This window comes from Canis lupus, chromosome 10 (assembly GCF_048164855.1).
Source record: "Canis lupus baileyi chromosome 10, mCanLup2.hap1, whole genome shotgun sequence".
Lineage (NCBI taxonomy): Eukaryota > Metazoa > Chordata > Mammalia > Carnivora > Canidae > Canis > Canis lupus.
The window spans coordinates 19,068,809-19,212,987 of NC_132847.1; the positions used below are offsets into that span (position 1 = coordinate 19,068,809).

Genomic DNA, 144,179 nt, shown 5'->3' on the forward strand with positions numbered 1-144,179 from the left:
TCTTTCATTTTGCCCCCTCAGTACACTTTATTCATTCATCCATTACATAAACCATCATACTGGTTGCCACCATGTCCATCTCCCTTTCCTAAGAAAGGGGACTGTGAGAGTTCATGTTGTATCCCCAGACTCTATCAATATCTACTACGTACTAGATACTGAATACATACCCATTAAAGAGATGAAAGGTTTAACACTTAACATGTTTCTGTAGAAATAAAAGCCAGTAGGTTGACCATCGATATAAATAAACTAATACATTCACTCAGTACCCATAACATGGCTCTGCTTTGGTGAGAACTGTGCAGGCAGGAATGGATTGAGCATTGATATGAGGATAATTGCTATCTGGCCAAACCATCCATGAATGAAATGTGGCATATTGCTTAGTAGCAGAGCAATGTGTCTCTCTTCTTAAGAGCCACCTGGTCCATCAAGACATGGTTAACCTGATTGCTTTGTGTCCTCATCCTGACAGGTATGGACATCTTTCTTACACAGGATCAAAGACATTTATTTCAAAATGTCTCCACTTGCTGAACAAAATCGTTTATGAATGTCAAGTGTGCCTTATTAATTATCTCAGAATTTATCCTCTCTTGCAAATGTGTCTTATCTAAGAATAAATCTGCCTTCAATATTAGTGCATATGAGTGAAGCATACAATTTTGCTGCTCCAGCTGAAGTTGCTGGTAGTCACAGAATTACCATTTGGGTGGAAAAAATAATGATATTTAATTAAATTACTTTATAGTAACAATATGATTACAAATATAGATATTAAGAACAATCATATTCAGGTAAGAAATTAAACAATACATAACAAATTATTTAATAGCATGGTAATTCATGTAGCTTATTAATATCTATGAAACTCTAAAGGAAAGTAAAAGAAAAAAAGGCAACATAATGACAAACCAAAGGTTTTCATTGATTTAAGGCTTTCATATGTAATAAATATATTTAAACAATAGGAAAAACCTAGTGAGCTTTAGGTTCATCAGAATATTTATTTTTGCATTTTAAAGCCATAGTTATATTTGGGTCTATTTTTTAAAGGTATAATTGACATACAAGATTATATTACTTTTGGGTATACAACATAATGGCTTACTATTTGTATACATTGGGGAGTAAGTGTTGGTAACATCATCACCATCCTTAGTTACAGAATTGTTTTCTCCTGTGATGAGACCTTTTAGGATCTAGTCTCTTAGCAACTTTCAAATATGCAATACAGTATATTAACTATGCTCACCATGCTATACATTATTTCCCCATGACTGATTTATTTTATTACTGAAATTTTGTACCCTTTGACCTCTTTCACCCATTTCCCCCACCTCCCATTCTCTGCCTCTGACAACCACCAATCTGTTCTCTAAATCAATGAGCTTGTTTTCATTTTTGTTTTTTTTTTTTAGATTCTACATGAAATTAAGATCATACGGTACTTGCCTTTGCCTGAATTATTTCATTTAGCATAATGCCCTCAAGGTCTATCCATGTTCTTGCAAATGATAGGATTTCATTCTTTTCTATGGCTTAATAATATTCTATGGTGTGTGTATACATATATTTATACCATGGCTTCTTTAACTATTCATCTGCTAATGGACACTTCAGTTGTTTCCATATCTCGGCTATTGTAAATAATGCTGCCGCAAACATTTTTTTTTTCATTTTCTTTGGATAAATACTGGGAAGTGGAATTGCTGGGTCATATGATATTTCTATTTTTAATTATTTAGGTAACCTCCATATTGGTTTCCATAATGACTGCACTAAATTGCAATCCCACCCACAGTGCACAAAGTGTTCCCTTTTCTCCACACCACCAGCATTTATTATCTCTGGTCTTTTTGCTACTAGCTATTCTAAACAGGGGTGAGGTAATAACTTATCATGGTTTTGGTTTGCGTTACCCTAATGATTACTGATGTCGAACGTCTTTTCATGTACCTACCTGTTAGCTACCTGTAACTCTGATTTGGAAAAACGTCTAGTCAGATCCTCTGAACCACATGTATGATTCATTTGCATGGAATTGTAGAAAGTACAAACTAATCTATAGAAAGCACTGCCAGTATTCGCTTGGAGATATGGGTGGAGATAGTGAAGAGTGACTGGAATGAGGGATTTCAAAGAGAGGACACTTTGGATATTGATGGATTTTTGTTCATTATCTTGATAGTGGTGATAATTTCATGTACATATATATGTCAATGCTTACTAAATAATACACTTTAAATATGTACAGTTTTAAAATTATTATATATATTATATTATACCTCAGTAAGGTATTGTTTCAGAAAAAAAGATTCCCAAGAAACTCAGTTACCCAAAGAACACTTACATTTGATTAATAATATTTCTAATTATTAAATATTACAAAGGAAAGAATATATATACATGCATACATACACATATGCATAAACTAGTTCTGAGTTATTTGTTTTGTCATGAAGTTAAAACAAAAGAACACATATCGTGCTGTGAATGCCTCAGTAGTAGGTGCTTCTGTATATGTGTGCTGATGTATCTCTATTTTTAGTCCAGCGAACAAGCATGCTTCCCCCTTCCTCCCCCTGCAAAAGCTGCACAGAAACCAAACGGTTCCTCAGAGCACATCAGAAAACAATGTCCTGGCCTTGCTAAAAGCAGAAGAGGAGCTGCTGAAGCAAATGGAAGAGTAAATAGGTTGGTTAGCCTTAGCCTGGTGCTTTAAGTACATCATAATTCCTACTATAAAATATAAGGAAGTATTTTGTATGTCCACGGTCCTTTTATTCTATCTTCTAAAACTTGCTGAACCTGCCTTATAATCCTCAGATACACTTTAAAATACTTTAGAGGCATTAAGGAAAAAATCCTCATTAAGATGTGTCAATCTCTTCCTCATTCTAGCTCCATAATGAATCTCCAGTAATCTGTAGGTTTAACTCCACCCTTTTAATCCAGCATGTGGAACAATACCAAGCATTGTGGCCGGAAAGAAAAATGTTACACTATTCAGAAAGCTTCAATTTTGCTGAATGAGGTGGCTGCCTCCCCCACATCTTCTCCAGCTCCACCATCTACAGTTGAACTTGTGCTGCCCTTCCTGTTTTATATCCAAAGGATAGACTGACCCTTAAACTCTCTGTTTGCAGTTCAACGTCATCCTGCTCCTGTAGTTGAGTCTGCCCCCTCCTTGCTAGACTAAATGCCTTATACGCATTCCAGTATTGGTCTGACAACTTTTGGAAGGTACAAGGTCAAGACTAAGGCATTGGTAGCAATAGAGGGTGATGGTCAAGCAAACAAATAAAAAACTAATAGTAAAACATTAAAGAAGTTAGCGATAGTTCAGCAAATTATCTTTTAGTGAATGAAATGTTGGTGAATTTGCCACTCATTGAATTGATCTTTGGCACACTGATAACGTAAAGATCAACCATTCATGAGAGTCAGTGGGGAATGACTAGCTGCATAAGTTGAAAGACCAACTGGCTAACCTGCCAATTTAGAGGCTGCAGCACACCTAGTGGAGGAGCCCAAGACTGGGTCCCAGAAAGGATATTTCTCTTGCATGTGGTCTGAATGTCCTTCAGGTATCAGGCAACAATATTTATTAGTCTTCCAGTAGGTGCTCTCTGCCTAAGAAAGGCAAACTCATGGGCTAGTGATAGTCTTGGGAGGAGGAAACAGTCAAGTCTTGGGTGAAGAGAAAAGCATGAGGCAGAACCTTCTGGGCTGTTAGCTTGGTGCCTGAGCATCAGCCAAGTAGCCTCTTCTTTATTTAATGCTTATGGAGAGATGAGAACTAGGCCTCACCTATCTGAGCTCCCTACCATGTACAGACCTGAAGAATGTAGGCTTTGCTGGCTATGGTTTTCTATCCCTGCTTTACCTGCCTGGAGCCCTTTTATTTGTCATGCAGCTCCTCTAAATCCTGACTGCTATTGGAGTAGCCACAATGACAGTGAAAGGGATAAAAGCTGTTACAATGAAGAACATGTACTGATTAAATGCCTGGAGAGAATTCGAGTATGTCCATTCTGTCACATAGAGATGAGAGATACACTAGATGGCACTGCACTTGAGGTACCCCTAGCCTACAGTTTTCTCTATGTTTGTTATTGGCATGGGAGTGGGTACTAAATAGAACCCTATAAGAGAGAAATATGAATTAGAATTCTTAAGTTTTATAGCATGTGACCTTGGAAGCCAGAGGACATAAAGACTTGAGTGGAAAGCTCTGAGGATGACTCATATTAAGGGGCTGAATTGGGCAAACTTAGGTAATATGGGTGTGAAGACCAATATGCAGGTCCACTGACCAGACCCCAGCATTCTCAGAAGTCAAGAGCAGGTACCCGAAATCCTTCAGTCCATCTGGTCTACTAGATTAATCTATTCTGCCCATTGTGGGCCATTATTTCAGCTGAGCATCACCACATGACCCTGATGCCCAGATTCTGCATGCTTAATATTGCTGGCAATCTACCAGTGTTATGCCAGGGCACAGGCGGAGTGCCAGAGACATAAGCATCCCTGGTGAGATGGCTTAATTAATTAACATTTCATCTAGAGCCTTGAAAAAGATGGTCCCGAGTTGCATGATGGCATTCCTGGTCTACATTTTGACAAATTATGTGGCCAAATGATAGCAGCCAGGTCTAACTGTACTTCCTACCCTCTCCTAGGTAAATCATTTAGCACCAGGTAAATTATTTATCCACAGATCCTATCAGCATGTTATTGCTGGATGTTGTGTCCCTTGTACTCTGATCTTTAAAGAAGGGTGCCAGTTACCCTGTTTGTACTGGTTCTCAGTTTGTTGGAACAGGGCCACAGAATCTGATATTGACTTTGTTGAAAACCCATAGCTATGATGGAGTACCAGGCTTCCTCCATTTGTTTTCGGGTGTCCTTCACTGGCAACAGAATGCATTATCAAACTTGCTGTTCTATTCTTGAAATCTCCACATAAAGGAAAATTCATGTGAGGGCTTTTGGAACCTTCTCTGGATTCAAAAGCCAATTTTAAAGAGTTGACAAGTTTTCCTTTTAGCATGCATTGGAAATTCTTTGTCTGTAACCTTTAGGTTTTCATCTGATATTATATTATGCTGCCCATGGATATCATTAATTAAATGAGTCAAAATTTGTATATACTTTCTGTAACAAATCAAAACACATATTCTTGTAATAATTTGGCCAGGGATATCTCTTTGAAGTGTGTGGTCTGGATTTTGAGGCCATGCTGCTGTCATATTTCTCCTCTTTGAAAAGATCTATTGCTTTAGCTTTTGTTTTAAATACGCTTTTGTAATTTGCTGTCTAAAAAGGCTGGGAATTTAGTGTTGCCCAAATCATACACAGATGTGAATTTTGAATTATATAGTTTCATGTAAAATAAAAGAAAAAGTTATATTCAATACAAATGAAACACTTCAACTACTGTGTCAGAACACAGAACCAACCCCTTTATAATACAGAACATGAATTAACTTGTACTTGTACATTTGTGGGAATGTTGTATATAGTCTCTGATATCACCAGTTCAGTGAAAATAGTCACTAGAGGCTTCTTTTGCTCTTCCCAAATACTCTCATAGATTGATGGTAGGCATTTGATACAGAGGGGGAAATGACAGTATTCAGAAAAATCCCACATAGTCTTTCTCTTTGACTCAGCAATCCCATTTCTAGAAAGCTAACAAAGTTAGACTGAAAAAAAAAGACAGAGGGATCTCTGGGTGGCTCAGCAGTTTGGCGCCTGCCTTTGGCCCAGGGCAAGATCCTGGAGTCCCGGGATCAAGTCCCACGTTGGGCTCCCGGCATGGAGCCTGCTTCTCCCTCTGCCTGTGTCTCTGCCTCTCTCTCTATCATGAATAAATAAATAAATAAATTTTTAAAAGATAGATATACACCATGTGCATAGACTCATTAACTGTAATACTATTTATAATGCCACAAGATTGAAAACAAGATTGAAAGATCAGTGGAGAGTAAGTTGAGAAAGTTATGTTAATCACTACGTGATGGAGTATATACATAACCGCAAAAGAAGGTGAGGAGGATCCCCACATAATGATAGATTGTGGTCACCAGAGTACATTAGGTGCAAAAAGCGAGCTGGGCCTCAGTGTATACAGTAAGGCACATTTCTTCATCAACAGTGATGCGCTGTTTGATTCACAACAGCTGGATATGATGTTTATCCCAGTGTAATACAGCATAAAGTACAAAGGTCTCCTATGAAGTATTCTTGCCCTAAAATGTTTAACCTGAGTCTCACCAAGTCTTTAGGTCTAATTACCAGGTTACTTGAAATGTGGGGGACAGAGGAACATTTTAAAGGAGACATGGAGGAAAATCAGATCAAAGCAGAAAGAGGGACACTCTGTATGACTACTGGGCGGTTGTCTTTAACGAGGATGGGTCTGGGGAAAAGATCAAGAGGTTGTGATAAGAACTCTTCTAGATTCAGAAAGAATTTAGACTTCAGAGCTTGACTTGTTTCTGGTTTTAGACCAACCAATTCGCCAAGACACTTTGGAAGCAATTAACTATGGACCAAGTATTAGATAGTATTAAGGAATTAGTGTTAATCTTATTGGGTGTGATCATGGTATGGTGATTAGGGAGTTAAATCTCCTTTTTTCAGAAAGGCACCTAGAGATATTTAGGGTAGGAATACTATGTTGTCTGGAATTAAAATACTTTAGAAAAAAATAGTTGAGGGATCCCTGGGTGGCGCAGCGGTTTGGCACCTGCCTTTGGCCCAGGGTGCGATCCTGGAGACCCGGGATCGAATCCCACGTCGAGCTCCCGGTGCATGGAGCCTGCTTCTCCCTCTGCCTATGTCTCTGCCTCTCTCTCTCTCTCTCTCTCTCTCTGTGTGTGACTATCATAAATAAATAAAAATTAAAAAAAAAGAAAAAAGAAAAAAATAGTTGAAACAAATTGGGCAGAATGTTAACAATCATGAACTCTAGGTGATGACAATATGGTAGGGGGATCATCGTTGTATTATTTTTATCTTTATGTATGTTTGTAAATTTTATTTAATAAAAAGCTAAAAAATAAAACTGAAACAATGAAACATCAGTTAGATGACTCTTTGAGTTCCTCTCCCTTCCTGCCCTTGAAGGTTGGGAGCTGGCAAGAACTGGAGCAGCTGCCTTGCTCCTCTAAGTGGAAGGCACAAGTTGAAGTTGGCAGAGTGGTGTCAGGAAGTGCCTGCCTGCCAGCACTGGACCACCTACCCTCATCCAGGGAGAAATAATTATTATAATTAAGCCATTGGAAAAAAATTAATTTTAAGTCATGTAAATTTGATGTGTCCAGAAGTGATAGACACACTCTGAACCTCTAAAGTCCCACTCTCCCCTCCCACCCCTTTGAGACTAAATCTTAGACCCTATGGAACTTGCAAAAATAGGGACCCATGGCACAACCTACTGGTATATTTGGAATGTTGTTAATTCCTGATAAAAGTTGCCAAAGAGTTTCTTTGATTTATCTCACTAATGATCAAATGACCTGCCTCTATGTAGGTGGCTTATAAAATAGAAATGAAGCTACCCTGAGGACTCAGAATCAGTATGTAAAACTTTATGTACATATCCCTTCCAAATATAGTACACCAATACTGAAGAGGGAGGAAGTTATCATAGACAGAAGTACCCGAATAGAAGAAAGCTGTTTCTAAAATTCAGGGATAAAATAAATGTGTAAAATATCTCTTGATAGGATCTTGATTGGCAAAAGTTTTTAGGCATGGTTTCTGGTCTGTGGCAAAAATAATAAAGATTTAATTTGTTTGAGATTGTTTCCCAGACTATTATTAAAGGATCACTTACATGATGCTATAAAAATTTTATATTTCAAGAAGTGTTTGATGTGTCAAAGACATGTAGTAATGTTAATACTGTCCAACCCTCTAACCCACTTCTCATCTTTAATGTTGAGTTTGCTTCATCGGTCCTTGTGGGGAATAATCTTGTAGGCAATGATGGTTCATTAATGCAAACAAGCCGATTGCAGGAAGAGTTAGGCTTCCCATCAAAAACCAAGCTATGATCAGAGACTAAAACAGTGATTAAAACCTGAGGAAGACCCATTCCTGGACAGAAGAGTTAAGTGGGTAAGTCTCATATTCCTCCCTTCCCAGCCTCATTTCACCATCCATCCATTTCACACAGTTCACTCCATAGAGTGGACTCCATAGAGTGGACTCTGTGAATACCTTCCCCAAGTACTGCTACAGTCAGCTTCCTGGCCCAAGGCATAAACCTGTTGTGGCATTCACCTGTTGTGATATTTTGGTACCAACATGGCATCATTTGGGACTTTCTAAACCTCTCCTTTCTCCCCTAAAACATTCTATAATCCAAAATATGACCGCTGTAGAACTTCCTCAGAATACTTACGGACACAAGTAGTTTATATACACGAAGTCAAAATTCTAAAGTTGCAGTGGTAAAATCCCATGGGCATAAGATGACTCAGGGTCTCCCATTTGAGACTTTTTGTTCAGTTTTACTTCTATCTACTCACTAAACAATTTGTCTTCAGTAGAATTGAGGCTGTAGAGGGGATTGGGAGCAGGTTATAGGGAAAAGTCAAATCAGAAGTGGGAAAGGGGGACGGGAGAGTATTTTACACTGAAAATAAATTTATATATTTCATAAAAGGGAACCTGAGAAATATTGCATTGTCTCTGATCAAAAGTAATGTTAACAGAAATGTCTAGACCATTCACGTGTGTTTGTTTCTACTGTAGTTAAATGATAAATTTACTCATTTGCAATTACTCTCTACTGTCTGACCACCATTTTACAATAATTATAAGAAATAATTATAACTATAAGAAATAACTTAAAAAAAAGAAATAACTATAAGAAATAATTGTATCTATTTTACTTATCTGTCTTTGGTTCTCTCTGAAAGTGAATACCATGGAACCGCTGGGTGGCTCAGCAGTTGGGCGCCTGCCTTCAGCTCAGGTCGTGAATCCGGGATCCGGGATTGAGTCCCGCACTGTGCTCCCTGCGAGGAGCCTGCTTCTCCCTCTGCCTATGTCTCTCCCCCCCACCCCTCTCTGAATAAAGAAATTAATTTTTTTTAAAAAAAGAAAGTGAATACCAAATTCATAGAAAAAAAACCCAGGAACAGACACATGAGCTGATATAGTAGTACATACAGTACTGCTAGCTGTCTCCAGATTTTCATTCATTCCTTCTTCTGTGGTGAGATTTCAGGCCAGAAATTGTCCAATATAGATTTTGGCAATGTAGGCTTGTAGCTCTCCTAATAAATCAGAGCGTCTTACACTCAATGGTGTCAAGTATTTTCTTAATCCACTTATATCTGTAGTTGCTAAAAGTTTAGCTTCATATCTTGGGACGATGTTAACAGGTCCGTGAGTGGGATATTTGGAATGTTGTTAATAACATTGAATTTTTCATGAAGTTAATTTCATTTATTTTAAAAGACTGTCCTTTTTTATAAAAGTTGTCCTTTCCTTGTTTTTAATGTTGAAATAAATCCTTATTTTTATAAAACAATGGTGATAGTAGATGGTACTTGTTTTAACGTGTGTTTAATGTTTTTAATTTAACAAAACTAAAATATGGCAACCTATGTTTCCTTAGTCATTTTTTTCTACTGGAGGAAGACAGATTTTATTTCTACTGGGAATCCAAAAGCCTAAGACTTGCTGCTCTATAGCCCGCTGTCTGACTCAAATGATGTTTTCCGGGAGGTAACTGAATCAGAGTACAGCTAGGAGAGAAAAAACTGAATTTCAAAGATGCTTTTCAAGTTGAAAACTACTTGATACTTTTTTTTTTTTTAACTGAGAAGATGTTTTTGGATTGAAAAGGCCAGAACTTCTGAGAAAACTTAGAAATGATTTCAAAATAATCGTTTTCAGATTAATAAACTAGAGTCTGCCTTGGAGTTATCGGGGTTTTCTTTGTTAGGAAATCTAAAGTTAGCTAGAACCCAGCTGCAGAACATATGACAGAAGTAGGAGGGAAATGTGAAGCAATGCTTAATCATTTCGTTATGTGCAATTAATCATATATTCAAGCTTCGTGAAAGTAGAAGCCTAGGATGATGGTGTCTGCAAGAAAAAAAAAGTGTAATTAAATTCCCCTCAGTTTTTTAACCTTCAGTAAAATTTCATTATTGCATAAAATTTTATTGTTGTTCTTTACAATTACTTGTTTTCTCTCCATTTCCCCTCACCGTGGGAATCTTTAGTTTGAAGTCCTGGTAATGATTTAACCTATCAAATGAAAAAAAGTTATTTTTAAGGAGAGAAAAGAGTATCTCTCTCTCTCTCTCTAAGAGAGAGAGGGAGGGAATTGAGGGGCTAGGGTTGGCTAGAAAGAGACAAGCAGACTCCATGCCAGCCCCAGCCACCCTGGGCTCATCTCAAGAATCTGAGATCATGACCTGAGCTAAAATCAAGTGTAGGACGCTTAACCGGCGCTCAAGAATGGTGTCTTGTATAAATAAATAAACACACACGCACACACACACACACACATATGGATATGGGTCAAGCTCCCATATCAATCAATATTTTTGTAAAAAAGCACTTCTAGGCACTTTAAGAACAAAATTTCAGTATAAATGTCAATACCAACCTATACGTCTTCAAAAGTACTTTTTGGAGAACAACCCATTTTTGTGTTTTATGATCAGAGTTCAAATATTCCTTGCCCTAATCAATTCATAGGTATCTTTTATTTTTTTTATCGTTTTCTTGCTTTTTGTCAGGATTTCTTTTTTTTTTTTCTTTTTTCCTTTTTTTAAATTCTTGCCACCGCCTCTCCAGCCTCTAGTTTGGTTCCCCTTATTTAGTGAACCAACTCTCTGGCCCCAGTGCCAGCGGCCGCGCTGCCCTCGACTCTCGCCACGACTTCCGGGGCCCTGGGCTCGGCTCGGGCTCGGTCCCCTCGCCCCCCGCCCCCCTCCCCGCCCCCCGCCCCCCTCCCCGCCCCGCCCCCCGCCCCCCGCCCCCCTCCCCGCCCCGCCCCCCGCCCCCCACCCCCCTCCCCGCCCCCGCCCCCCTCCCCGCCCCACCGGGGCGCACTCTCCGGGACGCGGCTGCCAGGGGCCCGCGCTGTGCGGCGGCCGCGCTCCGAGCGGGGCTCGGCCGGGAGCCTGGGGCGGGCGGCAGGCGGACGACACCTCGCGGGGGCTCGGAGCGGAGCGCCCCGGCCCCAGGGCCTTCGGGGGGGACCTGCGGCCGGGCAGGAGGCAGCCGCTCCGGGCGCGCGCGGGGCTCACCTGGGAGCAGGGCGCGGGGCGGGGCGGGGCGGGGCGGGGCGGGGCTCGCACCCGGATCGGCCGCGGCACCCGGGGGCGTCCCCGACCGAGGCGTGGCCCCGACCGCCGGCGCGGTCCTGGCGGGTTAAGAGGGCAAAGCGGCTGCGTTTCTCCGCCGTCGCCACCCCGGCTTCTGCAGGCTCGAGGCCAGCCCCCCCAGTGGCCGCCGCGGGAGAGCCTCCCCGAGAAGAAGAGCGCCTGCCCGCGGCCGCCGTCCCCCTAGGGCGGTGGGATTCGCCCCGCGCCTGCGAGGCCCGCGAGCCGAGGCCCGAGAGCCCCGCGGGGCGCCGTCGGGGCGGGCGGGGCGGGGCGGGGCGGGGCTCCGAGGCCCCTGCGGAGGCCCCCGCCGAGGCCCGCGTCGGTTCGCGCGCTGTCCCCGCATCCGCCAGGTGACCCAAGCCTTCCCCGGCGCCCGTCGGGTGGGGCCACTTCTGTGCGCACTTGCGAGTGTTTCTCAAGATCACCGTCTCCCTCCCAGAAAGGCGGGCGCGAGCTGCAGGTGCCAGCCCGTAGCACCGGGCCGCGGGCTCCGCGAGGCTGCCCTTGGAGACCGAGCCCGGGGCCGCCCTCCGTGCCGGGGCCCCATGCTCCCGTCGTGGGTACCAGGACTAGCGGCTGCCGTCGTCTTCCTGCATGTGTTGCAGAAACTCGCGTTCCCTTACTTCTGGGCCGACCTCTGGTACCTGCTGAAAGTGGTGCGCTATGGAATCCGGTTGAAGATGTACGAACAGAGAGGGGAGCTGTTCACTGTCCTGGATAGATTCCTGAGTCTTGCCAACAAGCAGCCCCAGAAACCCTTCATCATCTATGAGGGAGACGTCCACACCTATCAGGATGTGGACAAGAGGAGTAACAGAGTGGCCCGCGTCTTCCTGAACCATTCCGCACTGAAAAGGGGGGACACCGTGGCTCTGCTGATGAGCAACGAGCCCGACTTCGTCCACGTGTGGTTCGGCTTGGCCAAGCTGGGCTGTGTGGTGGCCTTCCTCAACTCCAACATTCGCTCCACCTCCCTTCTGCACTGTATCCGCAGCTGTGAGCCCAAGGCCGTGGTGGTGGGCGCAGGTAAGGTACCAGGGGTGAGAGCTGCTGGTGCAGAATGCAACCCTGCCTGGCACCGCTCCCCGGACCTTTTTTTTTTTTTTTTTTTTACAACAGCTCACAATTAATACTTGGGGTGTGTGTGATGAAGTGTGCGCAGCAAGGATACAAAATAGTGTGACAGTTCTGTGACTGGTGGTTTAATACCTCCTCTTTCATCCCGGTGACTTACGGTGTTGTAGAGTAGTAAATACCAAGACAGGTTCAGAAGACTTTTCTGAAATCTCTGCTGCTTACTGTTTTGGGAGAGGGGGCAGTTTTACTGGTATTGATACTTCAGTGAATGCAAGAACACAGAGAGAGAGAACTTCCTAAGTTTTAAATTTTGTCCAATCTGATGGGTGGGAGAGTTATCCTGGTTTCAATGTGGACTACCTGCCGACCTCTAATAGTAACACTATCAAGGTTGACTACGTTTGGAAAACGAATATGTTTAATCTGAATTGCATGAATTCTTATCTTCATGTCTGCTCTTATTTTTCACTGCCTGCAAGCTAGGATTTGTCTAGCAAGGTTAAGCTCCCATCTCCCAGCCAGTGGGCGGGCTGTTGGCAGACTCTAGGCTCTTTCTCTCTTACTCCAGCCGCATCTGTCTTCTTTTTTTTTTTTTTTTTCTTTCGGTAGATTTTTAGTGTTCTCCTTGTTCCTTGGAGTTAGGCTCTGGATACACATATTGACACAGGATTACAAAGAAAAGATTTTGGTTGAATACCTAATAAACAAAGAACCTAGGAAGATGGGTCTCACAACCGGGTAGAATTGAAGTATAACAAATGATACTTATTTGGTATAATCAAATGGATTAGTGAAAGTTTTTAAGTATTTTGGACTACTAGATACATACTGACACCTTATATAGAGGTTTTAGATTCATAGAACGTTATGGAAAAGCTACCTACATTTATACATTAGTGATAACTAAAGTGTAGAACTTTCAAGTAACCTTTATCATATTTGCATATCGCACAATAATGAGTTAAGTGATATATAGTACAAAGGTTAATTATTCAAGTCTTTCATTTCTGTTCGTTCCCATTGTCCTTCCAGTTCAACTTCACACACAGCTTGCAAAATATTTACTCTCAAGCACTGATTTCATCTTGTTTAATCTAAAGGAGTAGAGAACCTGAAGAATCTCTTGTCTACTTTTTCTTCATTTCTTTTTCATTCAGTAGTTATATCCTCCAAGATTGAAACTGAATCCCTCACCTTGGGAAGAGGTTAAGTAGTATGGTGAACTTTATCTGAACTCTAATAGTAAGTAGGATAAATGAGTCACACAGAACTTTAACATCATGGTGAGCAGGGGCAAGTGATAAATGTGAATGCAGCAATAAAAAATATCATTTATCTCTGGATATATTCAAACATTTTATTCCACTTCCCATAGTATTGCTTGATCTAATTTAGATAGCAGTTTCTAGAGCAAATTGAAATTAAGATGAACTGTTGAAAATTGATAAAACCATAAATTCCTTTCATAAGAGCAAACTAAGAGGGCCGGAGTATCCCTGAAAAGATTTCTGTGGCCATGTTTTTAATGCCAACCTGAGAAATATCCTATAGCCAGTCTCCTGAGGAATTCCTCTCAAAGTATATGGGCCTGGTTACCTCTTAGCATAGAACAGTAGTCAAACTTTGCTCTTGACTGAGTGGTTGCCTAATTATGACCAATTAATTTTGCAATTTTACTTGTGCCAAAGTTTTGCTCTGCTTGCCAATAACTAAGTTGCATTGTTTCCTTGTTTTTGATTTTCACACCAACAGTGAGTTTTCATATATATGAAAGCCTTTGGAGTTTTAAGCCAAAAACATTTAGTCAATTTGCTTAGTAATAGAAAGGTGGAGAAATCAACCTTAATTCTTATTCACAGTTCTTTTTAGCTATCTTTAGAATATATAAATTACATGTTTTTCAAAGATGGGACAATGCTATTTCATTTAATTACTAGATTTTTTTGGTAAGATGTCTTATATCACAGGCACTTTTCTATATTTGAAGCTCTTAACCTGAAATACTGTATTCTTGGCATCTTGAGTCAAATTAGTGAACAATACATACATATGGTTTTTAGAGCTTTACATTTTAGAGATCTTAAAGTCTCATGGAATGTTTCTGATGGAGATGTATCATTAAACCATTATGTCCCCAGGGAAGGTGTATGGATATAAAAAGAGCAGTCAGATGGTTTAGATGGAGATAAGCCAGATAGATTTGGATTTCATTTATGGTCTGCCACTTCTTACCTGTATAATTGAGGAAAAGACCATCAGCTGCCCTGGGTCTCATTTTACTTAGTCATAAAATGGTGATAACACCAATCTACTTCTCAGTGTAATTCTGAGATTAAATGAGTAGCTTTTGTAGAGTGACTAGCTGAGTGCCTGGTACGTACTAAATAGAGCTGTAATGAATTGAAATAATTGCTATTATTATTATTACAAAGTCATCTGAGGCTTTTAATAAGGAAATTTCTTTGGATTTTGCTGCTACAATCTAATTTGGTGTTAGCTTAAGAAAAGCTGGTAAGGAGTTTGGAATAGGACCTCAAACACCTTACTCTGGTATGTTTTAACATTCTATTTTCCAGAAGTTTTATAGAACCGATTTCAAACAGGTTTTACACGATGGACAGATAACATCTTTTTTTTTTTTTTAAGATTTTCTTTGTTTGTTTGTTTGTTTATTTATTTATTTAGAGAGAAAGCATGAGCAGGGGGAGGGGCAGAGGGAGAAAGAGAATCTCAAGCAGACTCCCCTCTGAGGGTGGAGCCCAAAGTGGGGCTCCATCTCAGGACCTGAGATCATGACCTGAGGTGAAATCAAGAGTCAGCCACTTGGGGTCACTTGGGTGGCACAGTCAGTTAAGCGTCCAACTCTTGGTTTCAGCTTAGAGGTAATCTCAGGGTCATGGGATCAAGTCCCACGTCCAGGCTCTGCACTCAGTACAGAGTTTTCTTGAGATTCTTTCTCCCTCTCCCTTTACCCCTCCTACTCATGCTCTTTCTCTCTCAAACAAATAAATTAATCCTAAAAAAAAATAAAGTCGGATACTTAACCAACTAAGCCACCCAGGAGCCCCCAGAATAATGTCTTATAATTCTGTCTTCAGGAACAAGTCAAAGGAAAAAATGCCAACTAATCTGCCAGACAAATTATTGATATTAACAAAAATACTGACAGTTGCTTTTACTCAAGGCTGATTATGTGTAAGATACTCCCAGTGATTCCAAGAGGCAGATACAGAGCTCTATATTGGAAACAGAGACAGTTCCCTGAGGATGTCTAGTTTGACACAACTTCGTTTGCAGAGCAAAGATTGAAAACCTGGTCTCTGATATAAGACTGTGCTGTACTATATAGCCCAATTGTTTCTGAGGCTCAGTCCCCTTTTGATGTAACTATGAAAATATGTTTTCCAGTTATATAGAATAGTAAAATAAAGGTTTTCAATATTAAGACATCAGGTTTTTCATACCTAGAAAAAAATTTTAAATATTTTTAAAACTCTTACTCCTTTCTTTTACAATCTGAAGATTCAAAAATACTTGCCAGGAAGTTTTTGACCTGTATAGTGTGATTTTGAAGATGTGTCAAATGGCATTTCAGATTTCCCTGGAAATTTTCAGTACTTATGGAAAATGAAATAATAGTCCTAGATTAGGGATGCCTGGGTGGCTCAGTAGTTAAGCATCTGCCTTTGGCTCATGGTGTGATCCTGGGGTCCTGGGATCGAGTTCTACATCGGGCTCCCTGAAGGGAGCCTGCTTCTCCCTCTGCCTATGTCTCTATCTCTCTCTTTGTGTTTCTTATGAATAAAAATCTTTAAAAAAAAAGTCTTAGATTAAACCTCGTCCTTTCCTCCTAATATTTCAACTTCAGTATTACTAGTAGTGCCTATGACCAAGATTACCATCTACCTCTATATGCTTTTCTCATTAGTTAGAATAAACAGAAAAATGTTGGGATGATTGTGTATCACTTTAAAAAGTCTGTGTAACTATATCCTTTGGCCTATTTAGCAATAATGATGATGGTGATGATGATGATGATGATGATGATGATGTCTTCCATTTCTGAAGCAATTTATGAATTACAAATTGCTTTTATGTATATTGTCTTATATGATCCTCATCACAGCCATAGCCTTGTTCTAAAGATAAGGAAAGCATGGTTTAGAGTGGGCCAGCCATCACCTCAAGCTCACACATGTAGAAAAGGCAACATGCAGACTGGAGCTGTGATTTTCTGATGTGAATGCCTGCTGGGTACACCTTTGTCTTTGTCCTTCTGCTCTTTTTTCTTCCTTCCACAACTCCATCTTTTCCTTACCTGTCCTCATTCCTTGCTGCTCCCTGCCCCCTTCCCTTCCCTGTCTGTCACCTTCCATCTATTCACTTTCTTTCAGTACCTTTTCCATCAGACCCTACAGCCTCGGGTGTACTATGACTATTCACAGTTACACAGTGGAAAGAGAAAGTTCTAGGTGCTATTTGTGTCGCTCTGAGGACTAGGCCCAGAACAGGGTTGTAAGCTCTGTGAGCGGAGGAAACTTGTTTTGTTCACTGCTAAGTTCTCAGAACTTCGCACAAAGAAGATGCTCAACAAATACTTATTGCCAGATGAATGAATGACCTCATGGAAAACTATGAGGTACCTATGGATACTCAGTAACATCTTATGTATTTGCGTATTTTTACAAATAAATCATCCCTCTGCTGTCCGTTCAGTAACTGATTTTGATAGTAGATGGATCAGTGGGATTTCTTTGTAGTGTTATTTCATATTATTGTTGCTAAGTGTAAGATCGTGACTCCCCAAAAGCACCAAGCAGGGGCAGCCCGGGTGGCTCAGCGGTTTAGTGCCACCTCCAGCCCAGGGTGTGATCCTGGAGACCCGGGATCGAGTCCCATATGGGGTCCCTGCGTGGAGCCTGCTTCTCTCTCTGCCTGTGTCTCTGCCTCTCTCTCTCTCCCTCTGTCTCATAAATAAATAAAATTTAAAAAAAAAAAGCACCAAGCATTTCAGGCACACGGAGCATCCCCAGAGTTTTGGATTTGCTTGACTGCATGTATTTTGTACGCTCTCCTTTCTTGATATACACAAATCATTCTAAGTGGATAACTAAAAAGGATATATTAAGATCACCCTGATCTTTGTTACTTTAGATTCAGTAGTAGCAACATGTTTGGAATATTTGGAAGGGTTTTGTGTGTTCCTTTTCACAGGAAATGGTTCTTTTTTATTTTATTTTATCTATTTATTATTGAGAGAGAGAGAGAGAGAGAGGCAGAGACACAGGCAGAAGGAGAAGCAGGCTCCATGTAGGGAGCCCAATGTGGGACTCGATCCCAGGACTCCAAGATCACGCCCTGGGTCAAAGGCAGGTGCTAAACAGCTGAGCTACCTGGGCTGCCCAGGAAATGGTTCTAATAACTTACAGTATTGTGTGCAGGTCTGCCCTGTTAGTTTTTATAGTTTTTATATTATTACTTATTTCTAGTAGAATGAATGTCTGCTTTGCATTTTTCTTTAACATTTTCGACTCAGGTCCAGGATTACCTTCATTCCAAAAGGAAATTATTCATTTCAATAGGAAGGTTAAGTGGCTTCATGGTTCACTATCTGGAAAAGACAGTGTTCTAAGCACTGACATATCATCTATGGCTTTTTCTTTTCTGACCATGGAGACACTGACTGGGATTCTTATTTACATGTCTGCTGAACATGTGTTCACTGTAAGGGAATGATGTTTGAATGCTGGCAGGAGCAAAAACTATTTAAAAGAAGATTGTCCCTGCACAGAGAAGTGGCAGGGCTAAGGGGGAGAAATACACTTCTTAATTCTGCCTTTGACTGACTACTAACACATTGCAGATGATCATTGGTCTAGTAGGAATCAAACATAAAGAACATAACAGAGTGCCTGCACCATAGTAAATATTCAATTAATGGCTGCTATAATTATTTTTAATTGCATGGTGGCCAAGACATATCTGCAAGTAAGAGCGTCTGTCTTTGCTACGGGCAGAGGGCTGTCAGGAGGGAGGTCCAGGCACAGGGCACTCGACCCAAGTGACCTGTTTTTTTTTTTTTATTTTTATTTATTCAAAGAGAGAGAGAGAGAGAGAGAGAGAGAGAGAGGCAGACACAGGCAGAGGGAGAAGCAGGCTCCATGCAGGGAGCCCGACGTGGGACTCGATCCCGGGTCTCCAGGATCACACCCCGGGCTGCAGGCGGCGCTAAACCGCTGCGCCACCGGGGCTGCCCGTGACCTGGTTTTAAGCAGCTGTTCTGTCCTCCTCCCCAGGAGCACTGTGGCTGTATCTACTTCGCAGGCTCAGCAGCTAGGGCTGGAGTGGGGTCAGACCCAGTTAGGAGCCAGATGGTTAGCTCCTCTCTGGCCAAAAAAAGGATTCTTCCATTTATAACCAGAAAGGAATGTGGAAAATAACTGTTGGCATATGAGTCCTGTAGAAATGCTACCTTGGAATTGCCTTTTTACCAGTTTATAGTTTACTTACTGATTAGCCTGTGTCTAGAGAGCTTTTCTGTACCTTTACTCATTTTTAACTATTTTGACATTGAAAAATAGCAAGCCAAATACATCATCGCATTGTGGTCCCATTTGGGTAATGATTATTCATTGGCAATGGGAGATGTGCTGGAAATGAAATCAAATGAAATGTTCTCCTTTTTATTTTCTTGCACAATTTTACCCATAATAAATATGCTATTTGTCCCTCAAAACATGTGGGGACAGCTGAGAAGCTGAGAATGAAAACACATAAACGCACTTAACCAACTTGTGTGCGTGTATTCAGGGCAGCTAAAAAAATCCTTTCAGGGGAGAATATGTTATCACAATTGAAAGACTTGTCCTGTGCACTTCCTAGGGTTATGATTATTAGTAAACTAATATTTGTTAGAATAGCTGGTACATTATTCATGGTGATATGAGTTTCTAGCCTGATATGAATTGCCATAGGACATTGCTTACTTAAGAATCAGGTTTGTTAGAAAGCAGAGTCTGGGGGCACCTGGGTGGCTCAGTTGGTTGGGCATCTGCCTTCAGCTCAGGTCATGATCCCGCCATCCTGGGATCAAGCCCCATGTGGGGCTCTGCTCAGCAGGGAGCCTGCTTCTCCCTCTGTCCCTCCCGACTGCTCCCACTCTCTCTGGTTCTCTCTCTGTCTCTCAAATAAATAAATAAATAAAATCTAAAAAAAGAAAAAAAAAAAAAAAGAAAGAAAAGAAAAGGAACCAGAGTCTGCCCATGCTTTCTATGAAAAACCTGTTTAGCTGCTCTAAGTAGTAGGATGGTAGTTATAAGCATGAGGTGAGATCTGTAATTTCACCTTAGATTCTGTGTATTTATTGCTTTGGGATGTGGAAAGCTCAAGGTGACCATTTGTACTTGAATTTCATTTATGTTTTCTTCATGCCTAAAAGTTTCAATGTTTGCCAATGTAGTAAGTGCCGCAAGCTATTCTTTTGAAAGCATTAGCTTGTTTTATGTAGAATCAGACAACTTTAAGAGTTTCTATTGCAGGATAAATAACATAATTGATACTAATGACATAGTAGAGGGATATATTAAATTTTACTCGTATTTATAGTGTTGGTAATGTGAATAAGAGACATGATGATGTAGAAACAAATTAATTGGTAGAAAAATTGCTGAAGGATCATAAGCAGAGATCATAATTTACCTGTTTTTTAAAAGATTTTATTTACTTATTTGGGAGAGAGAAAAAGAGCACAAGCTGGGGAAGGGGCAGAGGGAGAAGGAGAAGCAGGCTCCTGGCAGAGCAGAGAGCTGGAGGCAGGGCTCCATCTGAGGACCCTGAGATCTGAGCCAGAGTGGAAGTTAGATGCTTAACTGACTGAGCTACCCATGCAACCCTCTAACTTACCTGTTTTAATGCTTGCAGCATCAACTAATGAAGTGCTTTGCATATTTGAGAAATAATATGTGGTTTCTCCAAAGGACCCTATTGCTGTGAAAGCCTTCTACATTACAGCCTTATCCTGTAAGGTAGAGTTTGTTCAAGGGTATAGGATATTCAAATGTCTCATTTTCTTATAATTGTTTTCTGTCGAGACCTACATCAACAGGGGATGCCTGGGAAGAGCTCAGTTCCATAACCAGATCTCTATGTAGCACCTGCAATGTGTGTGCCAGGTGCAGCCAGCACAAGTATGGATTAGGATACATATCATTCATTTGAGGTGCTTACAGTTTTATAGGTTTCAATGGTAGTATGCTTCCCTAAGAGTAAACTTTCATGAAACACAGCCAAGTGTCCTTGAGGTATTTAAACAAATGCTATTTTGTGTCAGGACTTAATATTCAGAATTTACTTTCAAAATGACCCTGAAACTTTTCATTTTGTTAAGGAAGATTGATAGTGACAAATAAATAATTAATTTTTATCCTCTACAAGACTTTTCAGATTTTTATTTCAATGTTCATTATCCTCAACTAAATTACCTACTACTATTGAAGAAATAATTTGATAAAATTCTGTAGAATTCTGAATGTCTCAACTAAGTCAAGTCAATTTAATTTTAACCAATGAAGGGATTTAAATTGTATTTCCTCTAATTCTTAGGAATCTGCTCACTTCCTTTTTCTTGTAAAAAAAATCATCACCCTTTGCAAACATTGAGTATTTATTTAGACTCTACAATTCCAAAAATTATTTGGGGCCACAATTAATCATATTGTAACTTTCTTCATACTTATTTTGCCTACTTAGACATACATATCATTATGAACATGTAAAAGTTTATGCTGTTAATTTACAATTCCAGATGAGAGATTTGAAATTAAGATAATGGGTCAGTTCAGAGACTTGTACTTAAACATTCAAAAAGCCAAAAAGAGTCATTAAAACAAAATTAGGGGGCAGCCCGGGTGGCTCGGTGGTTTAGCACCGCCTCCAGCCCAAGACATGATCCAGGAGATCTGGGATCGAGTCCCACATCAGGCTTCCTGCATGGATCCTGCTTCTCCCTCTGCCTGTGTCTCTGCCTCTCTCTCTGTGTGTGTCTCTCATGAATAAATAAATAAAATCTTAAAAAAAAAAACAAAAACAAAATTAGGGGTGTCTGGGTGGCTTAGTGAATTAAGCATCTGACACTTGATGTCAGCTCAGGTCGTGATCTCAGAGTTCTGAGCCTGGGCCCCATGTTGGGCTCTGAGCTTGGCATGGAGTCCTCTTAATATTCTCTCTCTCCCTCTCCTTCTGACCTTCCCCCTCCCAAGCTTGCTCTTTCCCTTCCCCCCCACCCCGAAAAAAAACCAAAGTTAAAAGAAAATAGAAAGTCTCGATCAGCAGCCTGGGTGGCTCAGCGGTTTGGCGCCGCCTTCGGCCCAGGGCATGATCCTGGAGACCCGGGATCGAGTCCCACGTCGGGCTCCCTGCATGGGGCCTGCTTCTCCCTCTGCCTGTGTCTCTGCCTCTCTCTCTCCCTCTCTCTGTGTGTCTCTCATGAATAAATAAATTTTAAAAAAAAAGTCTCGATCACCTGTCCTATTTTTTCATTTACTTATGGCTTGTTCTTCCTCCAGCATTCCTTGTGATTTTTCATTTCTTACCAAAGCACTCTGGATATAGCAGCATGCCGTGTACGCTCAGTGGAACTATGGACTCTTACAGTTTATTTTATTTGGATTTGTTACAGAAATAAAAATTAATTCAAAAAAGTTCAAGCCCTAGTCTGCCTCCCTACCCCCTACATATGAACTCCTTACCATTTTCTGTGTTTCCTTACTTTTATTGCAGGTTTTATTTGTGAACTACCTAGTCCTGGTTGACATGTTTCTCTTGCTGTCTCTTTGTGATCAATCTGGGTTACAGATTTTGAGGAACTAAATCATGAGTTTTTCTCAAGTGTCTTGTATTTTGGTAGAACTAAATAGTAGCTGACAGATGGCTTTTTATGGTTACCAAATACTAATTTTATTTCAAAAAAAATGTCTAATGCAGTACCCTGAGTTCAGCTTCAAAGCAGAATATATCTTGTAATTATTTTTAAAGTTTTGTTAAAAATTTAGAAAAAATATAATTGTTTGGATGGAAGGGTTCATATTTACATGTACTTGAGCATTCTAAACAGGATATATTTTACATTTAATGACATTATTTTTTAGAACTGATTTCTTTTATGAGGTAATATATAGATTTTAGAGATAGTTGGACACAGGTTAGAATAACAATTCTGTCCAGCAACTTGTTACTTGGTGTACTAGTTTTCCAGGGCTGCTGTAGTAAATGTCACAAACTGAGTTGCTTAAAACAACAGGAATTTATTCCCTTACAGTTCTGGGGGCTAGCGGTCCAAAATAAAACTGTCTGCTGGGCCATGCTCCCTCTAAAGGATCTAAGAAAAAAATCTCTTGCCTCTTCCTAGCCTCTGGCAGTTGTCGGTAACTTTGGCATTCCTTGCATTAACTCCAGAGGCCAGTGGGATATTACTGTTTAATATCTCTAAAGACGTTAATGTAGATTTCAAGAAAAATAATGTGGCACTCAAAAGTCCCTTATATCTTAGACAACAAGTATGACATTTTATAGGAACACCAAACTAAAATTGGAGCACCTTTATGAAATATAAAAGTGAAACTTCAGTGTGAGAGATCCATATTAAAGTGGGGAAGTGTTATTTAAAGACTATAAATAACTGTGTCTCTACTCCAGAGAAAAATATGAGGCCTCACTGGCTTATACAAGATTCTCTGGGAATGAGGATGCAATGCTTCTTTTATATCCTACAGAGGGCTGGATACCTTCATAAATATTTCCTCCTTAGGGACTCATACCCCCTCTTCTGTCTCGCTTCTTCTCTACCCCAATTCCTCCTGAGCAAATGATGTTTTCTTTGACATAAATGGCCAAATTAAGCAGATTTGGTTCAGACTCCCGAATTAATACAACATGGCCTCTCCTCTCCAGGTGTTCTTTTGTTATCTGTACAGTAGATGCTTCCTGGGAGATGTATCCTTTTTTCTTTCCCAGACCTGAATTACAGCCCAGATCTTTGGTCATGGGAGACTTTCAAGTTCTTGAGGCCTGAAGACACTGGCGTTCCAGGCTTTTCTACTTCACTGCCTACCTTTTTGCTTGACACTGGTTCAGGGAGGACATCCCACTGCTGCCGATGGAGACAGGTCTCATCAATCTGTCATTGCTGCCCCTTGCTGGGCAGGGTGGGGACATTTATTGCCTTTTGTGGAAGGCATTTATTTCCTCCTTTTCCTTTCAAAGACTTGTGCTGTTCGTTATCCTGATCCAGAGGAAAAGGCATCTCTAGATTTCCTCACTTAGCTTTTGGCTCTGAAATGGTCTCTAAACCATAATGATCACATACCTCTAGTGGGGTCAGGGGTAGTCTCCTGAATGTATTGCATTAGAGTAGAATTAAACCGTGACAGGCAGATGGCTTTTTGGAATGATGAGCTACCGAGATATTCAATGAAAATGTTTATTGTGGTATCCTGAGTGTCGATTTAAAGCAGAATATAAAAACAGAGTTTCATTTAAAAGTTGGAAAAAAACCATAATCTGAATAATGATGTCTCCAAAATTCAATTTGAACCAGTCTATTTCCATTTATTGAATCAGGTGATAACCAGATATCTCTTTCAGTTGGTCCTGTTATATCAGAAACCTAAAATGGCTATGATATTAATTATTCCAATAAAGAGGAAGTCAGCATTGTATTGACATTTATCCCTGTCCCAACAGAGAAAAGAAAACACAGGTTAATGGTTTGAGGGTTATATCTTATTAATCTCTTTTTAAACCTTTGGTTTTTAGATCTGCTTGGAACTGTGGAAGAAATCCTTCCAAGCCTCCCAGAAGGTATCACTGTCTGGGGGATGAACGATTCTGTTCCACAAGGTGTAACTTCACTCAAAGAAAAACTGAGCATGGCATCTGACAAGCCTGTGCCACGCAGCCACCATGTTGCTTCAAGTCTCAAGTCTCCTCATCTTTATATTTTTACCTCTGGAACAACAGGTATGATCCATTTTTCTTGAGAATTAAAAAGAATGCAGCATATTTGCAAAGCAATAGTAGTCACCACGGGTACTCACCAAATATCTGAGAAAGCATGCATCCAAGAAGTCCTGAGGTTCTTAGATCTTAGAATTCTCAAGCTTGGATGAAAAAGTTCATTGCTCCAACCACAACTTAGCAATTTACCATGTTCACTTGGCCTTTGTCTCATTTAGAAAGATTTTCTTCAAGTGTCATTGAAGACCTTAGAATGTGTGAAGACCTTGATCCAGCCCAGGTGCTCAGAGTATGAAATTTGGCCAGTGTCTTTGGCAAAATATCTGCTGGCTTCTCTGTTACTTAAGATTCCTGATTTAAAAAAAAATGAATAGATTAGTTTAAACTGTTTCTAATTATCTTCCTGGGTTAAAAAATCTGTTAGTCTACTTTAAACAGTCTTCTGTATTCTTGTATATTGTCTGAAATCCTAAACACAATTCAGCTATAGCTGTAATTTAAGCACATGTAAGGGTCTCTCCTGGTTTTCCTTAGGGAGATTGGAACATGTGACAAACAGGAAGTCTTTAGAGCACCGCAGGGTTTGGAGAAGATACAAAATAGAATCAAGTAACTAAACATCCCCCCTCCTTTTTTATAGGTAAAAATAACAGTACACCATAATAAAAAGAATAATTAAACTACCTAAATATTCAAAAGAAATGTTAAACTTAATTGACCCTTAGGAAAAGTTGAATCGTATTTATGGTAGGCTAAATAAGCTTTCTTAATTAATATGAAGATGACAGTGGGGGGGGGTGAATTAGATAAATTTAAAATATTATGTTGCTAATTTCCCTTGTTTGTTTCTTTTTTCTTTTTCTTTTTTCTTTCTTTGTGTGTGTGTGTGTGTCTCTCTCTCTTTTTTATTTACTATTTAGAGGCTAACAATGATCTCTTTTAGACAGGAGGCAGACTCTGCTTTTGCCTTAGTCTAGAATAGCTTTGACATGTGAATTGGAAGTGCTAATGTGTCTCAAGTTGTCAGCATACACTCAGTCTGACTTTGGACTTTGAAAGAGACAGTGAAATTTCAAAAATGATACGCTTTGAAAACTTTCAACAGAAGGTACTTAACCAATCTATCTGTATGGCTGTTTTCTTGTGAAAAATCTAAAGTGATTGGTCTTCCAAAAAATCTTCACCCCTCTTCCCAGCACAAAGAGAACAGGCCAGGTGGCCCATTCAGTTGAGTATCCAGTTCTTGGTTTTGTTTCAGAGTCATGAGGTTGAGCCCCTCACAGGCTTTGCACTGAGCATGGAGCCTGCTTCAGATTCTCTCTCCCTCTCCCTCTGCCCCTACCCCTCCACCCCTGCTCGCTTACTTGCACATACTCTCTCCTCCCCCCTAAAAAAAAAATAAAATTAAAAAACAGAAAAGAACAAACCAAAGCCACCAGTAATAGCTTTTGTTTTTCAAGATTAAAACCAGATTGTTCTATGCATTTATACACAGGCTGAAAGCAAGAGCACTATTGATTTTTATTTGATTTGATATTTATTTTAAAGTTATATAGCACAGAAATGAAAAATTCCAATAGTTTTAGAAATTTTAGAGAAAAGTACCCTTATAGCTTTCTTCCTTGTTTCTCCTTCCCCAGACCAACTACATTCAGTATTTTTAGATCTTTCTTTTTAGAATCACCTCCATTTCTCTAAATAGAATGGGTAACTTACTGCATACTTAGTAGATGCTCACTAAAAAGTGTCTACTGATTTTCCATGGTGGAAAGGAGGATTTGTCTTGACTCATGAACCACTCTCTATCTCCATTCATTCCTTTCTATCTGGTGTAGGCATTTTCTTTCTCCAACATCTCACTAATATTGTATTATGAATTTTGACTGGATTAGTGTAAGTCCCCATAATTTAGTAAGCACTATTATTGCCTTCCATGTAAAAATCTCACCAAATTGGAATTAACCATTGTTTTTGTTTGCTTGCTTGCTTAGTTTTCTATATGCCTGTTGGTGTTTGTACTCACCCCTTTGTCAAAAAGAGAGCTCACCTTCAATATTGAAAAGATAGTCTGTATGTGTTGAACCCATGTTCTTAGGCACATTCTGCCCAGAGATTCAGTCTCAACTTCTTGCTCTCTGACTGTCCTGGAGTTGGGTGGTTTGTTTGTTTGTTTGTTTGTTTTCACCATTGTCCTGGAAATTCCCTTCAATTCTTTTCTGTTTTCTGATCCCCTAATTCCTAGATCCTAAAGTAGTGTCCTCAGTTAACTTTTCATTTTATCACTGCACTGCTTTCAGTAACTGTCTGCTAAAGAGTATTTAGGAAGAGAATTCCTGGGTGACTTAGTTAATTGTCGAACTCTTGATTTTGGCTCAGGTCATGAGCTTAGGGACTTAGGCTCAAGCCCCACAGCAGGCTCCGTGCTCAGAGGGAGTCTGCTAGAGATTTTCTCCCTCTCCCTCTGCCCTTTCCATGCTCCTGCATGCCTGCGTGCATGCTCTCTGTCTCTCTAAAATAAATAAATAAACCTTTTAAAAAATAGAGTATTTAGGAGGTAAATTTTTAAAGTCCTCACATCTGGAAATACCCTTATGCTTGTTTATGTAGCATTCTAGGTTAGACACAATTTTTTACTGGGAGTCTTCAGTAGTCTCTAACCTGATGATGACTTGTACTGGGACTGGTCTTATCTAATCATTTTGTTGGGAAATTTGTAGGCATTTCCAGTCTGAAAACTCATTGTCTTGCAATTCTAGGTACTTGGAAATTAAAGGAAAAAAGTTCTATATCCCCTCTCTTTCCTTTTTTATTGCTGTTCTTTTTGCCCATTCCCTCCTATTGTATTTGTTTGTCTGTTCATTCTTTTGTCTTTGAAACTCTAACTTTTTAAAGATTGGCCCTCTTGGATTGAGTTATTAATTTTCTAATCTTTTCTGTCCCATTTTCCTTTTATTATTTTTCATCTGCTTTTTGAGAGATTTATCTTCTAAACCTCTGTTGTCTGAAAATGCCTCTTTTTGTAGCATACTATTTTTGGATTATTGATTATTTATTATCTTGTGTCTCTTAGGATATTAGTGATAATTTTTTTAAAATTTCTTCTCTCTACCTTGTCTCTACTTTTGCCAACAACCTCTTATCTTTTGGTTTATTTCAGTCTATATCCTTTATCCCCGAGGATTTCCTTAAATATCTGGTGACCTTTAGCTGTCAGTTCATATTTAAAGTGCAGACACTGGAACACCCACAAAAATCCTCAAAACAAATCCTGACTAGAAGGTCTGTGCACCTGAGTAGGATTGGGGGACTGATAGGTCTCATCGTCCAGGGCATTTTATTGGGGGGATTCAGGACTGTCAGTGCCTTTCAGTTTTTACTGGTGGATGATTCAGATTCCTCAGACAAGAACCTTGAAGGGTAAAATGAGTCAAATGTAAAAGGAAACTGGAGGAATAAGCCTACTTTCTCTTATTCTCCTTGTTTGCTCAACATTTCTTCTTCTGGGTGTTTCCAGAGGCTCATCTTTTCCAGAGAATAAATCTCATAATTTCAGTCACCATGGTAGAAGCAATCTGGGCTTTAATTTGTTTTATTTTTTGAATTTTAAAACAAATACCAGAAGCATCTGTTGACATTCTTCCAAAATTAGTTTGTGAATGATCTTACGCAGGGAAAGTTATACAAGTGTCATCTGCTTTTAGCTTAAAATCTTCAGCGGGGATCCCTGGGTGGCACAGCGGTTTAGCGCCTGCCTTTGGCCCAGGGCGTGATCCTGGAGACCCGGGATCGAATCCCATGTCGGGCTCCCAGTGCATGGAGCCTGCTTCTCCTTCTGCCTGTGTCTCTGCCTCTCTCTCTCTCTCTCTCTCTGTGTGACTATCATAAATAAATTTTTTAAAAAATTTAAAAAAATAAAGTCTTCAGCAGCCTGGAGTCCTCTTATGGAGAGCAGAGCATAGCAATGTACAGAATCAGCCATAGAGTAGATGTCATGGTTTATGTATATAACGCTATCAAAGAGTGTAACAAAACCATTATGCAGCCTTGTTAAAGATTTAACTGACATTTTTTTAATAAAAGGCATCTTTCTGTAATACCAGCTGATGTTTTGCAATGCAAAACCTTGAGCTGAGTTGATTGTAAAGGCAGTAACTATGATCATTTATATTAGTATGCCATTTAATGTGAAAGTCACGTGATTCTCATACAGTAAAGTCTTCTGATGCTGATAACGAAGAAGGTGTTCATGCATGTTAGGAGGTGATGTAGAAAGTGAGGCTTTGAAAAAGTGAGTGATGGAGGGGCAGTCTGCTTGTGAGCCCTTTCAGCAAGCCATAAGGAAGCCCTTGGACTGATGTGGAACTTTTTCTAGCCATTCTTACTACTGCCAAGTCCTTTTGGTCCAAGGTCACCAAAATAGTGTATTCCCACATCTGAAAAAAACATAGAGTGTCTCTATGTTTGAAAAAGTTGAGATCAGTTTTGATGGCATTCCTGTCTCTGACCTAGGAGGTCATGTGATGTCTTGATGAACAAGGAGTGAGAATTATATAGATTCCCTTTTCTATGACCTTGACCTCACTGTTTCTTAAATAGAACTTGCATAAAGCTCCTTGTTTACAGTTCCATATTTATCTTCCATTCTGTAGGGCACCTGCTAATCAAATTTCTGAGCCTTTCTGCAGTCTGTGGGGGCAAATAAGCATTCTTCAAGTCTCATCTCAGGTGTCGGCTTCTTGTCAGCTGTGTCAGTCACATGGCTGTCCATCCACTTTTCTGAGATTTTGTTGCTTTCATCTGTAAATCTATTCTTTTTGCCTTAAGTCTATGTATGTGTCCTATCTGTCAATTTCTAGTTCTGTTATTGCTCACGGACTTGGTTAGGTAACCTCAAGAATCTCTAGGAAAAAAAAAAAAAAAGAGAAAGAAAAAAAAAAAGAATCTCTAGGAAAGCTGTCTTATCCTGGACAGAGCAGCCATGGGTTTAGTTGTTCCCAGATGGAGAGGGAGGAGGAAAGTGAGGTCACTGCCTACTGAGCAGTGCCTGGAAGCCAGGTACTATTGCCATCTCAATCTCTCTTTCTTTTGTCTTTCCTTTTCCTTAACCTTATGGATTTTTTCATTTTTCCAAAATTATCCTAGAATTCCCCAAATTTATTCCTGCCTCTGAATTGGATTTCTCTTCACATCATCTCTCCCTCCTTCATCCTCCTAATCCCCAACTCACTGGACACAGCCTCCCTTCCACCTTTAAGGTCTGAACCTCCTCCTAAACCTGTGAGGAGTTCCGATGCCAGGGATTCATAGAAGATTAGAAGACCAAAGGACTTTGGAAACCATCTAAGGTAGCATTTCTCAGTGTGTTCTGTAACATGCTCCTTCACATCTTTAAAGAAATGAAATAAAAGTTAAAAAGAGGCCGGGTACCTGAGTGATTTAGTTAGTGGAACATCCGATTCTTGATATCACGTCTTGATCTCAGGGTTGTGAGTTAGAGCCCCACATTGGGTGAGGAGTCTACTTTAAAAACAAAAAAAAAAGGGATGCCTGGATGGCTCAGTGGATAAGCGTCTGCCTTTGGCTCAGGGCATGATCCTGGAGTCCCAGGATCAAGTCCTGCATCAGACTCCCTGCATGGAGCCTGCTTCCCCCTCTACCTGTGTCTCTGCCTCTCTCTGTGTGTGTCTCTCATGAATAAATAAAATCTCTTAAAAATAAATAAATAAATAAATAAATAAATAAATAAATAAATAAATAACAAAAAAATGAAAAAGGGCTTTATGACCATGTAAGCTTGAGAAACACCATTAACAAAAATACCAAAGTTTCTGTACTGTTGGGCTCTGCAAGGGCTTTAAAATACTACTGTGCATTCTGACTCTTTAAAGGAGAACCCTAAAATGCAATTTTAACAAACTTTATTCTCCTTTTTCTTCTTTCCTCTATTAACTTCTTTCCTCTATTTAACCTCTATCAACTTTTTTTTAAGATTTTATTTATTTATTCATAAGAGACACAGAGAGGCAGAGACGTAGGCAGAGGGAGAAGCAGGCTCCCTATGGGGAGCCTAATGTGGGACTTGATCCCAGGACCCTGGGATCACATCCTGAGCCAAAGGCAGATGCTCAGCCACTGAGCCACCCAGTTGCCTCAACCTCCATCAGCCTTTGATCATTTTCATTTCTTAGACAAGCTCATATCTGTTGTCTCTTTTATCAAAAAACCTAGGGAAAAAAAATCTAGGAGATGAGGTGCCTTGGTGGCTCAGTTGATTAAGCAGCTGACTCTGGACTTCAGCTCAGGTCACGATCTCAGGATTGCAAGATGGAGCCCTGCATCTGGTTCCCTGCTGGGCATGAAGCATGCTTAAGATTCTCTCTCCCTCTCCCTCCGATCACCCCACCCAATATAACTGAGTACTTTGGATGGTTTATAATAAATTAATGAGATCATTATCACTTAAAGCTAACCATATGAGGAAGGGAAACATGACTAGTTTATTAAAGTGCTTTGAACAAGTGAGATAAGCATGCAGATGGAAAACAACTAGACTAAACATCCTTTTTTTTTTTTGGTCACACCCCACTTGAAAAATTATTTTAAAGCTGGGTTGCCACGAGATCAGGAACAATGTGGGAAATAGGGAATATAGTGATTGAAGAACCATGGGGGATATCCTTGGAAGCAGAAAATGTATAAATGCTTGATTATCTGGATGAAGAAGAAAAGACATTAAATGATTGAGAGTCAAGGACAGAGCTCGACTCGCCCAAAATCTTTACACGTGACTTTGATGAGAAAATCTGGACAGATTTCCTATGCATGTGGATGACCGGAAACTTCCATGTTGTGAGATGCTACACTGTCAGGAAGGGCCAGAGAGACTTCTTTTGAAAAAATTAATACATTTTAGGATAAAGGCAAGATAATACCAGCTTTGCATATGAGATCACTTGTCTTCTGGTTTAGGGGAAATGAAGCACAAAGCTCTGCAGAAAACGTCAGAGCAGGTACAGCAATAAGGTGAACTTGAAGTTCCTCTGGGTTAAAGTGTCCAGGAGTCACTGAAGCCTGTGATTTAACTCAATGACTCCTGGACATAGCTGCTGCTATGACCAAAGACCCCATTAAAATGTTGGCTTTTATCAGTGAATATGTTGAATCAGAGAAAGAATGATGCCCTACTGTCAGTAAGATGGTGCCCCAGTTACTGAGCAATGTGTAAGTAATGTTGGTCACTACAAACTGCTGAATATAGTAGAGAAGGCCTACCACACAGCAAAATTGGAGGTTAGTATGTACGGAATAAGAAGAGCTCATTGTCTGAGTGAGGTATGCATATTGGGAGATAGAAAGAGGTAGAAAGACCAGTGTGAATCAAATCTCTATTGGAAGATCAAGTATCATTCCAAAGAGGTTGAGGCAAAACAGGTAAATGATCAGCGGTAGGGACATCCAAGAAGTAGCAGCAACAGGGCATTACATGGGGCCAGGGCATATCCAGAGAAGCATGTAGTAGGCAGTAGGAGATTGGGGTTATAAAATTGCAACACCAGGCATGGGAGTATATTTTGTTTTATACTTTGTTTTTATTGAATAAATTTTATATGTAACATCACAAGTTTAAGATGTACAATGTGCTACTTTGATACATTTATGTACTATAATGTTGCTGTATATTGAAATTTACTGTATTGCAAAATAGTATATTGCAATACAGTATATTTCAATATACAGCAATATTATAGTACAATATTATTGTCTCTATTCATTGTACTGTGCATTAGATCTCCATGGCTTATGTACCACGCCTTAAAAGTTTCTAACCTTAAATACCATCGCTTTTACCCCCGCTCTCCCCTATCATCCCTTGGTAACCAACACTTTGCTCTCTGGCTTTTGTACTTTTAACATTTTTAGATCCCATATATAAGTAGTATCATACAGTACTTGTCTTTCCGTGTCTGGCTTATCTCACTTAGCATAATGTGCTGTGCTCACAGTCTATCCATGTTATCACAAATGGGAGGATATCTCAAAAACAAAAACAAATGGTAGATATCTTTCTTTTTAGTGGCTGAATAATATTCATATATATATGAATCTTTTCATATATTTTTTATCCATTGATGAGTATTTGGGTATTTCCATATCTTGGCTATTGTGAATAATGCTGTGATAAACATGGGAGGGCAAATGTCTTATGAAATCTCATTTTCATTTCCTGAGGTATATATCCAGAGGTGGAATTGAATCATATTGTAAATCTATTTTTAATTTTTTTGAAGAACCTCTGTATTGTTTTTTACAGTGGTTAGACCAATTTACTTTCCCATCAGCAATGTACAGATATTCTGTTTTTACTGCATCCTTGCCAGCACCCATTGTCTCTTGTCTTCTTGGTGGTTGCCGCTCTAACAGGTGTGAGGTGCTATCTCACTTGTTTAAGTTAGCATTTCCTCGGTGATTAATGATGAACAACTTTTCATGTATCTGTTGGCCATTTTGATGTACATTTTGGAGAAACTCTATTTAATTCTTCTTCCCCACCTTTAATTGGATTTTTTTGTTGTTGTTATTGGGCTGACTTACTTCTTTATAGGTTTTGAATATTAACCCCTTATGTGATATACAGTTTGCAGAATTTTCTCCCATTCTGTAGGTTGTCTTTTTATTTGACTGCTTCTTTTGCTGTGTGAGAGCTTTTGAGTTTGATGTAATCCCATTTGTTAAATTTTCTTTTATCATTTATGCTCTTCATATTGTGTTAAAAAATTATTGCCAAGACCAAGATCAATGAGTTTCTTCCATACATTTTCTTTTACAAGTGCTATTGTATTACATCTTATGTTTAAGTCTTTGATCTGTGTCAAGTTATTTTTTTGGTAGTGTGAGATAGAGGTCCAAATTCATTGTTCTATATATGTTTCTCCAGTATTCCCAGCACTATTTGTAGAAGAGATTATCTTTCCTGTAGTTTGTATTTCTGTCTCCCTTGTCAAATATTAGTTGACCATTTATGCCAGGGTTAAATTCTATGTTCTCCTTTCTGTTCCATTAGTAGATATGTCTATTTTTGTGCCAGTACCATACTTTTTTTTATTACAATGGCTTTGTAATAGTTTGAAATTCAGAAGCCTAATACTTCTGGGTTTGTTCTTTTTTTTTCTTGGGATTATTTTGGCTCTTTGGTGGCTTTTGTGGTTCCACACAAATGTTTGGATTGTTTCTTATATTTCTGTGAAGAATGCCTTTGGTAATTTGGTGGTAATTGCATGGAATCTGTAGATACTCTTGAGTATTAGAGTTATCCTAATAATACTAATTATTCCAATACATGAATATGGGATGTCTTTCTATTTGTGCCTTCTTCAATTTCTTTTAGCAAAGTTTTATAGTTTTCATTGTACAGATCTTTCATTTCCTTGAGTAAATTTATTACTAAATATTTTATTGTTTTTGATGCTTTTGTGAATGGGATGGTTTTCTTTCTTTTTCAGATGATCCATCATTAGTGTAAAGGAATACAATTGATTCCTGTATGTTGATTTTGTGTCCTGACACTTTATTGAAATTGTTAATTCCAATAGTCTTTTTATTAATTATTTGGGATTTTCTATATGTATAGAACCATATCATCAGCAAATAATGACAATTTTACTTTTTTTCTTTCCTATTTGGATACTTCTATTTCTTTGTCTTGCCTTCTATTTCTTGTCTAGCTAGGACTTCCAGTAATGTATTGAATAGGAGTGGTGAGAGTAGGCATCTTGACCTCGTTCCTAATCTTAAAGGAAATGTTTTCAATTTCTCTCCATTAAATATAATGTTAACTGTGGGTCTATCATATATGACTTTATTATCTTGAGATATATTTCTTCAATAGTCTGTTAAGAGTTTTTATCATAAAACAATGTCCTATTGTCAAATGTTTTTTTCTATTGAAATGATCATGTGATTTTTATCTTTCCTTTCATTGATGTGATGTATTACATTTATTAAATTGCATATGTTGAACCATCCTTGCATTCCAGGGATAAATCCCTCTTGGCCATGGTGTATCATGCTTTTTGTATGTTCTAGAACTTGGTTTGATAATATGTCATTGAGGGGTATTGTCATCAGGGGTATTGGTTTATATTTTTTTTCTTGTATTTTTATCTGGTTTTAGCATCAAAATAATGCTGGCATTGTAGAATGAGTTTGGAAGTATTTCTTCCTCATCAATATTTTGGAAGAGCTTGAAGAAAGATCGGTGTTAATTCTTCAGTTGCTTGGTAGAATTCTCCAGTGAAGGATCTGGTCCTGGAGATTTCAGTTTTGGGAGTTGGTGGGTTTTGTTGTTGTTTATTCTATTTTTTTTACTCATTATTGATCTATTCAGATTTTCTATTTCTTCCTGATTGAATCATGGTACATTGTGTGCTTCTAGCAATGTATCATTTCTTCTAGGTTATGTAATTTGTTGCCATGTAATTCTTTATGTTGGTCCCTTGTTATCCTTTTTTTTTCTCTAATATCAATTGTAATGTCTTCCCTATCATTTCTGATTTTATTTATTTGAGTCTTCTCTCTTTCTTCAGTTGGTTTAGTTGAAGGTTTGCCAATTTTGTTATCTTTTTAGAGAACCAGCTTTTAGTTTTGTTGGTCCTTTTTACTATTTTTCTGGTCTGTGTTTCATTTATTTCTGCTCTGGGATCCTTATTATTTCCTTCCTTCTGCTAACTTTGGGCTTATTTTTTTCTTCTTTTTCTGTTTCCTTGAGGTGTAAAGTTAGGTTGCTTATTTGAGATCTTTCCAATTTATTGACGTAGTATTTATTGCAATAAACTTTCCTCTCAGAACTGCTTTTGCTGTATTCCACAATATTTGATATGTTGTGTTTTCATTTTCTTTTGTTTTGAGATAATTTTTTATTTCCCTTTCAATTTCTTCTTTGATCAAGTAGCTGTTTAGAAGTGTGCTATTAGTTTCCACAATTTGTAGATATCATTTTCTTCTTGTTGCTGTTTTCCAGGTTCATACCATTGTAATTAAAGAAGATAGTTGGTATGATTTCAATCTTAAATTTGCTAAGATTGTTTTGTGGCTTATGGCATGATCTACCCTGGAGATTTTCCATATGCATTTGAGAAGAATGTGTATTCTGCTTCTTTGGGATAAAATGTCCTCTACATGTCTGTTAGGTCCATTTCTTTAAAAATGTTGTTCAATTCCAGTGTTTCTTTGTTCATTTACTGACTAAATGATTTACCCATTGTTGATAGTGGGATGCTGAATTTCGCTACATTTGCTTGTTGACCCATCTGCTAAGATCAAGTATGCACTACCCTCCAATTATTGTCTATTTCTTCCTTAAGATCTGTTATTAATTGCCTAATATGTTTTGGTGCTCAGGTGTTGAGAGCATTATAAATTTATGATCATTATATTTTCTTGATATATTAACCCCTTATCTTATGTAATGACTTTCTTATTACCCATTTGCCTCAAAGTCTACTTTGTGAGATAAGTATGGCTATGTCTTCCTTCTTTTCATTTCCATTTGCTTGGAATATCAACTTATGTCCTTTCATTATGAACCTATGTGTGTCCGAAATGAAGCTGAAATGATTCTCCTTTAGGCAGCATAGAGTTGGGTCTTGGTTTTTTTTTTAATCCATGGAGCCACTCTGTGCCTTTTGACTGGTAAGTACAATTCATTTATATTTAGGGTGTTTACTGATATGCAAAGATTTACTAATGTCATTTTATCTTTTTCCTTTTGGTTATTTTGTGTCTCTGTTGTTTCTTTTTCCTTCTGTTTATGTCTGCCTTTATATGTTGGTGGTTTTCCATGGTGATCTGCTCAGTCTCCCCCTTTTCTTTTTTAAGATTTTATTTACTTATTCATGAGAGGCATAGAGAGAGACAGACATAGGCAGAGGGAGAAGCAGGCTCCCTTTGGGGAACCTGATGCGGGACTCCATCCCAGGACCCGGGATCACGGCTGGAGCCAAAGGCAGACATTCAACCACTGAGCTACCCATGTACCCCAGTCTTGCCCTTTTTTATGTATAATGTTTCTGTTCTAGATTTTCCCTTTGTGGTTACCAAGCATTTACATAGAACATAGATAAAATAATTGCTTTTCTTCTGATAGAGATTTATCATCATTCATTTATCTTCATTATAAAGGTTCCATCTTTTTACTCTTACTCTATATTTTTGATGTTACAAATTATCCCTTTTTATTCTGTGATTTCATTACCAAGTTGTAGTAGCTATAGTTATTTTTTTTTTAAGATTTTATTTATTTATTCATGAAAGACACACACAGAGAGAGAGAGAGAGAGAGGCAGAGACACAGGCAGAGGGAGAAGCAGACTCCGTGCAGGGAGCCCAACGTGGGACTCAATCCCGGGTCTCCAGGATCATGACCTGGGCCGAATGCAGGTGCTTAACCGCTGAACCACCCAGGGATCCCCGATATCATTATTTTTAACGCAGTTTTCCTTTCTCCTTTATGTTATAGTTGAGTTTATTATATTCTAATTCTGGTTGACTACTTTCCAATAGTAATTCTTTTAAATATTCCTTCTGCCCCCTTCTCCCTTTCATCTCCCTCTGGGCCACCCATTATTCTTATGTTGGCTTCTTGAATGGAATCAGATAGTTCTTATAGGTTTTCTTCACTTTTTAAAAATCTTATTTTTCTCATCTATAACCCCTGAATCGTTTCTATATTTCTCTCTTCCATCTTACTCATTCTCTCTTCCGTAGGATCTAGTTTATTTCCACTGCGTTCCTAATGTATTTTTCATCTCATTTATTGAGTTCTTCTGTTCCAGAATTTGTTTGGTTCTTTTTTACAATTTCAGTCTCTTTGGGAAAGTACTACTGTTCTTTAATTGTATCCCTGAAACCATCATATTGTCTTTCTGAGTTTTCTTGTATGTCATTGAATATCTTCACAATTGCTATTTTAAACTCCACTTAGATTGCAGTATTCCATATCTTTGGGTTTGATCCATGGAAAATTGTCATTTTCTGCTGTACTTTATTACCATGATTTTTCATGATGTTTGATGAAAAGTGCCTTTGCCACCATATTTGAAGCAGCAAATACCTTTCTTATTTAGGCTTTTTTTTTTTTTAAGATTTTGTTTTTAAGTAATCTGTATACCCAACCTGGGTCACAACCTGGAAAGTCATATGCTCCACCCACTAACCCAGCCAGATGCCCCAAGGCAAGGTTTTATTTACTTTGATACTAACAGTTGAACCTTGGTAGTTAGGAGCCTTCCTTTTGTTTTCCAGAAGGTGGCGCTATAGCACCAGTTCTTGGTTTCTCTGTTGGAGTTGGGAATGCAAGAAAAAGGAGAGGGGTGATTGAGGTGGGGTGGGGGGGAGTGTCCTTAGTTAGCACTTGGGGCTTTGGGTGGTGCCCCTGCCCTGGTAGGGAGAGTCATCAAGTGTGAGGGGAAAGGGGGATCCTAGAGGTCTATGAGTGGTCCTCTTGAGTCCTGAGGTAGATAGTAGGAGTCACTTCACCTCTCTTTGCCTCTTTCCCTTTCCTTCCCTCCCCTCAGTTACCTTGGTTTCTCCTCAGAGAGGGCAACTGGCCTTTCCAGCTGCAGCACATGGGACCAGGCCGATTCACCACTCACCCACTCACTGTCATCACCCTTGACCTCTTCTGTCAGAAAGGTCACGGCTCCAGTACCACTTCTCTCACTCTGCAGCCTCCTCGGGTTCAGTTCAGTCACATTCACATTCACGTCCACAGATGGATGGATCTCTTGGGTGTCCTTGTATGTTGTGAATGCAGAGGCACTTTTGGAGGGGGTGGTTATATATGTCTCATTAGTAGTATATCAGAGGGAAGGAAAAAAGGAATGACTTACCCGGCTTTGTTGCTGACATCACTGAGGGAGTCTGTTTTACCGTGGGACTCTAAGGCAAGCTGAAAATAAGGAAGTACTTTAATTTAGGAAATACATTGTGAAATTTAGAACTCAGTTTCTAGAATTATGAAATCAAGTCCAATCAGGTACAGCAATTAGTTTGCAGATTCCCTGACGTTAGTAACCCCCCCTCTGAGCAATAGTAAGTGGGACTCTATCAGTATGTGGGGTAGAGAATAAGACCCCACTTATGGCTCTACTGCCTGCTGCTTTTCCCTTTTGATCCTGCCCTGTACTTGTTCCTGTGGCTTCTCTGACATTGGTCTCTGCTTGCCTCTCTGGAGCAACAAATGATTCTCCTTGTAATCGTTGCATTTCGTGAAGCAATGTGACTTTATTGGTGAGGGAGATTTGGGCTGGGGCCCTCTGCATGAGGACATTCCAAAAATATAAGAACGCTCTGAACTGACAAACAGGATAGGATGAAAATACTATTTAATCTAACAAATGAATTCAAGAAAGGATACTTATCATTCTGTAAATAAGCTGTGTGTTGTGTGTACAAGAAGATGGAGATTGAAATGTGAAATTGTTCATATTCAGTCACAGATAAAGCAATTTCATATTATATCATGTATTAACTGGATGAATTTATTATGCTGACATTATACTACAAAAGACTAATAATATGGAAATTTAAAAACAGTATACAAAATGTTTTATACACTAATTACAACTACACATTTTTATAAGAAACCCATTGTACATAGAAGACTGGAGGGGAGAAGTGATTTATGTTTAGATCATGAATGTATAGAACTATTTCAGCATCATGTATTATGGAATCTGATATTCTATGATGATCTTATTCTAGGACAAATGAAATGTGACAGAACTACTGGTTCTTGAGATAGAATCTTATTTGGTATTGTTCACTAGAAAATTTCTACTTTAACTATAACTTAGATTTATCTTGCGATTTGCTTCATTTTGGGTTTACATTTTCAGATTTGGGGCATTTTTGCCATCCTTAGAGCAGATATGACTCTTTGAAGCTTATAGTATCTCAAACTCTGTATAACTTTAGTTTTGATCCTTTTATGTAGATCCAAGATTCTAGAAGTTAATTATAGCAGCAACTCACATTTGCATGGTCCCTACAAAGCACACATAATACTTTGATGTATTTTGTCTCGATTGCTACTGTAGGTGATACATAAACTTGCTTTCTCTTACATCTGTTTCTTTTCTTTTCTTCCAGGTCTACCAAAAGCAGCTGTGATCAGTCAGCTGCAGGCTTTAAAGGGCTCCGCTGGCTTGTGGGCTTTCGGCTGTACTGCCAATGACATCATTTATATAACTCTTCCTCTGTATCATAGTTCAGGAGCTCTTCTGGGAATCGGTGGATGTGTTGAGTTGGGTAAGTTTTCCTTTTCCATTCAATAAATTTTCTAAATGCTTGTTAACTCTAACTTGTGTTCATCAAAGTTCGAAAGTCTATCAGTAGAATTCAGAGTGATTGTGGGCTTATTAAATAATTACAACATAATCTTCATTAAAAGGACACAATTTCATGACATACTCTGTTCCTGAAGGGAAAAGAGCAGTGTTTTCCCTGGAACATCTTCATATGACTTATATTGTTGTGAAAATTAGGTTGTCACAATTAGGTCCTGTCATCATTGATTAACTTGGCTGGTGCTATCTTACAAATTCTGTGTTACCAACTCTGAATCTCAAGAAATATTGAGGCAGCTTTAAGCTTTTAAAAATAAATAAAATGTACATATTCAAGAACAAAAGTAAGGGAATACTCTCCGTCTCTGTAAAGAAACCCTTATCTGTAGTCATGCTCTAATACTTGCAACTCCCTTACTTATTTTGACCTCTTCTTTCCTCCCCTGAATTGCAAATATATAATTATACATATTTGCAGTCAAAACATAGAATTCCATCATGAATTTTTTAAAGAGTTATTGGATTGTAATATTAATGGTTTCAAATGAGCTTGATAGGAATGGCCACTGATGGATTATAAAAGCCTTGAAATTGACTATAAATGTTCTAGACAGGGCAGCATCATTTGTCTTTTATGTCAATTCTGTCTTTGAATATTTTCCCTGGTGCCTGTTTTTGCCTTTCCTCATAGGAGCTACTTGTGTGTTAAAGAAGAAATTCTCAGCAAGTCAATTTTGGAATGACTGCAGAAAGTATAATGTGACTGTGTTTCAGTATATTGGAGAACTTTGTCGCTATCTTTGCAAACAACCTAAGGTAAGAGAAGTTGTTTTCAGAGAGGAAAAATAATTCCAGAAAGAAAAAGTATGGAGAAAAAAATAATTTCTGTGTATACTCCACCTTCTTCCAGAACAAAGTTTTGACTGACTTACAGAGGTATATGCAATACCCCACGATAAAACAAGTATAAAACAAGGCACAGGAAATAAAAGGAGAGCAGAATTGTATTAATGTGCTCTATATTGTGGCAGGATAGGAGGGACCCACAATCCAGTCCACTTTTATGTTTAGACTGATTAAAATTCCTGCAAATGTAGCACACATCCGATTATGAAATTAGATGCATGCTCTATACACAGAAAGCGGTTACTGCAAGGTCGAATTAGATCATTGTTTCAAATGCTGTTCTTCAAAAAACAAAACAAAACAAATGATATTGATTAGAGTTGCTTGTTATTTCTTTTTTTTTTTTAATAAGTGATTAGTCTGTCTCTTTGTTTGGTTTTGATTTAAACTTAAAAAAGAAATTTTGCTTTCATGTGTTCTTGTCTCCCCACCTAAAACCATCATTTCCACAATTGATAAATTGCCCCGTTCTGAAATTAGACAAGCAGAGAGAGTTACAAGAGCCTAAAGTTTGTCTTTATTAGTTTGTTTGCTTTTTTGCCCTCAGACGTTCTTTTCTTGGTCTCATTTGTATTTTGAGATGCTTATTTTTTAACTGATTTTCTAAACATTCTTGAGGCTATGAAGAAATGACCTTCTGTTATCAAATTCCCAGCCCCATGAATAATGGTGATAGGAAATGCTTCCCTATGTGGGACAGGCAGCAGAAACTGATGGCCTGCCCTTGGCCTTTGATAAAGCCCTTTCCTCAAGTCTCCCTCATCACTTTTGCCATAATCATGCCAGCTCAAAGCATGGATGGTGGGCTGAGATGTCTTCTCTGGCTGGCTCAAACATGTACATGTAATCCTTCCTTTACCCACAGCACAGCTGAGACAAGGCTGGAAGCATTTAAATAAAACTTTGTAGAAGATATGGGATTACATAGGGAAGAAAAACACAAGAAAAATGTGAAACTGGGTAGTCTTATTTACAAAACGCTTTTATTCACTTTAAACTTGAAGTTTACCATGTAGGGACCTCCTGTTTAGCTCCTGACTCATCCCTTTTATGGCCAGAGCTGTCCTTGTTCTCTTCTTGGTCAGGAGTGCTTCAGATAGCTTTAGATTCCCTAGATCCATCACTAAGGCAGGGGATCCCAGAGAAATGTTTTAGACCTTTTGACGTTTATTTTCTCCAGGGAGACTTTACCAATGTTAGAGTTTTGGTCTTATCTGAAGAGTCCTAGCAGAGAGATTAATTACAATGCCACAACCTAGCATATTTTCTAGTTTTTATTAAAGTGTTCTTTGGTAATGTGATATCTGGACTAGGATAATTTAGGGAATTAATGCCCTCCAGTACGATAGAAGCCACCTTCAGTAAAGGACAGATTAGGCACTACCTATAATGAACTTCTTTGTGGGCTTTCTAAACTGTGCCCCTAGCCACTCCTTTTTCTTATCCTTTGATAGCAGCATTAGCTTTTGCAAGGTCATTTGTTTAGTAAATATGTACTAAACAGCTGACATTTTTTTCCTAACATTTTACTATGTTAAATGATGCTGCAATTAATATCTTTATGCATTGTAGCCAGTGGAGGGGCTCAGGAGGACATGGATATTTTGGTGATTCTTATGGCATATTTCCAAATTGCTATTCAAAATGGTTGATGTGATTTGGAATCTCATTGTGAGAGTAAGCCTATTGTATGTATGGTCTCTTATCAGGACTGCATGATATTAAAAATAGTTTTCCAGTTATGTTTCATGGAGAACTTGAACCTCCTTCAAAGTTTCTCAAAAGTCTCTGAAGGATAGTGAACAGGGAAAATAGGACAATCTTCATGGTTCAGTCTTTCAAATATGATGGATGAAACCCAATTTGCTAGTGCTTCTTAATAATATTTTGTTTGAACAAAGAATGTCTTGGGGGTTTTTTTCTTATTTTTTTAAATGGGGAAAGAGTCATTTAATTTTATTTTTAATTTTGTAGACAAGAAACAAACATTTTTAAATTCTTTGTTAAGATTACTAGCAAGGTGGGATAATTTTCTGTCTGTATTTCTCTTTAAAATATCTTTTATGAGTCTTTTACTAATTTATGTCCTTAGCACATAATGTTTTATCTCATCTGTTGGAGCTACCATTTCCTATGATAAAAATATTAGTAGTTTGTCATTTTCACAACAAATCTTTTTTCAAAGTGTGTTCCTTTCAATTTTTTTTATAAAAAGAAATATCCTTTCACCTCTCTGAATTTGGAATGCACTAATTTTGGGAAAATGCTATAGGCACAGAGCATATGAGAGAACTGAGAATTAAAAGTAAAATATCTAATTTTTTTTTAGTTAATTAAATATTGTAATTATTTTTTTTCCACTTGAGATAGAGAACACGAGCAAGGAGAAGAGGGAGAGGGACAGAGAGAGAGGGCTCCCTGCTCAGGAGGGAGTCAGCCGACATGCAGCTCAAACCTAGGACCCTGGGATCCTGACCTGAGCCAAAGGCAGATGCTTAACCAGCTGAGCCACCCAGGCGCCCTAAATATTTTAATTCTTAACTAAAGTTCTTTGAAAAAAAAAGATAGTGGTTGTGAAATAATCTCTAAGCATTTACCTGAAGGCAAGTGGAGGAGGAGAGAAGGCAAATAAAAAAAAAAATAGCTTTGCTCAAAGGAGAACATAATTTTTTGATGCAGAGATGCATTGTATTACTTAATCCCTTTTGTTGATTTCACACAGAATGAGAACAAGCAGTTCTTGGCATTAAAGATTAGGGAAGGAAGAAAGTCATTCTGTTAAGACATCTGACCCCTCCAAGGAGGTCTTGCTTGTTTTCTGTCCGGTATTTATTCCTGTCAGTGAACTGCTCCTGCAGGGAAGGGGGCCGTGTTTGCTGCCCAGCACAGCAGTGGCTTCAGGTAAGGCCAAGCCTAAACAGGCACTGGGGTCAGTGCCCTCAGAGAGTTAACAATGGATGTCTCCTAAACCATGGTTTGAAGCCCCATAGACATTTGTTTAGAATAAATCCTTAAGTTAAAAAAAAGAAGAAGAAGAAGAAGAAACAAAACCGCCTACTCTCTGAGGACACCCAGATTCTCTGGGAAACGAACTAGGGGTGGTGGAAGGGGAGGTGGGCGGGGAGTGGGGGTGACTGGGTGACGGGCACTGAGGTGGGCACTTGACGGGATGAGCACTGGGTGTTATTCTATATGTTGGCAAATTGAACATCTATAAAAAATATATTAAAAAAAAAAAGATTTGTTGCCCATCCAAGGGCAAGTCATATATTCCGAAGGAGATTCACCTGCAGGCAGAATTCAGTCTGAGTTGAGTGTTTAAAGGTGGGATTCCTTTTGCTTTTAGTTAATTACATCATATTTTGAATCTTCACTGAGGTTCTTGGAAGAAAAGATAGTGTTTGTGAAGTAATCTTTAAGCGATTACCTGAAGGCAAATGGAAGAGGAAAGAGGGAAATAAACAGAGCTTTGCCCAAAGCTGCATGAGGTTTACATGCGTAGTTGCGCAAAAACACCCGCGGGGTGGCTTTCCTTGGCAGGAAGCATTTATCCACCCCCTACCGAGTCCAGTCTTTTTTCTCTTTTTCAAAAAGTCCAGTTACAAAAGTTCCTCTGGCATAAACATTGGATGTGCCTCCAACTTCTGGCAACACTGCCCTTTAAAAAAAGCCAAGGTACTGGCTCTTAGAGAGCAATGGAGTAATTACTCTCCCCACCCCCCACCCCCCACCCCCGGAAAATAGGAAAGCAGCTCTTCCCCAGGGTCCAATCTCTCAAGTTTTCTGCATTACTGAAGCAGCACAATGAACTCTCTGATTGGGTCCAGTTCTTTGTTTTCTTAGCATTAATGCTTCATTTCCTATCGACTGGTGAGGAATACGGTGGCGTGCTCTCCATCAATGATCCTCCAGGGGATTCCTGCATGGTTCCTTGGATTTAAAGAAACTCTGCCTAAAACTGCCCACAGTTAGAAATCTCTAGGGGTGGGATCGTATCTATCACTCACTCATTCATTCATTCATTCCAGTAATATTGCAGGTTTCAGTATATGGGGGTAGGCAGTGAAATAACAGAAGGCAGGATGAGTCTCAGGTGTTTCGCTGAAACAGGTAAACGGTGAGCCCTTCACAGAGATGAGGAAAAGTGAGATTTAAAGAGTTAAAATTAAATTTCTTTTGGACCTGTTACTTTGGTGTGTTCCTTAGGCATCCAGGTAAAGAAATGGAATAGGCAGTCAGATGTAGGAATCTGGAGCCCATCGGTACAGAGGGTGAGATATAATTAATAAAGCAAAGACCTATTTTATGATACATATGTGTAATACCTGCTTTTCAAGTTAATATTATATTTTGTCATTTAGGCAGTATAGTTTGTCTCAACATAAAACACCTACATATTGACATTCTGAAGGCACAGCCTTTACTTTCTAGTATATGTATTTTAGCATATGCATTTTAGTGAATATATCTTCTATAAGTTATATACCTTTTCTTTCCTCTGTTTTCTTAAAAGCCAGGAAATTCACTGGCCACTAGTAAGTATCCTTTGGATTCTGGATACTTTCGTTAAAGTGTATTAAAACTTTGACAAAATGGATTACATTCAATTGTTACTCTGAAAAGACAGACATTTTACAGGACCCGGATATTTGATAAATATTAAATATTGTTCATTAAAAGCCATATTAATTTTTTTACTAGCAATGTTTGGACAATTGTGCAGGGCATGCTTAAGTGTTTGCTGGGCTTATTTGAGGATAACAAAATGAAGACCTTAAATAACAAGAATCAAACATCAGCACCGTAAGATTTTAAGACTTCAATTTGAAAAGACACCTGCTCTATTTTCTCCAAAGAAAACTCATCATTTCTTCCAAACTTCAAGTTTTCCTTGTTGTATTTAGGTAGGAGGTGGGGATGGAGAAGTATCAAAGAATAAAATTCCAACAGAAGGGAGTAACTTATGCTAAGTTGGCATAGATGAATAAATGTACCTTAATGAATGTATTAAAAACTTTCATTCTTTTATCATGTTTTCATTTTCTTAGTTTCTACATAGCTTCAAATGTTTTATCACCCCATTTTCATCTTTCCACATCTTGTAAAAGATGTAGTTTATCAAAACATTGAGATCTGGAAACTTTTCTCATCACAATAACCTCTAAAGAATGATATTTTTAAATTAATATGAGCTTTAATTCTTACTAAGATGTTCTGAGTTTCATTTACATTTTCTTCTCTGGAACTGTCAAAACAATTGATTTCATCTCCGAGACCTAGTCGTTTTAAGATATATATACATGTTTTGTTATTTCTTTCCCCCAAATATTTGAAGCATTTTATTATATGGTTGAGTAAATCATCTCTTTTAAAACTCAATTTTCCGTAAGTAAATCAAAGATGTGTTTAATATTCTCATACTAGATATGAAAGCAATTAGAAAAGTTGGCAAGTTCCCAGAACCTTCTTTTCTGCTTAGAAACTACAAATATAGAAATATAGTCCTTAGAAGGACTAACATAAGAAATAACTATAAGCAGGCTAAATGCTAGTAGAATTAGCAGGGAATTAATAAATATTTTGAGATGTTGTAGATTGTGTATATTGTTAAAGAGTTTTAATAAGTGCTGATTTTTAATATTTAATGATTCATACTTCACAAGTAGTGATATATATAATATATAATTTTCTATCTGCTTATATTATTCATGCTATGCTTTCCAGTAAGAATATACATATCTTTTATTTATTACATTTCCCAACAAATAGGGGCACCTGGGTGACTCATTCACTTAAGCATCAGACTCTTGATTTTGATCCCAGGACTCCCAGGATCACGCCCTAGGCTGAAGGCAGGTGCTCAACCGCTGAGCCACCCAGGCTTCCCATCATTGTAAAATTAGAGTAATTTTTGTGAGTGGTGAAAATAATTGGTCTTTCACTAATAAAAATCATATTTTAACTATAAAAACCAGTTTAGAGGCACCTGGATAGCTCAGTCAGTAGGCTCTTGATTTTGGCTCAGGTCATGATCCCAGGGTTGTGAGACTGAGCCCCACCTCCCGCTTGGCACTGAGCTTGGAGCCTGCTTGGGATCTGTCTCTCTCTCTTTGTCTTTGACCGACCTCACGCCCCTCCCCCGACCCCTGCTCATGGACACACACTCTCTTTCGCTCTAAAAAATAAGTAAATAAAATAATGATTATAAAACCTGTTTAAGTACAGCATGATGGTTTTTAAGTAAAACTTTAAAATATTAAAATAGTAATAATTTTATAACATTTTTCACAAGTAAAAGTACTAAAAAAGATATGATGCCTGTTTGCTCTTGGGTTATGCTATTTTTAATGTAAATGTGGTATGAGAGTGAGGTTTTCCTACAGTCCAAATTGATTTAACATTTTAAAATTTACATCCAAGATTGTTTTATTATGTATTTGCAATTTTACACGTTGCCTATTCCTTTAATAGCATGTTCCTGACGTCCTTGTTACAGACAAATAAAATCTTTGCCCTTCAGTGAGCAAGAACAAGAATCTTTCAGCAAATGATAAACGACCAGAATTTTCCAAGTGATCATTTTATTCCCAATGGAAAAAAATAACAATAACTTTATATTAAACATATCAGGGATCTATTTCCAGCCTTTCCATTAATTCTCTGTATCACATCAGGCAAGTCATTTCATTTCTTTGCCCCTTGGAGTCAGGGAGCTTGAAATTCAAACTTAACTTCCATGTCTCGAAAGTTCCTTGATCTTGGGCAAATTAGATTGCTTTTCTGAGCAGTTCCCACTTCAATTTTTTCATCTATAACATGAGAGTAATAGCAGTTATGTCCAGGGTTGATGTAAGGGTTAAGGAGTGAAGCACAGAAATTCACATGGAAACAGACAGATTAGAAGGTGATGTCACCTTGAGGGCCTCTCTGGAAGAGACCTCACAAGATGGTTTTTGTTACCACAGCAAATATGCCAAAGTTGTCTAACAGGTTCAGATCTCGTTTTATCAGTTTATGTCTTTAGATTGACTCATATAGACCAAGCTCCAGAGTGCTAGCTGACAGTTTTAGATTGTCTCCATTGCTGAGTCTTCCTTAATCTTCCTGACCTGTAAATGTTACCATGCCCATGACTCACAATCAAACCTTTCTTCTCTCTCATCTCACTCACTGAATATGTTTCTAGATACAAATACCATCCACAACTTCACTCTCAATTTATATCTCCAGCTGTGTCTTCTCCCTTGATTTCAGGTTTCATATATCTACATTCCCGCTTGACATCTCCACTTAGAAATCTAATTGACATTTAATCTCAAAAAGTGGGAGAGCTCAACTTTTTCACCACCTCCTCCTTCAACATGCACTTCTCACCCCATCCCGCTGCTCAGCCACACAGATCTTCTCTCCTTCACTTCCCATCTCATCTATGAGCAACCCCTGCAGATTCGACCTTCACATGTATCCAGAACCAGACCTCAGCTTACTGCCTCCTTCCTGCTCTCATCGGAGCCAGCTCTAGTTCCCCCCACACCGATATTTTAGCCCTGGCTGCTTCTTCACATCATTTTTGTCTCCTTAAATTAGATTCTTTTTTTTTTTTTTTAAGATTTTGTATTTCTTCATGAGAGCACAGAGAGAGGCAGAGACATAGGCAGAGGGAGATTCAGGCTCCCCTCTGGGAGCCCAATGCAGGACTCAATCCCAGACCCGCGGGATCATGCCCTGAGCCGAAAGCAGACAGTCTTCAACCACTGAGCCACCCTGGTGTCTCTCCTTAAATTATATTCTTGCAGTTGAAATGATTCCATTAAAATGCAAGTCAGGTTGTATTACTTCACTATTAAAGTAACCTGTGATGGTTCACTTGGAAGAAAATCCAAATTCCTTTGGAATGGACCGCTGAGCTCTGTGTGGTCTGTTTTCCCTGCTAGCATCTCCCCTCAGCCCCCACCTCCCTGCCACACCACGCTCTTTCCTTGTTTACGCCACCTCAGCTTTGCTGGCTGCCTTGCTTTTCCGTGAATATTCCAGAGCTATCACTTCTCTCCCCCTGAACAGAGGGTATTTGTTCCCTTGGGTATTTGCATGGCCCACTTCCTCATCCATCCCAATCTCCCCTCCCCTGGGAGGGCTCCTCTGACCACTAATCCTATTGGTATGTGTGGTGTGATCACCTTCCCAACTTGGATGGTCCCATACCCAAATTTGGTATAGTGGCTTAGACTTATGATACTGTACATACACCAAGAGAATAGGGCTTGCTGTGGAGAGCAGGGGAGGGTCCCAAGCATATCCAAAGGTGACTTCAGAAAGCCATGGAAAGAGACAAGTTCGGCTCATATTTTGACAAGGAGGAGGCATCAGGGCAAGTGGTCTTGTACATGTGAGGTTGTTTGTGTACTTTGAACTTCTGTTGCTGCCAAAGGCAGGAGCACTGAATGTTCTCATCAGCTTGCCCAGATGTGGAGGGTGGGGGGCAGACGGAGAGGGAAATGCTAGAGCCGGAGGGCTAGCAGCAGTCAGACATCAAGAATGAAGTCACATTCTATTACAGTGTTTATCTCATAGGCTTCTTTCACTGCTTAATTTTTCTTTTTTTTTTTTTAAGATTTCCTGTATTTATTCATGAGAGACACAGAGAGAGAAGCAGAGACATAGGCAGAGGGAGAAGCAGGATTCCCAAGGGGAGCCCAATGCGGGATTCAATCCCAGGACCTTGGGATCACGACCAAAGGCAAATGCTCAATCACTAAGCCACCCAGGTGCCCCCACTGCTTAATTTTTCTTTAGAGAACTTATTACCCTATTACAGATTTTATCTATAATTATTCTTCATTCTCTCCTGACCTCCCCCTTCTGCTATTATTTCCTGCTCCAGGAATGCAGGGAGTTTATCTTCTTCACCTATAGTTACACCCTCAGTGCTGCCAATGGTACCTGACACATAAAAGGTGCTCAATAAAAATCTGTTGAATTATTTTTTAAAAAGAAAGTAACAAATGCAAAGAGCCTCATTGCTGGGATACTTATGTGCTCACGATCAGCATAATCTTTCCCTAGTCCTGGACCTGCACGAGAAGCTCAGTTGTAATCAGAAAGCCACGTTCCTGGGGTGGGGTAAGGGCTGGAGGACAGAACTCACACGGAAGGAGTTTGGATAGATCAAAAGTTTGCATCCTTGCATGGAGGGAGTCAGACCATTGCTGTGTCCAGCTCACTGTAGAAATTATCTTGGTCATGGGCCCCTGCATTTTTCAGAACATTTCATTAATAAGTTATGTTACTTGTGGCTCAGGTGACCCTTACTCTGGGTTTCCAGATCAACCTCCCTTTACTTCTACACAGCCCCCCTTTTTTTTTCATCCAGCTTTGCACTGTCATTCAGGTTCAAGGCAAACCTTGCATAGACTCCTGGAGTCAGTCATCCTCAAACAAGGCGATCTGGAAATAACTCTGGCCTGCAACGTGGCTTTCCCTCCACTGTGAGTTCCCCTGAGGGCTGCCAGAATAGAAAACACTTGTTCAGAAGAAGTGGCCTGTAAATGGCAGTCCCTCTCACTATTCTATCTAGAAGAGGAGTTTGAAATAAGCCCACATTGTGGTTGCTTTCTGCTGTTAACACTTGAGATCACAGAGTTCTTTTCATGCTATTATTTATGCCTTAAAATGATTTGTTGAACTGAGGGCTGGTGTCTCTGAAACCATGGCCTGCCCAGACTCAGCCTGGAGAGGCCACATGGCAAAGGCTTTTGGAAGCTGGAGCCCGTCAAGTTAGTGAGGCAGGTCTCTCCTTTTATTTATTTATTTATTTATTTATTTATTTATTTATTTATTTATTTATTTTATTTATTTTTTTTTTTTTAGGTCTCTCCTTTTAAATACTCTCCAGGCCTTTCTCAGGAGAGGCCTCCACCCTGTCTGCTCCCCCAACCCCCCAACCACCACCATTCCTTTCCTGCTCCAGTATAAGGAAGTCTGCTCTTGGGACACCTGGGTGGCTCAGTTGCTTAAGCGTCTACCTTTGGCTCGGGTCATGATCCCAGGGTCCTGGGATCAAGCCCTAAGTTGAGCCCTGAGTTGGAAAGTGGGGGGGTGGTCCCTGCTCAGTGGGGAGGCTGCCTCTCCCTTTGCCCTTCCCCCTGCTTGTGCATGCTCTCTTTCTCAATACATAAAATCTTTTAAGAATAAAAAAAAAGAAAGTCTGCTATTTTACGCTTTTTTTTTTTTTGGCCTCGGGATTCTTTGACAGTCTGTTTGCATTTAGTGTTACTTTGTATCCGTTCTGTAACACCCAGTTGGCTTGCTGCCCTTTTTTTTTTCCAGCCTGTAATATTGGAGCATCTGTGAAGGCAGCAAACTGTTGGAATATAGTTCTCATTACATGAAATGTGTTGGTGTGACCCGTGTGCATGTGTAATTACCAGCAGGTTTTAGAAAATTAAAGGTCTTATAAAGAGAGTCAAGATGGAAGAATCATAATCCCTAGCATGTGTTGTTACACGTTTCAGATGATCCTTTAGGAATTAGACCATACTTGTGTTTTGCACATTAAGCAGCCATTTACCCGAGGCTGAAAGCAAAATGATTCGCCCTTTCGTTTTCACTGTTAATTTCTATTTCTTTTCTGTGTCTCCATCTATCAACAAACACTCTCTGCTTCTGAGAAATCAAGGTTGATGCAAAATTACCTGTGTTGAAGCAGAACCTTCAGACGTTCGCTTTCCATAGGCATAGAAAGAGGCACTTAGCTTGGATGCGATTTAGATTTGCTGGGTAGGATTCAGCCCATGTTCTGGAAGAAAAAGACTTTGTTTCTAGGAGGGCATTGTTAGAGGCCTGCCCACTCCAGCAAGTGATTAAATAAATATAAGGCTCAGTAGGATGGAGCTGTAGCTTAACCACTGCCTGGCATGTAGCAGCTCACCCTACACTGCGGGAAAGGGCTCCTCGAGATCGCTTTGATGAGACTGGAACCTCGGTCCGCCGGATGGCATCCTGTACTGGTCTGGTCACATCAGTTGGACACGGTGTGTCCAACTTGATATGGGTACAAAAGGAAACTCAAGACCCTGGGACCCCTATTAGAAGGTCTGACTCATTCGGCAGATTTCCTTTTAAATTTCAAATGGGATTTTTTTTAAATTTTTATTTATTTATGATAGTCACACACAGAGAGAGAGAGAGGCAAAGACACAGGCAGAGGGAGAAGCAGGCTCCATGCACCGGGAGCCTGACGTGGAATTCGATCCCGGGTCTCCAGGATCACACCCTGGGCCAAAGGCAGGCGCCAAACCTCTACGCCACCCAGGGATCCCTCAAATGGGATTTTAAGTGGCTGGAGAAAACCAATGAGTACTTCCCGTGTACTGTAAAATGGCCTACTCTCTGCGTGTGTGCGAGTCTATAAATATTTAAGCACCAACTATTGAACTAGAAACACATATTTTGATCGCTTCCTATTACTAAAATCTTAGGGAAATACTTGGAAAAATAGAACGTGGGCTTTGGGGGGTTTTGAGCTGGTTTTTTCTGTCCTCGCCTTCTTTCTTTCCCTCCCTCCCTCCCTCTTGGTCTCCTTCTTTCTAGGACTTGCCTTCCCTGCCCCCTGCCTCCCTTCCACGGATATGCTGTGAGCACCCCTCGTGCACCCGGCACTGTCCAGGCAACGGAGCACCGCGGAGGAGAGAACGGCCCCTGCCTACACGCACTCTTGCACTCTCGTTTTAATGAGTCCACATTCTGTCGCTTGTCTAGTTCGCGTCTGTGACCTTGGACCTGAACTTCACTGTCCCAGTGTGCAACATGAGGATAACGCATCTTATTTTATAGGGTTGTCACGGTGATTAAAAGGAGATAATACAGTAACCTGAACACATCCACTCCTTTTGCTTCTGCTGATTTGACTGTAGACATGTCTTTGTTTCCTGTCCCCACGCCCTGTGGATTTCTGCATTTGTCACCCTTCCTCTGTTTCTACCTTACCTGTGTTTCCTTGTTTGCTTCTTGGTTTGGTTTGCTTGTATCTCTTTCTGTGGGTCCCAATCCCTGTGTCTCTGTATTTGTGTGTCTCTGTGTGTGCGTCTTTCTTTCTTCAAGTCTGTGTCTCTGGTCTAGGTGATCTTTTTGTTGTTGTTGTTTTACTTTCTCTCTCTCTCTCCCTCTGTGCATGGGGGGGGGGGAGGGAGAGATCCTGTGTGTGAGGAGGAAAGAGAGGGAGGGTGAGCGGGAGAGAGCAAGCACCCCTCCTGGGCATGGGCCTTTGCCTCTGCATCTCAGCATGGGGGTCTCCGTGTCTCTGTGAATATGATGCACGTTGCATTCCTGCATCACATCCATGAGTGGGTGTGAGCATCTCCCTGCATCACTTGGAGTTTCTCCTTGTTTCCTCCCTCATAGGGTCTCTCCCTGCCTCTGAATATGTCAGTCTTTGTCTTTGTCATCATACATCTCTGTTTCACTCTTTGTCCCTTTCTGTTTTGTTTATACTCTCTCCCTCCCCCCATGTCTCTCCCCTTCCCGTCTCTCTCCACTCTCTTGCTCTGTATGTCTCTCTTGCTTTTCTTCTCTGTGGGTCTCTCTCACTTTCTTTCACTTTTGCCTGTCTTTCCTCCTTTCTGTGTGTCTCTGCTTCTCTCCATGTATTCTCTATCTCTGTCTCATCTTTAATTCTCTGCCAGTCTGTGTCTTCTTTCTCTTCTGCATGTATATATGTAGGTCTTAAGTATTCCTTCATTCATCTAATTGTACTTATGCATACTCTCCTCATTCCATTTCCGATGCAGCTTAGATATCTAGTGATATTTAAGCAGTACGTTCATGCCTCAGGGAGAGCTAAAAGGAATAAGAATTTCTTCTGAGAAGGTTTGAAGGAACTTACGGACAGCTAAAGGGATTTTTTTTCTTCCTTCCTTCCTTCCTTCCTTCCTTCCTTCCTTCCTTCCTTCCTTCCTTCCTTCCTTCCTTCCACACCTAGCACCTACCCAATGCACGACTGGAACTCACAACCATGAGATCGAGACCTGAGCTGAGATCAAGAGTCAGACACTCAGCCAGCACTTCAAGCATCCTGAAGGGGATTTTTTTTTTTTAATTTTAGGGGGGAGTTATAAAAATTTGGTTGTGTTTTAGATGATGTACCACCAGTTTCTGAACAATTTCAAAACAGACACATATAAACCTAATATAATAAGCAACCCTCAGACCAACCTCCCAATTTCCATATATTCCAGGATCACTTTTTAAAACTCCCATTGCCAGTCCTGATTATGTTTTTTTCTCACATTTGCCATTCTGCTGACCCACCTTTTCCACTTCATACTGCTGCCAACTCCCAGTCCATCATGCCAGTGGGCACCAGATTAATGTAGTTATTACATCAGGCTCTGCTTGATGCTCTCCTCTGGCTTCCAGTCATCTCCCACAGCTTCACATCACTAGCTGGATAAAAGACCCATCTGATCAAAATTTTGCCCACTGACCAAATGCTCAATTGCATGAGAAGCTACTCACCCCCTTTACAAATAAAACCAGTTCCCAGTTATTTCCAGTGAGATAAAGCCCATTTTAAGAAAGAAACATAAAATGAGTGTACATGGGCATCTGGATGAAGAATTTTAATGGATCAATATTTGTAGAACCAGTGTAACATCCAGTGAAACCAGATGATACTTGGCTTGTCTTAACATTAGGAAGCTGTGGCGCTTTTTTCTTTCTTTACAATTTAGGACAAAGGTCAGCAAAAGCACAGATTAATATATTATTTTAGGCTTTATGGATCATGCTTCTCTGTCACAGATATTTAATTCTCTATTACAAAAGCAGCAAGAGATAGTCCATATAAATAGATGTGGTGCTATTCTAATAAAACTTTATTCACAAAAACAGAAAGTAGACTGAATCTGGCCCCTATTTTGCTAACCCTTGATTTAGACCTTATGAGAACATCTTATTGTATGTGTGTTTTAGGTAAATTTTCCATTCTTGTGCAAACTACTTTTTAAAAACTTTTGTTTATTTCTCTCTCTCTCTCTTTCCTTCTTTTTGTATATGTATATACATATAAGTGTGTGTGTATGCCAAAAATAACTGTCTTTTGGACTTGCTACAGGTTTTATATAATTTTAAAATTATTTTTTAAAGATTTTATTTATTTATTTATTTGAGACAGAGATAGAGAGAGAGAGCATGAGTAGGGGAGAGGAAAAAGCCAACTTCCTCTTGAGCAGGGAAGCCTGATATGGGGCTGGATCCCAGGACCCTGAGATCATGACTTGAGGCAAAGGCAAATGCTTAACCGGCTGAGCTACCCAGGTGCCCTGTGTTTATTTTTATAATTAAATATATTATTCTCTCATTTTGTTAGTATTTCTACCTAATTTGTGATTTAAAATCTCCTTTTCCATCCAATAGCAAAAAAATCAATAGACAATTTTCTTCTTTATATTTAACTATTATGTTCATCTAGAATTAACTTTGTGAGAAAAGCATAACTTTTAAAATTTCATGTAATGATTTGTCTCATTTATAGCCAATTCAGATTTCACAAAATTTAGTTTACAATTTATTCAGCTTTACTTATCCAAAGGCTTGCAAATAGAAGGTCCTCCATTAATAAAAGTCTAAAATTTTACAGACATCTTTAAACTGAATCAGTACATGCACACAAAATACTTTTAAACAATTCTCTAAATATTCCTTTAAAAGAAAACTGAAAATACAAACCTAAGCACTCCTGAAAGAATGAAATATAAAGGACATAATTGATGTGAGTGATGTAAATTATAGTTGTTTTACAGTTTACTGAGATAATTACCTAAAGTTGTCAATAATATCATTCAGATTTTTGTTTCCTTTATTCAAATAATAAATAATGAATCAGTTCATCTTTCCTCATACCCCTCAAAGCATGATCTTCTGGATTTGTTTTAAAGGGAAAGATCAGTGACACCTGAGTGGCTCATTCAGTTAAGGATCTGACTCTTGATTTAGGCTCAGGTCATGATTTTAGGGTTCTGGGATGGAGCCCCACCATGGAATCCATGCTCAGCAGGGACTCTGCTTGAGGATTTTTTCCCTGGTTTCTCTCTCTCTCTCTCTCTCTCAAATAAATTTTAAAAATTAAATAAAAAAGAAGGCCATAGAAAAAAAGATGTCTTGAGGGTTAAAAAAGTGAAATTGATATTTTTAGATAAAAGCCTTACCCTAGTATTGATAATTCGATTTTCTCTATCAATTGAATCATTTTTGGGTGAATATTTACCCTTATTCGGTAAGCTTCTATAGCTGTAGCACACACAGGTTAGAGTCTATGGAGTTTGGTTTATAAACCACCTTCTTATTGTTTTCTGGAGTGTGCCAACACATTTTATAAATAATGATACTTGCTGAAACTCCTCTCTGACCTGGAAAGTATCCAAGAGTTATACCATATAAAAGATTGTTCTCTGTTCAAGCAAAATAAATCCTAAGATTTGTGCCACTACTGTTTTATACAGAGAAATGGCAGCAGAAAATTCAAGAACTAGTTCTGTAGCAGGTAGGCAATATCCAACATGCCCGTAGGAGGTGCGAACCAGTTCAGAACTGCTACTCTGTTTTGGAAGGAGCTGCTCTTATCAGAGTAAGGTTTTTGTGGTTTTTTTTCTGTCTGCAGAATGTTTATCGTTAATTCTCTTGATGTGGGGCTAAGGAAATCAGCAAGTTGGAGTCTTATTTTAGGTATTTCCATGCTCTTATTTGCCTTGGTTTTTTTTCATTCAATTTTTATTCTCTTAAATAAGGACTTCTATAGTTTAAAAACTCAAATAGTCCTCTAAACAGTAACCGCCTGCTATCAATACCTGATCTCTAGAGGTAGACACCCTTAGTTATTTAAAGGGATTTGTGGTTGTTGTGTAGTCACATATTTCTCAATCAAATATGTAACTATTTCTGGGTGTTTCAGTTTTAAGTGTCAGCTACCTGCTTCCTACTCACATATTCACATACATATTATTGCTTCTCTCTCTTTGGCACAAATATGATTATTTTAAAATGTGTTGATAATCATTTTTAAGTTATTATAAAGAAATTATAATATGTACATTTTATTCACAGCTGCAGCACATCATGTAATTAAAATATAATTACAGCTTGACTGTTTCAACTTTTCATTTCCAGTAATTGCCTTTTAAAAAATTTAGCTTTCTAAATGCTTAATGAATTAGGGAGTGTCTAAAGGAATCAATACAAAATACTCTCAAGTTCTCCTTCACAGCTGAAATTTCTCAATTTGACTGAATAGCACTTGGAGTATTTTTAAGTAATTTAACTTATTTTTTTCTTGAAGACTATCCCCCTGGATAGCTTCAAGATCACTCACTGTCCCACCATGTATGGACAGTATTCGGATTTCTGTCACTCAGAATTAGTTTTGCTCTGAGCTCAGAGTAGAAGGGTTTAAAGATCTCACCATTTAGTATTCATACTTCTATGTAACACTCCTGTTTTCATTAGGTTCCTCAACCCAAACTGGTGTCTATGTGGATGGACATCTCCAGAGAGTTAGTTTCCAGTGTTTGGCTAATGCATAGTGAGGGCAGATGTCCAGATACCTTGTCAGTGTTGGAGTCTCTAAGGGTACAGGAACTTCTTAAAAATTTTCAACCAAGCCTTCTGCCTTCCTTATTCTTTGTGTTGTTTCCATAACACCTCAGACCATTTATTGTGTCCCCACCTCAGGCTTTGATGCCAGCCTTTTCCGCTCACATGGCTATCGCCTGTTTGCTTTCCAGTTTCCAAAATTACTTTGCACTCACATTCTCTCTGTTCTTGAGAATTAATAGGTTAAAATCTTTCCTTTAAGACTGAGGAGGAACTGAGATAAAGAATGTGACCAATTGATCATTTTGAATTACAAGTGTCAAGGACATTGTTTTCTCTTCTATGATTATTGCTAATGTATTATTTTTTCTTGTTAATTTTATAATAGCTTTGGTGAGGATAGGGGTGGCTCAGAGGGACTTATGGATTTACCATAACTATACTGATAGTATATACTTGCTCTAATTGATAGTATATTCTTAGTCTAATTTTTTAGTAGGATATAATTGACATTTAACATCATCTAAGTCCAAGGTGTATGACATGAGTTGATATTTGTATATATTGCAGATTGATCATCAACATAAGCCTAGTTAAGGTCCAACATTACACATAGTTATAAATTTCTTTTCCTTGTGGCAAAACTTAAGATTTACTTTCTTAGCAACTTTCAGATATTTAGCACAGCATTTTTAACTGTATTCACCATGCTGTATGTAACCTTCCCATGACTTATTCTGTTATCTGAAAGGTTGTACGTTTTGATCCCCTTTACCCATTTCATCCCCCACCCACTCCCTGCCTCTGTTCTTCTATATCTATGAGCTTTGGATTTGGAGAATTTGGGAAGGGGTTCTTTTTTATTTCACACATAAATGAGATCACATGGTCTTTGTCTTTCTCTGACTTATTTCGCTAAGCATAATACCCTCAAGGTCTATGTATGTTGTTGCAGATGGCAATATTTCTTGGCTGAATAACATCACACTGTCTGTGTGTACACGTGTGTGTGTGTGTGTGTGTGTGTGTGTGTACCACAATTTGTTTACCCATTCATCTGTCAATGGGCACTTAGGTTGTTTCTGTGTTTTGGCTACTGTATATAATGCTATAGTGAACATGAAGGTGCATATATCTTTGCTAATTAGCATTTTTATTTCCTTCACAGAAGTGCCCAGAAGTGGAATTGCTGGATTATATGGGGGGTTTTAGTTTTAATTTTTGGAGGAAACTCCTTTCTGTTTTCCACAGTAGCTGTACCAATTCACATTCCCACCCCATAGTGCAAGAGTTCCCTTTCCAAAACGTCTTTGCCAACACTTGTTATTTCTTATCTCTTTTAAAAATAGCATGTTTAGGGCAGCCCGGGTGGCGCAGCGGTTTGGCGCCGCCTGCAGCCTGGGGTGTGATCCTGGAGTCCCACATCGGGCTCCCTGCATGGAGCCTGCTTCTCCCTCCGCCTGTGTCTCTGCGTCTCTCTCTCGGTGTGTCTATGAATAAATAAATAAAATATTTTAAAAAGGAACAAGAATGTGGAAGATTTGCTCCATAATCTAAATCTGCTCCATAATAATTTAAAAAAATAAATAAATAAAATTTAAAAATAAAAATAGCATGTTTAGGGGTGTCTGGGTGGCTCAGGTGGTTGGTTAGGCGTCTGCCTTTGGCTCAGGTCATGATCTCAGTGTCCTGGGATCAAGCCCTACATCGGGCTCCCTGCTGAGGAGGGAGCCTGCTTCTCCCTTTCCTCCCTACTTGTGCTCTCTTGGTTGCTTGCTATGTCTATCTCTCTCTCTCTCAAATGAATAAATAAAATATTTGAAAAAAATAAAAATAGCCATTCTAACAGGTGTGAGGTTCTCATTTTTGATCAGTGTATAATTCATGTTACTTAACATAGTGCCTATTGAACATAGAATAAAATATATTTTCTTTTTTCTTTTAATTCTAAAGTATGAATCAGAAGTAAAGATGTGAGAATATTGTGCATTCAAAAATAATATTTACAAGTAGTTGCCATAATATTTGCAAGCCAAATATTACAAGGATTAGATGACCTTAATTTACTGTTTACCATATGCTAGGCCTTGAGTTTACCCTTGAAATGCAGTATATGGGTGAGATAGATGTTCTCAGTTTTGCAAGTGAAAAAACTGAGAATCAGAATGGTATTCAACCTTTTGTTCAAAGTTATATAGGTAATAAATAGTAGGGCTGAGAGTACAGACTCAAGTATATTTTATAATTTTTTTAAAGTAATGCTTTTTTCCCTGAAATATGCTTTCTGCCTTACCTGATCTCTATCAAAAAAAAGGCTTTCATGATCTGGAATGTAGGAAGATCTTTTTCCAGATATGGGGTAGTAAAAGCTGTATTACTTTAGGCCAATGTTAGTTTCATTAGCTATTGGACACGGTTCTGCAACAGAGTTAAACATAATTTTTTTACTTCCCTTCCATTATTGCATATGTGCAACTTACTTCTGGATATTTGCCATTTAGTTTACAAGTAATGAAAAAAAGAATGGAGAACTGGAATTAATAAATTACAAGTAAAACCTTGTCTTTAACAGAGAGAAGGAGAAAAGGATCATCAAGTGCGTTTGGCAGTTGGAAATGGTGTACGGAGTGATGTATGGAGGGAATTTTTGGACAGATTTGGAAATATTAAGATGTGTGAGCTTTATGGAGCTACTGAAGGAAACATTTGTTTTATGAATCACACTGGGAAAATAGGATCCATTGGGAGAACAAATTTCTTTTACAAAGTAAGTATAGTATTTTCTTTACAAAGGAAATATGAGGTCGGTTTACCTCTCTTCTAGACTTCCTGCTTGTAAATTATTGTAAATATTATTACTTTTCTTTTCTATTTTTTTTCTTTTATTTAGAAATGTTGAGAACTTCTATAAAGTCATGGCTCTAGGTGAACCATAGCTTAAAAAAACCTCAAGTATCTCCCATGTGTTCCTTTATAATGTGGGGATAATGATACCCAAGTCTTTTGTTCTGTTTTCAAATTTAATGATATGATGTGTAAATAGCAAGCAAAGTTTCTGATACATATTAATTTGACTCTTTCCATTTTTCCTGCATAATTTCAGTCCCATGTTTCTGCTTATACTTAATTTTTATATCATTCAAAAATTATGTATAGGCTTCTAATAAATCAAGATACCATTAAAATCTAAAAGCTACCCCCCAAAATCACTTACCTGGGAGTAAAAGACTTCCAACTGATAGCAGCCATAGAATCCAAAAGATTGCACAGAAGTCTAGAACTCCTTTGGAGAAAAGTGAAAGTGAAAAATAAAAGTGAAGGTAAAGAAAATATTCTCTAAATTTATATAGGAAAATGTTTATAACCTCAAGCAGAAATTAAAAACTCCAGAATCATAGTAAAATATTCTATTATAGTTCTTTCAGTATTTGATAGAACACACAAAAGAAGATCTTCAATGATAGAGAATATGCACTAAACAAATTATTTGAACTAATGGACATATATAGGATACTGCATCTAAAAACTGCAGAATATCCATTCTTTTCAAGCAGTTATAAAGCATTCACAAAGATTACTGGGCCACTTAGGGAATTCCAGCAAATTTCAGAGGATTGAATATGGATTGTGTTCTCCATCAGCAGTTTAATTAAGATAGAAATGAAATTTTAAATGACAGGTAGGTCATCTCCTATATATTTGAAAATAAAACATTTGTAAGTTTCCATGAGTCAACAAAAAAATCATAATTGAAAGTAAAAAACTATTTGAGACAGGGTGCCTGGGTAGCACAGTCAGTTGATTCTTGACTTTGGTTTAGGTCATGGTCTTGGGGTGTGGGATGGAGCCCCACGTTAAGCTCCATGCTTTGTGAAAAGTCTACTTGTCCCTCTCCCTCCCTCTCTGTTCCACCCTCCCCACTCCACCCCCTCGCTCATGCTCGTGCTCATGCTCTCTCTCTCTCAAATGAATAAAAAATAATAATAATAATAATAATTTGAACTGAGTCAAAATGAAATGTTCTATTTCAAAACTTTTGGATCTACATAAGAATGGATGAAAATTGGGGATCCCTGGGTGGCTCAGTGGTTTGGTGCCTGCCTTCAGCCCAGGGCGTGATCCTGGAGTCCCGGGATCAAGTTCCATATCAGGCTCCTTGCATGGGGCCTGCTTCTCCCTCTGCCTGTGTTTCTGCCTTTCTCTCTCTCTCTCTCTCTCATGAATAAATGAATAAAATCTTTAAAAAAAAAAAAAAGAATGGTTGAAAATTTATGAGCCCTATACCCATTTCTGGGGTTAAATTAAAAAGCAACTGAAATAAACTCAAAGAAAAAGAAGGAAGTAATTAAGAACATAAATTAAAGAAATACAAAATAAACATTTAGTGAGGAGGATCAGAAAAGATAAACACATAATTTTTTAAAAGTAAAGAAATAGACTCAAAGCTGGTATAAGTTGCTCTGATGTTTGGCACCTAGAGAAGATGCAAACTAATTTTATGATACACTCTTTGGGATTTTGAGGGTCTTATTGACATCTCAGAAATGCATCTGCATTCCAAAAAGTAATTTTGGGAAAGTAAGTGCTGATATTACTGAGCTTTACGTTCCTTACAGATAATTTTCTCAATTTGTTGCACTGGTTGAATTAAAACTTTGGTATTCATATTAAAACTCCTTAGTGAAGCTGAGTCATTCCCAAGTAATCATCCAACAGGAGGAGCACAATGAAAAAGATTTGTATTTAACATTACGGGCTTGACTTCATTATAATTTTATAATATCTTAAATTCCCTGTCAGACTGTGATACTGTCAATAAAGCAGGAAGTCATGATTGTCTCCAATCTATTTGGAAAACTTCTGATTTTCAACTTATTTTAGTATTTTTTTTCAGCTTGGAAATGAAAAAAAAATGTTCCTAGCATCATATGAATTCTACTCTATCTTTTCTCATTTCATGCATGTATTATTGTTTTGTTACATAGCAGGTCATCAGAAAAATTTGGGCCAATAACTTTTTTCATAGTCATGTGGGGAAATTTGATAAGTCTGTCTCTCAAAAATGTAAACCTAATGAAAGCTTCCACTTACTGTTTCAGAGGCAAATTAGCATCTAAACAGAGATAAGATATTAATAGAGAAGGAAAAAGATGAGGCATCAACACAGAGTTCCTGCATCCCAGATGTCCTTTTTGTGTGCTGTACTTACATTTAAGTGCATACAGCTGAAGGGATATGTATGTGTGCTATAATATAACACCCCCAGAGAAAACACTGTAAACAATTTGGTGACTGCATTTGAGAGACAAACCCAAGTAACAGTTACAGACTGGCTTCTCCTTTTCTGCCCTCGGGAACAATATAATTGGGAGGGAACAAACAAATCCCTAGAGGAAATAAAACTTGAAAAAAAAAGAGAAAATAAGTCTTAATAAAAGCTACCTGAAAAAAATGTAGATACACAACAAAATTATAAGCCCTCTAAAATGACCGAGGAATGTTTAGGAAAATAGTTTCCCATAGGTCCAAAAATTGCAATAATATTCTCTTTAAAAATAAGAGTTCAAAAGAAAGTACAAGGGAAATATAAATCAACAAATGGGGTGGAAAGTAGATAGACTCAGTTCAAGGGAAAAAAATAAAAAGGAAGAATGAAAGTATCACAAAGACAAATATATTACAGGCTGTAAATATTGTTAGGGACCAAGATGGAGGAGATTAAGGAGTCACACAAACCCAATAAAAAGAATTAAAAAAAATAAGAATATAAAATAAATTAGAAAGATAGATTTTGAAAACACAGGCAATCATCTGATACCTGCTAATTGGTGTTCCTGCAGGAAAAAAAAAATCAAAAAGAAAAAAAGTATCTGAAACTTGATAGAGAAAAACTTACTTAAATTAAAGACTTGAATCTTTAGCAAAAGAGCACACTGTGTTCCAGGAAAAAAAAATATATATATATAGAATGACCATCAGAAAGATATATGCTGGTAAAATTACTGAACATAAATTAAAGAACCTTAAGGAGAAAACAAAAGTTGCACAAAGTGTAGGGTGCAGATGGGAATCATTTCAGGCATCTCTCAAAACAAGAACAAAACACTCAATGCCAGAAAAAAAAAGGAAGGAAGGTATTCACCTAAGAATTTTACTTCTGACTCAGTTGTTCTTTGAGTAAAAAGACAGAAGAGGTGTCCTCAAAAGTTTGAGAAATCAGAGAAGATAATACTCATGTATTTATAAGAATGCAGTACTTCTTTATAAAATTCACTCAGTGAAACTGTCCAATCAACCTGAAAATAAAGCAGAATTTAGAAATAAAGAAATCGCCTTCAGTTAAAAGTTTTGATTGAGTCCATTTAAATACAGAAGATTGAACACCTCCAAATTATGTTTATAGATGGGATGGAAGTATCAATCCTGAAAATATAAAAATAATTACAGCACTAACAAAGATGGGAATTAGGTAGGAGGAGAGGAGGAAATATAAGTGCTAATTTTCTCATCTTTCATAGTAAGTCCTTAAGTACAATGTAAATAAAAGGATTTAATAAAAGGCTCCTTCACATTTCTATAAACTTTTTTATTATCTTAAAAGTAGGCATTTTTTTTTATGGACCAGGAAATTTAACCAGCTGTGAAGTTAGGCAATAATGCACACAAGACCACCCTCACGTCTGACAGGATTTGCCACTTTTGAAGTCCTACAACCCACCATGGGTTCTGTAATTCGCAAAGGGCTCAAAAAACTCACTGAAAGCTATTATGCTCATAATTACTGTTTATTACATCTAAAAGATGTAGATTAAAATCAGATGGAGGGAGAAGCAATAGGGCAGAATCAGGAGGGCACCAAATACAAGGCTTTTTAGGTGTCCTTACATATGGTGTCAGGATGGCATTACTCTCCTGGAACTGACATGTGACAATGTACATGGAGTACTGCCAGCAAGGGAAGCTCACCAGCCTCGGTGTCCAGTCTTCTTTGCAGCTCCGTTATTTGAATCTAGTTGGCTGCTTGTGCGGTTGACCTCTATCTCGAATACCTCAAGAGGTCAAGCTGGGAGACCCAAAGTCTCCATACGTCACATTATTTGGATGGCTCAGAGACACTAAATCTAAATCCTATGGTTACTATCTGGATGCCAAAAGCCCTTAGGCTAACACATATACTCCTGTTGGCCATAACACTGCAGAGGCATAGAGATTATCTCCCAGAAGCTGAGAGTGAAAGCCAGACCTCTGGTTAAACTGGAGTGAAGGTTAAATTCTTGACTCCACAGGAACTGATCTCTTCTGTGCTTAAGAAACATAACTTCAGTTCCATTTTCTTTTGGTAAACTCAAGGAAATTTAAATTGACTGCAGTTCTTAAAATGGTGTGGTTTCATTTTTCATATATTATTTTATTAATCTATTTCCTACCTTTCTCTCTACCAATTTAAACACATTTGTACTGATGCTTGTCAAATGCATTCCTTTATATAGTCTACTAAAAGTCTTCAATATGCCTGAACACTGTGTTCACTGAACACACTGAACACAACAGACATAGATTCCTGCTCATGTACAGTTTATAGTCTGTTGGGGAAGACAGAAAACAAACCACATAATATAATAAACATTCCATACTCGTAAGTGCTGAAGAGACAAATTAAACAGGAAAAGAAGATTGTGTGTGTGCATGTGTGTGTGCATGTGTGTGCATGTTGGGAGGGATTTTTGCAATTTGAGAGAGGGTAGCCAGAAAGGGCACTTTGAGAATGATATTTAGGGAAAGACTTGAAGGAAATAAAAGAATGAGTCGTGAAACAATCTGATGTTCAAAATGGAAGGAATAGAGGTGCCTGGGTGGTTCAGTTGGTTGAGACTCCAACTCTTGGTTTTGGCTCAGGTCACGATCTCAGGGTTGTGGGATTGAGCCCTACATAGGGCTCCACGCTCAGCAGGGAGTCTTCTTGAGATTCTCTCTCTCCCTCTCCCTCTGCACCTCCCCCTCACTCTCCCTCTCTCTAAAATAAATAAATAAATAAATACATCTTTTTTAAAAAATGGAATGAATAGCCAGTACAAAGGCCCTCGGATGGTTACATGCCTGCTGTGTTTGAGGGACAGCAGTGAGACCACAGTAGTTATAGGGAGGTGAGCAAAGACTACAAACAAAAGACTATTACTGTTTTAGCTTTAATGGGATCACTTTGGCTCTATTGAGAATATATTACACCATGTTAATGCCAGTTTATTTTTGGTTGAATTTGGAGAAATTATAAATTTTCTTCATATTTTTGTATTTTGCTTGTTTTTTTTAATACCATTCACTCTGTGAACCATTCAGAACTATGTTGTTGCATGACAATGTATTCTAAGACTAAGTATTCATAATAACCCAACTCTGTGTAATATTATATACATTATTATATGTATTTATGTATATAAATAGATATATATGCCTTATAGATATGCATGCATAGTCAATATTATATATATATAATAGATTTATGATTTATGTGTGTTTGTGCTTTTCTAGGGTCTTCTGTTTAAGAAAGCAGAGAAACCAACCTTTCCTGATGGTGACAGAGAAATGAGCCTCTATTGTGTAGCTCGAAGCAATGTATATAATGTTGAGGGGAAACTGAATTGCAATCATTGTACCCAGGGCTCTAGTTTAAGCTCTACCACTTTTTGAGTTTTTAATTTTGACAAGTCACATTCCTCTGAATTAACAGAGAGAATAATTTTTGTGTTCTCTTTCCAACTTCTAAATTTATAAATGTGAATATACAAAAGCATACAGGTAGTGTATGGGCAGTGTCTGAGTCACATAGGTGTGGATTGCACAGTGCTGGGGATTCATTTCCCTAGTCAATTATGAATGGGGCTCCCTGCAGCTCTGCTCTGGATCCAGATACATAGCTATGCATGCACATATACATTTAGGGGATATAAAAGTGGGGATCTTTTTTTTATCTGTGTTATGATGATACAGCCATTTTTATAATCTTGTGGGATCTCTTGAAGGCAAGAAAAAAATAGAAGTCCCTCTGGCTGAACCTTACTACTCAGACCCTGACTAGGTCTAGAAGATGCTGTGATATATTGAAATTCCATTTGTATCATAAAATTACCCAATTTGTGACCTGCAAGACCCCTGTATGTGATAAGAGGCACACTGAGGGGTGATTTGGTATATATTAAACCTCATCCATGAATGCAGTTGACAAATTAATATAAAAGAAATAACACTAACGCTGATATCATTAGTTGCTGAGCAAATTTTTCAAAATAGAAAACATGTTACAACAGGAGATGGATAATAAACAGGGTTCTCTTCTTGTTTGACTGAAATGATAAATGTCGTTCTGGAACTTCTGGAACCTTTCTTTTTACCAGTCATTAGGCAAGTGTCCAGAAAGCTGTTATCCCAATTACAAAGACCAACAAGATGCAAGCTTGCATGTTAATATAGAATCACAATATATTTTGTTTTGCTACCTCTCCCATTGGCCCACATCTTAGATGGCACAGTTGCCACCTCTTAGAGTGTGTTTGTAATTAAATTAATACTGCTCTTAGGCCAGTAGCAGCATCTGGCCTATAGTAGATGCTCAATCAACATCAGTTGCTGTCATTTATATTCTAATTCAAATAATGAATTGTGATTCTAATTACATGCTGATTTTGCTGAGATTAAAAACCAGGGATGTTTGTGTCTAGTCTTTGATGATAAATAATACTGCATTTATCTCACTAACTTTATTCATCTTCTCCCACATCTTTGTTCTATATTTATTCATTTCGTCCTTCCTCCTCTTTTGTCTCTCTCCCTTCTATGTGTCCTCCTTTATTATTTTTTCTGAATTTTAGATTACTATTTTCTAGTTCACCTTAATGAGATTGCTTATTTAATTGATCAGGGAAACCTCAGTTTTCTTACAGATGAAATGAAGGGGTTGAGTTGAACCCATCGGCAGTTTTTCATCCCAGGGTCATACTTTAATGGATAGGTGAATCTGCATGACATGGTAATGCGGACATTGCAGGAGTAGGGTAGCTGGACACATTTAGGGACAAGGAGAGATGGGGGACAATTAGCTTGTTTCCCAGTCTGATGAGCATGTTCTAATGAATTTGCTATCTCACAGCACACCAGTGCCCAGAAGTACTGAGTGTTACTTTAGGGACATGAAGGTGAAAGGCCTGGGCAAAAGCTGAAAAGTCAAGTAGGCATCCAATGCCTTTTCAAGGGATCATAAATTAAAAATAGACAATAAAGTCCTTGTATTCATGTAGTTGACATCATTTCAAGGGATTTTTTTTTAAATGTTATTTATTTGTTTATTTATTAGAGAGAGACCAAGAGAGTGCATGAGCAGAGGGACAGAAAGAGAGGAGAAAGAGAATCCTAAATAGGTTCCATGCTCAGTGTGGAGCCCAGTGTGGGGCTGGATCTGATGACCCTAGGATCATGACCTGAGCCTAAACCAAAATTCAGTCGCTTAACCAGCTGAGTCACCCAGGTGCCCCTCGAGGGATATTTTTTAATAATTGCAAAAAGTAGAAGGCAAGAAGTATTCCTCTTCCCTAGAGTTAATAGAGAAGGTAATTGAGAGCAAGGATGCTTAGAACCACTCATTCAAGAATAATATTAATGTTTTGCTAAGGTAATGTGCAACAAAAAAGTGAAATGAAAGTAAATGCTGGGATACAAGTGCTGTTCACTAAAACCTTCAGTTTTGATTTTCAAATACATACTTAATTTGTTATCAGTAAAGTTTACTTGTTTTCATAAATCTGCCTCCTAATTCCTTATTTCAATTGTCTGAGCGTATACTCTACTACCAGTAGATGTCAGTACACAAATATTTTGTTGCTTTTGTTTTTATTGTTTGTTTTATTTTTCTTTTGCAGCTTCTTTTCACTTTTGACTTGATAAAGTATGATTTTCAAAAAGATGAACCCATCAGAAATGAACAGGGCTGGTGCATTCATGTGAGAAAAGGTAAGATTCTTGCATTTGACCATGTCTCTTCAGGCAAAAGTTTCTGAATTTCTATTCAATTACTACTGAATATAGAAAAGAAAGAATGAGACACCTAAATCTAGGAAACGAACAAGGGGTGGTAGAAAGGGAGGTGGGTGGAGGGTTGTGGTGACTGGGTGACAGGCACTGAGGGAAGCACTTGACGGGATGAGCACTGGGTGTTATGCTATATGTTGGCAAATAGAACTCCAATAAAAAATATATACAAAAAGAAAAGAAAAGAAAAGAAAAAGAAAAGAAAAGAAAAGAAAAGAAAAGAAAAGAAAAGAAAAGAAAAGAAAAGAAAGAATGGCTATTACTTATATGTAATGGAATTTATTTGGAATTTCAATGCAGGTAGAATAGTTTCATTATCGATAGTAGGAGCCCCAAGTGGGTCACTTGGATGGTGAGTTACTATTGTTTAAAACAGATTACTACGGTGTCCTGTTTTTCCTAATCCACTACCTCTAGTTGTAACAATGGCACTAATGTCCTCTATCACCAAGATATAATATGAAAAAGAATGCCTTAGGGATCCCTGGGTGGCGCAGCGGTTTGGTGCCTGCCTTTGGCCCAGGGCACGATCCTGGAGACCCAGGATCGAATCCCACGTCAGGCTCCCGGTGCATGGAGCCTGCTTCTCCCTCTGCCTGTGTCTCTGCCTCTCTCTCTCTCTCTCTCTCTCTCTCTCTCTCTCTCTGACTATCATAAATAAAATTTTTTTTTAAAAAAAGAAAAAGAATGCCTTAGTTATCATTCTAGGTATAGTAGAAAGTCAAGCAGGCTTATATTTGTATCTGGGCTCTCACCCTTTAGAAACTGTGCGACTTTGGGCAGGCCACTCAAGCTGAGTCTCATTTTCTTCATATGTAGAGATGACAATATTTATTTTGTCAGGTTGTTGTTGACAATGAAATGAAGTGTTATATGCAGAGCTCTATGGAGAGCCTATGGAGAGCTCTATGGAGAGTCTGGCTTGCTTGCTATACACCCTTCTCTTTTCTACCAAGGTAGACTTTCTGATAATTTTTGGTTAGACTCTTAGCTTGCTGCTGCATATAATCAGTCTAGAAATATGAATGTAGATATGTGCATTTGGAATTGTTTAGAGACTCACTCTGAATAAATCAGGCCAACATTACTTTTTGCTGTCTTCAAAATATGCTTAGACTACATTTCAGAGATGAATTCATTTAAATCTTTTCTTCAAATGTGGAGATAATGGTTACAAACCTGGTTTGTTTGTGTGTTCTGGTAGTTGGAAGCTTAGAAAGAAGATAGGGCTTATCTATTAAAAAATAAATTTCTTTTTCCTCTAAATTTCAAGCCTAATGGCATTTATCACATATTTTTCCCTAATTCAACTCTATAAACTGTGTCCAAGAGAAAAGCTATTTCTAAAAAGATTTTAAAGAACTTTAATTATATAGAAAATATATATTTTCTAGTGTGTTTTTTATTTTATTTTGTTTAAGATTTTATTTTTTGAAGTAATCTCGGCACCTAACATGGAGCTTGAACTCACAACCCCACGATCAAGAGTTGCATGCTCTACTGACTGAGCCAGCCATGCCTCCATAGTGTGCCTCCATAGTGTGTTATTTATTGCATTCAAGTTAATATCTGACATTGGAACTTCAATCTCAGAACTGCTTTTACAAACTCAGGGTTTCTAAAAAAAGCAGATTGTCCCAGTTCCAGGTGGCTCAATTAAGCAGCCAACTCTTGATTTTGGCTCAGATCATGATCTCAGGATCCTGGGATCAAACCCCACATGTAGGGCACCACACTCAGCGGGAAGTCTGCTTGAGTATTCTCTCTGTCTCTCCTTCTGCCCCTCCCCTGACTTGTGCTCCTGCATGCGCACTCTCTGTCTCTCATATAAATAAATCATTTTTAAAAAAGGCAGATTGTCCCCAAACATTTGCTTTAATGTTTTGCAATTCTCATTATGAATTACTCAATATTTTTTTCCGCTAATGATATTGTGTCTAGCATACGTTTGCCTAGAACAAATAGATAAGAAACACTGTGATCTTTTTAAGCATTTGCAATAATTAGGGAAGAAATTGTCAACTTGTGTCTTGAAGAAGAAAAACAAAGAACATAAATTTTAAGGGAAACATGAGAGACTTGGAAATTTCTGAAATAGAGGGAATGTAGCCTGAAGGGCATATGTGTTGGAGTCAGATGAACCTGGTTTAAAAACACCTATCTCAGGAATACCTGGGGGGCTCAATCAGTTACACCTCTGAGTCTTGATCTCAGCATGGAGTCTGAGCCTTTATTTTTTATTTTTATTTTTTAAAAGATTTTATTTATTTATTTATTCATTTATTTATTTATGAGAGACACAGAGACATAGGCAGAGGGAGAAGCAGGCTCCATGCAGGAAGCCCAATGCAGGACTCGATCCCGGGACCCTGGGATCATGACCTGTGCTGAAGGCAGCCACTCAACAACTGAGCCACCAGGTGCCCCAAGCCTGAGCCTATAAAACAACAACAACAACAAAACCCTTCTCCAACATTTGGCAACTGTATGACATTGAGCAAATTACTATCTCTTTCTTGGTTTCTTTACCTGTAAAATGAAGATAGTATGAGGGCATGTGTTACAGGTCTGGGATAAGGATCAGATGGGATACATAAATATAAGTGCTCAAAATAGTGACTGCTACCCAGAAAGTGCTCAGGAAGTGTAACAATGGCGAGGATGATGATAACGATGAAGGTGTCAGTAATGACAGTGACAACGATGAGCTTCTGCAGTAGCAGAGCAGACTTGGCTTGACCAGAGGCAACTGTATCTTTGAAAGCCAGGATGTTCAGAAGGAGCGGGAACAGTGAGCTTTGAATATTGTTAAAATAACATAATAGCTTTATAGCATGCTGGAATTAACCCCATCTCATTAATCACTTGGTTATTGCCTCTCTTCACAGGGGGCAAAGCAAGTCAGCAATGACCTTGGAATGTTCTAAGGCAGTGATTGCTGCTTCTCTGTGTCGTCCACCCTTCTCTTGGAAGTAGATTTTTACCTTGCAACTTGCTGGGCAAAATTCTGAATAATTAGAGTAAATCTGATCTAAAAAAATTTTTTTAAAAGACTTTATCCATCTATTCATGAGAGACACACAGAAAGGCAGAGACATAGGCAGAGGGAGAAGCAGGCTCCTCTCAGGGAGCCAGATGCGGGACTTGATCCTAGGACCCCGAGATCACAACCAGAGCCAAAGGCAGATGCCCAACCACTGAGCCACACAGGCATCTCCTGATCTAAAATTTTTCTCCAGATAATGTGTCTACAAATAAGTAATATGAGTAACTCTCATGCCTCATCTCTCGCTGGTTGTGGATTTCCACAGTACTCCATAGGAATAAAACATTTTCTTAAGCTTCTAATAACTTCTAGATCAGAGATAATATTGCATAGAAACCTTGCTGCAAAATCATAGACTTGAATTTGAGTTCTAGGTCCATTCCTTTCCATCTGTTGGTCTCCGGTAACTAACTTATTTCACCCTTCTGGGTCCTGGATCCTTCTCTGTGAAATAGGGATTTTAATTACCAATTTCAAAGGATTTCTGTGAAGAATCAATAGGATGACAGTTGTAAGGGGCTCATGGGGCTTGCTACATAGTAAAGGTCCAATAAATACTACTACTATCATAATTTTATTAAGATTTTTATTATGGTTATTTATTTAGTTGTCATTATTCAGTGTTGAAATCTATGTAACTTAAAAGAAAAGTAGGGGATCCCTGGGTGGCGCAGCGGTTTGGCGCCTGCCTTTGGCCCAGGGCGCGATCCTGGAGACCCAGGATCGAATCCCACATCGGGCTCCCGGTGCATGGAGCCTGCTTCTCCCTCTGCCTGTGTCTCTGCCTCTCTCTCTCTCTCTCTCTCTCTCTCTCTCTGTGACTATCATAAATAAATAAAAATTAAAAAAATATATATAAAAAAAAAGAAAAGTAGCCTTTGATCTATCCACCCAGGATGTAAAATAAATGTAATATACCTTGTTTACCCTTGCTTTCTTTTTGTTAGTTTTTCCAAAGTATTTTGTGTTTGTGGCAGTCTATGAAATGGTGTGCTGGATGCAGGCACCCAGAGTGAATATCAAATATAATAAAAACAAGTTAAGGGGAAGGTAAGCAACACTGGTTGTGTTGGTCAGATATAATCTGAATACATGCATGATATGTGTACTAATAGTTTTAATCAAATCACTGAAAAATACCTTTCTCTCCCAGGAGAACCTGGGCTTCTCATTTCTCGAGTGAATGAGAAAAATCCCTTCTTTGGTTACGCCGGGAGTAAGAAGCACACAGAAAAGAAACTACTTTGTGATGTTTTTAAGAAGGGAGATGTTTACTTTAACACAGGAGACTTAATGGTACAAGATGAGGAGAATTTCCTTTATTTTTGGGACCGTATTGGAGACACTTTCAGGTATGAAATTGCATCGAGTGTACTGCTTCTGTGATTTTTTTTTTAAGATTGTATTTATTTATTCATGAGAGACACACACAGAGAGAGAGAGAGAGAGTCAGGGAGCCTGACGTGGGACTTGATCCCGGGTCTCCAGGATCATACCCTGGGCTGCAGGCGGCGCTAAACCGCTGCGCCACCGCGGCTGCCCAACAGAGCATCTTTCTATGCACTGGCCAAGTGAAAGGCGATTACTATATTCTCTCCCTGTGTCTGTTTTAACCTTCTTCTGTGATTTTGAACCATGCTCCAAGCAAGGCTTGGTGGAAACAGTATAGACCACTTGGTCTTTACCTTCAGGGCAGACAGAGTGCTTTCATCTCAGTAATGTCTCCCCATTTAAAAATTCATTGGCTATCTGTTTCTAGATTGAAATCTAAATTACATTTTGATGTCGATTTTTATCATTATTTAAATAAATCACTGTAGAATATAAAATAAGTAGACAGATGTGATGTCTAAATGGCAGAGTTGAAACAGAAGCCAGTGTGGTCAAGTATGGTCTAATTTTTGACCAAATGATAAAAACAATGAAAGAGCAAAAGTTTCCTTTTTTTACATTTTGCTTCTTAATTCCTTAAGATTATTTTAGGCTTATGAAATTATTTTGTTTTACTACTCGATGACTATTGAATAGTAGAGGACATACAGGAGACATGCAAAAAATGTTTGAATGAATAAGTGAATCATATTTCCTACTTCCTCACTTTCTTGTACCAACTTATGTGCTCACTTTATATAAAATTATTTTGATCGAAGTAACATATTCAATACATAATTCAAGTACATTAAATGAGCCAAAGGGGTTAATCCCTAGAAATTAAAAAGGGTCAGTACATTGAGAGACAACTATAGATTTCCTTTCATTTTTTTTCTCTATCATTAGAGGTAGGCAATGTTTTGCAACTAACTGTTACAAGAATTCAAAATGATGGGAGGGGGATCCCTGGGTGGCGCAGTGGTTTGGCGCCTGCCTTTGGCCCGGGGCGCGATCCTGGAGACCCGGGATCGAATCCCACGTCAGGCTCCCGGTGCATGGAGCCTGCTTCTCCCTCTGCCTGTGTCTCTGCCTCTCTCTCTCTCTCTCTGTGACTATCATAAATAAATAAAAATTAAAAAAAAAAAAAAAAAAAAAAAAAAAAAAAAACAAAATGATGGGAGGAGCACTGGGTGTCATACTATATGTTGGCAAATTGAACTTCAATAAAAAAATATTAAAAAATTAAAAATAAAGAGGGAGTTATCGTTACTTTCTTTTTATGACATATTATAGGAAAACATAGTAACCAGTTTATACCAATGAATCACAGATAAAGTAATTTTAACTAAAACAGCAATTCTGATTTTGTTGACTCATCAACAAGTGCTTCCTTACCTTAGAAAGGCCTTTCATTTCAAAATTGCCATTATTTTTGGTTACTAGGTGCTTGCACAGAACCAAATGCAGGGCGCTAAAATGGAAACTGGGTACTGCTTCTTCAAATATAGGTGCAGTGATCTAGAACTTGTTTTTCATTTAGGTGGAAAGGAGAAAATGTTGCCACCACAGAGGTTGCTGATGTTATTGGGATGTTGGATTTCATACAAGAAACAAACGTCTACGGGGTGGCAGTGTCAGGTATGAATATATTTCATGTTTGGGAAGAATTATCAGAGTAGAATGTGCCACTTTTCTTTACTTCTGCAATGATCTTACTAATTCAACATTTCTTTTTTTATATACTAAAATGAATATCCTAGGGTGCCTGGATGGCTTAGTTGATTAAGCATCTGCCTTCTGCTCAGTTCATGATCTCAAGGTTCTGGGATGGAGCCCACATTGCTTGCACACTGTCCTGTTCTCTGTCTGTCTGTCTGTCTTTCTCTCTCTCTCTCTCACACACACACACACACACACACTGTCTCTGTCTCTCTCAAATATATAAATAAAATCTTTAAAAAACTAAAATAAAATAAATATCTTAGTTTTTTTTTTTTAGCAAGTAATGCCCTAGACCAGGCTAACAAATGCCATGTTCACATTAGGTATCAACTTAATTTTAATGGATGTGAGTATTTTTAAGTAAAGCTTAAAAATTCTGGTAACTGACTCACTGATTGAAAATAGTTCTAGCTTTTCAATAGTCTGCTCTTTATGACTAGAGTTTATGCATGCCATTAAACGAGAACATGTTCTAGTTTAAATGTTTAATAACACTGACTTGTAGTTAAGTTGAATCTTTTCCAAAAATAATTTTAAAACCTGTTTGACTTCATTTACCTTTGTAAATATGCATTTGAGGATTGTCTCATGATGGTGAGAATGGTAAAGAATAGTAACCAAATTGAAACTATGAGATAGCTGTTTTCCTTTGCTGTTTTGTTTTGTTTTGTTTTGATAAATGACAATATTTTCCAATTAATGTTTGTGGATGCAGGGGACACATGGGGTGAGAGTGTTTAAATGGGGGAGGAGAAGAAGGGGACGTTTCCTCTAATAGACCTTGGGTGCTTTCTATTCTGATCCCCTGGAAAAATCCATAGGTGGATGAGCACCATGGTGGAATTTGATATGGAAATACCAGTCTGGTTTTAAAATTTAAAAACAATATTGCCTTTTATTTTTTACATTGACCCTTGACATGAATATTTGTCTGAAATATAGTCACCTTTAAATAAATGTTTCCTTTTAATATTTTACATTAATGGTGGTAGAATGAAAACTAAGGGTTATTTATGGTGTTTTCTAGTCTATCTATTCCATTTGTGTAGTGTCAACAATTAAGAATAGACTCTACCCTCCCCTGTTCCTAACTTGTTTCTGGGGAGTCAATCAAGTGCTCAGAGAAGGACCCACTTGTGTCTGCTACTGTTGCATTGTTATTGCTTTGATAGAATTAATGTCTCTGTTTGCAACAATTAGTATGTAATTAACAGGATCATTTTAAAAATCACGTAATACTTGTAAAATTAATGCTCTTTCAAACTTTTTTTCAGATTATGAAGGAAAAGCAGGAATGGCTTCTATTATTTTAAAACAAAATAAGTCTTTAGACTTGGAGAAGGTTTACGAACAAGTTGTAACATTTCTACCAGCTTATGCCTGCCCACGATTTTTAAGAATTCAGGTAAGTTTAGTGTTTGAATTTCTAAAATTCAGGTAATTTTACTTAACTAAAGATTCAACTTAACTACAAGCCCAGGAATCCAGGTTTAATCACAAAATAACATTTTATCTTTTAGATAATATGTGTGTTTTATTTGTATTAGAAAATCTCAACAACAATGAAAAGCATTGGGATGCTAATTTATGCCATATTTGAAGCTTAATTATAGAAGGGAACTTGATGAAATGCTAGGGAGTCTTTGTCTTTGTCCTAATTATAGAATTGCTTTCTTCCTCTTCACTCAAGACCTCAGAGATGCTGGCAAGCTGAAACTACATTTTACACAAGCCTTGTGATGACACTTGATGCTCTGTGCCTAAAATTACATTCCACCAAGCTGACATGAAGGTGTCCGCGGGGTGTGTGCAAAAACTAAAGGCAAATGGCATTTTTTTTTTTAAGATTTTATTTATTTACTCATGAAAGACACAGAGAGACGGAGACATAGGCAGAGGGAAAAAGCAGGCTTCCTGTAGGGAGCCTGATGTGGGACTCAATCCCAGGACCCTAGGACCTGAGCCAAAGGCAGACACTCCATCACTGAGCAATTCTGCTTTTAATTTTTATCTTCATTCTGTCCAATCTCCCCCTTTATACTTTTAGGGAATTCTGATTTATTTATTTTGAGAGGTGGGTACTCTCTTGTTAGGTTACCAGAATAAAGTATAGTAAAAAGAAAAGTTGACTCAGCTACTGGATAAATTTGCCTGGATGGCTCAGCAGTTAAGCACCTGCCTTCGGCTCAGGGCGTGATCCTGAAGTCTGAGGATCGAGTCCCACGTTGGGCTCCCTGCATGGAGCCTGCTTCTCCCTCTGCCTGTGTCTCTGCCTTTATCTCTGCCTCTCTCTCTCTCTCTCTCTCTCTCTCTCTCTCTCTGTGTGTCTCTCATGAATAAATAAATAAAATCGTCAAAAAAATTTTGCTTGCTCATTTATTCAGCCATCTATGTATTTAATATTGTGTACACAAAGCTAGTACTTATCTCTTAACATCTGATCACATAGGACTTTTCTGGATACATTCATCACATCACTGTTAGATCCCTAGTGGATCAATCGATGGCATCATATTCATCCCTAAAGCATTTGCCGAGCAATCTTCATGGCCATGTCACCGCTTAGCCAATGGGACACATCATCTGAACTGTCATAAACACAGATTTCATTTACATAATTTTTTATTTTTAAGAGCTTTTGTATACATTGTATCAGATTGTTTTCATAACAATCCTCTGAAATATGAAAGGTAAGCAGAAGTATGAAGCAGAATTAATCTATTTTCCTGTTGAAATTTTTATTGAGATCATGGTAGTCATGCTATTGTAAGAAATAATACAGAGAGATCCTCTGTGTAGCCATTACTTGATTTCCTCCAGTGGTGACATTTTCCAAGACTATTATAACCAGGACATTGACGATGATATAATCTATCCATCTTATTATATTTCCTGCTTTACTTCTATGTGTGTGTGTGTGTGTGTGTGTGTGTGTGTGTGTGTGTATTAAGGTCTATACACTTTTATCACCTGTGTTGTTACTTCATTCATCAATGCCTGCGGTCAAGATATGAACAATTCTGGCAGCGCAAGGATTTCTTTTTTTTTTTTTATAATATGGCTTTAGAGTATATTACCTTGCCCACAATATTGCCATATATTTTTTAAAGATTTTATTTATTTATTCATGAGAGAGAGAGAGAGAGAGGCAGAGACACAGGCAGAGGGAGAAGCAGGCTCCATGCAGGGAGCCCGACGTGGGACTCCATCCCAGGTCTCCAGGATCACGCCCTGGGCTGAAGGCGGTGCTAAACCGCTGAGCCACCCGGACTGCCCAGCACAAGGATTTCTCATGTTTCCTTTTAATAATCACACCCAGTTGCCTCTTCCTACCCTAGAAATAATATAGTTTAATGAAGTAGACAGTTGATAGTTTAAATAATATCTTCAATGATTTTCCCCTAGAGCAACTTAAAATTCACTTTAATTAAGCAGAAGAAATACTTTGGCATAGAACTACTCTAAAAACCTAAATCAATCTTATACAAACTCAGAAAATACTTTAGCATCATTAAACAACTAAAGAACTAGAGCTGTGGCTGTTATATTTATTATACTATTTGCTATAATTAGCACAATGCATGATGCTTACTTGGCAGTCACAATGTTTAATAAATGATATAATAAGCAGTCCAAAAGTTTAAGTCACTTCTGACAAAATGAATTAAGCAACTATTTTATCAAAATCCATTTAGCACAAATTTTAAAAAAAAGATTTTTTTGCCAATGAATTTACAAAAAAAATGTTTTTTTAAGATGTATTTATTTATTCCAGTGGAGGGGAACAGAAAAGGGAGAGGACGAGAGAGAATCCTCAAGCAGACTCCCCACTGGGCTCAGAGCCCAACACAGGGTTCCATCCCAGCACCCTGGGATTGTGACCTGAGCCAAAATCAAGAGTCAAATGCTTAACTGACTGAGCCACTCAGGTGCCTTAAATTTACTAAAAAAAATTTTAATATGGTATTACTCAATATGAGTAGGATGAGGTAACTTGATCCTTTCATTCTGCTAGTGGAAACAAACTGTTATAACCTCTCTAGAAAACAGTTTGGTAAGTAAATAATTAGGCTCTTAGAATTTACATATATTTTGACTTAGTAATTCCATTTCAGAAATGTATCCTTAGAAAGTAATCAAAGCTGAACAAATGCTATATATAAAGATGTTCTACAAAGCATTGTGTATAGCAGTAAAAATTTTTGATATTCTTTATTAGTTAGAATAAGAGTATTGTTAATCAAAATATTATAATTAGATGAGATCTTATTAAACCATTACCTAATGGTTTTTATTAGCTAATGAAAAATTACCCAACCTGGAGAAATATACCTGACGTATTATGAAGCTCTTCTGTATGTTTTTTAGATTTTATTTATTTATATATTAGAGAGAGAGCACGTGGGCAGAGGGGAGGCGTAGAGGGAGAGGGAGAGAGAGAATCCCAAGCTGACTTTGTGCTGATCACCTAGCCCCACAGGGGCCGGATCCCATGACCTTGACCTGAAATGAAGTTTGAAGCTCAATGAACTGAGCCACATAGGCACTACTAGAGCTGTTTTATTTTTTTAAGCTAGAACATCAATTATATAAATACATGAGCTTCTAATTTTCTAAAAATGAGAAAATGAGTATGTGTTTCTACACAGTCAGATCTAATTCTGCGATGACAGTGTGGAGAAGGGAGAAAGTAGAAAGATGAGATCAGGGAAGGAGGTTCAAAGACAATTTGAGTATTGAATTAGTCCAGAAGGATGAATAAAAATGGCCAAGTTATTCATAAAACCTTATAAGGATCTCTACATGTCATCTAGTTTAAAACAGGTTGCTTCTTCATGCCTGACACTGTCACAGAGATATCCACTTTATCTCTTCAATCCCTTAAAGCAGGGCTTCTTAAACTTTCTAGATTTATGGCATCTATAGAGTCTCAATAAGTATTTCCTGGCATTCGTGGGCCAACCAAATACCTAACCTTTAATTTATTGAGTAATTAGGTCAAAACAAATTCATTAAGTATTTAGGTCTAATAAATGAGTTGCTGCTTTAAAAAAATGCATATAAATGGAAAGAAAAAATACTTTTATTTTTAGACAATCACAAGTACCAAAGAGATGTAAGAGGAGCATTCGACAGCTCCTCAAACACTGGCATTACGTTGGACTGCACAGGGCCAGCTGAATTCCTTGTCCCACATTGATTTGGGGCTGTCTTTGTCTTTTATCACAACAACCACTTAAAACTCTGTTTCACAAAGATATGGCATCATTGAAAAGAATGTGTCACAAACTAATATTGGAACTGTGAATATTGGAACTACTTGAGCTAGTAGTTTGCAAGTGGTGACCAATGGATTGTACTGGGTTTACCTGGAAATTTTAAAATATACCTTAGAGACACTGGAAATTCACTGAGGTACCACAGAGCACCTCAGTGCACAGTTTGGGAATCCTTGTTTCAGGTCATCCTTTACTTCTTCTGGTCTTTATATTATAGTAATCTGTCTAATGGAATGAAATGCTCTCTTTCATAGGTTCTGTCTTCTTGTTGTCAATAGCATTCTCTGTATATGATATTGTGTTGACAGTGGATTAAAGAGATAAGCTTGCTGTGTTTTAGGCATGTCTATAGTCAGTTGTAATTCATTTTCAACAATTATAATTCTTATACATTGCCTGAAGTTCAGAGGTATAGCAAGCTAAAGATTCCAGTGCTCTAGAGGGTATTTTTAAAGTTTCTAAAGTTAAATTATTAATAGGAAATAGTGAGATGGTCACTGGATAAAAAAGTGTTATAATTAAATATTACAGTCTCTCTTCTTGAATATTCTATTTATATGTTTTAGATAATAGTAAATGATTCCACTAATCCTGGTAATTACTTTGTAGGAGAAGATGGAAACAACAGGGACATTCAAACTACAGAAGTTTCAATTGGTGGAAGAAGGATTTAGTCCATTGAAAATTTCTGACCCACTTTATTTCATGGATAACTTGAAAAAATCTTATGTTCCATTGACCAAAGAACTTTATAATCAAATAATGTTAGGGGAGATCAAACTTTAAGATTTTTTTTTACACATGGGATTTTCATATGTTTTCTTATGAGAAGTGAGGAAAGTGTGTGATTCTTTAACTTGATTTGGGGGGAAGGAATAGACATTAACATATGCTGTGTTTTCTTAGTATACAACTTTTAAGTAGGAACTTTCATTTGTTTCAGTTCATAACAAACTTTAGTTGATTATTTGTTTTACCTATTTAGGAGTTCAGTGCATAACTAAATATTTGCTTTAATTGTAAGGATTCCAAATAATCCATAAGTGGTTGACAATTTAGAAACTCACTAAAAATGTACTTTTTGCTATTTAAAGTTTCTAGTTTTGAATAAATGGCTAAATTTTGTTCAAATGTTTTATTTTTATGTGCCCCATCCTATGACTCAATAAAATCATCTTCATTAATATGTGTTTTGAGGTTGTGTTCTGATGTTTGTGACTGTAAACCTCCAGTCAGAGGAAGCTGACTGATCTGATGCATGCATTCCTATATCCCTTACTGAATTCCTATTCCAATGATAGAAGAAAAAAATAGGAATGTTATACAGCAAAGCAGAAAAACCGGGAAGCCCAAAACATTTAGGAATGTTTGGAAGATACCAGCAAGGAATCAAATTAGTGATAAAATCCAACAGAGCTGTAGAAACCACTAATGATACAGAGAAAGAATGGACTAGAATAGAACACAGGTATTAACACCAAGATCAGAGTCAGAAAAGGCTTTGGGTGTGAACAGGTTTGTGAGCTATTAACTGAGAAATGTATTGTGGGGATATTGTAACACATACAATTGTACTTCTTTCAATCTGGAAGCACCAGGCTCCAGGTTTGCTTCAAGCTAGAGCCACATGAATGACTCTTAGCAAAGCAAGCTTGCTTACACAGGAGGGGGTTGTGGAGCTAGGCTAAGAAGTGGAGCAGAGCCCAGCAGGAAGCTCCTTTTGCCCATATACCTAGCTCCCTGTAGGAGGAGAAGGAAAGTTGGCTTTGCCTCATGTCATAAAGCTTATTTTGGTTGGAAGAGGAGTTGCAGATACTGTAGTTCCTTTTCGTCATTGCTAGGAAAACAAAAGTTATAACATTAAAATATTTGTTAAATGTGAAGGGTAAGCATAGGTAGCATAGAAATAAAACATCAAACTTGGGCAGCCCCAAGTGGCCCAGTGGTTTAGCGCCGCCTTCAGCCCAAGGTGTGTGATCCTGGAGACCTAGGAACAAGTCCCACGTCAGGATCCCTGCGTAGAGCCTGCTTCTCCCTCTGCCTCTCTCTCTCTCTCTCTCTCTCTCTCTATCTCTCATGAATAAATAAATAAAATCTTTAAAAAAACAAAAAACGTCAAACGTTAGGATTAAAAAACTGACAAAAAGTAATTGATTTTGCAAAAATTAAAAATTTTAAAAGAGAAAGTTTTTAAATAAGAATGAATTAAGTAAGTCTAAGCATATCCATTCTCCCACTCTATGTAAGAGGATGGATGAATGATCTTAATTTAAAAACTATTAAGTGAATGAGTAAATTGGCACTTAATTTTTATATTGGTGATTTGGTGTTCTTCACCTTTCCCATTAAAAATCTGTTTTGCCTTTATGTACATATTTTTAATTTATGGGTGCTCTTTACTGCAATAAATCTGAATGAACATGTTTTCTGCTGACTCATAATTATTTAAAATCTTTAGAGATGAGCTTATACTGGTGAATGTAGCATACATAACTCACTCCCGTACCCATACCTTTCCTGCCAAATCCATTACAGTAAAAGACAAAATATTATGAAGACAATAATCCACTAAAAGATTGGGGGGGGGGGTGACAAGAAAGGCTGTCTTCAGTAGATAAAACATTATCAGAAGTTACTGGAAAATAGAAAACACATGGGACCACATTATTAAAGAAACAATGGATGAGGGAAACAAAGCCTCACACTTAAGCCACTGAAAACTACTTTAAAGGCAAAAGAAACTCCAACCACATTGAAAACATATCTAAAGACTAAGATGGGCCCTCTGTGTAACTGGGGTAATTAATTGCAGAAAATTGAGATAATGAGTTTCTCCGCCTTTCCCTTGATTATAGGAAATTTCTATCAGCACACAAAATAACTCATGACATAAAAGAAAGAAATAGAAAATAAGACCCTATGACATTTAAAACTCCTTGAAGACAAAAGATTCTGAGGATTAAAGTTTTTAAGGAGCTTGAAACTACAACAAAATGTCTCGAAACTTGGGGAAGGAAGTCGCCCACATGTATTATATATTAAGAACATTTGCCAAAAAAGAAGAAAAGGAAGAAGAAAAGAAGAAGAAGAAGAAGAAGAAGAAGAAGAAGAAGAAGAAGAAGAAGAAGAAGAAGAAGAAGAAGAGAAGAAGAAGAAGAAGAAGAAGAAGAAGAAGAAGAAGAAGAAGAAGAAGAAGAAGAAGAAGAAGAAGACAACGACGACAAAGGGGAGGAGAGTATGAAAAATTGAATTCCTATCAAGATCTAACTAAATTCACTAGGACAAAAGCAGAGGGTGAGGAGGCTTTCTTATTTTAATTTCTAAAAAATGAAGTCCTTAAGAGAATATAGAAAAGAGAGGATCTAGAAGAATGGGTTTATGCCTTGAATAGAAAGTCTCTGGTCTTAGAGTCACAGAGAAGCGATGAGGCTATTTCAGAAACAGAATGATTCCAGTGACTCCAACTCTAGCAGGAAATTAGTGAGAAGGACATTGGGCTTCTAGAGGGCTGGGGCTAGAAATAAGGGGCATCTCAGTGGCTAACTATGGATCTTTGACTGGGAGCCAGATAAAACTGACATTTCCGGAGACAGCTACGTGGTGGGTACCCCAATGCTCCCCCGCCTCTCCAGTGTCCACAGCACACTCTCAAGGAGGTGGACCCAAATTTGAGGGAAATGATAGATAGAAGAGAAGCCAAAATTGCCTGAAATTAAGTGCTGCCATCTTGCCCTTCGAAATGGTAATTAGATTAATTCTGATTCAAACTGAAATTCAATTCCATAGCTTTTAATTCTTGATATGGAAGAAAAATTGCGGTAAAGGATCTCGACAGATACTCAGAGAATTGTCCATTGATTGTGCTTGTTAGGGTCTTCTAGTATGATTCATGAGGCATTTCTCTTAGAATTGGCAGAGATTTTTAGCTCTTTCTACCTGTTTATGTATTAGGGCTGGAATAGATAGAGCAGCCAAGGCTTCCATGTTCATGATGGACAGGAACAAGAGACCCAAACCGGTAATGGGTAGGTCAAAGACAGACTTATGCTGACATCGAGCTGCTGGATTTGGGAGTGGAATTATGTAAGTCATTTGCTATCTTTTTTACTATGGCTTTTCTTTGTGCTATTTCTTGAATGTACTATTATCTATGAGTGAACATCTGAGCCAAAAAAAATGCTATTTTCTGCAGACATAAGTTTTATAAATTGTCAGTGACATAATGGAAAATTAAAGCAAATTTTCCATATACTAAGAGCTACAGTATTGAGACTAGATATTATATCCTCATGCAAATGAGCTACAAATATTAAAGATAATATGTGAAAGCTTATGCCAAAAAGGCAATAACATAATGAACAAATCTCTGTCAGGGTAATTTTTAACAGACAAAAAGGCAGTTCTTTCTTAATGTTGCCAAGAAAACCAGTAAGGGAAAAATATGAACCATTTGGTTTATATCAAGGATAGTGGTCAAATCTACTACTGTAAATCCTGTACTAGTCAAATAGTTTGGTGATCGGTAAGCAAGCCAAACTATTATGTTTAAAAAAGAAGTCTATGAATGGTTGATTTTTTTCGATCTGCCTCAAAATACCTGACTTTGCTCTTTAATTACCTTCATACACTATTTAGACCAGAAAGAGAACATAATTTGAAGCTCTTATGATCTGTGTGCTATGAAAACATGAAAAGACATTTAGATCAGACAGGGTTTTATAGTAAATGGGGGAAATTTCCACATATGAGAAGAACAAAGCATTAATACAGATTTCTCATATGTTTCTCTTAGGCTTTAGTCATTCACTCCAGACTAAAAAAAGACTGTGGGCTATAACCCACAGATAACCCCAGTCTTATCAGAGGAAAAAGCATGAAATGTCAATTGAGAACACTCTACAAAACAAGTGATTAGAACTCCTCAAAATGATCAAGGTCAGTAAAAACCTGCAGGTGTCTATGCTTGGATCTATGTTTGGAATCTAAAAGATTGAGCAATTTTAAGAAAATTACTGTTTTTGTGTAGGAGAGACGTCAGACTAACATATTCTATAAACTCTGTAGAACAGTGATAATCGTCTCTCTTAATTGATCGGTAGTGTCTTTAATTTCCTAAAAATTTTTCTGGTCAAACAGTGGCTTCTCTCTACTGGCCCACCCTGGAGATCTAAGTTTAACACATAACAAAATATTCTTTTAATATGCGATTCCTAGAAATTAAATTCACTGTCACCTTGACATTGCCCTGTCCAGTGTCCAGCTGTTACAACTTCTTATTCAAACTCATGAAGAAAGTAAAACTGAAGTCAGGACTTTCTGTGTTCTGTTCTCTCACAGCCTCAACATTTAATTTGCTATGTCACCTTTGGCAAATCAGCTCGCCAAGCCTTATTTTGCTCACCTGTAAAATTGAACTTATAAGTCTACTTTCCACAAATGTTGTGAGGATGAAATGAACAACAAACGTGAAGGCCCTGGATACATTCAATTAAAAAAAAAATTTTAAAAAAAGGTTGTTGTATCTATCTACTAAATATGCATAATATGGTTAGCGTTTGTTTTGCAAAGAGAGAGATGGCCATTTGCTATCTACAGGATTAGATTGTGCAATACTATTTCTATTGAATAAATGAACAGACACATTTACTTAGAAATACTAGTATTTAAATTTAGAGCTGTATACTAATTCAAAAAATAAATGAATTTATTTATTCATGGAAATGATAAGAGATAAAAGCAATGGAATGGCAATGGAAAAGATAAAAGATAATTCATCCTCCCATGGAGACAGGACTTAGTAGAGGGTTACATTCCAGAAAAGGTGGCTGGCTACCCAAGCCTCACTAATCCAAACGTGACAATAATTACCATAACTAAGCAGTAATATTCCTTCATATTATTCATATTATTCATCAAAAAGCTATCTAGGTGTTAATCAACAAATTAATACAGGAATGAATAGCATACAGTATATTCATTTACCTTTATTTGGCAGAACCCAGGGAGAGGAAGTGTGCTTGATTGGGGAGCTTGCAGGAGCAACATGGGAAGGAAAGAGTTGGACTTAGAAATTCTGAAAAAGGCTACTTGAAACTCCATACTATGGGATAGGTGACTGGCAAGATGCAGTAGAGGTCTCTAATAGAAAAAAAAAAAAAGTCTGTAAATGAAGGCCAATGTTTAACTCCCTTAACCTATCTGAAATGGTGATGATAGTGAGGGGGATGATGATGATGGAGAGGAGGAGCAGGATAATTTCCTTCTGTCATTTGTAAGGTTTGTGTAGTTGACTTCAGCTTATTGAGGTAGAATTGGTTGATCTTGATATTCCTTTTAACAGTGGCTTGTTAAGAATGGTGATCAGACTCATATTCTCATTAATGAGGCACCAGGGCAAGTTTTCTGGGGCTTCCTGGGAAAGTCCTTCCTTACTTTTAATGGAGAACAATGGAAACCCAGACTCTGCAGCCAGATGTGAATGAGGAAACAGGTTGCCTTAATTGTTGATAGCAGCTATATTACAATTACATGGAGATTGAAGTAAGGGGGAAAAAAAAACAACACATACAGAAACGTGGAGTTGGCCATTGCAGAGAAATGGAGCAAAATCCCAAATCAGACCACTCAAGCAATTTGTTCTTCATCTGGACTTTTAGTTATGGGAGGCAATAAAATGCCTTTAGTTTGAGTGGGGTTCCTGGTTACCTGTCATTGAAACTATTCTGATGTGCTACCTAGTAGGAAACACATCAGGGACTTTCAGGAAAGCTGCTAAATCAAGTTCAAAGGTAAGTCAAGTACAAAGTCTGACATTAGCAGTAGTAATCGTAAGCCAAAACCAGAGGGGAAAAGGATAATAAAATTAGAAATGACTATTATTATGAAGAAATAATTTATAAGCACAAATTTTATACTACTTACCTTATGTAAAAAAATTATTTTCTTGTTGAAAGAGAGGGAGCACAAGCTGGGAGGAGGGGTGGAGGGAGTGTGAGAGAGAGAATCTTAAGAAGCCTCCATGCCCAGTAGAGCCCAACTCAGGGCTCGATCTCACAACCCTAAGATCATGACCTGAGCTGAAATCAAGACTGGGATGCTTAACTGAATGAGCCACCCAGACACCCCTGTCAAAGATACTTTAAAAGATGGATAAATAACTCTCGTATGCCAAAATAGATTGCATGAGTAAGGATATCTCTACATTGGTTCGCTGCTCTCTGGGTATCAGTGGCTGGCAGCCTATTTCCTGAGTACCAGGATCATGTGGGGTCAACCCGTGGCCCAGGTGACACATGCTCAGGCTGCTAGTTTCATATCGCTCCTCTTATGGAATCATAGCATTTCATTCTCCATAGAACTAAGTGGATTATTTTCTTATGCCAGGAAATTATAATGCACTTATGGGCTAGTGCCTGGATTCTTTCCTTGTTACTGTGTGGAATAAAATTTGCATTGTATTTTGAAAATACAATTGTCTATGAAAGCACAAGCATTACTTTCGTAGCAATACAAAAATATAACTTTAAGAAAAACAGAAACTCAACTCCCTTTCATAATATTTGGCAATATCTGACGTTTAGGATTGAAAGTCTTCAATAAGAAGAGAAGATGATGAGGATGAATTCTCTGTATTTTTTTTTCACTTTTTCCTGAAGTTAAAAAAAAATTAAGATTTTCTTTTTTTTTTTAATTATCTCCACACCCAACATGGGACTTGAACCTACAATCCTGAGATCAAGAATCACAAACTCTGCCAACTGAGCCAGCCAAGTGCCTTTCCTAAAGGTTAAAATTTGCAACTACCATGTGACCTGAAGAGGACTTGTAAAAATGTGAGTGAATTCTCTTTCCAGCACATTTCATTCCTCATTGCATTTTAAAAATCTAAAATTTAACTTATATCAGGAAAAATTACACAAGAATTAAAAAGCTGGTTAATTAACTAACCTTTTTCTCCCTCTCACCTGAGTAGGTAAATTCCAATCCTAGTCTGGATTTAACTCTCTGATCCTACGCCCTCTCAAGTATACCTATTTCACTTCAAAACTCCTGTAATTTCAAGAATAATTTAAGTATTTCCCCTCCATATAGTCACTCTGGCATTTGATCTTTTTCTTGTCTTAAAAGTTTGAGGCTAACACTGCACATGTAATCATATCCCGGCTGTCCAAGGAACCAGTCTTTCCCCAGTTCCCTTCCCTCCTCACCACCCTCCCACCCAGCCAGGTCATGGGGCAGCCTTTACCTCAAAATTGGCCTGTTACTACAGCAGACCACAGAGCGAACAAGTCAATACTCAGCTTCCGAGCTTCAGAAGCATAAGCTGCAAAGTCAGAGCCACTGTTTCCTGTACCTGGAGGTAGCGTTCAAGGTTGCCAGACTAGAATTGGGGATGCGTTGCTGGCAGGGGATCCAGAAGGTTTACATATTAAGGTGTGAGTCCCAGGAAATGGGCTCTGTGCCCGGGCTGATGTCTGAGGCCAAATACTGGGAAAGAGAAGAACTGTGGAAACCCTAATTACAGCAGTAGTTGGGGGGATATATTCTGAACCCCAGTTCAAGTAAAGTCCTGGGAGTCAGCACGACCTCAAGGGCCCCTTTATCCAATGTGGTGTGGTGTGGGTTGAACTGTCTGTGGCATGTCTAGGCAAAAGTGGTCTGAGGTAGCCTGAGAGGATTCTTGGGCCTGCATGCTTTGGGAGCCCAGCCAAATATTTTTCCAAGCCTTTTGGAGGGGCAATGTAGTAATGGTAGAGTTGAAACAAAATGCTTCAAAGTTGGGGAGGAGGCTCAAATGCCACGGATGTGCCACTGGCCTGACCTGCAGACTAGATGAGAAATGGGAGGAAGGACAGGTCCAGCCCATACCAGCATCAAGAGAACAAAGGGACCAAGGCCTGGTTTCCCTTCTGGTGCTCCTGCATCAGTAGCCTAATGCACTCGCTAGTCACCACTCATGTTTTTCTGTTTTTTCCCAAGTTTACTTCATTGAAGAAGAGGGATTGATTACTTCTTTGTCATAAAACTTACACAAATAGCATCTGCCCACTTATGCATCAGTTCAGGATTTTAAAAATATGTGTCTGTCCCAAATAGAACAATGAAACAGGGATTTGAGTTTGCAGAAAAGGTTGAGACAATTTAGGGCATCATGTATATAATTACTCGTTTGTAAGATTTTTATAAAACCACCTTTGCTACTCTTGCTGCAGCTTAAAATTGCAATATATTGAACATTTAGCTAAAAATAGTGCTAGAATGTAAATTCTGTAAATGATTATAGTGTCGTTCATACTGAGAGATGTTTCATGAGAAATATGAGCAAAAGTAAAACAGCTTTCAAATGTTGCAGATGGTGATGTTTATTATTCTTTCCTTTTGTAACTGGTTTGTTTCACTAAGCATAATGTCTCAAAGTTCATCCACGCTGTAGAATGTGTCAGAATTCCCCTCGCTTTGTAAATTTTATTTTAATTCCAGTAGAGTTAACCAAAAGTGTTAAAATAGTTTCAGGTGTACAATACAGTGATTCAACAATTCCATACATTACTCAGTGCTCATCAAGGTGTGCTCATGATCCTCTTCAGCAGATGATGTTGAACTGAACATTTTGGAAAGCAGATGGTTTAAAACTTTAAAATGCATGATACAAATGATAATTTTTTAAAAAGCAGTTTTAAATACATTTTTGCTAACAAAACTTCATGAACAGATACAATAATGGAGAGAAAACATTTGTTGTACCAAGACTTTATTGAGTTTCAAGGTTAGGCCTTTTCCTATAACTGTAATGTGAATTTTTTTCCCCCAGGTTTTCTGAACCTAAAATTTTTATTTAAAAAAATTTTTTTTAAGATTTTATTTATTTATTCATGAGAGACACACAGAGAGAGGCAGAGACACAGGCAGAGGGAGAAGCAGGCTCCCTGCGGGGAGCCTAATGGAGGACTCAATCCCACAACCCCAGGATCACAACCTGAGCCAAAGGCAGATACTCAACTGCTAAGCCACCTAGGTGGCTCAGGACACCTAGGTGTCCCTGAACCTAAAATTTTTAAAAATGAGGATATAGTAACAGTACAAAGTGGAGAATATCTGCATTATCCAGAACAGTCCCTGGCCCATAGATGGCCCATAGAAACCACCTTTATTTGATGAATGATTACTCTCTCCTTCTCTAAATATCACCCTACTGTTAATTCAGTTTAAAGTCATGTTATCTTGACAATCCATGCTGAACATGGAGTAAACTAAAACACTTTAGTATTGAAAAATTTTTCAGTGAAATCATGTCTCTCTCACTGCATTTCATGGTTATCTACACTTGAGCACAGGAATTTTTGATTGATTACATCATGTCCTTTTAAGATAAATTAATTTGTTCCTTTTTCTATTTTTTTTTTCAGTTGGTCTCAAAATACAGATCCTTTTGACCATGTTTCCCATCATGCACAAGTTTTTAAGAATTAGAAGCAATATTATTCATTTGTGTGTATATCTAAGTTAAGAAATTTTTTTTTTACAATTCATGGAGCGGCTATTGGAGTCCTACCAACATCCTACTAGTCTTACCTTCCTTACTAGTAGTAAGCTTAAAATGCTTAATTGTAATCCACAGTTACTTCATTGGACTGCTGTTGAAAATAATGATAATCAACCAAGAGCTAGGGTATATTAGAGGGGTGGTAATAAAACATATGCTCTGGTAGACAGAACAGTGTCTTCCACACACATACCCTAGGATCCATGTTTTAACTCCCAGAACCTGTGAATGTATTTCCTTAAATACTAAAGGGACTTTGCAGAAATCATGAAATTAAAGACACTGAAATGGGAAGAGCATCTTAGATGACTCGGGTGAGCCCAGTGTCATCCCAGAGGCCCTACAAAAGGAAAGAGAAAAGCAGGAACCTTGGAATGAAGGACGGAGATATGACGATGAAGACAGATTTGAGGAAGCTAGGCTCCTGGCTTTGAGGATAGAGGCAGGTGTCACTGGCCAAAGAATGCAAGTGGCCTCTTGAAGTGACAAAGGCAAGAAAACAGATTCTCTCCCAGAGCCTCCAGAAGGAATGCAATGTCCCTGACACTCTGATTTTAGAACTTCTAACCTCTAGAGCTGTAAGATAAAAGTTTGTATTGTTTTAAAGCTGCAACATTTGTGATAATTTTTTACAATGGCTAATATAAGTACAATTCTAGGACAAAAGAATGTTGAGGTAAAGACATAGGCTGTGTCACATCAATGCGGGCCTAGCTCCTTCTGGCCCCGAAATCCTCCCGGAAGTGGCCTTTCATATCCTAGGAATTTGAGACAACTCGTTCACCAGAAGGGGATCAATCTGAAACCCAGGAGGTTTAGAGCAGGAGGTTCTGAATGAGACGATAGGTCTCTCAGGAGGTATTGAACTGTTCCCCCAACAAATTGTATGGATTTCCTCCGGGAAAATATTCAGAGCTTTCCTCAGTTTCTCGAAGTACCTAAAAAACTTTAAGAAGCATTACAGTGGTTTAAATTTGCCTAATTTTATTAAGTAATTTGCAAAATTGCCCATTGTCTTTAAGATTGCAATCATATGAAAATATGAAAGAAATTGGTGACTACAGATGAGTGATTCCCAGCCTGATCAGGCGTCCATGTTGAGCACACTCTACAAACGGGGGCTCTGGCTCCTACTCCGCTGGCTCCTATAGGCTTTGTGTTGGTAACCAGTGGACTTTTGGGGTTGTGGGCAGGCCTTTCACTTTGGTAGCTGCTTAGCTTAATATGTTCTCAGTTTATTCTTTTTCTTTTTTTTTTTTTGAAAAAATTTTTTTATTGGTGTTCAATTTACCAACATACAGGATAACCCCAAGTGCTCGTCACCCAATCACTCCCACCCCCTGCCCTCCTCCCCTTCTACTACCCCTAGTTCGTTTCCCAGAGTTAGGAGTCTTTACGTTCTGTCTCCCTTTCTGATATTTCCCACACATTTCTTCTCCCTTCCCTTATATTCCCTTTCACTATTATTTATATTCCCCACATGAATGAGAACATATAATGTTTGTCCTTCTCCGACTGACTTACTTCACTCAGCATAATACCCTCCAGTTCCATCCACGTTGAAGCAAATGGTGGGTATTTGTCATTTCTAATAGCTGAGTAATATTCCATTGTATACATAAACCACATCTTCTTTATCCATTCATCTTTCGATGGACACCGAGGCTCCTTCCACAGTTTGCCTATTGTGGCCATTGCTGCTAGAAACATCGGGGTGCAGGTGTCCCGGCGTTTCATTGCATCTGTATCTTTGGAGTAAATCCCCAACAGTGCAATTGCTGGGTTGTAGGGCAGGTCTATTTTTTACTCTTTGAGAAACCTCCACACAGTTTTCCAGAGTGGCTGCACCAGTTCACATTCCCACCAACAGTGTAAGAGGGTTCCCTTTTCTCCGCATCCTCTCCAACATTTGTGGTTTCCTGCCTTGTTAATTTGCCCCATTCTCACTGGTGTGAGGTGGTATCTCATTGTGGTTTTGATTTGTATTTCCCTGAAGGCAAGTGATGCAGAGCATTTTCTCATGTGCGTGTTGACCATGTCTATGTCTTCCTCTGTGAGATTTCTGTTCATGTCTTTTGCCCATTTCATGATTGGATTGTTTGTTTCTTTGGTGTTGAGTTTAATAAGTTCTTTATAGATCTTGGAAACTAGCCCTTTATCTGATAGGTCATTTGCAAATATCTTCTCCCATTCTGTAGGTTGTCTTTGAGTTTTGTTGACTGTATCCTTTGCTGTGCAAAAGCTTCTTATCTTGATGAAGTCCCAATAGTTCATTTTTGCTTTTGTTTCTTTTGCCTTCGTGGATGTATCTTACAAGAAGTTACTGTGGCCGAGTTCAAAAAGGGTGTTGCCTGTGTTCTCCTCTAGGATTTTGATGGAATCTTGTCTCACATTTAGATCTTTCATCCATTTTGAGTTTATCTTTGTGTATGGTGAAAGAGAGTGGTCTAGTTTCATTCTTCTGCATGTGGATGTCCAATTTTCCCAGCACCATTTATTGAAGAGACTGTCTTTCTTCCAATGGATAGTCTTTCCTCCTTTATCGAATATTAGTTGACCATAAAGTTCAGGGTCCACTTCTGGATTCTCTATTCTGTTCCATTGATCTATGTGTCTGTTTTTGTGCCAGTACCACACTGTCTTGATGACCACAGCTTTGTAGTACAACCTGAAATCTGGCATTGTGATGCCCCCAGATATAGTTTTCTTTTGTAAAATTCCCCTGGCTATTCGGGGTCTTTTCTGATTCCACACAAATCTTAAAATAATTTGTTCTAACTCTCTGAAGAAAGTCCATGGTATTTTGATAGGGATTGCATTAAACGTGTATATTGCCCTGGGTAACATTGACATTTTCACAATATTAATTCTGCCAATCCATGAGCATGGAATAATTTTCCATCTCTTTGTGTCTTCCTCAATTTCTTTCAGAAGTGTTCTATAGTTCTGAGGGTATAGATCCTTTACATCTTTGGTTAGGTTTATTCCTAAGTATCTTATGCTTTTGGGTGCAATTGTAAATGGGATTGACTCCTTAATTTCTCTTTCTTCAGTCTCATTGTTAGTGTATAGAAATGCCACTGATTTCTGGGCATTGATTTTGTATCCTGCCACGCTACCGAATTGCTGTATGAGTTCTAGCAATCTTGGGGTGGAGACTTTTGGGTTTTCTATGTAGAGTATCATGTCATCAGCAAAGAGGGAGAGTTTGACTTCTTCTTTGCCAATTTGAATGCCTTCTCAGTTTATTCTCACATGAGCCCCTGAGTGTTGGAAAGAGCCTCTTGAGGCACCTGAATAGTCAGGAGTGATCTGGGATTTTGGTGCAGGCCTGCACTGTCACTGAATCTGGATAGCACTATGGTGGGGGAAGAATGATTCAAGGTTTCTTACATACCACACAAGGGAGAGGGTATTTTGAGCTGCTACCTACCGTTAGGCAGTGCGTCTCAGGTGTGGCTTAGGACCAGCAGCATTCGTATCACCTAGGGACATGTTAGAAACACAATCGCCCAGCTCTGCTCCAGTCTCCCTCTCAACGCCAAACATACTGAAACTCTGGGTTAGGGCCCAGCAACCTGTGTTTTAACAAGCCTTCTAGGCATGTTTAATGCCAAAACTGGAAAATCCTATGCTGAAGTATAAACTCCCTTATCTGCCTATAGAGTGTTTTACATTGATTTTATTTTCAAGAAACAATATTCAATTATATGTTAGTTTTCCAGGATGGGGAGAGAAAAGAGGAAAAGGAAGTCAAATTAACAGAAAGGGGATATTACTTTGATTTTTTTCCCCTTTTCTCTCCTTAAAAGGTATAGTAACACAATCTTTTACTTAACACTTGTGGCCACAAATAACTTTTTAGGTAGCTGGTCGTTGACCTAAAAAGCATCAGAATTCAGTGAAAACACTTCCAGAGGTTTATGAGTCTCTTGGGCACTTTTCCTGTGATTAGATCTTTATCATCAGGTCAGTAGGTCAGCTTTATCTAATCTCCTGCAGTTTGAACAGCTAAACTTATAAAAACAAGCATATCAAGGTCAAATTAAATTAAAGCAAAATATGTAGGCTGGGAGTGGCTTAGGGCAAACATCAATGGACGCAGAAATCTAATTAAAAAATTTCTTACCCCTCCTAACTTGACATATGCACTTAACTTCTGCATGACCTTTCTTAGTTTTAATGTTCAACCAGGTGTGCCTAAATCTAGACTCACCACATGACAAATGTTAAATAGGAAACGATGCTGTGACAACAGATGTAAACCAGGCAAACAGGGATGTATGAGCTCCATCTAGATCCCAGAGGCCAATATAAATAGATTACCAGGTGCAATGAATTGTAGTGAATGCTTCAAAAACTCTTTCCTCAGCTCTTATTTTCCATCATATTTTTAGGCACATCCTCCCCTTTGACTTCTTCCATCTAAAAATCACCCCATTCTGATCACTGGCATTTTCTTTGGCTGATGGACTGGATGCCCTTGAAGTCTAAAGGCAGCCTTACTGCTGGGAACAGAGCCTAATTTATGGAACGTCAGCAATCCCCTTCCATCCCATAATTGTCATTCAAGCTCAGTTTTGAATGCAAGATTTTTAATTAAAATCCTCTTATTGGATTTGTTCACAATATCATTTATCTTACTTAGAATCTGTATTATGTGGATGACTATTACAAATTGTCTTATTTCTCTTAATTATATCCTTTGTATGAAAAATCAACTGTGTTTCCAGAGTTGAGCTTAATCAATATATCTTGCATAGTTAAAGGTCTGATCATGCATCATCTACACAGCTCAGCCTCTCCAAACACATTCACATCTACATCTTCATTAAGCCACTTCTGTCTACCCTCAGTTGTTCAAAATATCCTTCTGTTTTATGACCAACAACTTAACACTACTTTCCATCCTCTATTTCTCATTTGTTATCTTCTCCATCACTTGTGTACTTTTTTTCTCCTGCATTTATCATACTGTGTCCTGGATCTTTCTGATCACTCAGTTTACTCCTGCTGGAGGAAAAAAACAAAAAACAAAAAACAAAAAGGCCCTCCCCTCAACCTTGCCTCCCTTTATAGCCACCATTCCATCTCACTAGAGCTAAGGTTCTTGCAAGTCTGCTAGGCCCTTGTTATTTCTACTTCCTTATTTCCACTGCATCTTTACTCACTGAAATCTTTTTTTTTTTTTTTTTTAAGATTTATTTTAGCTAGAGACAGAAAGCGAGAATGCACAGCTATGCCCACAGGCAAGTGAGCATGAGCGATTTAGCAAGGAGAAGCAGAGATAGAGGAAGAGACACTCAAGCAGACTCTCTGCTGAGCTTTGGGGTGGTGGTGGTGGTGATGTAGGACTGGATCTCAGACCTTGAGATGTTGACCTGAGTCTAAACCAAGATTCGGACTCTTCGCTAACTGATCCACCCAGACGTGGATATATATATATATATATATATATATATATATATATATATATATATATATTTCATATACCTGAAATCTATTTTTGAATCTGTTATGATGTCAAAATTGCTCTCTAAATGTCCTTAATGATCAATATATGTTAAATTCAATGACTTCTCACTATTTTCCGTTTAGACTTACAAGCTTCATTTGACATATTTGGGTGCTTATTTCTTTTTGAAACTCTTGAATCTCTTGACTTCTAGGATATTATTTCTCTGGATTCTCTCCCATTTCATCTCAAAGTCCTTTGCCCTTCTTTTTAATACAGTTTCTTAAATTTGATGGCTCTTAGAATTTCAACCTACTGTATCTTTGATCACAGTAAAGTGTACCATTATCCATTCACCCAATGAGCCAGGACAGAAACTTTAGTCTGATTAGATGCAAAATTTAGTCCTTTGCTTCTCCCATGATAAGATTATAAAATACATCTCTTAGATATATACCTGTGCTGGTTACTCTTCCCTCACACCCTTCTTAACCTTGGTAATTCATGCTCACTATTCAACAGTCATCAGTGACTTTGTTTTTACCAAGAAATCTTCTTTACTACATGAGCAATTTCTGAATAGAACTACATAAACAAAGCTTGAAGTATTTAAGTAACTTAGTCTGTCTCTGGCCAACTGAGTGCACATTTCCCATTCACAATATGAAAAGCAACTGAATTGAGTTATTTAAGACTGACTCGCATTTAGGTTCTGGTAGCTGTCTCTTAGAGCCTGTTAACTGGTCATACCATCTGGCATTGTTTTCATTATCAAGCATAAGCAAGCATAAAGCTATGAAAATGAGATAGAAGAAATACTCACATGAACCCCCAATTCTACATTATTGGCATAGTAGATGAACTACCAGTTCTTCTAAAGCAACTCCAGAGAGATCCTAGTATAGGAGCCATAGTAGATCCTAGAAAAAATGGAATTTGTCTTCTGCACATATTCATTGCCCTTTATTTCTGTCCTTCTTTTTAGTTCCTGGTGCCCCTGTCTTTCTAGTGTCTTCTAGATTATAAACACTTATAAGACCACTTGCTCCATATCTCTAATATTTTTTAAGATTTTATTTATTTATTCATGATAGACATAGAGAGAGAGAGAGAGAGAGGCAGAGACACAGGCAGTGGGAGAAGCAGGCTCCATGCCGGGAGCCTGATGCAGGACTCAATCTCGGGACTCCAGGATTGCGCCCTGGACCAAAGGCAGGCGCCAAACTGCTATAATATCTCTAATATTATATATATTGTTACTGTGTTTTTCCTCAGAATTAGCTAAACTGAAGAAAGTTGATGTTAAATATGCTTGCATTAAACTTAAGCCCATTTGAATCTTGATGGAATTGGGTACTAGGGCAAAGCAGCCAGTAAATCTGTTAAACCCTTGACCTATAAATATGAAATATAATATTTATGATTAAATTCAGATTCCCTTTTAATGAGATTTTATGCTGTTTATATTAACACTCTAATTTTTCAAAAGGTTGAGAAATGAAGAGCCCTGGGGTACCTGGATGGCTCAGTCAGTTAAGTGTCTACCTTTGGCTCAGGTCATGATCTCAGGGTCCTCAGATGAAGCCCCATGTCTGGCTCCCTGCTCAGGGGGGAGTCTGCTTCTCCCTCTCCTTCTCCCCCGCCCCCTCCCGCTTGTGCTCTACTGCTCATTCTCTCCTTCTTTCTCTCAAATAAATAAAATCTTTTTTAAAAAAGCTGACTTACCTGCAGAAACAGTAAAAAGGAATAATGACAGTCACCCAAAATAAACAACAACAACAAAAACAAACAAAAAGAAATGAAGAATAATGCCTGGGTGGATCAGTCAAGCATCTGGCTTCTGCTCAGGTTATGATCTCAGCGTCCTGGGATCCAACCCCACATAGGGCTTCCTGCTAAGCAGGGAGTCTGCTTCTCCCTCTCCATGTTTGTGCTTTCTCACTCGTTTTCTCTCTCTCTCTCTCTCTCTCTAATAGGAAAATAAAATTAAACAATGAAGAGATGTTTGAACTACATTAGAAAGCTGAAATGAGTGTAAAAAATCATAATAAGATTGGAATTATCTTTACCAATAGTGGCAAACTAGGTAATTAAGAACACTTTTCCCACTGAGAAAGGGGAAAACCTGCATCAAATACATTGCAAAACAACTCTCGCTTGAAGTGATCGGGATCCTAACAAGGTAGAAAACACCACTGGATGAGAAGACAGAAATTCAGATAATTGAATCTTGACAGAAATGCAGAGAACTGCACAATCCCTTTGGGGCTGCTTTGGCCCAGGGGTCTTCTGTTAACCCAAGTGGTGGCAGGGAAGCTCATCCCCTCTATTGAACAAATTTGGGGGATATGAGACAAAAGCACTCCAGAAGCCACCAATGGCAGAAACTCTTCTAAACCTATGAGTTTTAGGGCTCAGAAGATGACACTGTAGGAGTCAGAGTAGACTGGGAATGAGTTCGTTCCTGCAGAGAATGTACAATAGTGTGAAGGCATCTGAGAAGTTCTGAAAGAGTCCACTTATAACAGCACTTAATATTTTTCCATGCAGTGTAAACTGGCATTTGAATTTGAATTTGTGACTAATATCCACAGTGTGAGTTAAAACCTATAATATTTCTATTTCCTTTTCATACAGTTTGCTTCCTTGTTAATCCTTTTTCTACCTTTGTGACGTCTTTTACCATTTTCTCACATATGTGCCTCTCACTTAAATTTGATCTTGATCTCTATTAGTCTGCTGGAATCTATGAGTTGAAGTCTTTAATCAGTTTCAGGAAATTTTTAGTTTTTATCACTTCAAAGATGCCTTCTGTCTCATTCTTTGTTTCTCTTTGTTCCTTCTGGGACTTAAGTGAAATGTGTGTTAGGCCTTCTAGAAAAATACAACTTAATAAAACTGATAAAAAAAGGAGGTCATAAATCTGAATATTCTTCTAACTCTTAAGTAAATAAAATCTGTAATTAAAGATTTATTATACTGGGGCACCTAGGTGGCTCAGTGATTGAGTGCCTGCCCTTGGCTCAGGTCATGATCCCGGGGTTCTGGGATCGAGTCCCACATCGGGATCCCTGCAGGGAGCCTGCTTCTCCCTCTGCCTATGTCTCTGCCTCTCTCTCTGTGTCTCTCAAGAATAAATAAATAAAATCTTAAAAAAATAATAAAATAAAAAATAGACTTATTATACATCTAAAATAGTTAAGATATTATAATGATATCACAAAGAGAGAAATAAAACAGGGAAGAGAACAGGGAACCCAGAAATAGGCCAGTGTGCATATAGACATTTGCCTTGAGAAAAGTAGCCCTGTAGAGTGGTGGGGAAATGACAAGGTTTTCAAAATATCATGTTGTGAAAATTGGATCTCCATGTGGAAAAGTAATGAAACTTACCACCCTGCCACAAACAAAAATCAATTACAAATCAATTGCAAATGTGAATGTAAAAGTAAAACCATGTTGTTTTTAGAAGATAAGAGAATATGAACTCGTGATATGTAAAAATATAAGCAGAACCAAACATGAAGTATGAAGACTAAAACCTCTAATTCAATAAAATTAAGACCTATGTTTCTCTAAGTCGATTGTTAAGAAGATAAAAATTTAAGCCACAAATGAGAAACATACATACACAGAGCACTCAGTTTTTATTGAAAATAATATGTAATATTATGTAAATGGCTAGAATAGCAAATATCTATAACCCTATATTAGAGGATAAACTTATTTTTGCATATCAGTGTCTATATGCTTGAATATTTTTATATTATAATCATGGTGTACATGTAGTTTTGGATTATTTTATTGAAACATAAATGTTTGATTTCCTACATTCCTTATTTTTAAAGTATGGATATAGAGCATTATTTATATATAATAAAAGTTGGACCTAACTTATGTCAATATTTTAAAGAGAACAAAGTTTTATTGGCAGAAACAAATATGGCATAAGTGCATGACACATGGAAAATACCCAATAAATTAGTCTTCATTACTTAATGTATTTTATGGTTTCTGTTATAAAATTGAATAGATTAATATGAATCAAGTATTAGAAAAGCTTTCATATTTAAGACTTTGTGGTAGCCTTTAGTGAAATTAAAATTTCTGAGTTAAAGACTTAATGTTTAAATTCAATTTAGTGCATCTTATTTAGCAAGTAGAAAAGTCCATAGTAATAAAATAACATGAACACTAAAAATTATAGTTATAATATAGGAAAAATATTTTTAACTGTGAGGTGGACATTTCATTTATTAGAAATTCCAGAAATGCATAAACATAGAGAAGTTAAATATATCCAATGTTGGAAACTTTTAAGTGGCAGAGTATGGATAGAATCTAGTTTTCCTGAATATAATATTACATTGTATCTAATAACTTTGATGTTTTAAAATGTTAATGAAGATTAACTATAGTAGTATGTCATGAGAGTTTCAGCCAAGAATCAAATAATAGGTTGAATGGTATGGATTTTAACTTCTCTATATCTATGTATCCTTTGTTATATAAAGATACTTACATGACAAAATTTACACTTTTAATTTATATTACATTTTATATATTTGTATACATGGCTTCTGCATGTGCACACATACAGAAATATGTAAATGATAAGGCACCTTTCTACTTTAAGTTATTCTTTCAAATTTTCTATTTATTGATTTGTCTTCCACATAATCTTAGCAATAACAGCCTACATAGCAAAATAAATGTTTTCACTACAAAAGAGGTGATTTCATTTTATGTTTAAGTTTTTATTTATTCATTTAAATAATCTCTGCACCCAATATGGGGTTTAAACTCAACGACCCGGAGATCAAAAGTTGCCTGCTCTTCCAACTGAGCCAGCCAGGTGCCCTGTGGCATGATTTTAATAATAAATAGTTACCAATAACCACTTAGGTTGTGCTAGGTTTGGTAATTGTGTTTGGTTCCGCTTTCTGAATGCAAGAATGTACGAGCAATTTTCCCTTACTATTTTAAAATAACTTTTAATAATTAAAATCTTGATGAGTGCCAACATTAATGCAGATAGGAATCACCAAATGATATAGTTAAGATGCACCCTCTGATACTGTAAGGTTCATGATTCAAGATTATGCCTTTCCAGCAGCCTCCCACAGGACATCCATGCTGCTAGTGCTCAGGTCATGCTTTGACACAAAGGCTGAGCCTCCTCTACTGCCTTCTGTTTACAAGTTCCCCAGGCTTAGTTTTTTTCTTCAATTGCTTCTTCGCTTTGGTGTTTGGCATTCTGTGCTTCTCCCCAGGTTATTATCTCAGGACATTATCCCTCTTGAAGTATCTTCTACATATAGAAAACTCCCCCCGAGGCCCCCCCAAAATACCCCAATACATTCTCATTTCAAATTTATTTTTCAACCAATTGTCCTGTCAGTTACTGAAAACATCTGTAATATGAAAGTTTTCCATCCTTATTAAAAATATCTTTTTTTCTTTTTATAGATCTATCTTCTGAAGGGAAGGACTCAGTTGAGACCAAACAGACCAGATGCCAGAAGCACGGATATTAGACTCCAGTCTAAATGAGCTCGGGGGCTGCAGACTCCACAGGCAGGAAGAAAGTGATGCGGAAATAGAAGAGAAATGCGTTTGCTCATGGAGTCCTGCAGTTTAAATTTAGCTACCCCAACAGGGGATTTGATTTTGCACTTCTAGAAACTGACAGACAAGCCTGAGGTAAAAGTAAACTCTGTCCTATCCTGGTGCCTCCCTATCTTTGTACATGCCACACAAAGTTTTATTTTATCGTATTAATTCGGCAAAGTACTGAGAAGGGGGAGCTCCTTGTGTCTGTCTTTTCCAGATATCACCCTAAACCCAGCTTTGAATGAAAGAAATGCCAGACAGCCTCCTGATCCTGTTTGTTGGTAAGACTCAAAAAAACCACCCTAAACTAGCTTTGCAGCAGTTCTTCATTATTTGAACTGGACTTTGCTTCCAGCCTTAGCATGATCCCCTATTTGTGTTATGCCCACGTAGGAGGCATGTATGCGTGTCTGTGTGTTGGAAGGTGTTTATTTGTCTTTTTCATTGATAGTTTTCCATTTTGAGAGTAGCTGCATCCAAACTTGATGTAGGTACAGAAGAATATAATGCAGAGGTCCAAGATGTTGATCTTTTTTGAAAATTTTCAATTCAATTTAATTAACCTATAGTGTGTTATTAGTTTCAGAGGTAGGATTAGTGATTTATCAGCTGCATATAACACCCAGTGTTCGTGACATCACATGCCCTCCTTAGTACCCATCATCCAGTTACCCCATCTCCTCCCCCTTCCCTCCAGCAACCCTGTTTGTTTCCCAGAGTTAAGAATCTCTTATGGTTTGCCTCCCTCTCTGATTTTATATTGTTTTATTTTTCCCTCCCTTCCCCTATGATCCTCTGTTTTGTTTCTTAAATTCCACAAATGAGTGAAATCATATGGTATTTGTCTTTCTCTGATTGACTTATTTCGCCTAGCATAATAGCCTCTAGTTCCATCCAAGTCATTGCAAATGGCAAGATTTCATTCTCTTTGATGAGTAATATTTGATTTTATATATATATACATCACATCTTTATCCATTCATCTGTCAATGGACAGTTGGGCTCTTTCCATAGTTTGGCTCTTGTGGACATTGCTGATATAAATATTGGGGTACAGGAGCCCCTTTGAATCCCTATGTTTGTATCTTTTGAGTGAATCCCTAGTAGTACAATTGCTGGATAAGATAGTCCTCTTTTTAACTTTTTGAGGACCCTCCATACTGTCTTTAGAGTAGCTCCACCAGCTTGCATTCCCACCAACAGTGTACAAAGGCTCCCCTTCCAAGATGTGGAGCTTAATACCACCATAACAGCACTCTAACAGGTCTAAAAGCTTAACTTGCTTCGAGTAACACACTCTTACTTGCTGACCTAAGTCCCTTGATCTGTAGCAGACAGGCCACGAGCCTCAAAGAGTGAAGAACTAAAACTTTCCCAGGCCACAGAGGCCAGCATGTCTGTTGGAAGCCACCTCAGCTTTTTGATTAGCCTAGCAATTTTTTTTTTTTTTTTTAGCAAAATGTTTTTCTTTGTTCAGGTCATGCAAATGATTTCACTGACCCTCTTTGTGTATCTGTAGACCTTGCTGTCCCTTGCAGAAAGAACAGAGGACTCCTGCACATCATGAAACAAGAACTGGACCTGCTTGCACAACAACCCCCTGGGCACTGAGATAAGATTTGTAGCTGACACCAATGAATCTGCACATAATCAAGAAACGTTGCAGACCACTGCACTCCTTTTACTGATTAACTACCATAAACTCTTTTCAAAAACCCCTGGACCAGGCAGAAACCTCCACGTTGGCTAGGGGACAAGAGTACACCTTCTCTCCAGGTGGTGAGCCTTCTGAATAAAGCTCACATTCCTTTCCAACCAAAACTTTTTCTTGAGTATTGGCCTTTTGAGTGACAAGCAGCCAAAATTGGGGTTTGGTAATACCATGAATGAGTGGGGTTTGGGGGTAGTTTTTCTTGGAGTAGGGGTAGATGTGTTCTCTTTTGGGGACTAGAGACTGAACCAATTGAGTCAACATTTGATAACCAGAATTGTGGTCTGTGGTAGTCACTATGCTGTTTACCAAATGTTTCCTGTTCCTTTACTTCCAGGCTAGCATGGAAGATATTTCAGTTCCTGTTGAAGTTATAGGTGGCCATGGGATCTACTGTGGACAATCAAGTGTGATTAGAAATGGCATATGTCAATTTTGAGAGGAAAGTCTGATGATCACAGAAGATTCTATCTCTTAAGGATTATTAGGCAGAGCCCTCTCTGACCCACAGTGAACATGAACGTAAGCAAGAAAAAAATTTTCTTGGGTTAAACCATCATTATGGGGGACAATTTTTACTAAATAATAATATAGCACCTCTTCTGTCTAATGTAGACTTTAGCTTGCTCAGTATCTGTCCTGCTACTCCTTTCTGATTCTTTCTTTCTTTTTCCCTCATCTCTCCCCTACTTCCTTCAGCTTTAGTCCTTTTTTCAGTCTGTATTCCTTAAATTGTGATGGACAGTAAGTCTTTTTCAGAGTCCCTCAGGAGATAACACAAAAGTAGCCACCAATGTCTATTCTTAGGATCAACTCTGGTCAATGCCATACTACTCAAATAGAATTCATACTGACAATATAAATTATCTCTAGATGATCTGGAAATGATTCACATTAGCTAATGACTGGCCTTCTAAGTACTGGCCATATGTTTTTGTTGTAAATACTATTAGCTGATGGGTTGTAGCCATTATCTAAATTAGCAGATAGTTAAGCTTGGACGAGCAGTATGAAAATCCTTGACAGTTGGCAGCATGTTTAGACTCTGTTGTCTTTAGCTGCAGGGAAGGTGAACTGCAAGTTCAGTGGCTTGTCTTTCTTTGATCTGTGTGGAATACACATTTGTCCCCAGAAATCCCTTCAGTGAACCACATATATTATTCATGATAAAAACAACTTGAAAATAAATATAATTTCCCACCAGAGTCAAGAAATGCTAGCTTGATTTTTAAGTTTGTGAAGCAATGTATCAAACAAAAAAATAGGCAATGACATTTGAGGTACTTGTATTGTAAAATATTTTGTTTTGAGAATATATATACAGAGAGGGAATGTATGGATAAGTAAAAGATTATTGCAAATAGCAAAGAAACTAACATTATAAATTGAAATCTAAATGCCTAAGAAATATATAAAAAGTGTGTAGCCTCAAAAATAATCAGTGAAAGGAGAAGCCACAAAGACATATGATTAAATACTGTCATATTGGAAAAAAAAAATCTGAAAGAATCGGAAAAAAAGGCATGGAAAGTTGAACCTATTATATTCATAATAGAATATAAAATAGATAAGAACCAATTTGGCAATATTTAATAAACCTTAGTATGATTGCACCCTTTGACCTATAAATATCACTTCTGGTTGTAGGCACGAGGGAATCTATCACACATTCACAGGGAGCTTATAAAAGAATGTTCACTGCAATATTTCTTAGGGATAGCACAAAAGTAGAAATTTAAATTATTCTTCTATGGTGAATGAATGAATGGATTGTATTATCTTCATTCAAAGAAAGACTATGGGACTTTAAATGAACTAGATCTATAGACTAAATGTGGAAATATATCAGATACATAATGTTAGATGAAAAAATAAATGGATGGATACCGTTCATATAATTTTTAAAATTCCAAATTACCATGCATGGCCAGAGTCAAATAATTAATTGGGAAGGACATACACCAACTCAAGAAAAAATTTTCTCTCGGATGGAAAGAGGCACATTGGGAGGAATTGTAAAAGGGATTTCAAATACATCTAACTCATTTTATTACTTTAAAGAAGTTTTAACATAAGAAACAGCAAAAACAAGAAAAAACAGTAAAAGTCACTAAAAATTTTTTTAAAAGTCAAAACAAAACAATAAAAAAATATAGGTAACATTGGTTAAAGTGTTGCTGCATTTTATATTTTTTACATAGCTAAGAGTATTTTAACCTAATGAAATTCATTTTCCTTAAAAATGTCTCTTGCTTTAAAATTTTTATATTTTATATGTGTGTTGTATTGTATGTACATTGTAGAATTTGCATCACTTTGAAATAACTGTAGTCTGTTGTATTGAATGTATGCACCATAATTAACTTACTGATACATTTAGATTATTTTGGTTCCACAGGAATAACCACCATGGATATGTTTGTATATAAAACTTTAAAATAGCAATTATAGTAATAGTAGCCATTTATTAAATGATTACTGTGTAACAAGTACTTGAGCAAGAGCTTTGAATGCAATATCCCATTTAATCTTCAACAAATCCCCTTGAGAAAGAATAATCCAAGCTATAAAATAAGTTTTAAATTCCACAAGGGCCCCAGCTTATGAGGGCCAGAACAGGCATTCAAACTTGAATCCACCTCTCCATCCATGACACTCGTATATGGCCTGTATTGGGGCTATATTCCCACTACACTGGGCTTTTGTTATTGTATTCAGGCTTGCTTCTTTGGAAAGCTTGATGAGGCAGAGACTGTTCTTCAACAAAAATCAATTCCTTTTGTTTCTGAGCTTGTAGGCTAGACTGTGTTCTTAGTGTTTCATGCAGCTGACTGATGGGTTTTCACCATTGGATATGAGGTGAAATGATGTCTGTCAGTTTTGCATTAAAACTTGAAGTGAACGTATCTTCCCTATCCTCTCTCTTCTCTTAGATCTGCAGAGGATAAAGACAGAGGAGATAGCAATGCCTTAGAAGAGAGGAGCTTGGTCTCTGAATCACTATATTGAAGAAAGTCACTCAGTTAGGGCTATTGCGTGAGTGAGAAATTCACCTCTATTGTCTTTAAACCAATTTACATGCTTGAATCTTTCAGTTATAGCATCTCAACCTGTACTGACTTACACAATAAAATTCATAGATCAAAGATAATGAATATTTTCAAGGTTCTCTTTTTTTCAAGGTTCTTAATAGACGATGGCAACTTGCTTTTTAAAAATTTTATATTAATTTACATGCTCACCAGAAATGCATGAGTGACTCTCTTATTTCATCTGCTAACATATAATGTTTCTAAAACAGCTTTATTATGTGATGTGGTATTATTTTTTTAATATGTCTTTCCAGTATTCTGTAGAATAGTAATATGTGGTGTCCTAGTACTGGTACTGGTGGTATAGCTTGGGGCTATTAATTGAGGAGCATGTTGGTTGTGCTAGTTTGGTGGAGAGAGAATGAAATTCACATGGAAGGACAAATGACGTGACCCTAAGAGTGTAGTGATATGAAGAACTATGGAAATAATTTTGGTGAAACTGAGTGTATGAAGGAGAAAAATAAAAAATGAACTGGTTAAAAGGGTATGGTAAAGAATGTAGGCCAGGGAAAGGGTATAAACACAGAGCTTTCTGAAAGACACTCCAAATCAAGCATATAGTAATGGGCTACTTGTTTAAAATAGCCCAATCTGAGCAAGAAGCAGAGTTGGATAGGTTTAAGATTTTTTTTTAATAATAAATTTATTTTTTATTGGTGTTCAATTTACCAACATACAGAATAACACCCAGTGCTCATCCCGTCAAGTGCCCCCCTCCGTGCCCGTCACCCATTCACCCCCACCCCCCACCCTCCTCCCCTTCCACCACCCCTAGTTCGTTTCCCAGAGTTAGGAGTCTTTATGTTCTGTCTCCCTTTCTGATATTTCCCACACATTTCTTCTCCCTTCCCTTATATTCCCTTTCACTATTATTTATATTCCCCACATGAATGAGAACATATAATGTTTGTCCTTCTCTGATTGACTTATTTCACTCAGCATAATACCCTCCAGTTCCAACCACGTTGAAGCAAATGGTGGGTATTTGTCGTTGCTAATGCCTGAGGAATATTCCATTGTATACATAAACCACATCTTCCTTATCCATTCATCTGTCGATGGACACTGAGGCTCCTTCCACAGTTTGGCTATTGTGGACATTGCTGCTAGAAACATCGGGGTGCAGGTGTCCTGGCGTTTCATTGCATCTGTATCTTTGGAGTAAATCCCCAACAGTGCAATTGCTGGGTCATAGGGCAGGTCTATTTTTAACTCTTTGAGGAACCTCCACACAGTTTTCCAGAGTGGCTGTACCAGTTCACATTCCCACCAACAGTGTAAGAGTGTTCCCTTTTCTCCGCATCCTCTCCAACATTTGTGGTTTCCTGCCTTGTTAATGTTCCCCATTCTCACTGGTGTGAGGTGGTATCTCATTGTGGTTTTGATTTGTATTTCCCTGATGGCAAGTGATGCAGAGCATTTTCTCATGTGCATGTTGACCATGTCTATGTCTTCCTCGGTGAGATTTCTCTTCATGTCTTTTGCCCATTTCATGATTGGATTGTTTGTTTCTTTGCTGCTGAGTTTAATAAATTCTTTATAGATCTTGGAAACTAGCCCTTTATCTGATAGGTCATTTGCAAATATCTTCTCCCATTCTGTAGGTTGTCTTTGAGTTTTGTTGACTGTATCCTTTGCTGTGCAAAAGCTTCTTATCTTGCTGAAGTCCCAATAGTTCATTTTTGCTTTTGTTTCTTTTGCCTTCCTGGATGTATCTTGCAAGAAGTTACTGTGGCTGAGTTCAAAAAGGATGTTGCCTGTGTTCTCCTCTAGGATTTTGATGGAATCTTGTCTCACATTTAGATCTTTCATCCATTTTGAGTTTATCTTTGTGTATGGTGTAAGAGAGTGGTCTAGTTTCATTCTTCTGCATGTGGATGTCCATTTTTCCCAGCACCATCTATTGAAGAGACTGTCTTTCTTCCAATGGATAGTCTTTCCTCCTTTATCGAATATTAGTTGACCATAAAGTTCAGGGTCCACTTCTGGGTTCTCTATTCTGTTCCATTGATCTATGTGTCTGTTTTTGTGCCAGTACCACACTGTCTTGATGACCACAGCTTTGCAGTACAACCTGAAATCTGGCATTGTGATGCCCCCAGATATAGTTTTCTTTTGTAAAATTCCCCTGGCTATTCGGGGTCTTTTCTGATTCCACACAAATCTTAAAATAATTTGTTCTAACTCTCTGAAGAAAGTCCATGGTATTTTGATAGGGATTGCATTAAACGTGTAAATTGCCCTGGGTAACATTGACATTTTCACAATATTAATTCTGCCAATCCATGAGCATGGAATAATTTTCCATCTCTTTGTGTCTTCCTCAATTTCTTTCAGAAGTGTTCTATAGTTTTTAGGGTATAGATCCTTTACCTCTTTGGTTAGGTTTATTTCTAGGTATCTTATGCTTTTGGGTGCAATTGTAAATGGGATTGACTCCTTAATTTCTCTTTCTTCAGTCTCATTGTTAGTGTATAGAAATGCCACTGATTTCTGGGCATTGATTTTGTATCGTGCCACACTGCCGAATTGCTGTATGAGTTCTAGCAATCTTGGGGTGGAGTCTTTTGGGTTTTCTATATAGAGTATCATGTCATCGGCAAAGAGGGAGAGTTTGACTTCTTCTTTGCCAATTTGAATGCCTTTAATGTCTTTTTGTTGTCTGATTGCTGAGGCTAGGACTTCCAGTACTATGTTGAATAGCAGTGGTGAGAGTGGACATCCCTGTCTTGTTCCTGATCTTAGGGGAAAGGCTCCCAGTGCTTCCCCATTGAGAATGATATTTGCTGTGGGAGGTTTAAGATTTCAAAGGGCAGAGCCTTTAGTGCTCTGTAGCCCAAAGTTTACAGAATTGTTTCCTGGGGTTGCAGAAATTTGACACCAAGGGATTTCTAGTCTAGAAAGTCTTGTCCTGAAATAGAGGGGTTATGGAAGAATTTTTAACTAAGCTGGGATTTGGGGAGTATAGGAGTCTGGTAAGCTGTTCTAGAAGGATCTATCTTAAAAATTAAAAAATTTTGAGGAGCACCTGAGTGTCTCAATCTGTTAGGCATCTGCCTGTGGCTCAGGTCATGATGCTGTGGTCCTGAGATTGAGCCCCATGTTGTCAGGCTCCCTGCTCAGGGGAGGGGGGAATCTGCTTCTCTCTCTGTCTCTTTCTCTCTATCCATAGCCCTGCTCCTGGTCTCCTCACTATCTCTCTCTCAAATAAATAAAGTCTTTCTTTAAAACTTAAAAATGATGAGGAGTATCTAGCTTGCTTACTGCTTATTGCCAACTCCAACATGGTGTGCCTTTGATGGATTGGTTAAAAGTCCATTCATTTAGCAAATACCTCAGCTGCCTACGGTTTATCCAGCACACTTTTCTCACATTACTCTAAAAGCCCTACACTTAAGAGTGATTGTGTATGTATGAGATGACAAAGTACACAACGGAACAAGGAGTCTTGCCAAAGAGGAAAATGTAGGGGAAATTCCATAAGCTAGGAGGACTGCCTTTAAAGCAGAAGCTTCTTTACATTTGACTCCAATCTTGGCACACTCAGCCTAGGGAAATCTCCTATGGGAATTAGTTTTTAATTTAATTGCAGTGGCAGCTAATTTCTCAGTTCCCAAACCTGGGTTCAAATCCAGACACTGCCACTTAATGACTGTTTGATCTTGGATAAAATGTCTGACCTCTCTGTGCCTCACTCTCATCAATAAATGGGGATAATCACAATACCTACTTCAATGGCTATGTGATTGAGTTCTATGTCTAAAATATTGCAGTAGGCTGTCATGGCTCCATTATCTGGTCCTAATCCCTGGAACCTTTCATGTCACCTTCCATGGTGAAAAGGGTCTTTGCAGATGGGATTAAGTTAAAGACCTTGAGATGGGGAAATTATCCAGATGTGCCCTAAATGCAATTACATGTATCCATATAAGAAGAAGGCAGAGGGAAATTTCATCACATACAGACATAGAGGAAGGTGATATGTTGATGTAGGGAGGGATTGAAGTGATGTGACAAAAAGCCAAGGAATGCCAACAGACACCAAAAGGTGGATGAAGCAAGGAACAGATTCTCCTCTATAGTCTCCAGAGGTAACCCGGGCCTGTTGACATCCTAATTTCAGCCCAATGATACTGACCTCAGGTTTCTGGCCTCTCAAATTGTGAGCAAATAAACTTGTGCCATTTTAGGTAAGATAGTTGATGGTAATTTGTTGCAGCAGCCACAGGAAAAAAAAACAAAACAAATATTTAGACCTGTACTTAAAACATACTAAGTGTTAAAAAACTAATGTTTGCTGTTAGTATTCCAATAAAATAGCCAGAACTTCACATGCGGGAGTCCTGAGGATTGGATAGCTCAAGGATGATTAACTATGTATTTTTAGGGAATTTGTGTTTCCTTGAGTACTGAAGGGGTTTCCAAGTAGAAGCTTATTCTGAAGAGGTAAGTGAAAAGAACATGCCATGTGCTTTTTTAATCAGATGCAGTAAGACAGAGGGACAGAGGGACCGCGGTAGCCTTAGAGGGAAGCAGTGGTCACATTCCCAAGCCTTCCCCTTCTGCTCAATTCAGAAGATGCTCTACTTTTATTCCAGGCAATAAAATAACCTGTAAGGGCATGTGTCGTGTTTGTCAAGTCACCTTAAAAATAGTGACCCTGAACACTCTCTGGAGCTAAAAATTTGCCTCCCAAAGAATGAATGATCAGAAGTTTCCACAAGAGACGGTGATCTGCTAAAGTGATGAAGAGCCTTTGGAGTCCTATAAACTGACCTCCTACTGGGTCCCTAATCTGTAGTTATAAATTACAGGATTCCAAGCAGCTACTTCACCTCTCTGGTTCTTAGTTTGCTTTGTAAACTAAGAAGTCCAGAGGGAGGTGGATGGTGAAGACACATTGTCTCATTGGATTATTATATGAATCAAATTAAATAAATACATGGAAAGTGTTTAGTCTTGGACCTAGTTAAGTAGTAAATAATCAATAAATGGTATCCAAAAAAGATAAGGCCAAGGCCTTCACTCACTCAGTAACATGGAGGTCTAAGTAGATGATTGATTTAGATGGAGCCCAGGAATTTTTTTTTTAATGTGCACAAAAGATCCCATCCAATTTTTTGTTTTAGCCCCAAATATTATTTTCCTTACTCTGTAAGGTATAAAAGTCTCATAGCACAGTGTTTGGGGGTGGCATATTAGAATTGGAGAGGTTATTCCTGAAAAGAAAAGTAATAGGAGATAGTCCAGTTTTTTTTAAATAAACTTAAATTGGGGAAAAATCCTGCCAGTGAGAGTAGATGCTGGCATTAAAGCAATAATAATTATAGAAATCCATTTTTTTTTTTTGCCAAGTTTTAGGTCCAGAGAGGAGGTTATGAGAAATCACTTAACTTCATCACAGCTAGATTTTAAATTTTAATGGAGGTGCTAGAATAAACAATATAAAGTGGCCACAATGGCCATGTAGAAAAGCCAGACACTCATTACCCAAGTGGAAGAAGCCTGAAGCCTCCTCATCTGCTTCAAATGCAATGCTCATGTGCTGAAAAGCATCCCAAGATTGCAAGTGGTGTAAGGAAGCATAAACTGAGGCAATTGCCATCTGCTGCCAGAGAGGAAAGGCTGCTTTTGGCTGATCTTGTGATAGTTTACAGTCCTCATCCTCTGTTGCCCACCAGATGCCATTCCCTCCTCCAATCCCTCCTCCTTCCTTAGTACCTCAATACCTAGGTGCAAGTCCAAGTGTGGACGTGTGACCCCCTCCTAACCAACGACATGCCAGGAGAAGTTGCCTCAGAGGTTCTAGAAAATATTGTCTTTCTTCAATAATTGCAAGGGAAGCAGAGAAAAGCTCTCCCTTAGGCTGCTCTTGCTTTGAGCCACTGAATACAGTTGTGTGATGCTTGGAACTGTATGCAGCCCCTATCATGAGACTGTGAAAGGAAGAGTAAGAGAATGAGATGACATTCTTAAGCTGTAGCCACCACCCTCTTCTGGACTCCTAATTACATTTGACATGTAAACAGTTTGTCTGACATTCTCTTTCTTGCAACTAAAAGAACAGCAGTTCCCCCTTATCCACAGCAAATATAGTCTGAGACCCTCATTGGTGCTTAAAAATATGGACACTGTTAGGCACTATGTTTTCTTCCTATACAATCATACCTATGGTAAAGTTTAACTTCTAAATTAGGCACAGTATTGGGACGCCTGGGTGGCTCAGCGGTTGAGTGCCTGCCTTCTGCCCAGGGCGTGATCCTGGAGTCCCGGGATTGAGTCCCACATGGGGTTCCCTGCAGGGAGCCTGCTTCTCCCTCTGCCTATGTCTCTGCCTCTCTCTCTGTGTCTCTCATGAATAAATAAATAAAATCTTTAAAAAACTAAAATAAATTAGGCACAGTATTAACACAGAGATTAACAATAATTAATAAAATAATAGAACAATTAGGGGCATCTGGGTGGCTCAGTCAGTTAAGTGTCTGACAAACCAAGTGTCTTGGTTTTGGCTCGGGTCATGATCTCAGGGTCATGAGATCACAAAATCTGCTTAACTTCTCCCTCCATCTCCTTCTGTCCCTCCCTGCATGTGCTTGCCCTCTCTCTCTCTGTCTGAAATAAATAAATCTTAAAAAAAATAAAATTATAACAATTTAATAGAAGCTATATAAATGTGGTCTCTCTCTCTCAAAGTATATTGTACTGTCCTCACCCTTCTTCTTTGATGATGTGTGAAATGATAAAATCCCTACCTGATGAGTTGAAGGGAGGTGAATAACTCAGCTATTGTGATGTAGCATCAGGCTACTATTTCTGAGGCTATATCAGAAGGAGAATCATCTGCTTCTGGAAATCGTACTTGATTTTGGGTAACTGAAACAGCAGAAAGCAAAACCACTGATAAGAGAAAACAACCATATTTGTAATCAATAAAATCAATACAATCAATTCAGACTGTCAATACTTTAGGTTCAGGGACCTTGGAACACACAAGATGTTACGGCACTGGAACATCTTTGGGAAAGAGAGGAAAATAATTTCAAATTACTTAACCAGAGAATAAAAAGAATAAGGAAAAAGGTAAATCAATTACATTTATTCAATCATTGATTTGTTTATGTGTTTATTGAGTTTTTACTATTCAGCAGGCACTGTGCCCCTGGGAAAACTTTGATGAAAGAGATGGACAGGGTTCCTGCCATCATGTGATGCATACACTTCATGAATAAACTTATGTAAAAGAATACCAAATGGAAAGGGCTAGGGAGAAAATAAAGACAATAACATGGTCAGAGTGAAGGGGTTGGATTGAGGGAAACTACTCTATGTAGATCTGAAGGATGCCCAGCATGGGAAAATCTTGGGGAAAAAATGGTACAGGCAGAAGAAATGCAAGGCTTTGAAGCCAGAAAATTCTAGGAAAATTCAATGTGGCTGGAGCAGTGGGAGCTAAGGATTGGAAGACAAGAGAGGAGAGCAGAGAGGTAGAGCAGAAGTCAGACTTCATAAGGCCTAACAGACCAAGCTAAGGAAATGGATTTCCTTTCATTTTAAATCTAGTTGGAAGCTAATAAGGGGTTTATAAGCAGAGAAGTGAGATGTTCTCATTTACTTCGTCAACCTGTTCACTGCTGTGTGGGGCATGGCCTAAGGGGCAAGAGCTGAATCACAGAAACCAGTGGCATCCATCTAGGAGAGAGCTGATGTGCTTTAACTAGGGTGGTGGCAACTTGAACAAAATTGGTTGGTTGAAGCAATGGGTTTTGCTGGCAAAATAAATGTGGTGGTGTTAGAGGGGATAAGACCAGAAGGACTCACAAGTTTCTAGCTTGATTACTCTACTTTCTAAGATGAAAGAAGACTCTAAAGAAAGATAGACATAGGATGAAAATTAAGAGTTCTGTGTGATCATGGTGCTTGATTTTTCTTTTCTTTGTTTCTTTTCTCTTTCTTTCTTTCTTTCTTTCTTTCTTTCTTTCTTTCTTTCTTTTTTTTTTTTTTTTTTTTTTTTTGAGAGAGAGAGCAAGTGAGGAGGGACAGAAAGGGAGAGAGAATCTTAAGCAGGCTTCACACTTAGCATAGAGCTCCATGTGGGGCTAGATTTTATGACCCCAAGATCATGAGCTGAGCTGAAGTCAAGAGTTGGACGTTTGGGGATCCCTGGGTGGCTCAGTGGTTTAGTGCCTGCTTTCAGCCCAGGGTGTGATCCTGGAGTCATAGGATCGAGTCCCACATCAGGCTCCCTGCATGGAGCCTGCTTCTCCCTCTGCCTGTGTCTCTGCTTCTTTCTATCTCTCTCTGTGTCTCTCATGAATAAATAAATAAAATCTTAAAAAAAAAAAAAGAGTCGGACGTTCAACCAACTGAGCCACCCACACACCCTAATCATGGTGTATTTAAGAAGTTCTGGAGACATCAGGTGGAGGGGCCAAGTAGGCAGTTGGACATATATGTCTGAACTTCAGGGAGGAATCAGCAGTGGAAATAGAAATTTGATCGTTGTACCATACAAATGGCAATTAGGGACTAGATCAGATCAACCAGGAAAAGTGTGCAGAGAGGAAAAAAAAAGAGGACTCAAGACTGATGTCTAGTGTGTCTAGTGTAAGCTGACATTTAGAAGTGAGATAATGGAAGAACAACAAGATATATATTTTTTTTTTAATGAGTGACACACACACACACACACACACACAGAGAGAGAGAGAGAGTCAGAGACACAGGCAGAGGGAGAAGCAGGCTCCATGCAGGGAGCCCCACGTGGGACTCAATCCCGGGACTCCAGGATCATGCCCTGGCTGAAGGCGGCGCTAAACCACTGAGCCACCCAAGCTGCCCACAAGATTTTTTAAAAGCCTGGTGAAGACACTCAGTGAGAAGGAAAATCAGGGGAATATAAAGTAATGGCAGTTACAACCTAAAAGGATTTTTAAAATCAGGAGAGATGACAGACGTGTTGCATATGCTTGAAAAGTCCAGTAAGTTCAGAGTGTAGACATGGTCCTTAGTTGTAGGCAGAGGCATGAGATTGGCAAGAAGCAGCTCATTGATGACCTTGCCAAGAGCAGTTTGAGTGGACGTGGGAAAGCAGAAGCCATATTGCGGTGAGGTGGGGAATATGTGGAAAGACAAGTGGAGTCACCCTTCCCAAGAAGTTTTTCAATTGAGATAAGAGGAATGGGACCATATTTTTAGAAGAAGAGGAGCCAAAGAGTTAATTTATTATCTCCTCACTTCAAAAATTCATATCCAATGAGAAAGATCCAGTAGAGAGGGAGAAATTTGTTCACATAAAACAGACTGAGGATAATTGCAGAATAGGAATCTGAGAGACAGAGGATCCAGAGCCCACATGGAGCCTTTGATAGGAGGAGGAATGCTTCCTTTGGTTTATCAGGAGGGAAGATGTGGGGGCTAAATGCTATGCTGACCTGAAAAGCTCTATGAATTTTGTCAAAGAATGGCAAATCACAGAACTGCATCTGCTCACCCGCAGCAGAGCAGTGGTGATGGGTGATTAAGGACTCCACACGAACCATAACGGAACTTTGGAAAACTAAGCCGTACAAATTGTGATTACAGCCATGTAGCTGAACTGTCTTAAGTTGTCTGACTTTAAGATCTTAAGATACATTTTGGAGACAATGGAAATTCTGGAAAGTTTATAATTTCACTTTTTCCTTTCCACTCTACGAGGTCCTTCATTGAAAAACGAACCAGACTCCACATCAGACAGAGACTTCCTGAGGAGACACAGGGAAGTTCTGAAATACAAAATGTAATAAATTATAAACACCTTTCTATCTTCAAAAGATGGTCATGGTGAAATGAATGTGTTAAAATAGATACTTGACTCCCAACATATGTCCTTTGAAAAGAGAAGAAAAGACAGAGAGAAACACCAGACCAGGCCAAAATTATGACCACTTTTAATATAATAACCTATATCTAAATTATACCAAGAAATAAGGATTAATACAGATATTTAAGAGTAGTATGCAAAATTATATATCACAAAAAAGAGAAGACTCCCTTATGTTCTTATGTCAGTTATTGACCTGTCTGTATGTTTATCCAAGTTCTCTGCCTTTCTTTCATTCTCAGTAGAACAAGGATCTCTGTTCTTACAAGAAGCACAACCCCCACACTTCTGTGCTCTGGATTCTGTCCTTTTCAAACACTGTGCTCTTTCAATTATCCTCTCTACTACAGCATTATAAATCTCTTCCTTTCTTCTGGTTAATTCTCACCGGTGTGCAGTGATAATCTAAGGTCTCTACAATTTCCTATCCTTAAAGAAATTCTCCTAAAACTCCTGTCCCTCTTAATCTAACAAATTGATCCACTCATTTCTTACCACCAATTTTCTCTTTGAATTTAGTAAAACCCAACTCTTATCTCCCATCTTCCCTGGGGAACTGCCTTTGTAAAAGTCACCAAAAGACTTGATGTCTCCATAGTCTCTCTATGCATTCTCATCCTACTTGATCTCTCAGCAATATTTGACGTAGTTGGCCATTCTTTCCAGCTGTTTATGTCCCCAGGCATTGCCAAATATGCCCTGAGGCAGAATCGCCCCTGGCTGAGAAACACTGCTCCAGAACAATCAGCCATCCCTCTGGCCTGGATGACTGTAAGAGCCACCCAAGCAGGTCTTTGTCTCTGCTTTTATTTTCCGTCTCTGCTTTTGACCTTGTGCGTTCAATTTCCCACATACTACTAAGATGATGTTTTTTAAAATCACAAATCAGTTCATGTTATTTCCCTGATTAAAACATTTTACTCAAAATAAAACTAAATTCTTTATATGCTTTTAGCCATTTATCACATATTTTATCTCATGCAATTCACAATGTTCCAACCACACCATTCCTCAAACATAGTAGGCTTTGTTAGATTTTCAGAGACTTTGCACTTGCTCTGGAGTACTTTTTCCTACCACTCAGATCACAGCTTAAATGCTGCCTTCTAAGAAAGTAGATCTCAGGCAATTTATTTAAAGTATCCTGCATCCTATCGCTCCCAGCTACAGTCTATGACATTTGATTCACAGCCTTTTTGCTACCCAGGGTTACTTAGGTCATTTATTTGCTTATGTATTCATTGTCTACTTACCCCAGCAGACTGTCAGTTCTATAACAGCAAGGAGCTCTGTAAGAGTATTTAGTATCTTTCTTGTTCACCACAGAATCCTAAGAGTATAGTATTCATTGACTGAATCGATGGAAAATTCAAGCAATCCAATTTTACATTAACATGAGTCTGAATAACATGGGAGATAGTCACAGCTGGATGTGCCCTCAATCAAGTATAAGATTTTTGGTAATGTTATAATAAAATAATAAATCCTAGCAGTAAGTTTCTGCTAGAATGTCACCAGTAAATGATCTTAAGGTCTCCTCCGGTTCTTAAATTTATCTGGTAGCTCTTCACATCATTTTATTGTACCACATCTCATCTATGTATGAAATGACATCTTGACACCTCTCCTTTCCTTTGTAGAAAATTGTTAGAACTCCCCACAGAGAAGGATGTAAAAGCTGTGTGATACATGACTTTCTTTGCTTTCCTTATCACAAAGTTTTCAGAAAACACAAATGGAGTCAGATAATCTTGTTTGGAGCCTTCTGAGAAATCCGGTAATCCTCTAATACTAGCTGTCCCAGGATTCATTTACAATAGAGACAAAGTATTCACCTAAATAATAATACCTTGGACTGAGCATACCTTTGATTTTTCAGTACAGTAAAACAGCCCTTCACCATATTTGCGGAGAGCCTACTATGTGCCAGGCAGTGTTCTAGGGGTTGTGATACAGCAGGAAACAATGGAAACAAGTTGCTGCTGTCACTGTATACACAAATCAGGATAAGTGTTAAGAAAGTGTCAAGAAAAACAAAAGTGAGGCAGGCAATAGGAATAGGTTGTGATTACACTAAGCAGTCTATTTTATGTAAGAAAATTAGGGTGGACCTCTTTGATTTGAGATTCATATTTGAAATTAGACCTACATGTGATGAGGCAGTAGGAACACATATCAACTGGTTTAAAACTCAGATAGTGGGGCATCTGGGTGGCTCAGTGGTCGAGTGTCTGCCTTTGGCTCAGGGCATGATCCCCGGACTCAGGCTCTCCAGAGGAGCCTGCTTCTCCCTCTGCCTGTGCCTCTGCCTCTCTCTCTGTGTCTCTCATGAATAAATAAATGAAATCTTAAAAAAAAAAAAAAAAAGAGTAAATAAAACTCAGTGTGGCTATCTGGGAGAGAAAAGTTCTCAGGCAGAAAGAACAGCAAGTACAAAGGGTAAGGAATGACATGAGGTCAGTGGGACTGGAATAGATGGAGAATGAGTGGCAGAAATTAGGATCAGAGAAATAATTAATATAAGGCATTGGATTGTACTTTTTATTTAAAATTATTTTAGGATAAAATTTTTCAGATGGTAAAATGTGCAGGTGGATTCTAATTACTCAAATGAAACGCAGAATATTTTCATCAATGCAGAAATTCTGTGATCCCTTCTAATCCTTGCAATCCTCCCATGGGCTACCATTGTTCTGATTTCTGTCACAGAGATTAGTTTTATCTCTTTTTTAACTTCATTTGAATGAAATCACACAATATCCACTCTTTTGTGCATGGCTTTGTGCTTGTTTTTGTTTTTTTCAGGCTCACCTGTGTTGTTCTATGTATCAGATACTCATTCTTTTTTATTTCTTGAAGTATTTCACTGTATGAATATATTACCAACAGTTTATGAAATCTCACTGGAATTGGGTTATTTCCAGTTTGGGATATCCTAAATGGAACTTCCATGAATATTTGTGTATAAGTCTTTGTGGACATAGGTTTTCATGTCTCTTGCATAAACACTTTGGATTGAGATTTTTGTGGATTAAGAACAGATGCATGTTCAACTATGTAAAAAGGTGCCATGTCAATTTTTCTAAAACCGTTGTGCCATTTTACTCACTTACTACAATGTATAAAAAAAAAAAACTAGTTCCATGTTGTTATTGTCTTTTTATATTTTAGTAGGTGTGACACAGAATTTTTATGTTAATTAACTTGTATTTTTCTGATGACTAGTGATGTTAAGCACTTTCTTATGTACTTGTTGGACATTTTTTCATCTTTTTCTATGAAGCGCTTGTTCAAATCTTTTCTTGCACTTTAACTGACTTGTCTTTTTTTCATGGAGTACAAGGAGTCCTTTTTATATTCCAGTTATCTACCTGTTGATATAGTGTCTCTCCCATAGTAGATCCTCTCGAGTGAACATCACCATGCAATATGAAAATTGTCACACTTGGTTCCTCTTTCCATATGAACATTTTCATGTTCCTATCCCAGATCTCCTTGTTCTTGATCTTCCAACCATTCTATTTTCAGGTTCCTGACTAGCTTGCTAAGCCATTTGCCTTTACCCATAATGCTCTGTATTTTCTAGGCCCAGCTCAGGTAACCTCCCTTTCTGTGAAAAGTAGATGACTAAATCGCTGTGCAAAATTTGCCCATGGGGAGGATTTCTCCTCATTTTGTCTTCCAAGGCTTACACCAAGATATTAAGCCAATGCATCAGTGAACCAAGCTCAAATCTTTTAGTTTCTATCAACTTGTGATAATGGACCCCCCGTGTGACCTGAGGGAGATGTACTGTTAATAGTGGATAATGTGGGCACCGAGGCTAGCTGATATAATTGATCATTTGATTTGTCCAGTCTTACTTGTTCTTCATTCTTCTGGGCCTTTTAAAAAAATTTTATTTTATTTTTTTAAGATTTACTTATTCACGAGAAACAGAGAGAGAGAGGCAGAGACACAAGCAGATTCCATGCCCGATGTGGGACTCGATCCCAGGTTTCCAGGATCAGGCCCTGGACTGAAGGTGGCACTAAACCGCTGAGCCATCAGGGATGCCCGTCTCCTGGGCCTTTTTAACCTCAAGTCTTGGTGGATCTGAAAGAAATCAAATCAGGGTGGGCTGTTCCACCTGTTTGGTTAGTTGATGGCCTATCAGAACAAGAGAAATTTCTGCTGCAGATAGCATGACTATGTTCCAAAACTGATCATGTCTGGATTGTGGCTCTTGCTTTAGGGCTTGCCATCAACCTAATAGCACCTTTTTTACTATTGGTATTTCCAATACTATAGGATCTATTGGGTGATATGGCCTGGGTGGAATGTCCCAGCTGCACTGCTACCTGTATCTTATTTTATTTATTTTATTTTATTTTATTTTATTTTATTTTATTTTATTTTATTTTTTATTCATGAGAGACACACAGAGAAGAGAGAGAGGCAGAGATCCAGGCAGAGGGAGAAGCAGGCCCCATGCAGGGAGCCTAATGTGGGACTCGATCCCAGGACTCCAGGATCCAGCCCTGGGCCGAAGGCGGCGCTAAGCCGCTGAGCCACCTGGGCTGCCCTGCTACCTGTATCTACTGCAAAACCATTTCTACTACTGGGCCCCTTTCAAAGGTGGCAGCATTTCATATCACACAGAATGAGTCATAGCATTATTCTGGGTTGTGGAATACACTGTCTCTGTGATCTGAAGAGGCCTTCTGGGCACCGTGCTTCCTTCTTCATGATAGGAACTGCAAATAAAAGAAACGGTAATTTGTCCTGTACTTTGAAGAGTATGTCCTGGCATGTCCTAGGACACTGGATCCTAAAATTTTGCCAATGTTGTGCCCTTAAAACTTCTTGGAGGTTCTCTCTTCTGGAGTTCTTTTTTACAAAGGCCTTTCACAAATACTTTTTGTTCATCTTGTCTAATTGGCATGATGTCATCAATATAGTGGACACATTGTGATACTCTGCAGGATATCCAGCCAGTTTATATCTCTCCAGAGTCTTGACAGAGGGAGAACCAGTTAACACAGTCTGGGATGAGAAAGGAAATGTATGGCCCATGTAGGAGGTACTCTAAACACACTGTGTTCAGTTTATCACTCCGCAGCTTTACCAGGGTGTTAAAACCTGTGTGTTGGTGAAGTGTTTCTCAACCGATAAACTTTTGTTCCACATCATTGGTCATGCACTCTCATAATCCAGTGTCACACATAATCTCTCAACTCTTCCTTTGGATTCTACTACCCCTTTCCATCCTTATTAGGCCCATTATATCTGTGGCCTAGTTTTGTTGTCACTTAAGGCTATGTTTTGGGCCTAAGTACCAGGAGAAAAAGTGGGGGTGAAATCCCGGGGGAGTTCATGTCTTGCTGAGGAAAAGCCTCTGCATTGTCTTTAAAGAAAAAGGAGGAACGTGTCATTAAGGAAGCTGAGGACTCATGATTTTGGGCATCATCAACCCCATCTCATGCCATGGTCCCATTTCCAACCAGGGCTCTGGCCTTGGCATAGAAAATATGCACTGTTTGAGTTTAACCTTTGGAGCTCTGCTACTCTTGACACTAAGTCCTAGTCTTGGTCTTCAGTGTTCCAGGTCTTACATGCCGCAGGAATTAAGAGCCTCTTTCAACACAACCAAGAAGAACTCTGGCTTTTGTATTTGGGTTTTAATTGCCTATCATCTTTTCCGTGTTGTTTTCTAGAGCATCAATGGAGTTTTTCGATTGTAACTCTTCTTAGCACAGATTTTCACATCTACCTATGGAAGACCTTGCAATGGGGAACATTTTGGGTCTGATGGGTTCAGATAATAAGAGTTTTAAATGGAATCTCTCAAAGTTTGAAGAGAAACCAGAAAACAGGCTATTTTTTAGTAGTTTGGGTACTAGTGAGCAATAAAGGCCAAATGGAGGTCTTAGCATTCATCACTTGAAAGAAGCAGTTCTCTACTGGGAGTAAATTTGCCCCCTGGGGGTTGTCTGGCAACGCCTGGAAACATTTTTGATTGTGAAGACTAGGGAGGAGGAACCAGGACTACTGGCATCTACTGGGTAGAGGCCAAAGATGCTGCTAAACATCCGACAAATACACAAGACTGTCCCCTCTCCCTCGGCCACCCATGGGAAAGGAGTATGCTTTCCAAATGTCAACGATGCCAGCGGACAAGCCCTAGCTTAAAAGCTATTACATTCTAGGGATCCCTGGGTGGCGCAGCGGTTTGGCGCCTGCCTTTGGCCCGGGGCGCGATCCTGGAGACCCGGGATCGAATCCCACGTCGGGCTCCCGGTGCATGGAGCCTGCTTCTCCCTCTGCCTGTGTCTCTGCCTCTCTCTCTCTCTCTCTCTGTGACTATCATAAATAAATAAAAAATTAAAAAAAAAAAAGCTATTACATTCTAGGAAGAGGAAACCCCTAATATATAAGACGTGTTTCCACTCATGAGCCTCTCTTGACCTAGGACCTGAGGTTAAGGAAACTTTGTTCACAGCGTCTGCTTCTCTAGTTCCGGCTAATTGTAGATCGTGGTCTACAGTGCTGTAAGGCAGATCACTTTATTTGAAGGTGATCCCTTTTGCGAACTTAGAAATGCTGAGTTTGACTATAAAGTCTCAAGTTCTGCTCGTAAACCTCTTTATGTTGTGCAATTCCCAGTCCAAGTTCTCCCGGCAATCGGGTTGAGACACAGGGAGGCGAAGACCTCGAATTCACTACCAGGGATACTGTGTTCCCTGCGACTGAAAAAAATACGAGATTCTGAGCCTCGGATGACGCTCCTAAGGAAACATCACACTGTGCGGCTCTTCTCGGGATCTCTTCAGCCAGACCCACGGGCTTTGACCTCCCCGCCGCCGGCCTCCAGGAGGGCGGACGGAGCGTCTCCGCTCGCGGCCAACAGGTGACGCGCCCCGTCCGCCTCCGCCCGGCGGCCCGGCCTCCCCCAGCCCACGGCGCGCGTTCCAAGGTGGGCGGCGCGCGGGGTCGGGAAGGGAGGGAGGGAGGGAGAGGGAGGGAGGGCGCCCCCCGCCGCCCAGCCAGGCCCCGGCCCCGCCGCCCGGCCCTCCGCCGCGGTCCGCCCTCCGCGGGGCGGGGAGGGCGCGCGAGCCGCGGCCGCCAGGGCCCGCCCCCTCACCTTCCCGGGCGGGCGGGCAGGCGGGCGGCGCGGGGAGGCGGGGCCGCGGCGGCCGGCCCTGTCTGCGCCCGGCTGGCCGCGGAGCTGGCAGACGCTCGGGGGAACATGGCGGCGGCGGAGCTGGCGGTCCCGGCGCTCGCGGGCGGCGGCGGCGGCGGCGGCGGCGCGGGCGCGGGCGCGGGGGCGCCGTCGGGCACGGTCCCCGTGCTCTTCTGCTTCTCGGTCTTCGCGCGGCCCTCGTCCGTGCCGCACGGCGCGGGCTACGAGCTGCTCATCCAGAAGTTCCTCAGCCTGTACGGCGACCAGATCGACATGCACCGCAAATTCGTGGTGCAGCTCTTCGCCGAGGAGTGGGGCCAGTACGTGGACCTGCCCAAGGGCTTCGCGGTGAGCGAGCGCTGCAAGGTCCGCCTGGTGCCGCTACAGATCCAGGTGGGTCCCGCGGGAGGGCCGCGCGCCGCGCCGCTCCCGGCCCCGCCCCCGCCCCCGCCGCGCTCCTCAGGTGCCCCGCGCCGCCCTGGCGCCGGGCCCTGCGCGCCTCGCTGGCTCGCGAGGGCTGCGCGGCGGCCGTCGACCTCGGGGCGCGGCGCGGGGACCGGGCGGGCCGGGGGGTGCCTGGCCCCGAGGCGGGGGCGGGGCGGGGGCGAGAACGCCCCCACGTGTGTGGCCCCCGCCGCCCGCCGCCGCCCCGTGCGCGGGAGCGCGTGCGGCCGCCGGCGGAGCCCGAGGGCTGAGGGCCGGGCGCTGCCCGCCGTGGCGGTCGGTTGGGGGCGCGGCGGGGGGCGCTGAGGAGGTGCTGCGGCGCTTGGGCTCGGCGCGGGACCCGGGAGTCGTGCTTTCCGCCGGCGGAGACCCAAACTTGAGGATCCGGCCTTTCCCCGCGCTCGGCTCCCTGCGCCTCAGCCTCCCCGAGCCTGACGCGGAATAGCCCTCGGCGTCGCCTCTTCCTGGTCCCTGCCCCTGAGCCGCTGGAGGCCGACCTGGTCGCCCACGCTGAGAAAGTCCTTTGACTCCAGGCCGGAAGACCTCATTAATTACCCAACTTTGGCCAGACCACGGTTTTTCGATGGTGCCGGCTGAGAAAGTTGTTACACCTGAGGATTATTTTCTAGCTTTTTAACTATACGTATTTTTAAAGTCGCGCAGCCCTGACCGTGCCGGCCTGCCTCCTGTCCCTTTTACGCTCAGAGGTTTCGCTGGCGGAGTTTTATTTTTGAAAAGAAGGAACATGAGGTACATATTTAGGTACTACACTGTTCATCGTTGCTTTTTTGTTTTGTTTTGTTTTAATTGAGAAACTGATCAGCCATTTCTTGGGAAGTCTAAACTGAAATGTGGGATTCAGACTTAGAAGGCATTTTGACATTCAGGTGTCATCCCCCCCCCCCTTTTTTCCCTTTTTTCAGTGTCATTCTTAAGATTATTCCCCCCCCCCTTTTTTTTTTCCTAGCTGTTGTCAGCTAGCTGCAGAATTGATCTTGTTTCTTATCACCCCAGCACCCATGCCAGAAGCTTCTAAAGCAGGTACTTGTACCTGGATAAATTTCCAGTGTTCAGGGGACAAAGGCTCTGAGATTCTGCCATTTACCCCTGGGGGGATCCTAAAGGGATGATCTCAGATCCCCCTGAATTTGCCCTGCTATCCACACAGAGGATTGTGAGAATTGTGGTTGGTAGGTGTTTACTACCTCCCCCTTTTTATGTGTTTAAGAGTTTTCGTGGCTGACACCTCTCTGCAGCCTTCCTTGTCAGTGTATTTAGGTTATTGTTGCCAAAATACTCAAGAAGATGGATGCACCTTTGACAAATCCATTAATAAAGGCCAGAATCCACATTCAGACTGAGGAGGCCTGGAGCTGAACTGAGGGTACAGGCTTGAATGTGATGTGTTTTGTATATTGGTTGGGAGGGAGGGTGGGCCCTTACATAATAAGATGTTTGGCCAGACTAGCGACCCCTCTACCCCATGTCGGTAAGTCAGTTTTTCCCCCCAGGATCAGATTTTTTATTTTGAAAAATTCGGGGCCCAGGTCTGACAGCTCTTTTTAACGGAACATTCTAGAAATTCATAATGTGTATGACTCTACCTGAAATATCCTATACATTCTCAAAAGGCCTTTTATAATTCCAGTCACTTGTGGCTTTTGAAATACTTTGCTTGGTATAGGATGTAACGTCATTTTTTTGGTGGTGATGTTTAAAATAATAATCACAATAGCACAACCTTGTTCCATCTTTTTAAAAAGGTTATTTATATCTCACTAAACAGCCCAAGAGTCCTTAAGCATCTGTTATATAATACTTCATGTATTTTAAGGTTTTTTTTTTTTTTAAAGATTTTACTTATTTATTCATAAGAGACACAGAGAGAGAGAGAGAGAGAGAGAGGCAGAGACACAGGCAGAGGGAGAAGCAGGCTCCATGCAGGGAGCCCGACGTGGGACTCGATCCCAGGACTCCAGGATCAGGCCCTGGGCTGGAGGTAGACGCTAAACTGCTGAAGCCACCCAGGCTGCCCCTATTTTAAGGTTTTTAGTAATATTTTTCTTTTATAGTCTCTCTTTCTAGTAATCATAATGCTTTGACTTCTTCAGCTGGGTGCCTCCTCTAGCCATATTCTCATTGTCATATATATATATTTATATATATATGTAGACACACATATGTGTATTTATGTGTGTATATACTCAGAAGTGAAAGGGAAGATAATCTTTTCATGAACATTTTATTACATTCTTTTGGAACATAACTGTTTTAACCCTGGGGACATGGACATTTTATGGCTAAATGAGATCATAGAGTTCATCACACAAACATTTGAGTGACAGCCTTAAGTGCCTGACACCATGAATACAAACAAGGATGAGACCCCATTCTTGTTCCTTACCTGATAACATAACCCTCATTTTGCAAAATAGCAGAACATACGGCAGATTGCCCAAGATTCCCTGGTAATGGTGGAGCCATCAGAGTTTGTGAGGGGCCTGACTGATAGCTGACTATAGCCTTCGTCTTCTCTTTTTATGCTTAATGAAAATATCAAGCAGAATGGAGAACAGGCCACAAACTTGAGCTTGTAATATTATTTGTTTTGCCTGGTGTTCATTGTTCTTTGGAATCAATGCCTGTCCCTTAGGAAGATTCAAGATGGCCCATCATTGAGGCCCTGCTGCTGGAGCCTGATAAGGCCCTTTCTCCCAGAGGCGGGGACAGAGAGCATAAGTTTGCCTACATGTAGTTCACTGTTTAAATAATGTAACTTGTTGTTTCCTTGAACATAGACTTTAGAGCCTCTAGGGGTCTGGCTCACATACTGTATATTCTAGAATATAGGGGAGTGACTCTGCTTTCATGCTTATCCTGACTGCTGCTGCTCTGACCTTATAAAATACCGTTGTTGCTTGAGCCGTACTGTCTGCACCCACCCATGGTTGGTTAACGGTTCTTCTGTGGAGATGATCTTTGAGACCCACGTTGTCAGCATTGGACTTTTGAGTGTCTTCTCTGAAATAATCTGTCACAGTGACCAAGTGTCTGCTGACAGCTCAGGTAGCTGAAGACAGCTTATGTTTCTTTCCAGTGTGGTTTGTGTCGTCTGCTTTGTCAGAATGCTCTAAGTCTGAGGCATTTTGAGACGCAGAGGAAGAAATGTAAATGAGAGGATTAAATGGTGGGAATTTAGGTCATTTTTATAACTTACGAGTTTTAATTTTTCCAGAGGTATTTCCCAAGTTTAGTGGAAGCAGTCAAGCCTGGAAACTCCTGTACATTTGATACCATACCATCACCAGTGTTATTTTCCAGCTTGTTACCATGGAAGGCAGAGCCCAGACAGGAGAGAGGAAGAAGTGGACATGAGGAGGATGCCAGTGAGACCATTTTGCCTCTGTATGTAGGAGGGAAGGCTCTGGCAGCTTTGTGTGGGCCGAAGATAAGGGCTTCCCTGGGAAGGTTATTTTGACCTTTCCTGAGATGGTTAATTGGGAAGGGATTTGGCTCCAGCTTTCACTTTCTTGGAGGTTTATTACTACTATTATTATTTTTAACAGAGGGCATGGACATTTTCTAGCTAGAAGAGACCCCAGAGTTCATGGTGGAACAGGAGAGAAGACAGGGTTTGGAAAGAAGGAAAGGAAATCTGTACTCCCTTGGGCTTGCTGGTTTGGAGGTGGTGATTTCTGATTATGAAACCTTTACTGTGGGAGCACGTAGGCGGAGTAGATAGATAATAATGCTCAGAAACAGAATAGAGAAGCAGGCGGGACAGATCTCTGGGAGGTGAACAGTTTCAGGGCCCTGAGAGGAAACAGCTGGATCTAGAGGGATGTGGTCTGTCTTTCCCCAGTTGGTTCAGTGGGATTGTGTGTATGTCACTTCAAAAAAATTTAGCATTTAAGATTTTGGATTACTGCCCAAAGCATTGTATGCTTTTTACCCCTTGTGGAGGCTACCTGTAAATAAGCTATGTTTGAGAGTGGGAACTATGAATTTATTGATTGATGACATGAAGCTCGCTGAATCCTTGAAGTAGTCCTCTGAGGTAGAAACTGTTTTGCTGCTTTCTTACAGATAAGGAAGTGCTGTTTGAAAATGTTAATGATTTGTCTGATTTTATGTAATTGAATTTAGTGAAATTGAAATTTGGTCTCAAGATTCTAAGGCCCACAGTCCTGCTGTGTAGGGAGTCTCGTAACCCCCCGGGGGAGTTGCATCATAAACTTGTTTTAAGGGAGTCCGGATTGGAGCAAGGCCTTATTACTATAGCTGTGATTAGCGACATTTCCTTGCAAACACATCCAAGTGAAATCATGATACCCCGTAGCCCCTCTGGACTCTCTCCCGAGCACATCGTGCCTATCTTGTGACTACACTAGACTACCACGGTTTTGAACACATCACAATTACAATTCCAAACCTTCATCATTCCCCAAAATACACGGTTTACTCACTGTAGTAGTTTACACTAGAAGGCTGCTATAACTAAGTATCACAAACTGAGTGGCTTATACAATAGAAGTCTATTTCCACACAGTTTGGGAGGCTAGCCATCAGGGTTGACTCTGAAGGAGAATCTCTTCCATGTTTCTTTCCTGGTTTTTGGTGGTTTGCTGGCAATCTTTGGCATTGCTTGGCTTATAGACCATCACCTTAATCCCTGTTTTTGTGTTCCCAAGGCTTTCTCTGTCTAAATTTCCATTTTTTATAAGGATGTTAGTCTTGTTGGTTTAGACAAGACCACCCTGCTCCAATATGACCTCATCCTGACTAATTATTTTTCAATGATTCTATTTCCAAATAAGGTCACTTTCTTAGGTGCTGGGGGTTAGGAATTCAACATATGAATTTTTTTTTTTAAAGATTTTATTTATTTATTCATGAGAGACACAGAGAGGCGGAGGCACAGGCAGAGGGAGAAGCAGGCTTCATGCAGGGAGTCCAGCGCGGGGCTCCATATCAGGACCCTGGGATCACGACTTCAACCACTGAGCCACCCAGGTGCCCCTCAACATATGAATTTTGAGGGATGCAATTCAACATATAACACTCACCATGAATTGCTTTTATGGAAGAACAGAACTGATGCAAGGGCCATCACTAGGCAAGCCTCCCTGTATGTGCCTGTTCCGAGGAACCAGGGACACTTAGCAGAGGAGGGATAGTTTCCCTGCAGATGTACAGCCATTGTTAGAAAATGGTCAGAACCCATGTGGTAGTGGAGAGCGGAAAATACTGTCATGATAATGGTGATAACTTGTCTTGGGGATGAAGTCTTTTGACTGTGAAGGTCACATTCCAGCTGTGGCATTTCTTAAGAAAGCAGACAATTTATACCTGAAATTGGTCTCTGGAACTCTCGCTTGAGGAAGCTATTGGCTCTGATCAGTTTTTTGTATCTAAATATTCATTGAAATAGGTTTGAATATGTGTGTGTGTATAGAGATATTTGTAGACATACAGATATATGACAGTGTGTATGTTTACACACATTTTTTATGTGATTTTTTTCATGCCTCTTGAATATGCATTGATTTGTAATTGCTGTATTTTACTTGTGACGGCATTTGGTCAAGTCCACTTTTTATTTGCTATCCTACAGTGAAAGCGTGTGTCTGAACAACATTTTTAGTTATCTACAAGGTTTTGGTCTAGGAGAAATTCAGGAGTCAAATTAAGAAGTCTCCAGATTTCAGAGTCAGTGTGTAATTTAGCAACAACTTACTTGAATTCATGTGGATTTGGAGGGTTGATTGGGCATGGTTAGAGTTTTTCAGGGTTGTTTTTTCTTTTGTTTTATTTTATTTTCGTTTTTTCTCTTTTTTATTATAGCCTCAAAGCTTCCTTTCTGGCTCATCAATCATGCAGGTTATTCATACGGTGGCACATTTCCCCGCCAGCTACCAGCTACCATAGCATAGGGATCTCTCTCTCTCTCTCTCTCTCTTTTTTTTTTAAATAAGCTTTTAATTTTAGAGTAGTGTTAGACTTATAGCAGAGTTGCAGAGATAGCTCAGAGAATCCCTGCATGCTTGGATCTAGTTACCACCCCCCCCCCCCCCACCACTGATTAACATCTTACATTGCTGGGCACAGTGCTTGTCACAGCCAAGGAACCAACATGGGTACATAGTGATGCTCTGAGCTCTATACTTTATTCAGATTTCACTAGTTTTTCCTGAATGCCATTTTTCTCTTCCACAATCCATTCTTGAATACTAATTATGTTTAGTTGTCACGTCTTCCTCGGCTCCCCTGGGCAATGACAAGTTTTTCAGACTTGTATTGTTTTTGGTGACATTGACAGTTTTGAGTATTCGTCAGATATTTTGGTAGAATGTACCTCAGTTTTGGTTTATCTGATGTTTTTCTCATGCTTAAAATGGGGTCGTGGGATTTTGAGAGGCACATCGTGCAGGTCGTTCTCATCACCTTTTTTCAAGACTAACATGCTATCAGCATGACTTCAATGATTATCTCGGTTTTGATCACCTGACAGAGGCAGTGTCTGTCAGGTTTTTCCATAAAGTCATGCTACCCCTCTGTATTCTGCTTTGAGGAAGCAAATTACTTAGTGCAGGCCACATCCAAGGGGATGTAGGGCATTAAAGTCTGACTTACTGAGAGGAGGCTCTCTGGACATTTTTGATTCACTAAATTATAACCAGTCATCTCCGCACAAAAACATGCCTTCCCACATTATCTCTCTGGTTTTTCTCTGTTAGAGTTCCTATACTGGAAGAGTTTTGCAAGGTGGTGAGGATTTAATGGCTGCATTTTCTGATGTTCTCAGTCTGTGTCTACTATGACATGGGTCTTATGTGGCCCCCTGCCCAGAGCAGCAGACCTCATAGCTGAAAGGAGGTAGGAAGCACCAGGTAACAAAAAACCCAGGAGATGACTACTCTCAATATTTAGGATTTCTGGGTAGGTAAGACTTTATTCCTTTACTCAATATTGAATATTTTGATCATTTTAATATTGGTGGTCCTGAAGTATTATATAATTTAACATTTTCTTAGTGAGTGTGGTAAAGTGATATTGTCTCAATTTCTAAGTTACAAATATATATATAACATATATGTTACATACATATATATACGATATATATATATATCATACACACACACACACACACACACACACTCCTCCAGTAGAAGTCTAGATGTGGAACTAGTTGAGTTTTGACCTGATCTGCTTTTATTGCATTTTGAGTCTCTTCTCTATCATCTATCATTTCTTGCTGATACCAGTTTACCTATCTCCAGCAGCTTCCTTTCTGATTTGCTCTTTATGACCTTCTGTGAATTTAGAGTCTGGATGACTAAACTTGTTAGGAATACATACTACAGAGGCTGTCCGTTATCTGAGACGAGATCTGCAAGCTGGAGATATAGCAGTTCTGAGCTCTGAGTGTGATAATGTGAGGCCATCCAGCACACTTAGGCCCCTCCCAGTTTACTTTGCCTGCTTACTGCTTTCACTGCCCTGGAATGGTGAGAATGGCCGACTTGCATTGCTATCATTTCAAACAGACCAGTTGCAGGTAAACTGCATTTTCTCATGTGCCCTAAACACGTTGTGGGTGACTAGGGACCCATTTAGACTTTGAACGCTTTGATCCAGAATTTAATTTTTCCTGAGAATTTAAAATACATAGTCATAAAGAGTGATTGGTTTTTAAAATTGTGTCCTAATTACTTATATATACATCATACTGCTTCGGAAAATGATACTTACATTAAACATTCAAGAAAGCAAACAGTTAAAGATAGACTATGGAATTTAAGATGCTTGAATATTTATTTTAACCATACTTTATTGGCAAAATAGGAAAACTCTATACATAGTGTTAGAATTACAAATGGCACTCCCATTCTGCCATGAACTTGGTGTTGCATGTCTAAACACCAAAGGGAAACTGATGCCAGAGTTCCTCAGACCACATCGCTAATGAAGTACAAACTCACTAGAAGGATAAAAGAGTCTTTTTAATGATTCACTTAATTCCTGTGGTAATTGTTTCCTGAGAGTACAACCTGTGCAGTGGTAGGGTCTGCAGGGAAGGTCTTGGGCCAGGCTGGTGTGGGGAAGCCACCACCATATAACTGGGACACAGTTTTCTCTAGAAAGTTATTAACAGCTATTATCCATGGGTGGATTTAGGGCAAAACAGCATAATTAGAGAGGGGACTCTAAGGACTGGTTAGTTAGTAATAGGAGGGAATGGGTTCTTTAGGACGGGACTGCTTCCTTTACAGTGCTTTCTGAAATTTGAGAAGGTAGGAAGAAAAGCCTCGTGGACCTTTAAGAATCCATGAATGACATTAAATTTTTAACATTCACCAGTGGTTTTCATTCTTTTGTAGATCCATACTGGGCTCAAGTTGTTAGAGTAGACCAACGATGGAATTAATGTAAAGCTGGGTAATCTAATACCTGTTTTGTTTTGTTTTTTAAGATTTTATTTATTTATTCATGAGACACACAGAGAGGGGAGTGGGGGGTGGGGCCCAGACAGAAGCAGGCTCCATTCAGGGAGCCGGACGCGGGACTTGATCCCGGGTCTCCAGGATCAGGCCCTGGGCTGAGGGCAGCGCTAAACTGCTGAGACACCCGGGCTGCCCTAATACCTGTTTTTTAACCTTAATTCATTTATTTTCCTAATTGTGATGAATATGTTTAAGAATACAGATGTCAAATTTAGGTCTGTCCGTTGAACACTGGTGATGTGCTTGGCATCATTTCATTGCACTTCTTTTTTGTACTCTGAGATGTTATTCCTGAGAACAGCATCTTAATATTTCTGTTTTGATGACCGCAGCAATTCTTGATTGATTTCTGTTCATCAAACTTAAGTTGTTTACTATCATAACATTTTTTTCTAATTATAAAAGCAATGCATATTTTTAAATGACATTTGGGAAGGGTTTTAAAATAGCATTTGGAGAAGGTAAGAAAAGTATAAAGTATAAAGAAAAAATATTACCAAGACTCATAACTGTCTAACTACTTGTTAATACTTTCATGTATTTGCTTTTACCTTCTGTTTATATTTTTACATGATTGAGATACTATTGAATTGTGCTCTCTCTTTAAAATTAGATCATAAGCATTTCTTTATAGATGGTTCAAATATTTTGAAAACTTATTTGCTTGTTATTCTAATTCTCTAAAAAATGTTTTATCCTGGGAATGTGTTAAAATTTGTGGAGTCATTTCTGTATTATTGGTTCTTGGTTTATTTCTAATTTTCACTATTAAAAGCAATCAGTCAGCATCTTTGTGGATAATTTTTTTTCTTTTTGTAATTTGGATCTCTTCTTTTGGATAATAGTTGTAGAAATTGACTTACTGGGTCAAACAGTAGGAACACTTTTCTCCTTTATGGACCTCCACTGAAAATAAATGTTGTTGTATAACGAGTGTGAAATCATTCTTTTTTCTTTTTTTCCTCAGCTCACCACCCTGGGAAATCTTACGCCTTCAAGCACTGTGTTTTTCTGCTGTGATATGCAGGAACGATTCAGACCAGCCATCAAATATTTTGGCGATATTATTAGTGTGGGACAAAGATTGGTATGTTTGCGTGTTTATTTTTTCCAATTCCCTGAAGCATGATAATGCATTTATGTGTGTGTGTGTGTGTGTGTGTGTATACATATATACACACACACACACAAATATGTATTTTGCTAATTATCTTTGTTTTTTGTTTATTTGTTTCTTCCAGTTACAAGGGGCTCGAATGTTAGGAATTCCAGTTATTGTAACAGAACAGTACCCGAAAGGTCTTGGAAGCACTGTTCAAGAAATTGATTTAACAGGTGTAAAACTGGTACTTCCAAAGACCAAGTTTTCAATGGTAATACCAGAAGTAGAAGCAGCATTAGCCGAGATTCCTGGAGTCAGGAGTGTTGTGTTATTTGGAGTAGAAGTAAGTGCTATTTGTTATGTGTGGGATACAATATCATTTGTGGAAAACCTGGTATTTTGACAGTGCGATTTTACAGATTAGACTAGTAATGATGAAAAACATCCACCCTTTATTAAATGTTGACTGTTTGCATGGCAATGGTCTGTATCCATTCATTCAACATTCCCAGTAACTTTCTGAGCCAATTAAGTACTTTTTTCTCCCCCATTGTTAAAGATGAGGAAACTAAAATGTAGATGCTATACAAATTTGCTTAGGTTCATGTAGCTGGTTAAGGGATGGAGTTGGATTTTAATCTAGGTTGGTTGGTTCTTGGGCCTTTGCTTTTAACTACTCTACTACTTTTGGGGCACATTTTCATCAGAGGCTGTATTTTTATTTGTGTTGTATGATTTCACCTTGGTCGTATTTTTGCTGTAGAAGAACTTTAGAAGTTGTGTAGTTCATTGGCCTTTACGCCTGAATCATGTACCTTTTATTTTTTTTATTTTTTATTTTTTTCATGTACCTTTTAAAGGAAAAAATACAGATTCCTAATGCTGATAAAAATGACTGATTGTTTGATCTGTTTTTTTTTGCATATGTATGAACAGAACATACGTATTTATTCATAGTATTTAAACAGCTGTTGAGTCAGATATAAAGATTTAAAGATTATGAAAAAAACTATAAAACCAATGATATCCAAAAGTATTAATTTAATATACCTATGATGTGTTAATGGTGGTTTTTATATAGTTGATTTTAAGAGTAGAAAGATGCAGCCTTAGGTTTAGATGTGTGTGAAATATTTTTGTATTTTGGCTTCAATAATGACAATATAGAGGAAGACTTTATAGAAATATATCATGCCAAATGTTGTTGACTTTGGCACTTTTTTTTTGCTGATTCATCATTATCAGACCTCATGCCTAATCAAAATCATCTTTGAACAGTCCTGCAGTGCCAGTTTTAATGACACGTCAGTTGATAATTCTCCAAAGTTCACTCGTCATGTGCACATAAGGTTGGCATCCTGGTATTGAAATGTAATTATTCATTGCTTGTATAAAGAAGCTGTTGTTGGGGCATAGTTTTGCTCAATATTCTCTGCTAATGAATTGTTACAAGTTAGTACCTACTAAGATGGAATATATATATAATACATCTGCTTGTGCTGTATACTGGATATTTTTTGCCTTTGTCACATATTATTTTTAACTTGGCCTACCTTTCCTACTGGGTATCTTGTACCAACGTAGTTTTTCTACTTGTTTCTCAGTCTGCAATATTGCTGACTCATTCTTTGTTAGGTACTCAGAGTGAGTTCAGTGAGTTCAGAAATAAACCTAACCACGAGTGGCATCAGAACAGCGTGGTAGTAGTTAGCCATATGAAGGTCATCCAGATGACAGATGAAAATCTTAAAAAAAAAAAAAAAGATCCTTACAGCGCTCTGAGTTGTTTAAGGATTTTAGGATGAGGAAGCTTGATGTAATCCAACTCCTGACTTCACAGTGAGGAAACGAAAGCTTAAGACACTTTATTTTCAAGATCACCTAGCAAGTTAGAGGCAAAACTAGGTGTAGGACAAGGTCTCTTAAGAACTCTAGTACTTTTTCTGCTTTATCACGTTATCATGTTGTTACACGTTTATAAATTGCGTCACTGCAATGTTACATAGGATTTTTAATTTTCCTACTAGACTCATGTGTGCATCCAACAAACAGCTTTGGAGCTAGTTGGCCGAGGTATTGAGGTTCATATTGTTGCTGATGCCACCTCATCGAGAAGCATGATGGACCGGATGTTTGCTCTTGAGGTAATTGTCCTGCTTGAAAAGAAATAATTTATCAACTTCTCCGAATTAATTTGAAGAACAATGAATACTTCATAGCAGTCAAAGATTTACATCTTCAATTTGAGCTGCGTCTGATGCTATTGGACTCATCAACTTCCAGAGTCGTGATTTTGTGCTGACTGACCTTTGAGATCTTGCCACTATATTCTGTTTTATATCTTCTGTCTCCTTACTCCTTAGATCTAGATCTCTGGTGACACCAAAAGCTCTTGAATATCTTTCCTCATAGCATTGCTATAGTTTGATGTCTTGAATATCTTTCCTCATAGCATTGCTATAGTTTGATGTACGAGCTTCTAAAAGGTATTCTAGTAATACGAACTTCTAAGAGGTATTCTAGTAAGCTTAGTCTGAACCATTGAGAGATTTGCAAATTAGAAAAGCCCACCTAGATTTAAATCAGCCCAGCCCTAGGGCGTGGTGGGCCTAAACTTGGTTCAGCCTCTATTAGGTTTCCTTAGACTTGAATTCTGGGCATAGGAGGTATATCAGTGCCTCTGGACACCACTCACACATAGTGTTTCTTGGCCATCTGCCCCAGAAGATCAGGGTGGTTCATAGTTAGGGAATCAGAGATGTTTTGCCAGTGTTGCCTAACAGTTCTCTTTCATAAGCATTTTCTCTTTCAAGACTGTTGAAAAGCAAACTACCATATCATATAATCCTTTGAAACAGTCATTCCATGTTGTGGATGGTTCTCTTTCTCACGTTTAATTCTAGTTCTGTAGTAATTTTAGAGTAATGTCCATGTGGGTTGAGTTGGGAAGTGTTTTAACTCCTTTTTATTGAGAATGGGAAACACAAATTTTGTTGTTGTTGAGATCCTCCAGTGTTCTGCCCAAGCTGGCCTTTGAACCACTTTCTCTGTTGGATTGCAAAGCCATTTCTTTAGCCCAGAGTGTTCCCAAGGGTGTTGAGGTAGGGCAAATGAGAGCCAAAGGGAAGAAAGGAGAAAAGTCATAGAAGAGAGCTGATGCAGAAGGAAGTGGGGACTTGGCAGCAGGCAGTTTCTTTAAGGCGCTGGTTGGCCCATCCCTTCTCTAGTAAGGCTAAGGTCCAGAACATGAAGTGTTTCCACAGAAGTGGAAAACTAAAAACTTCCAGTCATCACCATCATTATCATCACATTTTGCTTATAAAGAAATTGCTAGGACTTTTGTCCTCCATTCAAATACTTTTTTGAGACATGTCTTTATTATGGCATTTATTGCAGAAAATTATGATTGTTGGCAATTTTGTCTTATAAGGCTGGGAATAAAAATGTGGTCAACCTATTTACCACTTGAAGCTCATTGAGAAGTAGTCTAATCTCAGTGGTCAGGAGTCCAGACACTGGTCTGGATGCAAGTTCTGGTGTTTTGTAAATCTGTGTTCAAAGACAAGTTATCTAGTTAATACATGTGCCTCAGATTTCTTACTGGGAAAGTGGAAAAGCCACGACATGGGAGGATTTGGTGAGGATTAAATGAGGTAATGTGTTGACGGCACTTAGGGTGGCATCTGACACAGTAAACACTCAAATGTTAGCTGCTTCATTCATTTTCTTTAAAAAAAAAAAATATATATATATGTATATATATATATAAGTTCGATTTGCCAACATGTAGTATAACACCCAGTGCTCATCCTGTCAAGTGCCCCCCTCAGCGCCCATCACCCAGTCACCCCAATGCGGCATTCATTTTTATTGTGATGATTGTTTGTTGCTGTGTCCATAAGGTTAGTCTTATTTGAAATATAGAAGCATTATATCAGCTTCTAACCACCTGGCAGGGACCAGTCTTGAGAAGTTCTCAGGAGCATATGGTCTGGGTGACTTCAGAAGAAGCACAGCAAACCAGCATTTCCTTGGGCTCAAGAGTGGAGGTTGAAAAGTAAAAAAAAAAAAAAACAGGTCAGGATGATGGGGGAGGCAGGCCACATTTCACATTTTTTTCTTAGTCTTAATTTTATATAGAGGTGTTGTAGTTTGTACCTAATTTATTAGGAGAAATGTTAGTTTTTCTCCTTTAACTGTAGGACTGTGAAAATTAAAGAGCAACCCGGCCAGCTCCCCTTCTCTGTTCCTTTGGAACACAAGTACTTAAGGAATTCCTGAGACTACCCTTACTGCCTGTTGAGATTATTACACTACTAAGATTTATAGTTACTGTTATTGAAACTTCTGTGCCAGGGTTTGTAGTGTGTGCTTTCTTCAACAGAATATTTTGAGCACTGACCATTTGTCAGGCATTGTTTCTTTCAACTAATAATTGTAGAGGAAATGCAGAATAAAACAGATGAAACCCTCTCTGGAACTTGATACCCTTGGCCTCGCACGCCGGGTTGTTTACGTTGGTTGGAAATTTACTGGGCTTAGTTCCCCCTCCCCCTGCCCTCTCTGAAGCTGCCATGGCTTTGTGCCCTTGCATTTTGAGTGTGTGGGTCAGAATAACTTTTCTTTCGGCCTTGTTGGAGTGGTTTTGTCAGTGTAGGGGATGAATTTTGGAAGCCAGTGAAGACCTGTGTGTGTTAACAAGCCACAGTTTGGAGCTTCCGCCCCATTTTCATCCAGGAAAGAGTTTGGGACCAGGACTGTGGGCGTCCTCTTAGCAACGGTTGGTGTGTACAAACCTACCGTGTGTGCAGAAGATGCCTCTTTTTCTTTCTGCTCAGGCTCCTATCAGTGTGGGGCAGGCAGGCCTGCAGGAAGGCCTGGTAGTCTCTTCTAAAAACTTTGCCTGTTGCTGAGCCACGCCTTCCGCTAACATACATTCTTGGCTTGATTTTTGTTTGTTTGTTTGAAATCCAGTCAGTCGTGGGCATCCTTCCATCTTGAAGCTACATAATACTGTGTGGGTGTCCGTTGACGAAGGTGTATTTCTGTGCCTCAGGCATATAGCCTGCTTCTGCCAGGGTGACCCGACTGTAGCACCGAGGGTCAGCGGAGCCCTTGGGAAAGCTGTTTTTTTCAGGGGTCGTCTGATTTCTTCCTCAAACCAAAGAACAGTTCTCTGCCCTTCCTGCCTTGCTGAGGAGCTAGCGAGATGAGCGGGAACTGACCTCTGGTGGCACTCTTGCCCTGTACAGAGTGCTTTCACAGACTGCAGGTGTGTGACTAAGACTCAGAGTGAGTTACCGAACGTCCCCCAGTTGGACCAGGCGCGGTGATAAAGGCCCGGCAGGGCTTGCCGCTGCTGAGGGTGCAGGCGGCATTTGAAGACACTGACCTGGCTCACCGGCATCTCCTCTTAGGTTTGTCCCGGCTCCTCTCTGAGAAGCCGGCCCTGCCCCAGTCCTGGAGATCTCTAAGGGTTTTTACAGGATAGTCAGAAGTGGACCTAAAGGAGGAGGAATTTAGTTTCCCGAAGTCTTTAAAAAACTCACTGTCGGGTATTTGTCCCACCATAACTGGTACTAGCACACTTGCTTCTTTCCTTCCTCTTCCCTAGTAATTCTTTTTTGTCTTTTCTTGAGTGTGCTGCTCATCTGCTCGGCATGCTCATCTGCATGGGCTGTCCAGGTCTGAGCTGGCTTTCTGAGAAGTAGGCTGTGGCTTCTCCCTTTTGCCTCCTTTCTGGCAAAAAGGAAGAGTTTGTGCTGCCTGTGGGAGGGTCAGGCCCCCGTGCACCTGCATGCGGCTGAGGGCTTGACCTTCACTGTCTGAGGATATCCTGGCTCCTCTCCTGACTCCTTCTCTATGAGGAGTGACTGATCTGGGTCTTTTCCTCTGACCTTTGTAGGAATTGTTTCTAACCAACTGTCTTCCGTGGTTCTTACAGTAGGTGGTTCTTGGGACAGCAGTCAGCCAGTTTTCTTTGATAATAAAGACATCCAGAAAATATATCTCCACTCCAGAATTCTCTCCTATTCCCTTCTCCACTCCTCTCTCACTTGGTCTTGACTTTGTCTTCTCTTCTTTGCCTTTCTCTTTCCCTCCTTCCCTCCTTGAGATTTTTTTTTTTAAGATTTTATTTATTTATTCATGAGAGATAGAGGCAGAGACACACAGAGGGAGAAGCAGGCTCCCTGTGGGGAGCCCGATGTGGGACTCGATCCCTGGGCTCTGGGATCACGACCTGAGCCAAAGGCAGACGCTCAACCAACTGAGCCATCCCTTTGAGATTTCTGTCCTTGGCTCTTTACTACAATTCCACTGGGGCACTTCGGCAAGGACATTCTTTGAGCTGCTAGCAAAACGTTAAATTTTATACTCTTGTTTAGTGATCCTGAGGTTTATGATGGTGGCAGCAGCGGTGGTTCTATTATCAGCCCAGGGGCACATTCTTACATATATGAGGCTCCACCACCAGGCATTTCTTTTTTATGGGAAGGACATACATTGTTGTATGCAAGATGTTTGGAGACAGAAAAAAATTAAATATTGTTTTACATTCATAGTCTTGATTTCCCTTTGTCTCTGGCACATAAAATTCATATTAACTCCATCTTTGCTTGTTCCTAGTCCATATTACTAATACTGAGAATAAGCATAGTGGGTTTATGGTGTGACTAGTTTGAAATCTATCCCCATCACTTGATCATATGGCTAAAGACACTAATAGAGGACACTAATTACTGTGTCCCGCCATAGCTTTTGTTGTTATACAGTGTTCATTGTCATGCTCATTTCTTGATTTGTCCTTTTTTTTTTTTTTTTTAAGCGTCTTGCTCGAACTGGGATCATAGTGACTACAAGTGAAGCTGTTCTGCTACAACTGGTTGCAGATAAAGACCATCCAAAATTCAAGGAAATTCAGAATTTAATTAAGGCGAGTGCTCCAGAGTCAGGTCTGCTTTCCAAAGTATAAGGACATTTGAAGGACTGGTATGCTACTACTCACCATCAGGTGACAGAACTGTAAGCCCAGACAAGCTCTTGTCTCTGCTAGAATTAAAATGTTAAAGTCAAAACTTGGCTCCTTTTTTGCGCCTCTTAGTCAAACATAACCAGTTAGACCATTTGGGTACCAGCATTTAGTTACAAATGTCAAAGGCTTCAGGTGCTGCTTTCTTTCTTCTTTTCTTGTTGTTGTTAATGTGCTTTTATTTATTAAGAAAAAAATTATAATGGAGGTGCCTGTTTTGTCTATACTGTATCCACTGATTGTTATTTTTTAAAGTGAATACTCTTGTGAAGTTTTCTTTAATTGTGCAGCATAAAGAAAAAAAATGTGATAATGGTTTGGCTTTTGTATTATTGTTAAACAATCTGTTGTTGTATGGATTCAGTGCTTTTACTTTATAGGTAGATTGAAATAGGATTATTAGGTGAGAATTTAAAACAAGCCTGTGGATCATGCTACTCCCGTTCCTTTTACAGTGCCGTCAACTCACTTGGGTGAGTTGCATTGATCTAACCAAACTTACTTATATTGAGTAATTATATATCTTTGATTATGCTAATTTTCTTATTCTAATTGTTACCACTAATTCTCTGTTACTGTTCTTTTTTTTTTTTTTTTAGTAGAATCTTTTACTTAGAAATGTTCATGAGGCCATTCTTTGTTTTAATTTTGCAGACAGAATGGTTTGCAATATTACATGATTATTGGAGAGCTGTTTTAAGATTTTTGACTTGGGCTGAATGTATTTACAACAATGTTGAATACGTCTTCTAATATGCACAAGATTCAGCGGAGAGTTACAGGCTGCATAAAATGGAGTTTTCAGATGTCCATATTCTTACTTGGTATTTTCTCTACCTACCCTGCAGATACTATAGTTAATGCAAAGGCTTGAGTAATGATTTGGTAATATTAATTTTGTAGTCATTGCTACCCCTCAATAAATTTATTTTCATTAAAAACTTATTAGAGAGTTTTAAAACTTTTTTTTATATTATGTGAAATATGGAACATTGCTGTCTTTTATATTAAAGTAATTAAAGAAAATGTATTATGTGAATGAAATTATTTTGTCCCCCACAACATGGCTCTGTGGGTACTATGCTAGGAATTCTAATGTTTGTTTAAAGGTATAAAACTTTAAAACTTTTGACATTTAAAATCTCTCAAACAAATGGAATTTTCAAAGGAAAATCCTTTGCAGGTGGGGTAAGTGGATTTTACTGAAGGGCTTTTTCATTATTTAAAAGTAGTAGAAATATTTATATCTTTCATCATGCTTAACAAATAGCAACCAGCAGTCTTTTTGTGGGTGCGGTTGAGTATTTTTTTCCCCCAGCAAACGTGGGTGTCAAAAAAGAAGCATCAAAGATTTCTCCACATTTTAAAATAGTTTTTAATAACTTTAGCCTAGTGCTTCTCAAACTTATAATATGAATACGGCTCACCTGGGGATCTCCTTAAAATACTGATGCATGACATTTTGCATTTCCAAATAAAAGGCTAATTTGCACTGGGGCTGCTCAGAAGGGACCAGATTTTGAGTAGCAAGGATTTAACTAACAGCACCTGTTTCCCTCCCCTGCATCCACGCCCATGGATTCTCATGAAATACCACCGCAGTGAAGCCTTGTCAGAGCTGAAACCAATTTCCTGACCCCCAAGGCAGCTTCCTATGACTACCATAAGAAATTACCACAGACCTACTGGCTCAGCACAACACAAACTTATTATCTTACATAGTTTTGTAGGTTACAAGCCTGAAATGGGCATCCCTGAGCTAAAATCCATCTTTCCTACTAGATTGACAGCTCTTTGAAAGCAGGACCTGTGCAGTTTCTATACTTATTCCGGAAATACGTTTTGAGAACCTACTAAGTTCTAAACATTGTGCTATGTGCTGAGGATAAAAAGATGTTAGGAGGAAACTTCTGCTCTGGTACAAAGTCAGATATATTATAACTTCTCAGTAAATGTAAATTGAAATAGGTTATGTCAAAAGTTCAGGAATGCCAATATACCAGAGTTGAGAGGAGTATAATTAGAATTCTGGCTTCTCCCTTCTTTTTTCACAGATCATGAAAAGCAAGGTGACATGGCCTTGTTATGAGAAGAATGAATTGATTTTAATACATTAGGCTTTGAATTTGGAAGTGCCTACAGTTTTGTAGGATAACAGTATTCGTTTAACTGATATAAATTAAGAAGTTGAGAACTGAAGCAGAAGAGTAGTCCAGTGTTGAAGGGGTTTGGAACAGGATTAAGATGCTTCTTTTATTGAAATGTAAAAACATATGCAGAACATTAAAATGTAATAAAAGTGGGGCACCTGGGTGGCTCAGTAGCTGAGCGGCTGCCTTTGGCTCAGGTTCTTAACCCCCGGATCCTGGGATGGAGTCCTGCATTGGACTCCCCATAGGGAGCCTGCTTCTCCCCCTGCCTATGTCTTTGCCTCTGTGTCTCTCATAAGTAAATAAAATCTTAAAAAAAAATAATAAAGGTGATAACTTAGTCCAGCCAGGAAACTGAATACCCTGTTAAAAAACATTTAAATATCACATTTCTCAATTTGGATTATTTTACCTTTTTACAGATTGATGTTTGGATAAATATGAGTAGAACTGGCTGGAACTTTAAAGATCATGATCTCAAAGGTGCATTTCAGCTCTAAAATTCTAAAATGGTTTTATGTTACAAATGCAGCCAGTGAGACCCAGAGATAAATGCCTTTTCCAAATAGGCATGTATGGTTAAAGGTTAGCCGAATGAGAACCTGAGAACCGGGTTTCTTAACACATTGTCTTGTACTTCCTTACATCCTGGTTAATGCTGTAAAGGTGATCTGAAGGTGAAAACAAGGAAAAGAATACATGTTAACATTGGTTTGGGATACTCCCGGTGTACATAGCTTTCTCTGTGCTCCACAGTCTTCAATCTAGTTTTAATTTCTCTCCAGATGGCTTTCTAACTAATTTGGGAGGATGGCTGGTAATATGGAAATTATTTTCTTTGTCAAATAACTACAAATCAATATTCTCACATTATTAATGCTTCCTTAATACCCCATGGAGCTTAATTGTCAACGTCTAACCTTTGATTAAAAAGAATTTAAAAATCACTAGGCTACCATAATGAGAAATATCAATTACTTAGATGAGATGGAAATGGATTTTTAAAATAATCTCAAGTGGCTTTTAGGATTTTTATTTCCACACTGCTTTTCTTTATCCTTTAGGTCTGAACAGATATCAAGAAACTTTATACATTTAGAAGAGGTTAAAATTTCAAAATGGTAGTTCAGTAAAAATAAACTTAGTAATTCCTATTTTTTTTTTTTAAAGATTTTATTTATTTATTTATTCATGAGAGACACAGAGAAAGGCAGAGACAGAGGGAGAAAAGCAGGCTCCATGCAGGGAGCCCGACGTGGGACTCGATCCTGGGTCTCCAGGATCACACCCCGGGCTGCAGCCGGCGCTAAACCGCTGAGCCACCAGGGCTGCCCAGTAGTTCCTATTGAATAGACCATAATTCTGACTTGCCAGCTGTAGGAAACAAAATTCCAAAATGGCCTTCAAAGTTCCCACTTTGTTGTGGAAGAGGCACAGGCACCTGTTCCCGGGGAGGCAATTAAATATCCAGTGTCCATACAGCAGGAAAGGGGTTTTGCTCAGGTGATTCAAATATCCAAACATTGGCTTCATGGTTTGTATCTAATTGGGAGATTTTAGAAGGGCCTGGCTCTTCCTGAGCGGAGATCCTGTGTGTCCAAGGGATTCCACCTCCCGCTGCCCAGGGGGGCTCCTCTATTGACTTGTATATACTTGTTGTATAAGCACAAAGAATTGAATTCCGCAAACAACATGAGTAGCATTTGAAAGAATATT

The 144,179-nt window shown here is 39.0% G+C and overlaps 2 protein-coding genes and 1 long non-coding RNA gene across 5 annotated transcripts; all 3 read left to right on the forward strand.

Moving 5' to 3' along the window:
* The first annotated feature begins 11,676 nt into the window (after positions 1–11,676).
* On the forward strand, positions 11,677–84,982 carry SLC27A6 (solute carrier family 27 member 6). Of its 3 annotated transcripts, XR_012037841.1 has the most exons (12): positions 11,677–12,398; positions 24,261–24,464; positions 39,609–39,767; positions 40,497–40,621; positions 59,868–60,062; positions 68,206–68,296; positions 72,574–72,772; positions 74,332–74,429; positions 75,788–75,918; positions 82,648–83,086; positions 83,744–83,875; positions 84,585–84,982. XR_012037841.1 is itself a non-coding variant. In XM_072840876.1 (10 exons), the coding sequence occupies exons 1-10, from the start codon at positions 11,918–11,920 to the stop codon at positions 80,576–80,578; spliced, it is 1,860 nt and encodes a 619-aa protein (XP_072696977.1). In that variant the 5' UTR covers positions 11,684–11,917; the 3' UTR covers positions 80,579–80,976. The 3 variants fall into 3 exon arrangements, 2 of the variants coding, with proteins under 2 accessions (XP_072696978.1, XP_072696977.1); XM_072840876.1 differs by lacking the exons at positions 82,648–83,086; positions 83,744–83,875; positions 84,585–84,982 and adding an exon at positions 80,402–80,976 and having other exon boundaries at positions 11,684–12,398; XM_072840877.1 differs by lacking the exons at positions 59,868–60,062; positions 82,648–83,086; positions 83,744–83,875; positions 84,585–84,982 and adding an exon at positions 80,402–80,976 and having other exon boundaries at positions 11,680–12,398.
* Positions 84,983–103,165: 18,183 nt separating this feature from the next.
* LOC140641289 (uncharacterized) lies at positions 103,166–106,278 on the forward strand. Its single transcript, XR_012037842.1, has 3 exons — positions 103,166–103,277; positions 103,452–103,636; positions 106,048–106,278. It is a non-coding gene; the product is annotated as an uncharacterized lncRNA (long non-coding RNA).
* A 17,004-nt stretch (positions 106,279–123,282) lies between these two features.
* Positions 123,283–141,258, forward strand: ISOC1 (isochorismatase domain containing 1). Its single transcript, XM_072840879.1, has 5 exons — positions 123,283–123,626; positions 133,149–133,268; positions 133,423–133,626; positions 135,311–135,427; positions 140,110–141,258. Exons 1-5 carry the CDS (start codon positions 123,300–123,302, stop codon positions 140,254–140,256), a joined length of 915 nt encoding a protein of 304 aa, XP_072696980.1. The 5' UTR covers positions 123,283–123,299; the 3' UTR covers positions 140,257–141,258.
* Positions 141,259–144,179: the final 2,921 nt, after the last annotated feature.

What these genes read in the sequence shown, in the direction of transcription:
- SLC27A6 (XM_072840876.1), top strand. Translation starts at nt 11,918, where the DNA reads ATGCTCCCGTCGTGGGTACCAGGACTAGCGGCTGCCGTCGTCTTCCTG. An exon ending in CGTATTGGAGACACTTTCAG is followed by an intron (nt 72,773 to 74,331) that starts GTATGAAATTGC and finishes TTTTTCATTTAG; the next exon opens with GTGGAAAGGAGAAAATGTTG. An exon ending in CACGATTTTTAAGAATTCAG is followed by an intron (nt 75,919 to 80,401) that starts GTAAGTTTAGTG and finishes ATTACTTTGTAG; the next exon opens with GAGAAGATGGAAACAACAGG.
- ISOC1 (XM_072840879.1), top strand. Translation starts at nt 123,300, where the DNA reads ATGGCGGCGGCGGAGCTGGCGGTCCCGGCGCTCGCGGGCGGCGGCGGC. An exon ending in TTGTGTTATTTGGAGTAGAA is followed by an intron (nt 133,627 to 135,310) that starts GTAAGTGCTATT and finishes TTTTCCTACTAG; the next exon opens with ACTCATGTGTGCATCCAACA. An exon ending in ACCGGATGTTTGCTCTTGAG is followed by an intron (nt 135,428 to 140,109) that starts GTAATTGTCCTG and finishes TTTTTTTTTAAG; the next exon opens with CGTCTTGCTCGAACTGGGAT.